General features: G+C 38.4%; 3 protein-coding genes across 7 annotated transcripts; 2 read left to right on the forward strand and 1 right to left on the reverse strand.

The window, feature by feature from the left end:
- The first annotated feature begins 2,646 nt into the window (after window positions 1-2,646).
- MIOS (meiosis regulator for oocyte development) lies at window positions 2,647-15,564 on the forward strand. 3 transcript variants are annotated; one of them, XM_038129172.1, is made up of 11 exons: window positions 2,647-2,753; window positions 3,646-5,012; window positions 5,210-5,308; window positions 6,285-6,542; window positions 7,365-7,534; window positions 9,194-9,259; window positions 9,904-10,062; window positions 10,828-10,980; window positions 12,156-12,360; window positions 13,434-13,563; window positions 13,777-15,562. In XM_038129172.1, exons 2-11 carry the CDS (start codon window positions 3,716-3,718, stop codon window positions 13,871-13,873), a joined length of 2,634 nt encoding a protein of 877 aa, XP_037985100.1. In that variant the 5' UTR covers window positions 2,647-2,753; window positions 3,646-3,715; the 3' UTR covers window positions 13,874-15,562. The 3 variants fall into 3 exon arrangements, with proteins under 3 accessions (XP_037985100.1, XP_037985101.1, XP_037985102.1); XM_038129173.1 differs by having other exon boundaries at window positions 2,656-2,753; window positions 3,596-5,012; XM_038129174.1 differs by lacking the exon at window positions 2,647-2,753 and adding an exon at window positions 2,787-3,000 and having other exon boundaries at window positions 13,777-15,564.
- A 2,043-nt stretch (window positions 15,565-17,607) lies between these two features.
- RPA3 (replication protein A3) lies at window positions 17,608-21,578 on the reverse strand. The gene is made up of 4 exons (XM_038129181.1): window positions 21,414-21,578; window positions 21,103-21,177; window positions 19,077-19,185; window positions 17,608-18,590 (listed from the first exon to the last, which is right to left on the reverse strand). Exons 1-4 carry the CDS (start codon window positions 21,510-21,512, stop codon window positions 18,508-18,510), a joined length of 366 nt encoding a protein of 121 aa, XP_037985109.1. The 5' UTR covers window positions 21,513-21,578; the 3' UTR covers window positions 17,608-18,507.
- A 4-nt stretch (window positions 21,579-21,582) lies between these two features.
- Window positions 21,583-100,421, forward strand: UMAD1 (UBAP1-MVB12-associated (UMA) domain containing 1). 3 transcript variants are annotated; one of them, XM_038129177.1, is made up of 4 exons: window positions 21,583-21,627; window positions 28,757-28,875; window positions 82,492-82,577; window positions 98,726-100,421. In XM_038129177.1, the coding sequence occupies exons 2-4, from the start codon at window positions 28,794-28,796 to the stop codon at window positions 98,981-98,983; spliced, it is 426 nt and encodes a 141-aa protein (XP_037985105.1). In that variant the 5' UTR covers window positions 21,583-21,627; window positions 28,757-28,793; the 3' UTR covers window positions 98,984-100,421. The 3 variants fall into 3 exon arrangements, with proteins under 3 accessions (XP_037985105.1, XP_037985108.1, XP_037985107.1); XM_038129180.1 differs by lacking the exon at window positions 21,583-21,627 and adding an exon at window positions 21,629-21,656; XM_038129179.1 differs by lacking the exon at window positions 21,583-21,627 and adding an exon at window positions 24,484-24,551.
- The last annotated feature ends 29,121 nt before the right edge of the window (window positions 100,422-129,542 follow it).

The raw sequence follows: 129,542 nt of genomic DNA on the forward strand, positions 1-129,542 counted from the left end.
AGATGCAAACAAAAAGGGTAAATCAGGGCATGGAAAACAGAAGCAAAGATCCAAGAGTTTAAAAGGTTCAGAAACCTTAGAGGAATTCACAACCTCACTAATGAAATACTGCTGCAGAATTTATTTGAGATCAACACAGGAAACAGAACTTCTGCGTGTGCTGGAATGGTATAAAACATAAAACATCTATGTTCTAGTAACTGTGACACAGGGGTCCCTTGGGTGGTAACATTCTTTTGCATCCTGAAACACCAAACAGCTCTTAGGTTTCCATTAACTTACTTTGTACCTGTCATTGTACTAACAGCATCTATTGCTTCAAAATACCATCTTTCATTTTTAACCTCTCTGAATCTCTCTTGTGCCAAAGACACAGGAAACAGCTCTTCTGCAGCTTGTGCATTTGCTAGCAGTTCATTCAGACCATCATTAGGACTCAAGAAATGAGCAAGATGTCAGACAGTTAATTCCCTAGAACTTACTTAAATTCCCTGCTGATTCCCTAGAACCTCAAAAACTTACCCTTAGAATCCAAGTTAGATGATGCGATTATTGCAAGTATTACCTACATTTATAAACTGAACTCCCATACTTTCCCATGGAAAAATGTTATGGATACACAAACTGAATTTCATCTTTGTTACAAAAAGAACCACCAGTGATTCTTGAAAATCTTGGTGATTCTTGGAAACAGATGTGAAAAAGTCACTATGTTCTACTTCAACAGCTGCAGAGGAAATGGAATTATGAAAATGAAACAGATGAGCATGAAAATCCAGTCTGCCAATTTTGCCTTTGACATATGATAGACTACTTAATCTGAGTTACTTTTGTATTTTTCCACAGGCTTTGGTCTATTTTATTTATCAAAACAACTGCTGAGCTCCTAAAGATTTCTGTTATTAAGGAAAAAAAACAGCTGGTTTTAAGAAGAAAAGTGCTTTTTTAAATGGAAGAAATATTACAATAAAATCTAAACCAACTAGTTGTTGCAGCACTAAATGACATTTGTGGCTTAAATTAATGACCCCTGTGAAAAATTAACACATAAAATGTAGTTCGTTATACAAATTCTCCACTATGCCAAGAAAAAAAGAAAACAGACATTAACACAAATGATGTTCAAAGCCATTCCACACGTTTTTAAACTAAAGGCACCGAATACATGCAGATTATTGAAAAGATGGATGAACAATGACTTATCATACATTTTCTTTAAAATGCTTAGTTAAGTTACAAAAACATTGGAAAGGCCATTAAAAATTATATGCTGTAATTCAAAAAATAAATTAGGAAAATATTTAATAAGGAAGCCAAAGTATATGCATTTCCTTTCCTTTACAAAAAAGGAAGTAAGAAAAGCAGGTAAAGTAAGGAGCTAATGTCCTGACTCTAACAGTGCTGAAGAAAACTTCAAAAATGTGATGTTTAAATATTTCCAGGCCAAATACCACTGTTTCTATATGAAGGAAGTTATTCTGACAGAATCTGAAATTGCTGAATTAGTAGTTCAGTTTATAACTTTTATTACAGCCAATTTTAAAGAGCACTGAAAATAAAAGGAAAAAAGGTAACAGTTCACATCTCCACGGCTTGCAGAAAAACAGGTTGTAAAATCCTAATCACATAGATGTATTTTTTTTCCCCAGGTAATTTATACGTAAGAAAATTTTATCATTGTGTCATTAAATAATGGGAAAAGTTGCCCAGAGATGGTACGCAGTCCCCAACCTCTGTGCTTTGGCTGTTTGTAGGTCCCCAGAAAGAGGGGGTAGAGTGAGACTGGATATGAGGGAGAAATTCTTTGCTGTGAGGGTGGCGAGGCAGTGGCACAGGCTGCCCAGAGAAGGTGGGATGTCCCATCCTTGGAAGCGTTCAAGGCCAAGCTGGATGGGGCTCTGAGCAATGTGGTACACTGGGAGGTGTCCTTGGCAGGGGCGTTGGAATTGATACCTTAAAATTTCAGCTTTCATATATTTCATATATTTGTAATCCTGCAATTCTTTAGAGTATATATCTCTAAACTCCATAAAGAGTGTGAGCTGTAAGAAACATAAACAAAAGTGAGGGGGGCGGGGGGGAGCAAACTTGGATAATGACTTAATTACCTGAAGCTGTAATTGGAAGATTAACCCCCAATATGCAAAGGGATCAAACTTAGGAAGTATGAAAACCTGTGACCCGTGGTCCATTTTTGGGTGTAGCCCCTGGGGGAGCTTCGTCTGCCCTTAATGTGTACCTGGAGGCCCCTCAATAAATACAACGGCTTTTTATTCTCTCAATTTGGTCTGGCCTTTGTTTTTAGGTAGTCCCAAAAGGGATCAGAATTAGACGCTCTTTGTGGTGACAAAATGCTTCAGGCTGGAAGGGGCCGCAGCGGGCGCTCTGGTCCAACCCCCGTACTCCAGCAGGGCCACCTTGGAACCCATTGCGCCAACTGCGTCTCGAGGGCTCCCGGCTCTCTGTGTCCAGAGGAGGCCCGGCCCGCTCCCGGCTCTCTCCAGCCCGCTCCCGGCCCGGCCCGCTCCCATGTCTCTCCGTCCCGCTCCCGGCCCTGCCCTGCCCGCTCGGCTGGGCGCCGCTGAGGGAGGAGGCGCCCCGCGAGCGGAAGCGCGCGCGCGGGCGGTGCTTCCGCTTCCCCGGCGCGCCGGAAGCGCCGCGGCCGCCGCCGGAAGCCCTGGCGCGCTTCCCGTTCCCCTGCGCGGGCGGCGGGGCCGCTGGCGGCGGCCGGGCTGGAGCCTCCCGCGGGCTGGGTGAGCGCTGCCGCGCCCGGGAACGGATGGAAGGAGGGAAGGAGGGAGGGTGGATGGAGGTCTCCCGACTCCGGTCTGCTCTTGCGGCCGCCTCCGCGTCTCCTGCCGGGAACGGGCTGCGGCCCCTCGGAGGCGGGCGGGCGGGCGGGGTGACCTGCAGGCACACAGAGGCGGCCCAAGCGTAGTAAATAATGCTGCTTTTTCATGCTTCCCGATCTCTCCTGCCTTTTCCACAGCAATAGCAGAGGTGTGTAGGATCTGTGGGGTCTGTTTGCACGTAGGCACGTGTAGTGCTAGTAGCTACCGCAAGTGTTAAGGGCGTTTTGAGTAATGAGCCTGCTTGAGTGTTGCTGGACCAGATACGAACGGAGACTGGGTAGCATTGGGGCAGGTGGTGGGATTGGCAGCTGTACTATAAGATGACAATTTGAATTTCTTTTGAAATCTTCCAACACAGGAAGCCTTTCTAGCCTATGGAGAAGGCTTTAGACAAAACTGGTAGACTCTAATTTTTGTTACTTAATGCTTTTTAATTAGGCAGGGACATTCTCTTGTAGATGTTTGAAGGCGTGGCTCTTTCCGAGCGGCACACCCACGTATCCTGCCACAGCGCATCTCGGGTAATGGCTTCTTGCTTAATGCTGGTGTGGAGTTTGTAAATACAGCAAATCCTGTCGTCATCAGTTTGTAGGTGGCCGTGTTGGTTCTGTCTTGGTACATACACACCAGCAAAAACAACAGGTGCCGTGAGGAGAATGCTTAATGATTTGGCCTGAAATGTGTTATGAGATGCACTCTTGAGCTAAAAATAATTTGGTTTTGTTTGTTTAATGATATTGCAGATAAAGGACTTGGGTTTTGATAACGTTCCTACAAATTATTTTCTCGACAGTATCCATATGCATGGATATCACCTGAATCTCCTTAGCGGACCTTAAATTGTGTGTCAGCTTACCCTAGCCATGAGTGGCTCCAAACCTGATATCCTGTGGGCCCCACACCATGTTGACAGATTTGTTGTGTGCGATTCAGAGCTGAGCCTTTATCACATTGACTCTGCCGTAAGTTCAGAGCTCAAGGCAGGGTCCTTGCGGCTGTCGGAGGAAACTACGGCTACGCTACTGTCAATAAATTCGGATACGCCGTACATGAAATGTGTGGCTTGGTATCCCAAGTATGATCCTGAATGTCTCCTCGCTGTTGGACAGGCCAATGGCCGAGTGGTACTTACCAGCCTCGGGCAAGATCACAACTCAAAATGTAAAGATTTGATCGGCAAAGAGTTTGTTCCCAAACACGCTCGGCAGTGCAATACCCTGGCGTGGAACCCCCTGGACAGCAACTGGCTTGCTGCTGGGCTAGACAAACATCGGGCTGACTTTTCCGTACTGATCTGGGATATCAGCAGCAAATATGCCCCAGAGACTGCAGTTGCTACAGAGAAAGTGAGGCTTTCAGCAGGAGATGCGGACGCAGGCCTGGTAGTTACAAAACCACTGTATGAATTAGGACAGAATGATGCTTGTCTCTCTCTCTGTTGGCTTCCACGGGATCAGAAACTGCTGTTAGCTGGAATGCATCGAAATCTGGCTATCTTTGATCTCAGGAACACAAGCCAAAAGATATTTGTAAACACCAAGGCTGTCCAAGGAGTGACTGTTGATCCCTATTTCCACGATCGTGTTGCTTCCTTCTATGAAGGTCAGGTTGCCATATGGGATTTAAGAAAGTTTGAAAAGCCTGTTTTGACCCTGACAGAGCAACCAAAACCCTTAACAAAAGTTGCATGGTGTCCAACAAGGACTGGACTGTTAGCTACTTTAACAAGGGACAGTAACATCATTAGACTGTATGACATGCAGCATACTCCCACCCCTATTGGAGATGAAACTGAGCCGACAATAATTGAGAGAAGTGTCCAACCATGTGAAAATTACATTGCTTCCTTTGCCTGGCATCCCACAAGTCAGAATCGAATGGTAGTAGTGACTCCCAACAGGACTATGTCCGACTTCACAGTTTTTGAAAGAATTTCTCTTGCGTGGAGCCCAGTGACATCCTTAATGTGGGCTTGTGGACGACATTTGTATGAGTGTACAGAAGAAGGAAAAGCTAGCTCCTTGGAAAAAGACATAGCAACCAAAATGCGCCTCAGAGCTCTGTCGAGGTATGGTCTTGATACTGAACAAGTTTGGAGAAATCACCTCCTAGCTGGAAATGAAGATCCTCAGCTGAAATCGCTTTGGTACACTCTGCATTATATCCTTTATCTTATTGTAGTTTTTGTCCTAAGGAAGTAATATACCTTTATATGTAAACCACTTATATAAAATGCATTAAAATCTTTAAATGCAATGCAACATCCTGTAAATACTTGGTATATGTTAACAGGATGTGACTTAAAGTTTTTAAAAATATTTTTTGTGAATAATTAAACTTCCTATACATGAAAATACTTATGAAGCAGTATACTGAAGATATGGATCAAAAACTTACAGGAAACAAGGGTCCCTTAGTTTACACTGGCATTAAATCAATTGTGAAGTCATCTTTGGGTAAGAATGTTCCAACTTTGCTAAGTATTGTTGTAGTATGTTTGCAGAATGATGCACTCGTGAGTTTGTCTTTGGCAATTGTTCAAAGAGACTATTCAAAACTATAAAAAACAAAGTATTTCTGTTTGTGTTTTAATAATGTAAGTTAACAGTAATTTCCAGAATTTTCAGTGTTCTTGGAAAGTCAGTAATTGTAGAAGCATAGTATCCTCTGAAGTAGATCTTTGAACTGTTTCAAACATTTGAGTTTGGACTATGGCACTAAGAATTCTTGCACCCTGCATAATATTATACTTTTTTGCATAACATTTTATTCCTTGCAGAATATTATATTTTTCAAAGCTCCACATCAGGGTGTGGTTCTAGAAAGGTGACTTTGCTGTTGTCACTGCTATTGTATTAAGTACATTTGTACGACTACGTCTAAATAAGCTGACCTGTTCTGAAGTGGTGATCAACCCTGGGTCATCGCATTCTGCCTCTCATGCTCGTTGAAATCTTTCTTAGTATAATTTATTATTTGAATACTTCTTTCTCTCTTCAATATATGTCTTATTAATAACTATGCTTCTTGGAGCAGAAAATGAGTCTTCAGTGGTGGGAATGCTTCTGACACATTGATGCTGGCTGAGAGCTGGTAGAGCAGGTGCTTGACGGTGTATTATGTATTTTATATTATGTATTTTCAATTTGAACATACTGAGAACTCCTGTTAAATGTAACAAGTGGTAGAAGAAAGAAAAAAGACTGCGAAATATGTGTCAAGCTTAGGTGCATAATTTTTAGTAGATCAAAATAATTTTGTGTATGCTGCTCCTTGCAATGAGTTGTAAGCAACGTTAAAGTACTAAAATGCAATACTCAGCTTTTGTACTCAGCTTTTGTACCCTGCTTTATGATTGAAATCAAAGCCTCATGTTGTGATTGCAATTGTAACTGTCATTTAAGCACAATTTAACTTATTTCCCATTTCTAGGAACAACAGAGAACCTCCGGCACAGCAGGAGTGGATCTGATAGACAGGCAGATATTATTCAGTATCTGAGTGAGGAGAGATCTTTGGCTTTGCAGCTCTGTGGGTGGATAAAGAAGGGAACAGACTTAGATGTGGAGCCTTTCCTAAATTCATTGGAACAGGAGGGAGACTGGGAGCGAGCTGCTGCCGTAGCACTTTTCAACTTGGACATACGGCGAGCAATACAAATTCTGAATAAAGGGGCTTCCTCAGGAAAAGGTGTGTATTGTGGTTTTTATTTTGGTACTATATCACATTAGTAGATTTTTTCTGTTAACAGAATTGTGGAAGATAGTATGGAAGAGATGCCTGTTGTGTTGTAAAATTGTGACAATACACTTGTATTGAGGCTTGACAAATCCTGGTATTTCACTCATCAGACTACTGTATGCCATACTGTCTATTTAAAATAGATCATATGTTTCAGAATTTCCTTCCTGATAAAAGCCTCAGAAAGACTTACATTCAGAACTAGTGGGATTCTTTTTGCTTTAATGGAACTGCTGGGGGAAATAGTTTCTATCTGTGCTTTCCACAGGGAGGAGTCAGAGTGGAGATGTGCTGTTTTCAAATTCAAGAATAAAATTGGACTTTCTGACAAAATGAATATTTTGATTAAATAGTTTTCATGTTTTAGGAAACTCCTTAGCTTGAAACTTTTGTATAAAATTGTCATTCACCAGCTAGGTCTGTTGAACAGTGGCTGGATATACAATCCTGTCTTTTCACTTCTTATGGATATGAATTATGATAATGACAACTTTTTGTGATAGCTATTTCAAAACACAAGTAGTGTGTTGTTGTTTAAAGAGGCTGTCATGCATATAGATGCTAACTTACCTGAACAAAGGCGTTTAAAGCAGAAGCTACTATACATGGTAGTGTATGCACATTAATTTAGGTAGTGTTAATTCTACTGCATTTTATGTTGCATCCTGACAAAACATTGTGTTTTAAATGGATGCTTTTGTTTACACTTTTAACTGGAGGTTTCTTTAAGTCCTTAACTTGAATAATATTGTTTCACTTTTCATAAATCAGGTGATCTGAACCTTAATGTCGTCGCAATGGCTCTGTCAGGCTACACAGATGAGAAGAACTCACTTTGGAGAGAAATGTGCAGTACTCTAAGACTGCAGTTGAACAATCCCTACTTGTGTGCTATGTTTGCTTTCCTGACGAGTGAGTCTGGTTCATATGATGGTGTTTTGGTGAGTAAATTTCTGTGTTAGGTTAAAATTTCTTCATGCAAGGAGAATGTAGATACATGCACTTATGTAGGGGGAGTCCTATATACTCCAAGAATTAATCAAATTTAAACCTATTCTTTTATCCTGGTGCTGGCACATAGCATATCTGTCTGTGGAAGAGACATCTCATATTAGTGGCTGTTATGTTAGTAAATAAGTCATGAATGAACGACCAAAATATAGATTATAGTTAAGACATGTTTTAGAGGAATTTTATTTTTAGCATGGAGTTATTAAACCTATAGAAATACATTATCAAAAGAATGTAAGCCGTGGAAAGAAACAGAAGAGAGATTAATAATGGAATTGCAAACAGCAGACAAGATGCAGGGGAGTTTGCAGGATTTTTATCAAGCTACATTTCCAATGAAGTGTATTTTATTTTCCTTGCTTGCTTGTTAAAATATTTTCACTTTGTAGAAACAGTAAATAGAGTAGTTCCAGGGCTTCTGAAAGTGATACAGAAATGCCATTTAAAGGGCAAACTAAATCTTTAATCATGAGATACTTTGAGCCTTTGAAGGAGTTAACATACATGATTCCTGGTTAGAGAACAGTAGAAATACCTGATTCAGTAGGAATTATTTAGCCTAGGAGAGGACTCCTGTAATGCAGCAGAGTAACTGGCCCAAAACTGTTGACAGTGAAATTGTCATAATTTGATGCTCTTAGGGTAATGAAAAATAAAAATTGTTAGAATCCCAGAGGAGAGAAACCTGAATATCTTTTTTGTTTTCTTTTCTTTCTTTCTTTCTTTCTGTCCTTTGAGAGAGAGTATTGTTTTTCTCTGGATGTTGGGTGGTACTTTTATAGATTTTTTTTATTGATTAACTAGCAACTCACATGTGATAAGGTGCTGTTTGTTTGGGTTTAATTTTAATTTTTCCTTCAGTGAGACCTGTTGAAGTCTGCATGAAAGATTTTGCCAAGCACATCTTGTTTTGGCAATGTCACTCACAATTTCTAATCTGAGAATATCAGAGGGAAAAGTATGGACATAGCTAAGTGAGAATTGATATAGAGAAGTATTTTTGTTCTGCAGTGTCACATCTAGTAAAATGAATAAAATTAATAAAAAGCAGAAAGTAAATACTGATACACTGCTGTACCTCAAGTGTTAATATATTTCTGAGAAATTAATTCTGGATGTTTAGTTTTTGTTTGCTTGGGGTGTTTTGTTTGCTTTGTTAACTTATGTTTGCAATTTAAGGAAGGAATGGAGTGGTTAGGCTAGTTATTATGTAAATACAGTAAACGGAACTTGGTTTGTTTTTCTTCTGCTTGTGACTTGGCGGGACACCTGGCTGGAAGCACTGAGTCCTCTACAGGATTTGCAAAGTTCATTTTTGTAGAGTTTCGTAAACCGTGTAGGATGTGTTGTACCAGACTTTCCGTGTAGATTGTTCCCATACCTGCAGTTTTCCTCTGATACCTGTATCTGAGTACAAACAAGTAAGCTAATATTTAGAGTTAGCCTTCTGCAGATGTCACATTTTCTTTGTACATAATCAATTTCATTGTATTAGTTAGACAGTAGTGCAAGTGTTCTGATTTTTACAATGTGTTGGAAAAATGGAAACATATATCTGATGTTAGTAATTCCCATTTTTCTCTCTGAAGTATGAAAATAATGTAGCTGTACGAGACAGAGTGGCATTTGCTTGCAAGTTCCTCAATGATGCTCAGGTAAGTTTGTGGTCGCACATTTAAACAAACTTTTAAACTGGGCTTTATTCAGTGGCAGAAGAAACTCTGGGGTAGAGGGGTGAACAGTGTAAATAATGAGTCATGAGTGATTTGGTTTTTCTTATCACAGTAGTACATAAGTTATGGTATAATCAGGTTTTTAGTGAGTGTTTTTAGTAGTTTTTTTAGTTATTCCAGCTTAATTTTTTATTTGGTTTTTGGTTGGTTGATTTGAGGGCTTTATTGGTTTTGTGGTTTTGGAGGTTTTTGTGAGTATTTATTACATGGTAGTTCAAATGCAGTTGCATTAACTGTACACCTGTTTTACTGGAGAGTATTTCTATTTCTTTATTTATTCAGTATTTATTTCCATGTGTTAATGTTCTCTCAAATTATGGTTTGGTTTTGCAGCAGAAATGTTCCATTTTAAATTCACCAAAGTACTCTAAGGATACATAACCTCTCTCCTTGCATTTTCTATCAGGAAGCCTAAAGTTTGTTCATAAACACTTGATTTCATGCAGTTTCATACGATATAGTAATTTAACTTTTTCTGCATAACATCCAGCAAGCAATGCATTCTGTTAGCTGCAGATGCTGTTTCTGCATATATTTATATATTTCTTCATATATATTTTTTATAGCTCAACAGGTTTATTGAAAAGCTGACAAATGAAATGAAAGAGGCTGGGAATTTGGAGGGAATACTGTTAACAGGGCTGACAAAAGATGGAGTTGACTTGATGGAAAGTTATGTTGACAGAACTGGAGATGTCCAGACAGCAAGCTATTGCATGCTACAGGTTAGTGTTTTACTCCAAAATAAATTTTATGGAGGAAAACTAAATGTAGTTTCTTTATCAGGGTAGTTGTTGAATCTTGTGAACTAAAAAGTATTTTGTGTATTAAATTGGGACAATTGGTTGTTTGGTTATTTTTGTGGGGTCATATGAAACTCAGTATTAACTGGTAAGTATGTGTCTTCACACTCTCTGGTTGAGGTAGCTTAAGGAGATAGTAGGGGAAAGAGGCGAAAGAAAATCATAGTCCTTTTCCCTAACTGAACTGGGAATAGCCATTTATCTGCTTATTGCTGGTGTGTTTCCTGACATTTTCATTAATTTTTGTTTTGCTTTCAGGATTTTAGTAGAGAACAAAAACGAGGTTTTTTGTTTGTTTGGAGGCTTTGAGTTTGGTTTTTTTTAAATAACAGATTTACCTTGGCCCTTACACAGTAGCAGCTATTGCCAGCAGTGTGTTTAACTGCATATGCAGTCATGACAGTGATACAGAGTATGAAACATGACAGAACTTTCAAATCCTTCATCTCAGAGACAGGAGTTCTTAGGAGGACGTGGCAGCACAAGTATTATCAACCAGAGAGAAACTGAAGAAAATATTTATCAAACTCACATTACAATTTCACAGAAAATTAATCTTTTTTGGGACAAATAAACTGTATTATTTCTTATATCTTGTAGTACACTTTGTAAAGGCTTTTGAAAAAGTGAGTTATATGTATTGTGTGCCTTTAATGTGTGTCTGACATTTTTTCCTGCCTACTTCAGGGTTCTCCCTCAGATGTACTTAAGGATGAAAGGGTTCAGTACTGGATTGAGAACTACAGGAATCTTTTAGATGCCTGGAGGTTTTGGCATAAACGTGCAGAATTTGATATTCATAGGAGTAAGCTGGATCCCAGCTCAAAGCCTTTAGCCCAGGTAAATATAAATCCTACATGAAATATGACCAGTCCAGAAAGGAATGTAGCATGGTACTTCTGTAAAAAAATCCTTGCTAGCCATATCTCGGTTTTCATGAGGATTTATGTGCAAAAGAAAGATTTCAACTTAGTCTGCCCTAAAAAAAGGAGGTGTCACTTTTTTTTTTCAAATAACGGGTCTTTCAGAAACTGTAACCTGTCAACACTTTTCTTTTGGAGAAACTGGAAACTGATTTGATTTTTTCCTCTCACATGTTGAAATATGAAATCAGAGATGTATCACCCTGAATTCAGTGGCAGGGTGAGACTGATACTTAAACCATAGAACTAGTTCAGATTGCTTTTGTTTTAATTGAAAAAAACTTCCAAACTGTTTTGAAGCCCTTGAACCTGAAACTAAAGTGAACAGCAGCAACTTTCATTATCAGGTCTGAACATAAACTGACCTAAAAACTAACGCCCTGCCCAAGTGCTATCTTCTTAACATCTGGTGGCAGTTTCAGCCAGCATGGTTTTACCATGGCACCTTTTACTCTCATGTCTGCTAAGTATGTTCATTGTGAGCTTTAGGGCCTGAGAGTTTCTGAGGAAAGCTGGTTTTGAATGAATTTATCAGTCATAGCTGTTTAAGCAGAGTTGTTCCAAGTGTGAGGGAGTTGAGTTTACTGCTCCTTCCTTATGTTGTTTAAGATAAATAGCCCTAAAGAATTTGAAATATATGCTCCTTGGTATCAAGTCACAACTTGTGACACAAGGGATGTAGATAAATAATATTAGGATAATCCTTATGTTGGAGATTGTAGTGTGAGTCATATGACTATAAGGAGGGCAAGACCAAATTTTTTATAGTAAGTAGAATAAACCTGATTTCTTCTGTTACTGAAGATACTGCTTTTATTATCTTAAATAATATCTTTCAAAATTTTAGCAATTGTGCATGTTTTTATGTGCTTTTGAAGTTAGTGAGCGTCATTAAGGCCTGCTTCTCAGGGCTGTGTGCCTCATCTATAAGCCCTTAAGAGGTTAAGAACTCCTTCACAAGTAGGCTTGGCTTTCCAGAGCACTCTCTAGAATATCTGGTAAATAAATGTTAATTACCTTGAATGGATTCACTCACAGGTGTAGCAAAAGTGGAACCAAACCAAAAAATTAATGGGCATCTGTTCTCTTTAGGTGTTTGTGAGTTGCAATTTCTGTGGAAAATCAATCTCTTACAGCTGTTCAGCTATTCCTCATCAGGGGCGAGGTTTTAGCCAATATGGAGTCAGCGGTTCACCAACCAAGTCCAAAGTTACAAGCTGTCCTGGTTGCCGTAAGCCCCTTCCCCGCTGTGCACTTTGCCTGATAAATATGGGAACACCAGTTTCCAGCTGTCCAGGTAAGACACAGTGGGTTTTAGTTATTCAGCTGCAGTACTAGTTGGAGGCCAAATTAGCAGTTCCTATTGAAAGATCTTCTGTTGCACTTCTTTTTTCTGTTTATACTTATACTGTAAATATTCATACTCATCATTTTGAAAGGAGAAGGACCATAATTGAGAACTTGTTTAGATCCCATCTAATTTTGGGATGAAACCTTTGTTTCACTTCTTAATGGTCAGACAGTGTGCATAGTTACTTGGTTATCAGAGTTTTCCATGAGATTGTCAGTCAAGTTCCTTGGTTAGACAGATGTAAAGATCCGAGTATTGTGAGGATAAATATTGTGAGCTTTACAACTGAAAGAAACAGGGAGTGTGTTTTCTTGAGATCAATTGTAGGCATGCTACACAAATCATTGAATGTAAATGAATTAATTTTTAGCTGCAAGAGGAAGAGAGGTGTGGTGTACTTTCTGTTACTAAGTATGAAAGAAAGCATGGATCATGCTGTGAACGCTATGAGGTGTTAGGACTGGAGTTGTTTGGTTGTAAATGCCTTTGGCTTGGCATTATAATATGTCTACATGAAAAGGATTTTGACCATATTTTTAAGTCAGTCTTGTTACAGAACCATGCACAGCTGAACAGTTGTCATGTTTATTTACCTTTTCTCATTTTTTTGCTGATATTTGTTATGACTTCTATATTGAACTTGTTCCAATTCGTAACTTAGATTTTGTTGATTTTTTTTTCTAAAGCAGAAGATTTTATGTGCAGAACAGGCCCATAATTCACTGGACTATAAATCAATCAATAAATCAGCATTGAAGGAGATTCTGTCTGTAAAACTTGTTTATTAGGCAAGTTTAGCATATCTATAAGATGTGAAGCAACAGTTTAGCAGTCGAATTCTTTTCTGGCATTCTTCCAGCTCTTAATATTTTTACTGACTTCTATTTTAAAATCACACTGCTTTTTCATATAACATTCCTTATTTCAAAATAATTTTAATGGTGGTGCTGGGACTGAAATGTAAATGAAGTGTAATGATTTACAGCCATATTTGTGGGGGTGGGTTTGCCTCTGGACAGGAGGATCCAAGTCAGATGAAAAAGTGGATCTTAGCAAAGACAAGAAGTTAGCCCAGTTCAACAACTGGTTTACTTGGTGTCACAACTGTAGGCACGGTGGACATGCTGGACATATGCTGAGCTGGTTCAGGTAAGTTAATGTTTAAATTTTGTTATTTTACCTGTGTGTTCTGCACTGAGTAGAACATGTCTCCTTCCCTGTATCTGTCATTATAAGGTTTAAATAATAAAACTGAACTGTGATACTGAGTTTTTCTGAGATGCTATACCTCTGCACATAGTTAAATGTATAATTGCAAAATTATTTTATCTGTTTTTTCTTTTTTTGGCTGTTGCTATTTAGGGACCATACTGAGTGCCCAGTTTCTGCCTGCTCTTGTAAGTGTATGCAGCTGGATACCACAGGGAATCTCGTTCCAGCAGAGACTGTCCAGGCATAAACACTGTTAGAAAATGTGTGGCTCTCTAATGGATGTCCATCATAGTCCAAGCAGATATTTTAGACAAAGGTAATTTGTGACTTACTGTGAAAAAATAAATTGCTATCAAAGTAGTAAAATGATGTGTGTATGACTGTGCTTGGTAGAAACAGGTATTCCTGAAGTGAGCCTATAGGTACAGTGCATGGCCCTTATTCAGAGGACTGAAGAAAAGGACTCCTGGAATTGTGGACTCTTTGAATTTGCTAAAATACAAAGACCTTTATTAAAAAAGTTTTCAGGATAATGCTGATTGGTCACAAAGCTGAGTTTATATGCTGTGAAAGCAGACCTTCAAAATAAACACTTTAAAAGAAGGTGGCAGAGTTATGCTGTGGATTCCTCTGTTCATTGTTTGATCACTGTCTTGTATGCAAATGTTCATTTGTTTCCTTGTAAGTTTATTCCAAGTGCCACTGCTAATTGCCTTCTAAACATTTTTATTTTAAAGAAAAATCCTTTTGTTTCTGTTCCCAGGTTTTGTTGATAGTAAAGCAATGTCTTTACAATTCAAGTTCTTACTTAACTAGGCTACATATCTAGCTGATGCAGATTTTAATCCTGAAGAATTTGGGGGTTTTCTCTCCTAGCAATGACTGTATCTTAGAGAAGAGTTCCCTGAGAAGTCATGTGACTGTTTCAGTGCAGAGTGCAGGTAAACTATAGGAGGTTGTATCTGATAAATTTTTAACTTAGTACTGTGAAGATCTGAAATCTCAAGGACTGGAGACTTGTAAATATGTAAGTTTTAAACTATGTGCAGAGTTTTGACTACAAAAATATTTGAAGACTTTGAGATAATTAGCATTTCCCTGTACTTCTGAAATACATTGGGAAGTGTGGAATCAACCTGTATAAATCCTGCTTCTGGTCACTAGTGGACACCCATCTGCTTCCAATTTTGAGTAATTGATCAGAGTACTTCTACATGTGTTACCAGCTGGAATTAAGATTATTTGTTAACTTGAGAGAACATCAATGATACTTTGCTAATACTGTGCTACGAGCTAATTGGTATTGTTGTCCTTGATTTTGTAGGCAACATTCACACAAATTAGGGAAAAAAAAACAAACCTGTTTTAAGGTATGTGATAATAACATCAGTTTACTTGGTGTGTGTTTATTTACAGTTTATGAGTTACTCAACACTTGTGTGCTATGAAATACGAAATGGAATGCTAGCAATAAACTGGTACTGTTTGCCAGGACTGTGAAAATTGGTGTTTCAAAGAGAATATATTGTAATATACCACTAGTTCTATGTGCTCTAGTGTAGTTTCAAGAAGATAAAATGTGGAAATGTACAAGATGTACATGTGCTGTGGATGTACAAGATTACATTCAGGACTTTGGGTTATATTTTCTGGTTAGGTTGTAACACATCTGCTGCATTTATTTGATCTAAAATTGGCAAAGATAATTTTTAAGTTAAAAATCTAAGAGGTACTTGATATTTCTAGGCATGGGAGAGCAGTTCCTTTTTTTTTTTTTAGAATATTTATTTCTCATTCCAGTATTTTTGCACACTTCACATTGCTGTTGAAGAGCTCTTCAAAATGTTCTCCATTTATAAATGTAAACTGGGGCTTACTGTATGATACCCTATTTATATAAATACAGGCAATAAAGGTTTTGGTTTATGTAAATCAGGATTGGTAAGTGTCAAGTGTTTGTTTTTTATTCTTGTGTAGTAACATTTAGTAAATTTCCCTGATAATTTCCATGTTGAGGTGAATGCAACTACCAACATACAGTGTCTCATTTTCTCATCTAAAGAAAATTAATCTATAATGTTTTCACCTCGATTGTAGCTGTGTGTCAAATTCTATCACTAAGTTAAATTACATGCTCACTTTAATACTCATATCTTTGCAGTATTTTGGGTTATGAATGTGTATATTCTGGCACTATGGGTTTTGCTTGTTGCTATTAGTAATCAGGCTTTCAGGTCAGAAGTTACACGATTTGCAAAATTTACAAAGCAGAAGCTCTGTTTTTTTAATTATCAGATTTTTTTTTTCCTTGTTTTGTTTTTAAATTAATAAATCTGTCTTTTTTGGGGTGATTTCTTGTTTTCTAACAAAAATATAGCTACATCCATTTTATTAGCTGCAGTTATTTTTTTGTTGACTGTTGCCTGGTAAATCTCAGCTCAACTCTGCTGAAGGTGTCCTTGCATGCTAAAATGTTGTGATCCCGTGGCTCATGCCGATTACATTCCATTGTTGTAATTTTGTTAGATGTTCCAGCCTTGCAGCCCTTCCTTGGTTAAGCACAAGCACTTCATCATCACACACACAGGCTCCTTGCTCCTGAGCACATGAGTAGTGCACATGTCCATGCCCAGGCCAGGACAACAGAGCAGGCAAGCAGGGTCAGCCAAGAGCCCAGCAAAAAGGTACCAAGTCTCAGAAGTCAGTCATGGAGTGGGAGTAGTCCTGTTCCAAATAGCATGAACTAATAGAAGTCTGCTCCAGTTACAGCATTCACTTCCTATGCCCCTTCTCCTCTGCCAGGTTCCCACCATGCACCAGCCTCCTGTCCTCCCAAAAAGCCACCAGCTCCTCTTCGTGCCTTCCATTACTGGTCCATTACTGGCTTTGGTGATATCCCTCTCTGGTGTTTCTGATTCAGTTGCCCTGGTGCCTCCCCTTTTGTCAGTGTCCCAGGAAGCCCCTACTTCCCATTTCATTATCTAGGAGGACTGGCAGTGTCTCACCTTTCATCATGTGTGTGGTGCCTGGGGCCCTGCTAACCATCAGGCCTAGCTGACATGGTTGCCTTTCCCTTGGTATTTAAAACAGCTGGCAGTTTTCAACATGGCAACGTAGGAAATGATGCTGATAAATGCATATATGACCTGAGCATTACTCTAGTACCAAGAATGTTTTACAGTTCTTGCATTGCTGTGTGATTTGTACAGCCATGAAGCCAGGGTAGGCCATTTATTCACACAGGCTGATAGTCTGTAGAAAAGCAGACAAATAAAAGTGTGTAAGGGAAACCTAGTTGTGTACAGCTTGCCCAGCCACCTGTCACTGCTGCAGGACTGCATGAATGAGAAGAGTCTTAGCTGACAAAGGGAAAAAAGCATTTTGCACTTGGTGTGTTCAAACTTTCTCTCACAAGTCCTGTACCCCAGGCTGGTCTCTGAACTGCTAAAGCCATCTAGTGGCAGGCTGCTCCACTGGGCAGGGGTGGTCTGGGTAACTACATAACATTTTACAGAATATATGTACACACACAAAATACCAATTTTCTAAAGCAGAACAGACAAAATAGTTTTAAATGCTAGGAAACATGCATGCAGTTATTAAGAATGACATTTGATTCTACTGAGCACTTAAACAGAGTGGTGATAGACAGGGCATGGTACTGTGCCACATAGACCTTGTGTTGTTTGCTGTACAAGACTGCTTCCTACTTCAGAAGACTTCCTTCCAGTCAGGGTAACTGTGTATCAGTAAGAGTACCTGTGTTCTAGGTGGGGAGGGAGAAAAAAATAGATCCTCTGTTAACTTGTTCATCCCTCCAGTTTGTAGTGAATTCAAAGTGTAAGTTTTTGAAACAGATTCCTTGACCAGAAAAAGAGATGTCAATAAATAAGCACAAAGCTATCAGTCTTATTAAGGCACTAAATCTAACTCCTAAAGCTGAAACCTGTTTGTACAAAAGTTCAAAGAATATGGCTACAGTTTACTTAAAATACTTTGAAATACTTTATTAATTCCCAGAGGATATTTCCAAAGTTCAATTTTACTTTAAATGTGTCAAGTGATGCAAAAGTTTGTAAATACCCTGGATAGTAACAAAACTGTTGTAAATACCCTGGATAGTAACAAAACTGGGGACTGTTGGAAGTTCCTATGGTTAGTCACCATGACAAGCTGGCTGAATCCTGGTACTGCTGCTTAGACTCCAACCAAGAATGAAGGCTGTGCTGGGACTTCAACTGTGCTTGAAATCCCCAAGCCTAATTCAATGTCTCCCAAGTGTTTAGCATCATGCAAAGGCAAGAACCTTGTGCTCCACTTTGTTAAATTTAACTGTGTCAGGTCAAATAGAACAGGAGTTGCCACATATCACTGAAAATAGCACTCTAGCATTTAATGCTGACACAAATGGCTAAATGCAGTGAAATCCTCTTTACTGGTGAAGATAACATTTCCAAGATGCAAAATACGCCTTCCATACAATAAATTTATATCAAAGCAAATTAAATCAAAAATCTTTATATTGAAACCCTACCAATTTTTTTCCATACAAGTTTTCTGTAACGTATTCTAGAACTTCTACCAGCTAGAAAAGGATGTTTACAAAGTTTCAGTTTCTGACAAGTCTGATCTTGCAAGAGAACACTCTTCTTAGATGTAAAAGGGTTAAATATATACAGTGAGTGAGACATTCACATTTGTTCTCCTTGCTGAATATATACATTTTCAAAGAAAATACTCTTCATAGGCAACACTTAGCACGTTTAACAGTGTCTTTTCAGTATATTTGTTGAAAAGAAATGCAACTGTTACCATGCTGTCAGGCAAGAAACCACACTACTGTTGTCCCCTCTAAAGCTCTAAATATATGCTAATAAAAATTCAAGTGTTCCTCCCAGTACCAAACGGGAAGTATTCAGGGAATTCATGAATAATTTTTAGTGCTTCATTGTAGAGTTCCATATCTGAAAAAGGGCAAAGAAAATGGTTATAATGCATAAGTTCAATTCCCCACAAGTCACTGACAACATTCAAGCACTGCTTATTTTAAAGCAGCACTGCTGAGTGATCCCAGTCTCCCTCAAGCTCCTGATTTCCCAAGGCAGGAACACTCATTGCTTGTTTTCTGGAGGGTTACTTTTAGGCCTGCTAGCTGCACAGCCACACAAGGTCCAGGGCAAAGTGAAAACCACGTGGTCAGGAGTGGGAGAACAATCAGGCCACAGCAATGATCTAGATGGCTCCAGCATTGAGTCACTTCCTACAGTTTAACTGTAAACCACAATATTTGGTACAGAACTTCTCTCATGACACTCTTCTACACCCTGTTCCTTATCTGGCAGCTTGAAGAAAGACTTTGTAAAAAAAGGTAACTAGGCTTTCCCTTCTTATTTACTGAAGATGAGTTCAGAACTCAAAATGGATTTGCCATAATGTATATTCTTACTTACCAAATGAACTTTTATCTTCTCTGAACTGGACGTATGATGCACACATGATGGTTGCCTGATTTGTCACTCTTCCCACCACTTCAATAACTCCTGAAATCTCCTCATCCAGCTAGAAAACACACCAAAGATGAAATTAGTAACACTAAATAGCTGCTGTCTTTACTGCACAGCTAGGAACTCTCCACAGCTGATGGTTTGTTCATGACAGATTCTGTTCCATGTCAAACAACACAGTACTAATGGACAGCCTGGTCATCCTCCCCCCACAAAAAAACATTTGATCCACGTAGAGATGTACAGGTTTTGTAATGGCCAAGTCAATACCACAAAAAATAAATAAGAAGACGCATCCAAGGAGAGATACTGGTTCACAAGTATATAAAACTGAACAGAGTATATAATCACTGAATAGAGACTGATCTAGGACACAGAGAGAACAATTCTGATTTTAATGCACTGCATTCAAACCTGTGTCAATTATAGAACTCTTTGTAAGAGTTAAGGAGGTGTCACACATTCCAGAGAGCAGTTCCAGTGTTCCACATTCAGAAGGCATATCTGGGAATAATTTCTTAAGTAATCTGTCAGTAAGTGTTCAGAATACAAAGATACTGTCACAAACAAGCCTTTGGTGGAACAAAAGAAAAAAAACTAAAAATTACGTCTTGTGCCAAAATAATACAGCTTGAATGTTTTCTTTGTTTTTTAAGATACAAATTTTAACAGTGCAGTACTATTTTGGTAATGCTCTTCCAATATCTAAGTCTTATTTTTTACTTTCTAGCAGTCTTCTGGAATAATTTCCTCCCCATAATTTTGGGGTCCTCTGTTGAAAGAGGGAACTAGATGTGCACAAACAGTGAAATATATTGAAAGGAAAAAAAGTTAGAAAGCGTTTTGATTAGCAAATCTATTAGTTTCCCCACTGACACTGGGTGAACTGGAGAGATGAACCTGGCCTCGTTTTTTGCACACACCAGTTTCTCCCAAGGCAGTGGAATACAGATTGAAGTGCCCAGCACTACAGCTTTGCATTTACAGAGTTCAACCACTTTCACTGTCAGAGAAAATACTATAGAATCATTGGTCAGATGCTAACATCTGAATTTTTAACAACTCAAGGCAGGAAATGTTTTCACAAACTCAAGAAAAAGGTAAGAGACATTTTGTTGCAGTTTGACATCAGCAATTTTCACATTTATAGGACAAAACTCTGCCAGATTAAACTGCATTTTTCATCAACAGGGACAGACTCTTGTGTTGAAAGACTGAGAGAGTACCATATGCAATTATTTCCCATGGAAATGGCAAGGTTTCTCAGCATTTAACAACTCATTCAGAGAAAAAGATGTAAATATACACATGCACTGAGTCAAGCTAGAGCATTTGCCATCACAATTAAAATAATTCTTTAATTACAACATTTCTTGGTGGAAAAAAACATACTTAGAATCAGAAGAGAATGTCAAATTATTATTACTTCAGTGGTAGGTGATAACAAAAGAGGCAGTATTTTTGTTCAGTAATTATATCTTATACCCATTGCATCCATTTCTTGGGATTTTTTTAAAGAAAGAAAGCTTCAAGCTAACAATGGAGTTTACTGAAACACTATGACAAGTGTTCTAACAGGATGCAGCAATGTTAACTCAAAAAACTCTTGAAAATACCATATTCTTTTTGATTATAGAAGCGATAAGAAAATGGGAAGAAAGCCTGAAATTAAGATGAAGCTAATAAACGTAGTGGAATATATTACACTGTGAACAACTAATAGAGTAAGACCAAATAGCCAGACGGGGATGTGTCTGACAAAGAATGAGTTCTCTCTTAACCCCAGGTGAAAACTGATGAAGACCAAGGCAGCTAATGGGTAAGAAGACTGACTACAGGTTAGCTGAAAGATGCAAGAATACAGGTGGAATAACTCAAAACATGGAAGGCATGTACAGGTTTCAGAAGAGACAAAACCCCCGGAATCCACAAGAGGCGGCATCAAGTATTTCCAAAGCATTCCTTAACTTACAGGCTCGCTCAGCTCCACAGTCGTATGCTTTCCGAGTCCATCAGTAAGCACGACAAGCTTCCCGCTAGAATGAATCTACAAAAGAACATTTAAGTCCAGAAAAAACGGCCAGCGCGCTCCAAAGGCACCCGGATGCGCCACAGCTTTGGCCGCCTCAGCCAGTTCTTTCCCGCAAAGCCGCGTCCGCCTCCCGCCCTGCTCCCAGGCCGCCCGGAGCTGCCGGGCTGCCCAGGGACGGCGCCAGCCTCTCCCCTCAGAGCCCCGGGGCAGCCCCATCCCCGCTCCCGGAGCCCGCCGAGCGCCCCGCGGACCTTCTCGACGCGCCCCACGAAGCAGACGGGCTGCCCGATGTGCTGCGCCAGCTGCCCCGTGGCGATGCGCGGCCGCGGCACCTCGTGGATGTCGCCCATGGCCAGCGCCGCTTCCCGCCTTCCGCCGAGGGAGGGACGGCGGCCCCGGGAACGCGGCGGTCGGGGCGGGACTTCCCCTCCGCCCGAGGCGACCCGGAAGCGGAGGCGGAGGCCGGTGAGAGCGGCGGCGGCGGGAGCGGGAGGGTGGGTGATGGAGGGGCGGCTGTCGATGCTGCCGCGGCGGGGAGGGCGGCGGGGCCGAGCTCCGGAGAGGCCGGGGGAGCTGGCCGTCAGTTTCCAGCCCTGTCCTGTCATTTAATCCTTTGAAATCGCCCCATATTTCCCCTCCCCGGCGTTTTCCCTCTCCCTTCAGATACCGGTTCCGCTCAGGTGAAGTTTGGCAGCGTGCCCTGGCAGCCAAGAGGGCAGCAGGCGTCCTGGGGTGCATCAGGCGCAGTGCAAACAGAGGTGGCTGTCCCGCTGTAGTCAGCGCTGGTGTGGCCTCACCTGGAATATTGTGTAGTTCTGGGCTCCGCAGCTGCATCCAGAGGAGGGAATCAAAGCTGGTGAAGGCAGTGGCCTGTGAGAATCAGCTAAGGACTTCGGGTTTGCCTGGTTTGGAGAAAAGGAGGCTGGGGGTTGTTCTCATCACTCAAGGGCTTCCTGAGGAGGGGAAGTGGAGACACGAGATGCTGATCTCTTGTCCCTGGTATCCAGTGGATATCCCAGGGTACGTGGCAATGATTCAAAGCTGCACCAGAAGAGGTTTAGATTGAACATTAGGAAGCATTTCTTTTCTGAGAGGGTAGTCAGACACTGGAACAGGCTCTCTAGAGAGGTGGTCCATGCCCCAAGCCTGTCAGCATTTAAGAGGCATTTGGAAAATGCCCTTAATAACATGCTTTAGCTTCTCATCCTCCCAGGCAGTTGGAACAGATGATCATTGTAGATTCTTTCCAACTGAGCTATTCTATTCTATTTCATTTTATTTCATCACTGAAATTGAGCTGGTGCTCAATCCCCAAGTTTAGAGCAACAGATGGATGTAAGACAGATATAGCATCTGGACATGGCACTTGCATGCATCTTATCTTTTTCCATGTGTTTTCCCAATGGATCCCCGGCATGGAGAGGTTCCTCCCAATTGCTCTTGTGGCAGAGGTGACTCACATATCCCACTCTGCAATTGACGTGCAGTTGCCAGCAGGTGGAGGGAGCTGCCGCTTCCCCTCCGCTGTGCACCGGCGGGGCACCAGCTGCTGGGTGCGAGGGCACATGTGGACAGACTGGTGAGAGGCCAGAGAAGGGTCACAGCAATGGTTATGAGTCTGGACCATCTTAAATGAGGAAAGACTGAGAGAGCTGCAACTGTTTAGCCTAGAGAGGAGAAGGCTCAGAGGGCTCTTATTCATGAATATAAATACCTGAAGGAAGGGTGCCCAGAGGACAGTCGGGCTCTATTCAGTCGTGCCCAGTGAAAGGAACAGAGGCAAAAGGTACAAACTGAAACACAGGAGGTTTCTGAGGGTACATCAGGGAAAACACTTTTGTCACCGTGAGAGTGACCAAGCACTGGTACAGGTTGCCCAGAGAGATTGTGGGGTCTCCATCCCTGGAGGTACTCAAAAGCCACCTGGATATGGTCCTGAACAACCAGCTCTAAGATGGTTCTTCTTAAGTAGGGGGTTGGACAAGGTGGCCTCTGAAGGTCCCTTCCAACTTCAGCCATTCTGTGGCTGTGATTTCCTTTTCTTTTCCAGTACTGGTGTTACAGGAAGTACTTGGGAAAATCTAACTCTGCTCTGGCTTAAAAGGGCAATCACAAAACCACCCGTGTGCCGAGTGTCTCTTGTAACCTTCCTCGGGCCAGTTCAGCTTGCTAACCAGTACCAAGTGGTTTTGTTAGGTGGCTGGGGTAGTGTTTTTAGATGGCAGTACTTGTGTCAGCTTGCCAAGGAAACAAGCTGCTGCCAGAAGCTGTGCAGAGCCAGCATGTGACCAGGGAGTGCTCTGGACTTAAATCTTATATGAGATTTAGCTGCTTGCCATCCCCTCAGTGTCACTGTGACATTCACCTGTTCAGTATTTCATTTGCAAGAGAATATCCTCATCTCCATAGCATATCTTCAGAGATTTGAAAGGAGAGATCTCATCACTGTAGCTGTTGGAGCAAGGTGCTCCTGTTGCAGCAGGCTGCTGCACAGTGGTCCTTCTAGGGCTGCAGCGTTTGAAGGGTCTGCGTCTAGAAAAACGTGTTGTACAAGTTCTTACAAATGAGCGTCTGTGTCACACTTAGCAGCTGTTGAAGGTTTGCATTCAAAAGAAAATTGTTTGAAGGGAAAACAGTAGGCTTCAGCCTGTTGAGTATTGTGTTTCATTAACACCTAGCTTTCTCTTTTTGCATTTCTTGTCTTCAGGGTTTTGAATGTTTACACCAGTTTAAGTGCTGTTATTTCACTCCTGGCTTTGTTTTTGTCACCTGTGCTTTCATTGTCAGACTTGGTTGTGGCTGATTTTTTATGATTCAGCCTCTTACAGTGTTTTTATATTATGGTAATTTGGGTTGTACAGTTCTCGTATTTCTGCTTTCCTTAAATTTTATAGAAACATTAAAAAGAAATGCTAACATTTTATGTAGTACAGAAAATAATCTTTGTTAATGTTTCATTATACATATATCCCTTTAAAAAAAATTGGATTTCTTGTGATACTTTCTGTTCTTCTGTTTTCAAGAAATGCAAACTAAAGAACCATGACTAATGTTAATGCCAGAGAAAAGAAATTATATGGCTTTTTTTTTCCTTCTTCATGTAGTAACTTACATTAGGCCAAAAGCATTTTAACTGTTCTTTTGGTGTCACAGAGAAATATTTTCAACACACATATTCTTGAGTCTTGAATTGGTTGTTTTCATGATAAGAAGAATTGTACAGTGCTGTAAACATCTTGCTCTTTTTCTGATTGCTGCTTTATTGGTGAATCACAGCAGATGGTAGTATGGAAGTGAGAATTGCTCTGATGCTCTGTTTTCTTTTTCCATAGATTGTCTATCTTAAGCTGCTAGATGTGAAATTATTCTGGTTCTTTCTTTACGGTCAGGTTCGTGGTTTTTTTCTGTCCTCATTTCATCATTTATGTAATTACTGGCAGTGCCACTGCCAATCTGTATTACTGGGCATTGTCTCTTCATCTTAGTCTGCATCTTTGGTGTTTTTTAACATTACATTATGATTCTCCTCTGGTATTGCGAACATTCAGAAAAGGCTGAAAAGTAATAGTAAATACACTGAGATCTTTGTTGTATAGAAAAATTTTATTTGATTTAACATATTGGTTTGGCTCAAAGGTCACCTATAGTTCTTGTTAAAGGAGACTGACAAAATGCAGGAGGAATAAATTAACCCCTTTGTGCAGCTCTGTAACTCATCTTTGTCCAGTGCCACGTATGTTCTCAGAGCCTCACAGAAAGACAAAATATTTTTTGCAGCCTCACAGAATTGCTGTAGCTCAGAGCTTATTATTTACTAATGACTGAAGCTGTGCCAAAAGCATTATTCTTAACTATCAGCGATTGTGCTCACTTTTTTTTTGTGAGAGAGAAACATGAGGAGGAAGGGAATTGCATATTCCTACCAAGGGAGATTTTTATCTTTAGGCAGTGAATTCAATTTCAGGTCTCCTATAGAAATAAAATTAATCCCATCTGGAAGGGAAAAGTGTTGTGCTATATAGGAGAAATGACTGCAGGAATGTGGTACTGTCTCTGAATGGTGGGAGTATTTTCTGTGATTTTGTGCTGACAGTTTTTTAAACAAAACCCTGCAACTAAGTGCTTTTTTTCTCAAGTCTATGTGACCATGCATCCAGGTTTCCAAACTTCCAATTTAATTTTTACTCTGAAATGAAACTTGTATGAAACTGGTTGTTCTGAGCTTTCATTACCTGAAACCTCATCTTATCTAAAAGTAGTAAAACTGCAGCCTGATTCTGCAAGTGCTTAAACTGTGTCCTTATCTTCAAGAGCACGAGTGTTTCCATTCAGCTCTGTGTTTCTTTGTTGGATAGGGGCTTTGTTCTGTTTTTAACATGTGATTCAAGAAATTTAGTGGTTGCATTTCCCGTTGCTGGGGAGATTTATGTTTACTTTTGAAGTAGCACAGTTGATAAGATTCTTAAAAGAGCATCACAAATGCATTGCCTGTCTACAGTCTTTCCCTTACCCATGCTGTACTGTATGTAGCTCTGTTTTTTGTTTCTGTGCCAGCTCTAATTTTTGTTATTGTGCCCCCCCGTTTTTTTAATCATTCTTTGTTTTTTAGTTTATACTTAATGGTGTATACCGAAATGCTGAAAGTAACAGTTGGTGAACTCTTCCTTCCACATACCTTTCAACGAGAAGATCTACAAGCACAACTTTTGTTTCTAAGAGGCTCCTAGAGAAGGAAACACTAAATATGTTAGTCTTCTTAATATGTGTTTTTTATACTGCCTCCCCACATTCACAGCCACAAAATACAGGAGGTACTGTTTTCTTAGTGCTGGGCTGGTGGTTTTAACTGCATAAGGATTTGAGGCCTGAGCTTAGGACGTACTTTTGTTAATTTTGTTTGGTTTTTCTGCTTCAGGCAAACCTATATGTGGGTTTTGATTGTAATTTGGTTTGGTTTTGGTTTTTCATTGTCGGTTAGCGAAATACTGCTGGCAGTGGAATTAAGCTACTTCAGAAACAGAAAATTCCAAAATAAAGATCAACACTTACATATGTTGATAAGATGAATTCTGTGGGTTTTAGAAAAAAATGGGATAGTGTCAATGAAAGTAAAAAATGTAGTATGTGAAAGTGCTTGTAACCTTAATTTGGCTAGATCAAATTGTCCCGATCGCTAATTTACTTTGAATTTAAATGCCTATTATCTTTGAAGCAGTGACGTTTAGGTATGTTAAGTATGGAGGATTTAAAAGACTAAAAGTGCATGGTTCCCTACACAAGTCTTTTGTGCCATGTATATACTGATTAAGATGCTTTTCTTTGTGCTGGAAAGAAGGGAAGGGGGACATTAAGTGATAGAGCTGAAAACTGTACAATAATGCAGATCTCAAAAGAGAAAAAAATGTGATTGGAGCAACTGCAGCTCTGGCACCTCAAGTGACTGGCTGGAATCTGAGCCTTTACCAAAGCTATCTGTAAGATTTTGCACATCAAGTTGATTTTGCTTCTTGTTGTTGCACACTTAGGATGAAGGTAAAATTGCATTTTAAACTGTTCCACAACTGCCTCTCCTTCATACATCATTGGAGCAGAAACCTGACTCTCGAGCATTACAGCACAGGTTTTTACCACTTGAGCTATGGGACTGACAGCCCTAATTGGTAGCAGGAGAAGACTTATTCCCTGAGGGCTGAAAAAGGAATATGCTGCTGGCGCCATGTGTTGAGCCTGGGTGTGGGGGGAGGTAAGGAATAAATGAGATAATTAGGAGTTTCTACTGTGTAAGCTCCATGGAACTGGAAATATCAGTATTTCTCCTGCTAAGGTAGGAAAACAAGCAAAAAAGAATAAAGTGCTGTAAAATAACATTTTTTTAAAAATAACTGTGTTCCTGGGATTGGATCACAGAATAGTTTGTTCTGGTTTTGTGCTCATTAATGTAGTTTATTTGGTGGCCAGAAGTTGCACTGTGCAAGCATAAGCAAGCAAGCCAGGGTGTGGGGTATTCAGTCTTCAAGTCTCAGGTATCAGGCCACACTTTGAATAGTTGCTGCTTTTGCCATGATCTATTTATACACTGTTCCAAGCCAGTGCTTGCACTTCACACAGGACTTTCTGGAGTGTACAATTGCTTGTAACAGCAGAATTTTAGAATTTTAAACAGCAGTTTATATGAATAGTCAGTACTGAGTTACCACAGGTTTCCGGTCTGGGCAAAAAAAGTCTTGTTTATGGTATCATGAATATTTGGGTGGGGAATGAAGAATTCCAGCAAGTAGTTAATCCAGGATTCTTTTTTTTTTTTTTTTAGTAGCACTTTTCACTCTTTCCCACATTCTAAAGATTCTTCTTTGTTAAATGTAGTGTGAAATATTGTTACTGAAACTTGACTCTGTATTCCTCTTTAATTCTTTACATTGGAGTCCTTTCCTCTGTTGGAGGTGTATACTAGATGTTGCTATTCTGTCAGTCCCTTCTCTGTAACATGTTGATATCTGCAAAATAAACCAGGATTCTTCTCCTCAAAATCTGCTTCAAGGTTGAAATTACATTATTCCACTTTTCCCAATTTTATATGGGTATTTTAGTAGAGAAGATCTTTGCATGCCTTTATTTAAGCCTTCCTCTTTGTGTTCAGCACATAATGTGTTTCAGCCAGACCACAGGCTGCTCCATGAGTTGGTGTTGTCCAGGGGTCCAAGTTCAGCCTTTGAGGGACCCTCATGGGTCCCTTCATGGGTTTTTAGTATGACTTTGTCCTATTTAAGCTGCTCATAATTGCTTCTATGTAATCTTCCAGTCCTGAGAGAGGGGATATTGAGCATTTTCTTCTGCAGTGCATGGTTTTATCCCAATTGTTTCCTTGTTTTGTTCTAGCAGTGGAGTTCTTAGCTGCCTTGGAAGATTCTTTTAATTAATTATTGTTGAAAAAACTTTGCTACAAATTATTTTGCTGCTTTTTCTTTTAAGGAAATCATTGGTAACTGTTAATCAAACATACTCAACTGTTAGGCTGTCTTTAAGATTACTAACTGGGAAACTGAAAATAGTTATTGCCCTCTTTGAAGAGAAAGCTTGTCTAATCACAATACAAAGTAGCAGAAAAATATGAAAACATGGTAAATAAATGCTGCAAGGAGTCTCCATCTTTAATTTTCATTGAGAAAAGTTGCAGTTTTGTTAGTTTGCTGTTTTTTGGGTTTTTTCATGATTCCTCTCCATTCATAGCTTTGTATAAAAGCCTTTTGTGCTTCACTCTACTCTTGCCTCTTGAAGTAAGTTGCTGCATCAACAAGGTAATCTGTCTGACACAAAAATGCCTGAAATTTCAAAATGTGTAATAAAGATTAGGTTTGTGGCCTTACTGCATACATATATATGTAGTGTATGATCTGAAGTGCATGATCACTTGTAACAGCAGAATTTTAGGCAGTTTATATGAATAGTCAGTACTGAGTTGCCACAGGTCCCCAGGAGGACAAAAAAAGTCTTGTTTGTGGCATCTGTTGGTGAACTATCTGTGGTGTCTGTTATGTGAATTTATTGTAAGTTCTGTTACCATATGTTTATTTAACATATTTTATCTTCATTTTAGATAGCACCTTAGAAGACAAAAAGAACCCAAAGAGACTATGTTCAGCTTCTTCCGAAAAAGTCAAGATTCAAAGAAGGTCACAGTACCAGAGAGAGAAGCAGATGGATTTGTTATTGTGGGTAAGTGGTGCTTCTGTATAAAGTGATTCTTTCATCTTTGACATTTTAATCTTGAAGTTTCTTTGAGATGCTTAAATGAAATGTTAAGAGAAGCCATGATAAAAATTGTTCAGTATTCTTACTTTTCCTGACCAAGTTAATTTTCCTAGTCTGCTCATTTGGACTAAATAGCTAAAGTTGTATTTACATAGGTCTGAACTCATATTCAGGGGCACTGAAAATGTAGTTTCTTGTTTTCCTTTCATGCAGAGTGGGGAGAAGTTACATCCTTACAAAACAGTAAACGTTAAAGTTTAGGCTTCTAGCTTTATGATTAGAGTTGTGGGAAGGGAATATCTTACTGCAGTTGTTAAAGGACTGGCTTTTATTCAGGTTCCTTCCTTTTCATTTTACCCCCAGACTTTTTTATATTAGAGGCCAAGAAGTGCTTATGGATTCTGGTCATGGTGAATGTAGATGCTCTGTCTTGGAACCTGACTCTTTAGTTTGATAAGAATTAAGCAGTTTAGGGTTTTCAAAGACTTCTTGTTATTCAAAAACTAATCTGTGAATTGGCTAAATTTGGAACGTTGATCAAGCTCTTACTGTTTTGCAGGTCAGCTTAAGTGTGCAGAAGAAAAAAATATTGCTGTTATGCTGAAACTGTTTCTTTTTTTTTTTCTCTTTTGGCAATTTGTCTTCCTCTGTGTGGCTGTCATCATCAATATTCAGCTTCTGCTGCTCTGATTTACTGACTTATTCTTATCAGGAATCTTACAGTGTTTCTCTAAGTGTTACTTCTTCTTGAGCATTTTCAAGTCAGAGAAGCCTCTAGATTATTGAAGTCTAACAGTATGAGAGACTATTGGAACCCTTTCTGAGAACTTAGATTTCTCCATTAAAACAAATCTGTTTCACATCTGTGACTGTGTTGTCATGCTTAATGGCTACCTTCCACTAGATTTTGTTCACCTGCAGCAGTTCTGATGGCTACATCAAGTCACTCCAGCATTTGCATTGTGGAAAGGTCAAAGGAGACACATCATCATCCCCAAAAAGTCTGGAGACCATTTAGCATTTCAGTTTCTGTAATAGGCAGAATTCTACACCCAAATGTTGCTATGTCCCACAGTTGCTGGTCCTGATTCTGCATTCAATTTAGCTTCATTCCTTTTTTTTTGAAATGCTGTCAGTGACTGTTTAAACTTTGTTTACATAAATTCACATAAAATTAATCTGTTAAATATGAACTTAAGAATAATCAATTTTATTTGAGTCCTCTTTTTTTTATTTTTTATCTTTTGTTCAGAAAGAAGTTAATTTAGCTGTCTGCAATGAAATGGACTGCACTGGCAGAAGAGCTGCCATCAACCTTATCAGTGAAGCTTATCGCTGTCTTGCAAGACAAATGTACTTGCAGAATTATGGGCCAGAACTTAAGTAGAAATTTATCTGGAAGGGGTGTTCTTGTCTAGGAATAGTGTCAGTGGAAAAAAAAAAAAACAAACCACAAAACTTAGCCATTCTGTTAGTTACTGTTTTGTTACTCAGATGGAATGTTCTGAAGCTTTTCGAAACTGGTGTAAAATATTCTGGAAATCCAACAGTAAATATCTTTAACACATCTCCGTAGCAGATTTCTAGGACCATTAGTGTGAGTACTAATGTAGGCAGTGATGCTCTCAGAGGGAGTGAGAATTTAATTTCTGACATTTTAAGTTGGTTCTTAAACCCAGTCTTTCATTCAGAGTGTGTAAGAACAAAAAGCCTAGTTCACCAATTTACTGTGGACATGGGAGGAATCTTTCTGTGTTGTCTGATATTTGAAAAAGTGAGAAGAAAATTCAGTGCTTTACTGAGAAAGCTCCATCACAGCTATTGCCCTGTCAAATCCTGAGAATTATTTTTTCTTTTCTTTTGGTAACTTCTCCAAGTCCTGTTATAAATTGCTATATTTGAAATCTACCTTTTCCTTGTAAAATATCAATGCATTTGAGAATTCAATGTCTGAGTAGAAAGGTGACTCATAAAAACAGCAGAATCAACAAAACCAACTTTGCAGCCTAGCAGCTGAAAGAAATAGTCTATTTTACCTTTTGGGGTAAATATTGCACGTGTGGGAGTCAAGCAAAAATAATTTGTAATTCTCTCTCTACAAAATAAATATAAAATATAATTTCCTACCAGAGAATAAAACATTTTTATGTCTAACTACCAGTTCACTTATTTTCTGGATACTGATCATCTCATCTCTTCATGAAGCTGTAAAAATGGTGCTTGTTCTATGACAAGCAGAACTGTTACTCTGAAAAGGGATAAGAGGCTTATGAAATAGGCATAACACATGCAGTTGGTTTTGATGAGTTAATCAAATGCAGAAATATGGAAAAATGTTTCAGAGGCTTTCCTGATCATCACAAATTGTTTTTAATGTTAACATTATGAAAGACAGAATTAAGAAAACAAGTAATTTTCAGTTAGCTTGGGAATATTGGAGAGTAGTAGTTCTTTAGGAATTCCTCCCATTTTGCGGCTTTTGTAATATAAAATAAATTCCAACCTACCATTCATTGCTAGCCTTAGAGAAAAATACAGCTTTAATGCTAGCATTTTGGTTTGGCACACAACTAAAAATCTCCCATCCGTCTCAAAGATCCAAATGTCTTGTAGTCCTAATCTCAGTCTAAGATCAGGGATTGAAAAACTGAAACAGCAATGTTGCTTCCCATGTGTGTTTGGCAAGACAGTCAGAAACTCTGCAAAATCCCCATGGTGCTGATGGTGCAACTGGGGTGGGTGGTTTTTGCTTGAAGCAACTGAAAGATCACAGAATCAGAGAATGGTTTGGGTTGGAAGGCACTTTTAAAGATCATTTAGTCCGACCTGCCTCCATGGACCTGAACATCTTTCAGTAAACCTTGTTCAAAGCTCTGTGCAGTCTGACTTTGAACACAACTTTTCTGGGCAACCTATTCCAGTGTCTCATCACCCTCATCATTAAAAATCATATAAATAACTAAAATCAATTAGAATATTGTTCCGTACATCTTCTTTCAAAAGGACTGAGAGAACTTAGTTTTATTTTCAGGTTTGGTTTGAGAGCCCAATGTGCAGAGTCTTGTTTACTTTTCCACAGAAAATTGCAGCGAGCCAGAGGGAGGGAGCAGCAAATGCTGGTGGCTGCAGCAGGCAGGTGAGCCTGGGGCCGAGCCAGGGTGCCAAGGGTGCAGGGGCTCAGCTAGAGACCTCACTGAGGAGCAGGGCAGTGCCACACTCCCTGAACCAGGACACCACAGCTCTGGGGACAGTGGCTGGGGCCAGCTGAGACCTTGGTGCCGACACTTCTGCAGGGATCGGGCACATCTGAGGCCAGGCCAGGAAGTCAGGTCGGAGCATTTCACCCAGGTTCCCTGGCATCCCTGCAGACTGCTTCTGGCAAGGACCGAGGAATGAGGCTTCTCCCACCGGTCTCTGCCTGGCCCTGATGGATGTGCTCAGGCTGCATCGTGTCTGTGCTGGCCACGGGCACTGAGAGCCAAAGCCCTGGCACTGGGAAGGGGCTGCTGAGCCTAGTGCTGTGCTCAGGGCTAGACAGCCAGGAGCGTTGTGTTGTCTCTCACTGTGTCTGCAGGCAGCACAGTTCTCTGAGGAACTCTTGATCTGATCCTTTGACCATGCCTGAGTTCAAGGCTTTGTTTACTTTTGACTTGTGATTTAATGGGAAATCTGTTCCATGGATTTAAGAGTTGGGTTTTGTTTGGTTTTCTCTCAGGGGTCTTTTTATGTTGGGTATTGGAATGGAGTAAATGGTTGGGAGATGGAGCTCAGTTACAGGTGCTGACAAATCTGATTTTTAAACATATTTAACTTCTGTTTTCTTCCCTGAGCCTAGGACAGATTTCGCTTTCGTTTTTTAAGATGTAAATTAACATGGATTTTCAATACTGGCCAAAGGCTATCATTTCAGAGCTCTGCTCTCAGCTTCAGGAGCAGACCTCTTAACAAGTAGTAGGGAGTATTGGTACTTACAGGGAGCACTAAAGTGTCACCTGAAGATCATTTTCTGAGATTCAGCAATTTTGTTATAAAGTTTTTCAACGAGGAAGTACCTAAGGAAAAGTGAACAGGCACAGCATTCTCATCAGAGTAGAGTGACTGTCACAGACACAGGGAGGCTGTGGCCCTGATAAGAAAGTTTGGCAGGAATTTTGTACTAAATGTACACTTCTGCACTGTGAACCTCCATTCTTCCTACTGGGCTTTCCTAGAGCCATCTACAATTCATGAGCAATTTAACACTTACTTGTTAATATTTATCCCTCTTGGAGTAAGCATGATTTTTTTTGCCTATCAGATTTCCTGTCAATAGAAAATAGTCACAGACATAAAAAATTATGGGTTTTGAAATCTCTTCCAAATAAATAGAGGGATCTGTGATATTTAAATGAGTCTTGGATTTGTTCAATTAATCAGTGTCCCTTCTGTTTCAATGTTGATGTCTGAAGAGAAGAAACTCTACAGAGCAGATGTGTTCAGGCTTGCACCAGCATCTAAAATGTCACAGAAAAGGAGGTGGGAACTACTGTTTTTCATCCTGTGAGATGAAATACAGTATAAGGCAATTATTTCTTCCTTATTAAAAATACAGAAAAGAGCTGGTACTAATAGCAGCTGACAGGCAGAAAATTTGGGAACTTTTTGTGAGAAGTGGGATATTGTTGATTTCATTACTACAACCTGCCATGACAAAGTCAGGAACATAATGGGCTCCAAAAAGAATACACAGGGAGTTTGATAAATTATGGTGGATGATAACAGGTATTCTTATATTAAAATTTTGGTGGTCTGGTATGACTTACTCATTTAAGTTAATCTCAGCAAGGCATTTGAACTTATTTCAAATGAAGGTTCACTTGAACCTTCCTCTGATGTATTCAGTATCTATATTGTTGTGTTAAATCAGTATTATAATTCCTTCTTACGGGATCATCCTCATCTGTAGGCAGGAGTATCCTCACTCTTCTGTGAAACTGCGAAAAGTATGATTAACATCCAGATGAAAGCTTCCCTTTGTCAACTGCAGTTATATTGCAGAAGAACATCCTTAACAAATGGGAAATCTTCTGTGCTGAAGATACCAAAAAGTAAAATAATCAGCCCAAGTCAGCTTTTAGTTCTGGAAATCAGAGTGTTTTTCTGAAGAACGATTTTATGTGTACTTGTTCCTCTCCGAATTGCAGTTTCTGTTTTGCCAGGAATTTACTCTGCATGCAGGTAGATTTTTGGGGTACTTTTGATAAAGTATTTGAATTAAGGGACACCCCCAGTGTTGCCCAACATGGAAAAAGGCCTTACAATAGGATCCTTACAGCTTCCATATTGATCTTAGTAGTACAGATCTCTACATATATTTTTTAAGAACCACTTAAATGTTTGCCTCTGAGATAAGTGTATCTATGTATAAATTTTCTGGAGTGAATCTGTTATGAAATGGAAATTTAATATATTGATACTCCTGAAACAAAGGAGTACCCCCATACTAGTTCATTACTGCAAATCAAATATTTTTTCTGCTTTCTTCCCTCTGCATACACACCTCAAAGATTAAATGCATCAAGAGATTTGTAAAATCTTAGTGCTATTGCTGCTGTTTGTTTTCTAGGAGTTAGTAGTAATGTGTAGTAAGTCCCTGTAAATATCTACTTTGCTTTTTCATTAATATTTAAGGAGCTTTTGAGTGCTGCTAGTAAGGAAGGTTGGGCTGCAGTGTTTTAAAATATACTATTACATTAAAGAAATGTACAAGGCATTGTGCCAGTTGGAAAAAAGCAGTGTCTCAATGTCCTTTCATTTTCTGTATCAATGGACTTACATTACCTATTTTTTATATAGCAGGAAGCACTTGTGTGGTTATTTCCAACCTTACAGTTTACGAATAACCAAGCTACTGTTTTTTTATGGGTTTTGAAGTTAAAATATTTAATACTAACTTTATAGTAATCTGAGATTTGGGGATATCTGTTAATACTTTTATCTAAAGAATACTTTATACGTGTCAGCCTGCGCCACTGTAAGTGAACCCTTTTGGTGCACACTAAGAATTTACAGTATTTAAAGTGATCTCTTTCCTGAAGTGCTGCTTTATGGTCTTAATACTTAAAAACCACGGTAGTTCATCTGGGCATTGAATTTTGCAGCCAGAGTTGATTGAAAAGGGAGGAGGAGGAATTCAGAAGAAACAGTTCTCTCCTGTTACCGATCCTTAGTTGCATAAGGAGGTAATGTCTCCACTTCATTCAGTGATGAAGTCAAACTAATCCTCTTTGGGACTAATTTTGCACAAAAACAACCTGCGCTTTTCAGTGGTGCCGCTAGATGGGGATTTCCCTCGGATTCAGGGCTCGGAGGGCTTTGCTCTCCCCCTTTCACACACTAAAGTGCAGTAGTTGTAATTATCAGTGCGCCATTTGATTAGACTGTAGGTTTTCAAGAGATTTATAAAAAGCTTTTTAAAGCCTAATATCAAATCTATAATGACATTCCAACCTAATAAAAACAATGAAGCTTGAAGTGTTGACAGCATGTATCTAGATGTTGGCTTGTAATTCGTTCCAAACAGATCTGTTGAGGCCCATGTGGGACCTAAATAACACAAAGAAGTAAATTTGCATATTTTACAGCAGGGGGAAAAAACAGAATGCAAAAACATGAATAATTAGGAGCACAAGCTTCATGCTATATTAATACTGTTGAAAAGCATGTGTTGATTGTATTCTGAAAGCCAGTAGTGATTTGGTTGAGTGAACTCAGTCAGCATCTCTTATGCAGATTAAAGGATCTGGGTTAAAGAACAAATGAAATTCATTGTTTTGCTGTATAAGGAGGTATATTTCTTAAAGGAAATGCTTTTTTTTTCCTCTTGGATTCTATACAGTAGAAGGAGTCTTTCTCTTTAATGCATCATCAAAGAATATTTTTGTTGACAAATGACTGTGCATTTCTTCATTTATTTGTACACCTCTAGATTTTTAAAACAGTTCTCTCAGCCACAAATCAGATGTTAGTATATTTAGCACTTCAGTATACATGACCTACTTACTTTTCATTCCACATAATTTCTCTTCCTTTTGCTTTCTAGGGCTTGAGCCCCTGGAACGTACTTATGATGCTTTCATGCTATGAATTTATTATTTTTAAATTTGCAGCAAATGCCCTTCTCAAAATATTAGCATACAGGCCAGTTTTGAATCTGAATATTGTGAATGGTTGTGTTTGCTTCTGTTGATTGTAACATAAAATGTATAGCATACTTTTTATGAAAGAAAAGGTTATTTACTTAAAAATGGTAAATATTATCAGAAATGATTTATTGTTTGCTTTGGCTGAATATTGTCTTGGCCCCTTAACTCACAACTATCTTAAAAAGTTACCTGGTTTTGACCACAGACTCCAGGGAGCAGAAAAAAAAGAAGATGAAGACTTCTTGTTTAACTTGTTTTCATGCTGGCAAGAAAGAATTATGTGCTGCTGTATCAAGCAGCTTTATTTTGGGGCTTTAAGAGACAAAAATGCACAGAACCAAACACTTCCATTCTGTCTATTAAGCACATCTTCTTAATTTGCATAACCAAAGGAAGAAAATGGTAAAATGTAGCCGTCTTTTTAGAAGTTGATGTAATTGTAAGAGGTTAAAGAGGCATCTGGCAAAAGGTTGTTTTGAGGTCACACATGCATCTGGCAGTTTGCTGCCAGTCCTCTAAGAAAATATTGGTTGGAGTTGCATTCCTGTTTTTCATATTAACTGCCTTCAGACTTGATGTATAATAGTCACTTTCTACAATCCAGGTCTCCAAAGTGCTCCTCAGAGGTTTGGTCCTACTGATTTTAGTTTTTGCAAATACTGATGGAAGCAGATTATGCTTAAGTAAGAAAATCCTTTTTTTGCTAGAATTTTTTTCTTAGAAAAGATGAAGACTTTTTTTGGACATGACTGGTCTACAATGATGTGTTTACATAGCTGAGATTGTATTCTTTAACCTTTCTTATAGTAGGGTGATCACTTTTGACACCTGGCTTCTGACAGTTTTACTCCCATTTGTAGAAGTTCACTCTGTAGTAGCAGTGCCATAGTCTGTTGGCCTATATAGCATTCTTAAAGCAATTTGAAGTAGAAATATACAAAAGGAAAATACCTATTGCCTATTATAAAACAGAGTAAAACCAGTAAAATATAGAATAAAAGTATGGATTTTCAAATGCTGGTTGTAAACTTTGTTTCCCAGAACATGCTGATCATTAAATCACTTTTAGAATCAAAAGTTTCTTTGCTTTATGATGCAAAGAAAATAGTTCAGGGTATGAGAACATATTTTTAGGCCAAGTCTGATTTGCCTATATACAGTGGACTCACAGCTACAGCTAACTGAAAAACAGGAGCTGAAAAATGTGTTGCAGGAGCACAAGTTGATGTTCTGGCAAGTGATAAATTCAGGTTGAAGTCCCTCTTTCAGCAATTTACAGCATAGTTAGATGATCACTCCTTGCAAAGAGGGCCCTAGTCATTAGCTCGTGCAATCACTGCCTGTCTGGTTGGAGTCATTCATACTTCTACAGATGTTAATCAGTGTTAATTTTCTGGGAAGGAAATGTTATGTTGAACTGATTTTACACACAGCCCTTGCTATCTCTGGAAAATAAATGGTTTTGTACTTTTTTTCAGTGGAAGAAGAAAAATTACTTTTCCAATGATATACATTCTTATTTATTTTTAATTAAATATTATAAAAAAACTCAAGAAGATTTTGTTCTGTGTTTTACAAGTGCTTCAAAGCAGTCTTGTCATAGGCCTCAATGTGAAATAGTAACATAAGACTTTTCCCTAAAAATGGAAGGTGGCTTGTCACCTTGGCCATAAAGTTGTGGGTTTTTTTAGCTGCTCCTTGGTATACTAGTTGAGTACATTTCAGTCAGGAAGAATAAATTTAAGGATATAGGGGACTTACCCATTCAGTTATTTTGCATTTCAGTGCTATTTCATCTGGTTTTGCCCTAACAAGTCTTTGGAGGTTGCCAAAAATAAAATGTACCTTCTGATGTCTGCTCACAGAGCTGAATGATCTTCAGCTTTTACATAGTGCTTTCCTCCACAAATGAGGATTGTGTGGACAGCAATGAAATTTACTCTCTTCCTTCAGTCAAAAAGAAGCATTTGCACACAACATTGACCATGGCTTGCTGCGGAAATGATGCAGTTATCATTATGTTCTGACATGATCACTTAACTTTGTGCTTTTTATATATTTTAGGAAATCTCCTCTAATTTTAGTAAATTAGTGCTATTTCCATTGCCATGGGGATATTCTACATGACAGTAAAAAATAAGGAAGAATACAACTACCTCCTAGACCTAGTGGGCTGCTTCATTTATGCAGTTTGTTTATCTGTTAGCACACCCCCTGCTGCCAGAAGTTACCCATCTACACTACAGGATATAATCCCGCCCTTAATTCTGTATCTTGTTTCCTCAATTTACACATGGTTATTTGCTATAAAAACTGTCTATAGGGCAAAAATTATAATGGACAGAAAATACTTCAAAAGTTTTAAGTTGATTTAACTCAGAATGTTGGTACAGTGTGTTTCTCTCTCTTTCCTCTGCCCAGCAGTTGACATAAATGTGTGACTTCATTCAGCAGATGAATACAGTTCTCTTCATTTCCTTCTTGTTTTTGCCAGAGTGTCTAGGTGAAGTTAGGGGAACATGGATTAGGTGGATATGGATTTGGTATTTTGTCTATAAGAATACAAGTACAAACTGTAGGGAAATCTCACAGTTGGAAGTGTTGAGTTGTCAATGGTGAGGCTCGTTGTCAGTGGTGAGGCTCATTTGTTTTGCTGCTTTGGTTTGTTGTGGGTTTTTTTGTGGTTTTTGTTTGTTTTTTTTACCCACAGATTAAAGATCATGTTTTTGAGCATGTAACTGCCATGTAAATATACATTTCTTTTCAGTTAAATTGGGCAAGCTTCCTTAAAATGATCCAAAGTCACAGACCCTTCCTGGAACAAAATAGAGCAAACCAGAAAAGATTCTTGCTGTTAGACTGTATAATTTAAATTATCTTTTTGCTGAGATCTATCTGGAGCAGCAGTATACTGCAGTTGTTCAGGATTTAAGCTCATAGTTTTTGTACTCCCAAGTGAATAAGGGAGAGCAACAATTCAAAACCCATGATATTAATTTTTGTCCTTATTTCAATTAGTTTGAAACTTCAGGGTTTTTTGAGAGGAACTGGCTATTTCTTTGCCATTTTATTTTTCAATGGGAACTTGCCTACCTGATTCCTTCTGAATTATTTCATCCATAGGTCTTGCAGAAGGGCAGGACTACAGAAGATTCGCTTTACAAAAACATTAGAAAAGCTAGTGCAGCAGAAAGCATTCAATATTATCTTTAAAAGATTCTCATTAAACACACATACCAATGCACCCTTCATTAGCAGGCGGACTTGTGGAGAAAATTTTTTTGGTTAGAACTGTTTTCTTTTACTAACCCACAAGTTATGTCAACACTCTTATAAAAAGATGCACTAAGAGCTTTCGTTAGGTCTAAATACTGACTCCAGTTGAATATAAACTTCAGTTGGATATACCAGCTTTTATGAAAATGTACTTCTACTTTACAACTGAGCAAACCAAAGGCGAGACCCAGTAAAGAACAAGTAGCAGTCTTCAACTCATGTATTATGCTTTTTAAAAAATAGGAAAGAGTGAACCAAGAAGTAAAATTAAACATGTCTGAAATTTAGTTTACAAAATCTGTTTAGAGTGTATTTCCCTAAAATTACCTACTGGAAAAAGCAGAGACCAGCAATAAGCTTGAATGCTTGGTATGCTCCAGAGTTGAAGTGTCTGAATCAAGGCACCATACCTCGAGCACATCTGTCCACTTGACTCAAGACCAAAAGCTGAAGTTACAGCATGTTCTTCTTGAAATATGTTTGGTGTGTATTTGTGCTTATTCAAGCATTCATCTGAGAAGCAGGAGACCTCAGCTCAAGTTCTGCATAGGCTGAGTGTTGTCAGATGCACATTTCCAGCATCAAGGTCTAAAAGTCCAGTGAGAGGATTCCCAGTGTTTATACTGAGTGCATAGTGGTTCTACTTCAATAATGCACGACATAGGAGCTTCTCTGCTACTGCATGAGTCATTGAACTTCAGTGGCCTCTGAGTAAGAAAATGGGAATATTGATCTCTGCTCCCTGGCCCATATGTGTGTTGGGTTTGTGCTTTTTTTATTTCTTAAAATGAAATGACTAAAGCTTTTGAAAAAATTTTTCAGCACAAAGAGACAGAATGTGTTGCCAACTTCTGGGCATCAGGCTCAGACTTGTTCTGATTTGTTTTACTTCTGTCCTGGGCAACCTTTCCTTTTTGGGTGAACCAGGTCCAGCTTCCAAAGAAAGGGGAGAAAGGTTCCCAAGGCAGTTAAAGTGTAGCTGACAGAGAGAGCTCCCTGTGGCAGCCAGGAGTTTGAATATCATCAGACTACAGGGACCAGATTTCAGATCATTGTTTCTCGAGTAGGCTGGTTTAGAGGGTGAGGATTTTAAAAGCAGTATCTGTTCTCCTTTTCCCTGGAAATTAAAACAAGGGGAATGTGCCCATCATGCCTGAAACATGCAGTGGGAAATGTGAGGGGAGACGAGTTAAGCTGCTTCCCGATCAGATCCAGGACACTGGTGCAGAAGTGACAGCTACTGAATTTATGGTCCTAATGTATTTTGTGGCTTTTAGGACAGCTGCTTTCTTAGATTATTGTTTTAAGTATTCCTTTGTGGGCCTCTTACCACTTCTAATCTTGTTGATAGCAAAATATGCGTACTGTGTGAAGATAATGAGTCGTGCTTTGTTATAATACGCTTTTCATTTAAAGAAGCATTAACATCAGTCAAATTCTGTATGTGCAAGTCCTTGCTATTGCACTAAACTACCTTTTTTAGGAGTATTCGTACAACAAAGGGAGCAAAATAATTGAGCATCATACTTGTGGGTGATATTCAACTTGTGACAACCATGAATGCATTCATTAGCTGTCAAAATTTGATTTTAAAAAGCCCTACTTTGTTGCTGGACAGTGTGCTGCAGGCACAGCTGTTTGGCGGAAGAGGGTGCATTTTGTTTGTGTGCATTCCTTCTGCTGGCTTTGTGATCCACTGGGCAGGGGCTTCCAGCCCTCCTGGGGGGCTGACAGTGCTGGCTGGTAAAAGAAATGGGATCTTGTTCTGTGTAAAATAATAGTATCACAGGATATGCTGAGTTGGAAGAGAGCCACAAACATCAAGTCCAACTCCTTGTCCTGCACAAGAGTTGCACCGTGTGCCTGAGAGCATTGTCCAAACACTTCTTGAGCTCTATAAGCCATGGTGCTGTGACCACTTCCCAGGGGAGCCTGTTCCAGAGCCCAGCCACCCTCTGGGTGAAGAGCCTTTGTCTAATATCCAACCTAAACCACCCCTGGCAAAGTACAGGCCATTCCCTCCGGTTCTGTCACTGGTCACCCAGAGAAGAGGTCAGTATTTGTCCGTTCTTCTCCCCTCTCGAGGAAGTTGTAACTGCAATGAGGTCTCCCCTCAGTCTCCTCTTCTCCAGACTGAACAGACCAAGTGACCTCAGCCACTCCTGATATGGCTTCCCCTCAAGCCCCTTCACCATCTTTGCTGCCCTCCTTTGGGCACTCTCTAACAGCTTGATGTCTTTTATATTGTGTCACCCAAAGCTGCGCACATTATTCGAGGTGAGGCTGCCCCAGCTCAGAGCACAGCAGGACAATCCCCTCCCCTGCCTGGCTGGCTGTGCTGTGCCTGATGTCCCCCTGGACATGGGTGGCTCACCTGGCTGCCAGGGCTCTGCTGACTCAGATTTAACTTTCTGTCAACCAAGACCCCCAGATCCCTTTCTGTGGCGCTGCTCTCCAGCCTCTCATTCCCCAGTCTGTCTGTACCTCCAGGGTTGCCCCATCCCAGGTGCAGAATCTGACACTTTACCTTGTTAAATTTCTCAGTGTTGGTGACTGCCCTGTTCTGTAATTTGTTGAGGTCTCTCTGCAGGGCCTCCCTGCCTTCCAGGGGTCAATGGCTCCTCCCAGTTTTGTATCATCTGCAAACGTGCTTAGTATCCATTCAAGTTTTGTGTCCAAGTCTTCAGTAAAGATGTTGAAGAGCACACGGCCAAGGATGGAACCTGCAGAACCTCACTCGTGACGGGTCACCAGTCTGATGTCACCCCATTCACTGTAACCCTTTGTGCCTGATCCCTGAGCCAGCTGCTCACACATTGCATGATGTGTTTATCCAGCTTAATGCTGGACATTTTCTCCAGAAGGATCCTGTGGAGACAAGTATTAGAAGCTTTTCTGAAATCCAAAAAATTACATCAACTGGCTTCCCTTCCCTGATCAACTAGGTAAAGTAAAACTTTATAGGAAAAAAAGTAAAATTTTATAGTACAATAAAAGCTGTCCAGCACATTCTGATTTCAAGTTTGATTATAAGAAGTCATTAAGAACTTCAGATTAAATGTTCTTAATCTTGTACTTACTTGCATATTGCTTTTTTTTAAACCTGTAGCACTCAGTACTGCTGTGGAAGTTGGTTTAAATTTGTTCAGGGCCATAGTCCAATAGTGTTTGTCTTGTCTTTATCCTTATACTCCTGAGCTAATTTGTCTGTCTTGCAATGTTTGGGTTTTTTTGCTGTCTTCTGTTTTAACACAAAAAGGCAATCCTTTTTTTTTTTTTCCTTTTTTTTTTTTAAGACTCCCCTCCCCCTCAATTTCTCATTATATCTTTTACTGGTTGAGCAGTACAGGCTCATACCTGCTTAATGTCAGCAGGTATCTTTCAGCTGCACATCTTGCATACTGACCTTTGTAACAGATACTCTTGAGCAAGAAATGTTTTCTATTTGATGAATCAGACGTAAATCGAAGGATGTCTGTGTTATTCTTTTGTGTTCTTATTTCAGAAGGTGTTGTATCTTTAAGTGGTCTTGTCTACTACTTCCTTTCTCTCTTTTTTCTTGCCCTTTCCCTTGGGTCCAGTGAAATTTCTGAATCCTCTGGGTTTATATTTCTTTAGGTCTTCAGCACATTCCTGGCAGCATAAGCCATCTGTTTGCTTACATTCTGTAGCTAAAGTCAATGAACTTCTTGTGCAGGGAATGAATTCTGAAGTTAAGACATTTCTGGTGAGAACATGTCTAGGCACTTTTGATCTTGACTCTGGAGATCCGGCTTAACACAGGGTACAAATGAACAAACTCTAAGAGGCTCTTTTTTTAAACCTTCTATTTTCATTCTACTCCTGCTATTTCCATTCTACTACTGATGACTTTCCCCATGTAGACCCTCCGTTACCTTTGCCAACTGGAGAGTGACCAGCCCTTAATCTTGCTATCTGTCTGTGTGACTTTAAGTGATGTAAGTGCTCTGATGTGATACCTGCAGTGTTAAGGACCAGCTGATTGATGTCGTGCTTCAGGAGTCCAGTCTATTCCGCCCTTTTGAGAGGGCTGAACCATGTACTACACTGACATGCTGCAAGCAGCTGGTGATAGCTGATGTACTGTGAGGATATTCTTTGACTTTTGCTTTTGCTTTATGTCTGGTAGGCTTTTTATTACCGTGAAACCACCCAAAAGAACAGAACCGGTGTTGAAAAAAGCTGGCGGTTTCTGAGGTCAGGATTTTAAGTGCATTATTTAAGATAACTAAATAGATAAATGCTACATAAACTGCCTCCAGAAATCATCTGAAGGTCAGAACAAAATGTTACAAAATGTCCTCGTCCTTCTTTCTTCCTTTCAAAACAACAGCTTCCAACTAGAACTCATATTCTGAATTGTAAATTGAATGATGTGTATGAAACCTAGTGATGAAGTACAATATACAGGTAAACAGGATAAGTAATGTGACCTCACTTGCTTTAGAAACATGCTGAAATGCTAGTCAAGCAGAAGCAGAAATACCCTGAAGTGTATTTACTTTGGCCGTTTGTTAAAACCCTGTCTACCTTTAGATATTCCTTACTTCTGACATATTTATTATCAAAAGACAGAAGAGTTTCAGCTTGTACTCTTGATGGAGAAAGAGATATCCAAGAGCTTTCTATATTCTTAGACTCCCCATACTCTAGTAAAAAGTTATTTTAGTTCTTAAATAAAAACATCTTATTTGTACACATTACTACAAGCCTTGAGGGTAACCATGGTGGAGTCTTTCTAAGAGATGCAGTGGAGCAGCTCAGGAACAGTTTGTAGATTCCCATTAAACCTTTGGAATGAGTTTACTTGGGGCTGTATCTGTGGCCTTCCTACTTGTTCAAGGTGGATTAATGTCCAGTTATTTTTGCTGGTAAACCTGAGGTTTGCTTGCTGGTGAGCATAATTCATGCTACAGTCAGCGTGGAAGTGTTTGGATGTTTTGGACGTCCATTTTGTAGACAGATCAAATAAATACAGTTTGAAGGAAGAGCATTGCAGATGGGGAGGCTTTGTTATATTTTACCTTACTGTAAACTGAATGTCTGGTTGCCATTTTTCTCCCTATAAGTCCCATCTGTATTTTAGCATGGGAGGGTCACTTGGCTTTTCCCCTCCTGCTTACACAATGGAGCATACACACTAGACAGAGGTATTGATTCTTACAGAACACTACTAAAAACTTTACTGCATGTACACCACCTGCTTCTGAACAAAGTATTTCTAGCGATCCATATGTACGTTCTTTTCTATTACCACTTAATTGCTTTCTGAACAGTGAACTGAAAGAATAGCTTCAATTAAAATAAGTGTGTGCAGCGGAAATAAATTCGGTGTAATATTAAAGGGGAAAAGATTCGAAGATAAATGTGGAGTTAATAAGTGAAGTGGAGCTCCACAGTTCTTGACTGTCTCCTGTGATATCTTCTAAGGGGAGGATTTTCAAGCAGTCAAATAACAGGAAAATGGTGAGAAAAAGACTGAATAACTGCTTTGGTCTCAAAGCACCTTTTAACTCTTGTATCCTGCTATTCTTCTTCAATGAGAAAATACCAGGACATAGTCAGGTGTGTCAGCATCTTCCATGATGACGTCCTCTTGACAAAGGGGAATTTCAGGATGTTAAACATTGTTGATGTTTATTGTATGATGGAACCATTGGAACTAAATCTGCTGTTAATGGCTTAAAACATAAGAGGAAATGAGAGGGGCACCAAATATGTCTTTGATTTACCTTTGAGCTAACTGATTTCAGGTGGCCAGTCTAGTATGTTTGTCCATGTAAATTAGAGTGCCCTTTTGGCCCCAAAGGTAACAAATTTTAAAATGAAGAGGTAGACACAGAAAAAGCAAATCATACCAAGACATGGTAGAAAGTATTAGCTATCCCTGTTCAAAATTCAACTTCTGTTGTTCATAAGAGGTACATCTCATGGAAACCAATGGCTTTTGGCCAGTTTCCAGACACGTGGGAGAAACTTTAGGTTATAATTATGCTTTACAGCTTCTTTAAATTTAAAAAAAAATAGAAACAACTTCATGTTGACCACAATTTACTTGTGCCTAAGTGTTTTCATGAAAATAAATACTGTACCAATGTGAAAATTTGGTTCTTAAGAAAGTGAGCTTAATCTTCAGGAGTTCTTTTATGTGAATGCATTTCACAGAGATATGTGATTATCTGTTCAAATTCTTGGTTTCAAGATTTGACCACAGCAAAGTTTTCTTTCTCTGTGTAAACTGAAAGCAATGATAGTCTACTCAGGAGTATGTTTACCTGTTACTTTTTTCACTGAATGAAAGCTGAAAGTTGATGACATGTATTTTATGTGCAGCTGTCTGTGCATTTTCAATATAGGAGGAAATACAATCAGTTCAGCATGACTGGATTACTATAAATAGTGCTAGAAAATACCTTCATTTCCTCTCCACATTTATTTTTGTCATATGCCTTACTGACTGTAGCACATAATGTAACCAAAAGTGCAGTGTTATATTTTTATTTTAAAAATGCAACATTAAAACACAGAGTGGTGTCTGTATTTGAGAAACAGAACTGTAAAATAGAGCCCATCTTATGGAAACATTATGGGCCTGTTTTGCTCTTTTTTTTTTAGGGAGGTAAGAAATTTAATTATTGCAGATAATATTGATGAAAGCAAGAATGCAATAAATTTTTGTGCTAAAACCATAAAAAGTTATTTTGAGAACTAAGCAGCATATTTCTGCATTAATAGGAAAAATTAAATATTTTAGTCCTCAGTTTTGTCTTTCTAGTGGAAGCTAATTAGATGAAAATTATTTTACAGTAGTTTTAACTTAATATTCTTTTTTAGTTGAAAAGTGGAAACTTTAAGGAAGGTGGTTATGCTTTCTATGTATCATCATCTGCTGAACTAGTGTGATTTGCTGGCTTCTATCTAGGTATGAAAATTATGCATTTTATTGGTCAGATAAGCACAGGCTGCAATAACACACCATGCATAACATGTCTGAAAGGAAAAGCACCTTCCAAAAGCACTCATTCCATTACGAGCAAACCCCATACAGCCTGCTCTCCCATGGCTTTACTGCTCACCAGCCTTAGCCCTGCTCCTTACCCTCCTTCAGTCCCATCCCTTCTCCCACAAATCTCTCCTTTCACGGTTTGGCAAGCAGTCATTTCCAGGACTAGCTGGCCTGCTGGCCCAACACACGGTGCCCCCCCCAGATGAACCTAATGCAGCACTTGGCTCTGGCTTTGATGGGTAGCAGCTGACTCCAGAGGCTGCTCACAGCCCTCTAACCCTTGGTTGAGCTGATCAGGCTTAGCAGCTCTGGTTTAGGGACTTGGTTGAAGCTTAATTGACACAGGCGAATGATCACAAAAGTTATTAGTGAATAACAAATGGAAACACATAGGCCATCCAACTAAAAAAGCCTTAAAAAACCCCCAAGTTTTAGTTGTGTACTGCTTGGTTTTATAAAGAGTAGTGCAGTCTATAATTGCTTCTGTGTTACTAAGAAAGTAACTTTCAGGAGAGCTGCAAAAAGGTTCCTTTTGTGGAAAACTTCATCACTGATTTTGTGGAAAACATTAGCACTGATTGTTCCCAGGGACTTGATTCTCAGTGTTCTACGTGGCAAGTAGGTTTTCCATCATTTGTGCCTGTGCCAGGGGAAGATGACAAGCCATCTAGGCATATAAAAGCTGGATGTTAAGGGGTGTGCCTTCCTGTTATGAAACTTGCTGCAATCCTGAAATTCAAAGTAGATGAGAATGCATGCAAGACATTGAAAACAATGGAACAAGAGAGTAAGCACTGAAATAAATATGCTGGAATGTAGATTCATCAGGTTGACTTTCTGATGAAATAAAGCTGGGAACTTTGCTGTCCCTAAAATCATGTTATTAGGTGAGTTCAAAGCCTCTCACTAGTGAGCTTACTTATGTGAGTAGAAACAACTATAGTAAACCTGTTTGAGAGCAACCATATGGCAGAAGCTCACCTAAGAGTATGATGAACCAATGATGTTTCATGATGTTTCTTTCCATTAAAGACAAACAAACAAAAAAAACAAACAAAAAACCCCACCTCAAAAAACCAAATCAAACAAAAAAACCACAAACAACCAAACAAAACAAAACAACCCCAACAATACCAAAACGCAGGGAAAAAAAAAAACAAACCAAACCCAGTTTTTTGCTTTTGTAAATGTTTGCACTAGCTAGATACCTGAATGGTTTGATAGCTCAAATGGAGTCCTTTGAAGGAGGAAAGACAAGTATACAAGAGAAATCTTTAAAAAAAACCCCAAACCAAACCAAAAAGCATGGTTTTTAAAAATTCTATAAGCTATGGGCAGGATGCTACTGCATTGTGCCTGAGAACAGAAGTTCCCACTTAGGATTATAGTGAAGGTGATTGAGAATAGATGGATGAAGCGTGATACATAAAAGAAAGCAGTCAAGTCTGCAGAGGTATTGCTTGAAAGCTTCAGAGCCATCTAGTTTTAAAGCCAAGTGAAATCTAAAGAAAGTAGGTCCCTTAGTCCAAGGATATTGTTGGAGAAAATACTGACATAATGCTTTTAAATATACAGATGCATTTTTCCACAGTTAATTTAGAACTGTGTCCCACAGTAAATTCAGGTTGGAGGAGGTTAGAAAATGTACTCCAATGCTAACATGAAAAATGTCTGATCATCAGCAGACTCAGGTGAAGTTAGAACACTTTGTAAGTCTGCAAAAAAACCCTGTTAGTATCCAAAAAGATACTAACATCATGTGTATTTCTACTCCATGTGCAGACTCATCTTTTTTCTCCTTCCTTCCTGTTGAGCAAGATAGCTTTCACTAAGAATTGCAGTCTCCATATGATTAAGTGGTTTTTAGAATGTGTAAGAATTTTGTATACTTGACACATTGAGATAAGGTGGTTAATATTTCCTATAGACAGTACCTTCCAATTTATTTTTGGTAAAATGTAAGTATTTAAGAATTCCCAAGTGGTGAACAAAGCAGTTATCACCCTGAATGTTTACAGCGGCGAGTTTTAGCTTGTACCAACTGACTGGGGGAGAAGACCTTCCTTTCAGTTTCTGTTCATAACAGTGACTTGTGAGAATGAAACAGTGCAGTCGGTAGAACTGGTTTGATATCATCGAAACAGTTCATCCATGTACTTTGTCTATATGGCTGTATTCCTTTCACTGTGTAAACTGTGCTAAATTTGGGGGACCTAGAAAATAATAGAATAGAATAGCTGAGTGAGGGCAGGGCAGATTCCAAACAATTGCCCATTTCCTGAAATCTTTGTACAGAATTTGGAGGCAAAGCAATTCAAGGAAATGCTCAGTATAAAAATGAGGGAGCTGCAATAATTCATGAGATGGATTGTGTTGAGTAGGTCTAGAAGGTTGAGTGTAGGTCTGGCATTGAGAGCTTCTGTTGGCTCTGCTGACTGAAGCTTGATTTTAGTGTCAGTCAAGAAAAGGTTGATTGACTTGTCTTTCCCTGTGGTTTTGCACTTCAGTTGATACTAACATTTGGACAATGGTGAGAGTATGGTGTTTGTCATCTTTCCGGAATGTGAGAAAGTCTCTTAGGCATTCTGGGTCTCTATGCTCTCATGTGTTACTGATCCGGATTGCACATGATAGGTCTCTAATAATTGCAGATAGTCTTTCATACCTTGTTCCATTTCATCCTGTCTGAGTACAAAATGAGGTCTTGTTCTGCTTTCTATTACACAGCAGGTAAGTAGAAGACATCTATGTATATAAATTAAAATAATTGGAGTTTTTAAGTGCTCAGTGAGTTGCAGAGCAAAAGAGCTACACTTGCCTATTTGGCCATATGCTGGCCACACTGATGTCTCAGAACCCACTCTGAGCGGTCATGCTGGTTGTGCCTGCTGGTGCATCTCAGGTGAGGATTTCCTAATAACTGGAAGACAAATGGAGTTGTGTTGGTATCCTAGAGGGTGAAGTTCTAGGTGGAGCTGTTCTAGGTGGAGCAGTTTCCTCTCTGTGTACACAGTCCACCAGAGGGAGATGAACACCAGAGTTGGCAGGAAGAGAGCCATTTGTGCCAGCAGAGGTTTGCCTAGGCCAGCCTTTTTCACCTGAGAGTACAATACCATGTCAACACCTTTGTGTGTCCAAATCAAGACTGGAGTGGTGGGTGGCTTCTTATACTCTTGAGTGGAAATCAAGGCCATCACTGTATTTTGAACTTTTTGCTGCTATACGATTGCCTTAGTAAAACCTTGTAGAAAAGAGAATGGTAGTGATATTCCTATGGGTTTTCTTAAACCTTTCTGCCTGGCTGGCCTTTGGATTTTGCAATTGATTTAGTTTTAGGTATATCCTCAGTGTGTCTGGTCTGTATGTATGAGTCCAGACAGATTCCCAGGTCATTATACCTGAATTTGGTAGGGCTGTCTGGACATGGGACTTCTGCACTTTTTAATATGCAAGAGCGTTGAGCTGTGCCTGAGCTGCTGAGCCGGCTGGGAGGAAAGGTTTGGTTGCCTTGCCGTGAGTGACGCGGTAAATGGAGCTCCATTGTCTGGGCTGGAGCTGCCGCGACTCCTGCCAGCGCAGAAGGGCTGGCAGAGGAGCTTGTTTGTCAGCACGGAGCTATATCGGCACATCCTCAGTCTCAAGGGCAAGAGTGTTACTCATTCCTGTCTGGAAACTGATTGATTTAAAAGACTCTTGAGATGAGGTGGTTCTTTAGGTGCAAGAGCCAAATAGAAGTGAAAAAAAAAATATTTTTGACTAGTGTCTGCTACAGATATTATACTGTAACTTTCTTTACAGTGTCAGTCCAGTAAAATGTAACCCAGAGAGGCTGTATTTCAACTAAGATTATATATCGTAAGTCTTTTGAGCATGTTAATGAAAAGGAAGTCCTATTAAATGCCTTTTTTGGACATTGGTCTTGTTCCAAACCTGTTAGCTTAGTAAGTTTTCTTAAATCTCTTGTCAACTGGTATAATTTTCTCAGAAACTAAGATTTTTAGTCAATCCTTTTAATTGAAATGGTGAGTTTTCCTTAAAGTTTAGGATTTAATTCAAACAATTCTAAGAGTTCATCTTTCTTAAATGGCACATGTCATGACAAACTTTTTTTCTTCAGTTATGTATTCCATCTTTAGAATCTGAAAGCAGAATTGTGTTTTTTGAGTGGTTTTTAAAGTATTTTATTGCATCTAATAATTAAATGATTAGAACAAAGAATTTGAATTTTAGTATTTACCATTTTTTTCTATGCATTAGTAAACAGAAGAAATGGGAAAAAACTACTTAGATGTAGACTCCAGCTCATTATAGATCTCTGCTTTAATGGCAGATCCTGCACATGATCCAGGCACACCTCAGTGTCTTGAACAGTGGAGTATCTGTGTGTCTTTCCCTGTTCTTACTTGTTTACCTGGAATCTTCTGGTTTTATATTAACAATGTCAACAGTTCTGGCCCAATCTTCAGATCTATAGATTGTCCAGAATAGAACAGAAATTAACATCTGATGATGTACAGACTTGCCAATGAAAGAAATTGTTGATTTTTCTTTGAGGATACGTTCAGCATTTCCTTAAAAAAAATAAAAATCACAGGCTTTATAGCTGAATATACTGGGTATGGAAACTGCCTTGGTTGAGAGAACTGGAAAAGACTGGGCTTGTCCTGATGTATGATTCTGATATTGGGGTACAACTATGCTCAGTTTAGACAGATGTGACCATGGTGTTCAAAAGAGGAATATTTTGCCATAGATGCTGTCATGTTCTTTAACATTTATTTTAACCCTGTTAACATTAAGACTAGGTAATTTCTATTTTATCTTGGTCTAAAGGTGTTTCATATTAATAACTAACAGGAAAAAAACCTTATGTTTAATGTGATTATGTTTAACATGGCACAGCAAAATTAGCCAGGTTGGCAGGGCTTGATGAAGACGACTTAAGAGAAGTTTTCCATTGACTGAAAAGTCCTGTAGATATCACCTTTAAAAATAAAATATTAAAGTTGCATACAACATGTTGTAAATAGTTGTCAGGTGTATCTACATTTGATTTTTGCCATGGCATTTCTGGCCAGCTGCTGACTTTAGGAGAACCACTAAAATTGCAGATGTGGAATATTTTGAAAGACTTATTTGGGGTTTGAATTTTTTTTCTCAGTTTGCCCAAGAGATGTGTTCTTTATCAAATAGCACAGATCTGCTGTAGTGTATCTGTAATTGTGAAATCTGGGTTTGCTAAATATCTTGATTCTTTACTATTTATTTGATATCAAGGACCACATTTATTAGTTTGGAAGGTGTGGGGGAATCCAGCCTCTTACCACCATTTGTTTCTCTCTTAGTCTTACATCCCAATTAGTGAGTTTTATCTTTGTGGGTTTCTTTAATTACAAATTTATATAGTAAACCACGTTAGTTTTTATGTCCTGTGATAAGTACATTTAGCTAGCAAAGATCCCCATCCTTGATCTTTCTCTTTCACTTTTGTGTTCAGCTTCTCCTGAATAACACACTAAAAATAAACTAACTTTACTGAGGTCGTTTGTTGACATTTATATTCAATGAGTCATTGTAGTGTGTTGCTATATGATTAAGATCTATTTTGGCTTTTAATCACACATCCATGTGGTATACTGTTGAAAACAAATAGTTGAATGTTGAAAATTCTGGTTTCTGTCATTGCAATTTAATGATGTCCAAATCTCTGTAAAATACTAAACTCAGTATCTGTCTGTTGTCTGAAGACATCAGTAGTCAGCTGTAGTGCATTTTTATTGCAGTAGAAGTTCAACACTTATATTAGCAATAACACAGATAGCTTGAGTGACCCAATGCAGACTCTGTAATAGACTTAACAGGAATATGTATGACAATAAGGGACACTTTAGGTACTTTATGAGAATAGGACATCTAGAATCTAGACTTCAGCTAATTAATTTCAAATGAAGCAAATGAGACACCTGTCATCAGATGTGTGGGTTTTTTAAGTAAGATTTTTGTCCGTGCAATGTCTAACTTTCTGTAAAAGGCTTGTAGGGCTGATAGAGAGGTTATATAAAGAAAATCAGTATTTTCAAAATAGCATGTATGACAATTTATATAAATTTATATATAGCATTTGATATTTTCTATAACATTTGCTGTCTTGCATGCTATTTTGGGATAAGCTGGCAGATAGTTTTTTTCAGTCCATAGTTCCATGGATATCTACCTATATGTGTAGCCTCTGGAACGTGGTAGCCACATGCATTTCATGTGCCAGCATTGCTGGTGTGGCTGTACACAAGTTGGATCTGGGAACTGATCAATTAATCAGGTACACACTGAATGTCTGGCCTGAAGGTGATGATGCAGCCTGGCTGGGATGAGATACAGAGGGGATTTCAGCTTGCACTTAATGTTGGTTAAATTGATTGTGAAACCAGCCCTCAAGGTAAGCCTATAGACCATGTGTGTCCTTACTACATTTTTGTAAACAAACATGCAATGAAGAAAATCCAGTGCTCCTTATAAAATAATTATTAGAGTTGTGTGAGTTTTCACAGTACAAGTTGCTGTTTTTCACCAGTGTGAATCAGAAAATGTGCGTGGGCAGCAATGCAAGGGAGAGTTGTTTTCAGTAGTAGTCCTTTTTCTGTAAACTGATCACTTTTAAAAAACATTTTATAAAGTAATTAGCGACATATTGTAGTATTAGGTGGACAACATACTTAAAATAAATGAAAAATCACTTTAAGTTAGTGTATCATGGCTGTATTGATTCCACTAACATAGTTACTCAGTACTTAGCTCTGTTATGTGGCTTGCTGCTCTTACTGAATTGCTTTGTTTTGGTATCACCCAGCTGTATGTGTCAGATTAAACCAGTGAGGAGGTAGGGATCTCAGAATTTTCAGTAGGTGCAGAATTCTGTCCTGGCATGGGTTAAGGCAAATGTGAGCCCTGGTTTCTTAGTAAGGAACATATTTTAAGCAGCTGCAAAATTCTTGGTAGGAAACCAGAAGTTTTTATTCTGCAAAAAATCATACCAACTGAAATGTTCAGAGTAATTAATTTATGGTTCACTTTGTCAATTTATGGATGCTTAAGTAATGGTGTTTTTCCTGCAGTATCTTTTCTTGTTGGTTTTGTGTTTTGGGGTTATTTGTTTGTTTGTTTTTGTGTTGGTTTTTCCTTGTTTGTTTTGGTGTTTTGCTTTTGTTGGTTTTTTTTGTTAGTTTTTTTTTTGTTTGGTTTTTGGGGGCATTTTGGTTTTTTCTTGGTTCTGTTTTTTGTTTGTCTGGGGTTTTTTTTGTTTTGTTTTGTTCTTTAGTTTTTCTTTTAGTGTTGCAGTCGGGTGTCACCAAACTGGGTAACGACTGGTATATTCTTATTCTTCAGAGCCGTTTTTCTTCCTATGTTGGTTAACTGTAAGGATTTCAAGGAGTTACAGTAAACAGTTTAAAACTGGGACAGTACTGCTTCATAGTAAGGCTTGCAAAATTAGGGAGCTCTATGTAGGAAAACCCAAATTAAAACTACCTGCTTCCTTGCACCATGCTTCAGTGGTGTACAACATATTTCAAGGCAATCAAAAGTAGTGCAGGTATAGGATTTATGTGCATTCCCATGTCTGCAGGCAGGAGGGTCATCCCCATCTCAACTATAAGAGCTGCTGCTCTGTGGTACTAGTGGAGTGATTAAATTGCTTTTTTGATTTTCTGCATATAAAATTTACTGCATGAAATCAGTTTTGGGCACATTTCTTCATCTTAATCATATATTTGTACTTTGCAGCTTTGTTTAGTATTACAAAAATGGAGCAGATTCTTAAATGTCAGTGAAGATGTATGTATTCATACACTTTTTATATGCATGGTAGTATACTTTTGTTTACAGTGACAGTAGGGATGTTTTGAAGAATGTAAAGTAAATATTTTGAGATTCTTTTAAACTGAAAAATACTGTCTCACTTTTCTAGTTAGTTGATTGCAGCTTCCTGCTAAATGACAGATTGTTTCCAAATCTGTTTTTACCAAAAAGTTCTTTTAAATACAACAAAAATAATTTACTCCTTACAACTGAAAAAGTAAATATTTTTTTTCTAGCTATTTGACACATATAGAATGGAAACTTTTAATTGAACAATGTAAAGATTTGGGCTCTGTTCTAGCCTTACATATAAAATGTCAGCATTCACAAAGCTCTGATCAGAGAGCAGGGTAGGTGCATGGCAGACAGCATTTCTCACTTGTCACTGCTCACCAACCTAAAGAAGCCATGCAGATACGGACACTGTAGTTGTAATCTTGTGCAGACATGCCTTAAAAAACCGTATCAGTTTGTCAAGAACAAAATCTCACTTTGAAATACATGTACATTACAAGTCTGTAACCAGTTCCACTTCCAAGCAGTATGCAAGTAGCAAATGAAGGAAACTGCAGAATGAAAAAAAAATCACCTCCACTTTACTGAATAAACAATGTTCTCATAGAGCATTGCTCAAGTAATAAATCTTTGTATTTACCAAACTTTCATGTAGTAGAAATAGATGTCCAGCTGATAAGACTTTGTTTTTTATAGCTCCATTTATGGCCCTATCACTATCCACAGGACTTGGAATGTAATAAATGACTCCCACAAGTAGATCAGCTAAATTACAGTTTAATGCAATATTGTTGGGTATAGTGGAGGAGTGATTATACTGTTTCTGAACACTCCTGGCTAGTCATCAGAGGAAGGAATATTGGATTATTTTCTGTGCATCTAGTTCTGAAGTCCCTGCTGAAGCAAAATTCTTTTTTTTTTAGGTGGGAGGGGGATGACGGTTTGTACAGGGACTAAAGCTTGAAAAGAAACATTCCATTACAGGGAAATACAAGGTAATAAACTGACTTAATTCCTCCTTTAGACATGAGCATGTTGAAGGCCAAAGCAAGACATTTTTCACATTAAGAATGACATAAAAGAAGTTGTACGTAGACTTCAGAAAATTGCAGCTACAGTTACTTATTCTTCTTTTTCATCCCATCCTTTTAGTCTTTGTAATAAAATTTCACCTCTGATTTAAACAATATCATTGCATAGTAGTAATTCCTGTTTGGTAATAACTTTGTTTTGTCAGGTAGCCAACTTTATGATGCAGTTATTATGGAAAGTGTCCCTGTGCCAAAATTTGTCATCTGACAGATTAAGTATTGCACAAATCAAGAAAAATATGAAAGATTTTGGAAGTTTTTTTTTTCTTTTCTAAAAATAAAATTTGTGTGGTTGTTGCTAAGTGGCAAGCTGGTGTACATGTTCCAGAGAGCAGAATTATGGGAATTGTCTTGAAAACTTGGGGGGTTTTTTTGTAATTTTTCTTACTCATAACTAATTATTACTAATTTTCCTGTAAGTCATAGTCACAGTATTTTTTAGTGCAAATAGGCTTAACATTTTGCTTTGAAAAGAGATGAAGAACATCAGTAGGGTCTCCTCTGCTGGCTCTTCCTTAGGGTTGGTGACCAGCAGCAGTGGGGAAGGGGGCTGCTGGTGTCACATACCCTTACTGCAATAGTATGCAAGACTCTAGTTGAGGTTTTGACCAGATGGTGTCAGTTATGGAACCAAGAAGCAACCTCAGGAAATACAGAAGTTAAGGCTTGATTACACTGTGTTAACTGTTTATCCGTACACATCGTATTAACAGCTGTAATTAATGACAACAGCCTTTTTTAAAATAGGAATGTCTAAGATGTGACTGTACTTTGTTTTCTGTGCTTAAAAATTATCTTTGCCTTATGCTATGGATTCTTTGCTCTAATGTCTTTGAACTTGAAGTTCCAGAAATTTAATTGAATTTGCCTTGTGTTTCAAAAGTAGATTAGTCTTTGAATTTTTAGTTCAGATTTCTCTCATTAAACAGTATATGAGGACATACTTACATGTTATATTGAAAGCTTCTGTATTCCTTCTCTGCTTCTCAAAGGAAATGTTGAACAGTTGTTACTCTGAGGTAACTTGATCTCAGTAACTGGTATAGGGTTTGTCTTTTTGGTTTTTTATTCATACATGTTTTGCTTTACATACTTTGTATGCTTGTTTGGTAAAATGCCTTTAGGCAGAACAACTTTTATAGGCACATGTAATATCTCCTACTAAACATGAGCATCATTAGAGAAATTAGACTATTCTGGTAGCTGTTCCATACCATATGTGGGAATGTCAAGAAGGCGCCTTGGATATTTCCCCCTTTACTCTTTCTTAACCACCATGTTATATTTAGCACAATCTACTATTTGGGTTCTCCAGCAGGTTAGGCTCCTTATTTTTGTATGATAAATTGACATAATTGTTATTATCCCAGAGATGGATCCATTGTATTACTGGCCCCAAAACAAAACATGCCCTTACACTGGCAAGTTGAGCTTATTTAAAGTGCCAGCCCAATTTAACTTCTCTTGCACTCACACTAAATGCAGCACTTGTATTTCTGTGTTGCTTCCAAGCCAATTATTCGCATACGTTTAAAAAGCAATCAGATCTGGTCTGTTAGGTCAAGATAATATGAACATAAATGCACATTCTTACAAATAAGCTGCCCTAAAACATAAAGTAGAAAAACAAATGTAGTGTGAAAGGCTAGGGAAAATTCAGGCAAGGCATAATTAGCAAAAGACAGTAGAAATGCTGTTTTGTTAGGACTTGAATAGTAACAGTCAATTAAGTTCTCACAACAGGAGACAGCAAAGCATTTAACAAAGAAGCATCATCTCTCTCTACAGCATAAAGTCTATACAAAGAATCACAAAATTGAGGCAATTAATTGATCAGAAGTCATGAGTTAAAAAAACAGAGGGGACTGACTTAATATTTCTTTGCAAAGAAATCTATCTCTGTATATTGCAATAATTATTAGACTTAATTTTTTAATATAGTATTTGAATGATGGTATTTTATATAAAACAAGCACATATACAAAGCATGGCTGGGGATGTATGTTGTGGTAAATAATATGTAGGATGTAATTGTAGGCTTGACAACCGAGGCATAGCCATCATTACTCAAACTAACTGTAAAAAACTCAGATTACCAGTTCAAAGTTAGCTAGTAAGGATATGATTAATGTTTCTTCCCTTCCTTTTCCTCAGTACCAGAATAATGGAAGTGATCTAAGATGGATAAACAGAGGAACACAGCAGCATTGTGTTAGATGCAAAGAGAAAGTAGTTATAAGCAAATCAAGAGCTCAAACTCTTGTAATAAAGTTGAAACTTATACTGAAAAATTTAGCATTTCTACTTAAGCACCTTGAATAGCCCCCAGAAAGCTTTGGCGATCATGTAAATGCACCAGGCTCCAATTCAGGTGCTTTCATTGAAGTTCTTATATGGCATCATGTAGATGTCTGTAATAAGCTGATTTTCAGTATATAAACAGTAGAAGCCTTCTCCTGCTATAGTATGATCTTGCATACAAAAAGTAATTACTTTTCTTAGGACCAGAATCAAACCCCATGAGAGGATACAAGGATATTTCAAGGGTAACACAATTAAGGGAAGAAATAACATTATCTGGAAATGTTCTGTTATCTGGAATTTCTGGCTTACTTCTCTGAAGCTTTTCCAAACATCACGTGTCAGGGCAGTTCAGAAAGGTACAGTTTTCCATTTAGCTCCTCAGAGCATGCAGGGATCTGCTTAGCAATTTTTTGAATTGGGGTTATTTTGAGAAAGGCTGATGCCAGATAGATATCCAGTAGATTTTTAATAGCTGTGCTAAGTTGGCTAGTGATACCATGGGTTTTGATTATGCTGCTTTTACTCTTGTTTACTTAGTATTTTGAATGCCTGATTACAAAGCATATGTAACCTGGTGTTACTCCCCTGGTTATTTGGAAAAAAACTCTCAATTCCTTCCCTCTTCTCTCTCCCCACCCAAAAAGTTTAAAAAAAGAAAAGAGGGGGGGGGTGGAGGGAAGAAAGGAAAATATTTAGCCTTATTTAAAACAGAAAGAAGAAGGCTAATGTAAATCAATTCCAGAAGCAGTGGATAAGGAGGGAACAGGGAGAGGGGGGACACAACTTGACTCTGCTTTGCCTCTTTTACCAACACAGGAATGTTGCCAACAGGAATATGGACTTGTTGGAAAATAAATAAAGTGATCCTACTCAGAGCACAAAAAAAGTAAGATAAATCTGTCTGAGTAGGTGTTTTTTTCAATGTTTTTTATATTTGCTTCTGGGCCAGTGCAACAGCACCATGTTCATTAAACACAGCAATGCAGTCCAACAGTCATACACGGAGTGTAATGTGCTTAATGTGGTGCTGCTGCAGCCCAGTACGTGCATGCAGATGTTGTCCAACAGTTAATGTTTAACTTCACTGGTTTGCCTTGGGTTTGCGTGTTTCCAAGTGTGTTTTTTCTTCTGCAGTGTTTTAAGACATTTGTCCACTGTAGAAGTACTTTAAATGTAATAAAGAGAAGCAGTGGCAACATCTTGGAAATTGTGAATTCCCCAAAACACTTAGTAATAAAAGGCTGAAAAAGTACTGGTATCTTGAGACACTATAGAGTCAAAGGCAAATGAAATTTAGGGTATGTGACATTTTGTACTAAATCCCAGACTGCAATTTGAAAAAGTAATTTGGATTCTATTGGACATGAATAAAGTGTTTGGATTTTTTTTTAAATTCCCCTGCTCCACTTTGATCAGAGCTCTAATTGTTTGGGTTTTTTTCTTTTTACTCTGCCATGGCAGCTTTAAAATGCCAGAAGCTTCTATTGCAGAGAATTTTAAAGAAGCATTCTACCTGTGGATAGTTTCAGAACCAGAGGAAAAATTTTAAAACAAACCTTCATATATGCCCCTGGAGATACCCCTCACAAATATTTAATATAAAATAGCTGACTTCTGCTGCCAAAGGCACGGTGCTTCTTGATTGGTATGTTTGCATATTAAAACCTAATGCAGTATCAGTACTGCATTCTGTGTCGTAAGTGATGAAATTTTAGAGCTCAGTGAATTGCTGATTTTTAGCTGATCTGCAATAAATGTCCATCAGTGTTCACACACACCTCTCTGAGGCACAGTCTAGGCTCCATTCTTATAACATCCTTCTGTTTAAAAAAACAGGACCGATAATTTATGTTTTATGTGAGAATAATCTCATGGGGCTTTGCCCAAGAGGTTTCCACTTAAGGTGCAGATAGGACTGACAAGTTCATTAACATATCACTGCCACTGCAAGGGGCTGGCTGCTTCTGTCCTGCACCTGACTCAGTCTAGCCATTTGTCTGATTTCTTGGTGATTCGATTCATTTCACTAAGCTGGTGAAAAACAAGTCACCCACCCACACACGTGCTTTGGGGTTTCCTGTCTGCTTAATAATCTGAACTGTCTCACTGAAGAGTCAGATGAACAGCACAGGCAGTCTGAAAGGACCAGCCCCCTTAGTGAAATGTCACTGTGGCGTGGCTGTCTTAAAACTACAGGCTAGGAATGACTGTGTGGTACGTAATTTATAAGAAACTGAATTATGTTACTTCAGGTAGACACTCTGTAAAACCAGCTGGAGATACCATTCAGAGGTCACGTGTGTTGAGTTGCAGTAAAAACACAAAGATTTTCTACTCTTGTTGAACAAATATTTTAGCAAAGATTGCAAGTACTAAAGAGAGTCTAAAAAGGAAGTGGTGTAACTGGAAGATAACAATTCATAGAAGAGATTAATTGAGAGCAAAAGAAGACAGAAGGTATTGAATGAAAGGGTGGCTTTTTTGTCATTCTTACAATAGCCATCCAAGACAAATATTACCATCAAGAGAAGCCTATTTAAGCTGTGTCTCATAGTCCAAAGGAACGTAGTATTCCCAAATGTTGGTTCCCATTGGCCTTAACTTTTGCATAGGACCAAGCAGAATTGTACATTCTTCTGCTGTACCATAAATATAGAAGTATTTTTAAAAAGCATTTAACCCTTTCAAATATGGCCGCCTCATATTTGCATTGCATCATTAAACTGAGGAGACTTAAAACATAAATTGATTACTGAGCAAATGTTTTATCAGTTCAATGGGAGCTTGCAGGCAGTACTTTGCTGATTCTATGTACTAGTTACTTCACTTCTCTGATCTCTAAAACATGTGTGGTAAGACCAGTCCTTGCCAGTTCTGTGAAATGCTACAGATTTAGTGAGAAATATATATGAAAGTGTGCAGAAGCCACTTGGCCACTAATCTAATGCTGGAGAAGGGAGGCCACTGTGCAAACTAGATGGTGAGTGTCTGTGAAATTTGGAAGTGGAAACCTGTCCAGGACGGTGATTCACATAACACAGACAAAGTCTTCACATGCAAGCTGTCTTCCAGAGGCACTGTGCTTTTGCTTTTCTCTGCTTCCCTGGCATGTCAGTGAGATCAGCCTCTTGGTGTTGTCTTCCAGCTCTTTAGCTTGCCACTTGCAGGGCATATTTCTAGACTTAGTCACCTATTCAGAACAAATATGTGTAAATACTGTGAGGAAAAAACCCACCCAACTCTATCACCTTACCATTAAGCAATGTGGAAAATGTTCCATTGCACTAAGAAGAAACTGGTGATCCTTTGTTATGTATATCCACTTATTGATAATATTAGCATTGTACTACTGAAGCTTATCTGTGGCCTCTTGAAATTACCTCTTTCTTTTAGTTGCCCACACTGAAAAGGACTTTTTTGTAAGAGGTTTGTAATGGAAAACCATGTTGTAGCCTTTGAATCTGGTGGTATTATACTCTTTCAAATATCAGTATCAGCACTGCCACTTTCAAATTAATGGAAGTAGATGATTGAGAACAAAGGGCTCATGTGATTGCACTGGTTTTAATCCTGGATTATTCAGTCAGAACTTGACCTTAAAATATAGTAATACCAAGTGGGAGGAAAATGCTTGGAATTTTACTGCTTTTCATTGTAAATGATAATGTATCTAACTTTAAAAAAATGTTTATCTAGATTTAATTCTTAACAAAGGTTATGACAGTATCCAGGGTATTTTATCAAAGTGGGAATTGGATCCAAACACTTCTGTTTGCCTCTTGAAATACTGCTAGGATTGCTTATTTCTGATTCTGATCTTATTTTTGATTTAGACTTTGCAGGTTGTGCCTTACAATTTGTCACAAAATCCCTGTCAATCTTAAATAGTTGAGATTTCAGAGCAGGTATTTTATATCCTTGTGATGCCCAGTACAACCTTTCAGACTCTGCTAAAAGCCTAACAATGACTGCTGTATATGCCAGATGCATTTTGATATTTCTGAAAGTATATTGACTGGGATTCGTTTTTATTTTGCACATCTAAATGTCCATGTTCACTTCCTTGCGAGCAACTATTATGAAGAATATATATTTGAAAATGTTGCTTCAAAAGGGTTTTGAGGTTTCACTTAGATTTTTAACTTTCGTTTACTGGCTCCTTCCTAGCTTTCTTTTGAGCTCTTAAATAATGTCACCTGATTTATCTTACTCACATAGCTGCAGTAGCAAGTCTCCCATCTGAAGACTTTTTCATTAAAAATTTATAATGGTTTTCTCCCCCACACCCTCTTCCCTGATGAATTCATGTGAACCTTTTTCATGCCCATACAAGGTCTAGTCCCTTCCATGGTTGAAGAAAAGGATTCAAAACAGGGGAACAGCCAGCAAATAAGTAGCTTTGCCTCTGTAAAATGACTGGAGGGCATGGAGGAAGCAGTGATCCTAGAACTTTTCCAAGTAGAGAATCATTAAGAGATCTAGTGCAATAAGAAATTATTAAGAAACCTAAAAAAAAAAAGTGAATATAGGCTCAGTATATTCCGTCCTTCCTCTCCCCCTGCTCCTTGTTAATTATTCTAAAAAATGAAGAAAAGAAAGAGTTACTGAGAGTAGGAGCTACACGGCTGTTTCTGAGAGGGCTGGAATTATTGTAGCCCTGACTTCTAGGGATTTTTCTTATGATTTATTGCAAAATCTGGCTGAAAGTTTTTCTTTAGTCAGAACATTATTCTTGTCTGCCCCATTGCCTTGTTCATGACGTCTGTGAAGATGTAATAATATTTGAGACTTCTATTCTTGTGTCATTTGGTTAAAATATGTTGGTTGCTCTTCTTAGACGACCAGCCTGAAAGAGGGACTGTTGTGTGTTAACCTGGTTTGGTTCACTTTTCTCATTCTTAATCTGGCCTGAAAATTGCAGGAAACTGGGGGAAGTTATCTCTTAACTGGGTGACTGTTTAAAGAAGTGCATATAACTCTGCAAACACCTGAATTCCAGAAACATTTTCATGTCAGAGGAGGGGCTGGGGAACACCGGTGCATCAGTTCCATTGATGTGGATTTGATGGGTGCAGTAACAAATTGCAGACTTTTTCTTGCCATGTTATGGGTCTTCCAGGCAGCCTGTGACTACTCTGTTCTCAAGTAGCAAAATTGAAAGCTGGAAGCACGGCAAAAATCAAATGTAGATTCAAGCAGTTAACTTTTTCTCTTAGAAGTATGAATTTTCAATTCTTATGCTATCTTATATGCAATCTTACCAAAGTGAACATAAGCTGGTCAGGTACTAAGGAGTAACCTACAAAATGAAACAAACAGTTATGCTTCAAGAAGCTGGAGAGTTGTGCTGAATACAACTGCCTCGAAGACTTGAAAAAAAGAAACAAAACAATCCCAAAAGCCAAACAGCTTGGAAGCAACACAATAACTTCATGACAGGAACCAGGACTTGTCTAAAGAAAAACAAAACAAAAACAAATAAACAAAACTAACAAAACTACAATCAAAAAAGCCCCAAGCAAATAAATTCTGTACTGTGAAATATAAGGTTTTGAAAGTGAAAGTAGTGCTCCCGTTGAAATCAGTCACTAAAATTTGATGATAAACATTTTCTTGGTCTCATGTTTATAGGTGGTTTTTTTTTTGTTTTGCAGAACCAACTTTAAAAAATTCTGTAAAATAATTTACAAATCTGTTAACCATATCATATAGAGTGTCTTGACTTGTAGAGCCAAATCTATCAAGTTCTTAAAATACTGAGCTATTTTTAAAGATGTACTCAAAAGTTGTTCAGTCTTGTTAGATCATTATTCTGAGTTATTACTTTCAGACTTCATTTAAAAATGCAAGAAATGTGTAAAATTTGCTTGTAATCATTCGAAAAATGTTGCAGTGATATGTACAGCCTTAAACACTCATTAACTTTAAGGCTGTCATTCGTTTGCAACACAAAATCAAATCTTTTCCAACTTCTAAAAGTAGAATGAATAGGTAGACTAAATTTTGGGCTTTTACTCTTTTTATAAGCTAAAATTTATAATATAGCAAAGCCTTGTGTAATGTGTGGTCTGTCCTTAGCCTCGTGTTTCTAATCTGGGTCAAATACAATATGGATAAAGGCGAAAGAAATGAAGTAGTAATAGGAAATCAACAGACAATATTTTAAAGAAAAATCCTTAAGGCAACTCAGATTTTTTTTTTTCCATTCCTGGGAAACGAGTGAATTTAAACAACTTGAAGGAGTTGTTTTTTGCATCAGTCAGTCAACATTTTTTTGCATCAGTCAGTCAACATTAGCTTGAGGAAAACTATGAAATAGTTTTTCATTTTAATAAAATAGAAACTCTTTTTAGCTAGATCCAATTTATTTCTGGCCAGGACATCAAATAACTTTAATGTAGAAAAATAACTCAACCCCAAAAATCAGATTAAACATTCACAATCCCTGAAGTATAAAATTTAACTGAGGTGCAAAGTGTTTCCTGGCCTGACCACCAAGAAAATGTTATTAGGATATTGTAGGAAACCTATGCAATGGTTTGGGTTCTGATATTTTCATTAGAGTGGTTTCAATACAGAAGAAAAAAATTCCATTTCAGCATTTCTGTAAGTATGTTTTGGGTGTCTTATTGGGGTTTTTTGTTATCAACACTTACATTTTGTTGTCGTTACCTAAAAAATGAGTTGACACATACAGAGGTTGTGCATCGTAAGTTGTACTAAACCTGACTTTTATTCAAAATACATATTGCAACTTCATTTGCTGCACCTTCACTGGAATAAGATTGTTTTATTTCATATTTTGTAGAGAAGTATTTATTCTTGGAGAGGATGTGATCAGGAGTTGATTGATACTTTGTCTTTATAAAGGAAATTGCAATTTTTATAATTGTGTTAATGTATATAAAAATACTAATTTTTGTTGTTATTGTTGTTATTTTTATTTCCATTCCTTTTCCTGTCACTGAATATGATTTTTAACCACATCAGTATTGATCAATCAATGAGCACTAACTTGGGTTGTTGGGGTTTTTTTTAAAGTTAAGCATTGCAATTTCTGTTTAATACATCTGCAGACTTGCTGTAGATGGTCATTAAAAGCATCTCCAGGAAGCCGTGTGGTGTGTGCATGCCTGGGGGAGGGGTTGGCTTTAGTTTTGTTTTTTTATTCATAGAGGAACATTGATGTAGAAATCAAAAGCTCTAAGTAAAAAGAAAACACTTGTTTTCAGAATAGTGAAGACTTTTTTTCTTTTTTTTTTCCCCCCAGTCCTTTAAAATTTGGAAGTAATGTGGTTTGTTTTTATTGTGGAAACTCTCAGGAAGAACAATTCAGAGTCGGTGCCATTCTTCCCAGCTGAATGGCGCCTGGTTTGTGAAATGGAGCAGCTGCGGTAGTTTTAGCTTGGCTCACAAAACCATTTGCTTTTTAATCAAGAACTTCAGATTCTGTGATGGTTGTTCATGATGGAGATGGCCAGCTCTGCCCTGAGAGACAGCTGTAGTATAATTGAGACAGACTATGTGAAGCAAATATAAATTCTGGATGGATGTCTTAAAAGCAGCATATTCACTAAACTGTAACTGAATTTTTAAAAGGATGAGAAGCTTTTATACGGGCAAGAATTTACCACACGATGAAACATTTTATGTATAGTGATGTTCTTGCATGTATTGCATAAACCAGGGTTTAAATCCTCAGCATTAGCATTCAAGTTATACAGTACAGTAATCCAAGCTTTGGTGAAGTGTGTCTATAACCGCGTAATGAGAAACGCCACAATTTTCTGAAAACATCATTGCAAATGTAGTTGAGGTCTCTTTCTTAAATTTGTCTGGGATGTGTTGTTTGTCAGAATGCAGGTATGCATGTCACACATTCATACAGATGCTTATTATAAGAAATAAAGATGCTTGCACTTTATTGAATGGAATAGGAGGACATTGGAGGCTCAGAGAGGAGTCATTAATCTTTGGTGGCAGTTACACATTTAGAAAAACTTGTTCAAGCAGGTAAGTATTGTGAAAATAAGTGCTCCATCTTGTATAATGTAAAACCTCAGACTGACAGTTCTTTTTAGAAGGGATTTTTCTAAATAGCAGTTTGACTAAGTCAAAAATATCTTGTTTCGCATCACAAATCAAAAAGTGCTGCCCATATGTTAAAAAAAAGTTTTAACATTTTGTAGTAATTTTATAGTCACAGTTAATAACTATTTTGAACTTAGAGTGGGTAGTTGTATGTTTCATGCTGAACTATGCACTTTTCATTTACATGACAAGTTTGTTATGGATTTATTATACCTATCAGAATGTTTCACTTTCTTCAGACAGGCTATTTCATTTCCTTGCTGCTTTTAAAATAAAGCTTAGCTTCATTTAAAAAAAAAAAACCCTATTCCCAAGCAATATGAAAATAAGGGGCCTTGTGGCAGAATGTGATGTTGCTCCTAGATGTCCTCCTTTGTTTTCAAACACTTTGTCCCATTTTATGTTTCCAGTGTGTGCAGTCTCAAACCTCTTTGATGCTGACTAATTGGGGGGGGTGGGAAGACAATGTAAAAGGGTTAATCCGTTACACTGGTATTAATGAGTCAGCTGGATCCCTGCCATTCTCTCATTTCTGGTTCACTTAGCACCGATTAGCACAAATGACACTTAGTTCTGTGGGAAGCAAGCTATGAGGATTGTAGGTAATGCAGACCTCGGAGGAGAACAGCCTGGTCTCAGGTTAATACAGGTAGATAAATCCATGCCATGTGGGTTGAGATCAGAAATAATCCTGTTTTCCTACTGGACCCCTGAGAACACTGGGAGCAGTGGTAGGGATGTTTTAAGCTCACACGTGATAGATCAAAAGGTGGTCAGGTTGTTTTCTGAACTCCTTTCTCTGCTGTGCTGCTGGGGATTTGAGCTTTGGATATACTCACCTGACACCCAGGCATTAGAAATGAGATGGTGAAAGAAAGTAATTACAGGCACATCTGTGCAACTGAGAGCCCCTTTCTAAAATGCCAGAACTCTCGTGACAAAGTTTTGAAAAGGTTTGATTGACTATTTATACAGTGGTAATGTTTCTTTGGTCTGTCCTGGGCTTCTAATTTGGGATTCTGGGACAGTAATAAAGATACACTAATTCAAAAATATATTGTATTTTCATTACTTTTGATTACAACTGCAACTGTAAATTGATTACAGAAGCAGGTACAGAAAAGGAAATTAGCCCTCAGGATACACTTGTAGTCCAGATACTTTTTACAATGTTTTTATTAATTTAGAAACAATTCCAGCAAGACAAACTCAGAATACTTCTCTTCCCTTTTCTTCTTCCCCAAATCTCTGCAGTTGCTGGGGTGATTTTAGAGGCATGCTCGCATCCCATATCTGAAACTTTGTATTGTAGCAGAGCTTTTCTTCTGATGGCAACCTTTCAGAACAGCTGCCTAGGTTTAGTGTACTCTTTGTGTTGGAGGATGGTGTAGAAATCATGGATTAGGTTGTTTGTAGGAGTGTTTGACTTCAAATGTCTTCATCTGAGAGCAATTCTTCCAATTTACTCACTGCATGGAAAGATGCTTCCCTGCATACTGAGCAGGTGTTTAGCACGGGTGCCTCCTGGCCACCTTTTGGGAAAGTCTGTTAGCAGTCCCCCTGTGGGGAGCCTGATCTCCTAAATTAGAGATCTGTGTTGATGCTATACCCCTTTCACAATAAGTTAGCCCCAAAACATTCTCCACATTTGTACACTACATCTGCATTTTGACAAACAACAGGCACAGTCTTTTAACCTCCAAGTTGCTTAGAAAGTTTGAATCTGGTTGTTTTTCGGGCCTTTGTTCCTATTTAATCCCTTTGGGGCAGAACAGTAACGCAAAGAAGTTTTTTCTAACCACAAAGTTTTAAAGTTAAGTAGTGTGGGGTGTCTCAAAGGCAAAATCCTATATGTTGTCTTCTCCTGTTTCTGATCTTACTCATTTAAGAGTTTTTGGGCCAGTAGTGGTTTTGCAAGTGAGGATAATCTAGATTTTATCAGCTCACCACTACCCAAAAGCAAAAGTGCTACTTTCCTCCACTTCAGTGAATCTTTCTTTGCTTCAGCTCTGGTGTTTGCTGGATTTAGTCAATTGGCTCAATTCCCAGAAGAAGATGGGTTCATAAGCAGAAAGTTCATTTTTTTTGTCAGAGTCAGTGCAAGGGAAAGGCCTTTGAGTGAGGGGAACAGAAATTCCCTTTCTTAATGGTGGTGAGTGATTAGATGAGCTCTCGTGGTCCCACACAACATCACCTTTATTCAGGCAACAATTAAACATGACTGATCATATTGCATGCAAAAATAGTTGCTCTGTTGAGAAAATCACCCTGTCTTAGGCTAGCTCTGTATGCAGCTGGGCTGATCTTTTGTCACCCTGAAGGAAGGCCAGTCCCCTTGTCCTGCTTCAGACTCTACTCTTCTGCTATTTAATTTTCTGCAATTTTGTGAACTTTCTTCTGGGTTAGTGTTATGCTATTCTAGGAAGGTGAATTGGTTCGAAGGGCTTGAGTGATGGAGCAGGTACGGCAAGAGGGAAGACAGAAGTGGGAGGTATGAATGGAAATGCATCCTAGGTTGTTGGTGCTGCTCAGTTGGCTGTGAGTGTCTCATCGCTCAGATATCTGATAGGGAACCAGGTCTGGAACCAGGACTAAGGTGCAAACCAGCAGCAGCAGTTCTTGTGGTTTGGAGGAAGGAGGGGACACCCTAAGGAGCCAGACTGCCCTCAGAATGGATGAGGGGAACGGCAGGAGCAAACAGCTCAGAGTGGAGAGCAAAGACAGGTCACAAATTCTGACAGCATTTTGCAGCCATGTACATTTTCTGCCCTGTTGCAGTGTTTGTGTAAAATCCCAGACACTAAATCCGTTGTCCTCACCTTAAAGGAGGTATGAAGGAGATACAAAGGAAGATATGAAATCAGTTGTCCTCCAGACAGAAGCTGTGTCTTTGAGGAAGAAATGGGTGCCATGTTGTTTATGGCCCTGGATTTTTTTCCTTCTAGTTTTTTCTGCCTATCAGGCTGCATGATGATTGTGGGCAAATTGCAGTGTGATCTGAATATAGGACATGTTCCTGAGTAGAGCACACATAAAGCAGTAACTGTATCATGGAAACTTAATTCTCTCTTGCTTTGTGAAAAATCGTTAATGTACCGCAGCAGCTGCCTATCAGATACAGGAGTACAGGTCTTTGTGACCTAGAATTTCAGCTGCCAGTTTGCAGCCAGTTGAATCAGTATGTGGTAACACAGCCCTTTGTGCATAGGATAGGTTGGTTCATTGGTTTTGTAGGGAGACATCAGGCTTACACTGTTGGTCTGTGAGTACTGAGTTCAAGCAGGGGGTGATAAGGAGCATGGCTAGGAATGGAAAAGAATATCAATATGACTGTTTCAGGCCTCATCTTCTCAAAATTCCTCGTGTTCAGGGTTCAGGTCAGTGCATCTTAAACAGAATTTACAAAAATTGTATTACCTCACCTACTTTTTTAATACCTGTAAGAAATGAAAATACTTGGATGGATTCTTTGCATTGACCAAGCTAGATTTTAGATTTGTCATAAAATTGCTTTATCCATGGTATTTTTTCAAGCCAGTCTTGGACGTAGCTAAAGAGCTGTCATCCAGACTGATACTGTTTGCATCCACAGAGGGCTCCTTCAACAAGGCAGTGCAGCATTGTGTAGTAAGTGCTCACTTGTCTGATTCCCTGGAGCTGATGGAGTGAAAATGAATGCAACTTTCTCATGAGAAGAAAGCTAAAGAGAGAAAGTTGCACTGTTGAACCCTTGAAGAAAAGGAGCAAAACTAGAAATATATATTAATCTTTAGTTTCCTACAGCCTGCTGATAGTAATAAAAATGAGCATTTCCTAATATAATAACTTGGGTTTGGGATTTTTTTCCTATGTTTAAGAACTTCTTCATATTTTTGATATGCGAGGTCTAGCACACCTTTGAAACTTTCCATGTTGATTTGTCTTATGTCTGGAGTGAAGACTACATTTAGATCTGAAATATCTTGCTTTTTCATGGTGGAAAGCAAGACTGGTCCTACGATAGGGTATGCTTCCACAGGGCAGCTTAACTGTCAGAAGAAAGGGTCACTGCTTCTCGCTCCTGGAAGCAGGATTACTTTCCATCACCCATGTGCCAGCTCTGCCAGCTCATTTGATGTCTGTGATTTAGCTCACGAAACTAGCAGAAAACTAACCCAGCAAAATAGGGAGAATGTGTTTATCTTTTTGTTAGCCAGTTTAGTGAGCTCAGGTGGCTCACAAACACTTGGGAGAATTTGGGAGCCACCACAAAGGAAAGAGGTGGAGCACCCATGCTGAGAGGAGAGGCAGGACTTGTCCTTTTGGCAGCACTGAGCTGTTAGCCTGACTCAGCCATGTTGTGAAAGCTCACCCTTAGGTAATAATCTTCACACTACAGGTTGACTGACAGTTCTTCAAATAGTAGCCAGAAGGGAGTTACCAGCTGTACGCAGTTTGTTTTTGTAGGGTGGCCTTGTCTGTTTTCAGTGTGCTGTGTTTTGAAACAGATACTTATTCTATTCTAATCGTGTTATTGCATGAAAAAGTTCTGCAGAAAAATTACATGTGCAGGGCGGACCTGTCTGGGAACTTGGTGTTGAGCAAGTGGATAAGGAGCCACAGAACCTGGAAAACTTTGTACTTCAGTTTCTGGGACAATTTGCCTGTTGCATTTGGAGGGACTCAGAAACCCTTGTACTTCTAGTCTGCTGAGCGTTGCCAGCTTGAAAGCCTGAGGCAGAGTGTGGTCCTTCATCTTTGAACATTGTGAAGTTTTTATCAGAAGATCTGGTAGCCCCTGTTAATGTAGTTTACCAGTTATCACCATGGATCTTAAGTGCCCATAAGCCTGGAGTTCCATTGAAACCTTGGCTGCAGAGTTTGAAATCTACCGTGGCTCTCACCCTTTCAGCTCCCCAGGGCCTCTGCAGAAGTGGGTGGGTGGTTGCCATCTCAGGAAAAAAAGAAATGCTCTTTTATGAAAACTGCCCATCTGCCTTTATGCTCTTGAAGCTGGCATGAATCCTATGTGGGTGTTTTGGTTTTGTTTTTCTTACAAATTGAAATGTTTAATATTCAGCTGGAAAATTCCATTTCAATGCAGAGTTGAGGGAAGGCACTGATTTACAGTGTAGGCATAACTTAACACAAGCATTTGTAGCCCTCAGTTTCACACCATGAACAGCTGATAATAAAACAGCTGCTCTGACCTTTCTTCATTTTCTCCACATATGAAAAGAATATGGTACAAAGTCCTGGCAGATTTTTCTTTAAAATGAATTATTCAAGTACTGCACAATTATGGGTTTTTTTCTCTTTGCTTTGTGGGCAGTATTAATGTCACTTTTTGGTGTACATGCAAACATTCGGGCATTTCACTGAATGATACAGCCAAAAATGTATCAGCTGGACTTTTACATCTGTTGCTCTTGTATCTTTGTAAATGGATATTTTAATGTGGTGAGGCTTTTTTAGACTTTGTAAAGCAAATTCCTCTGTTCAGGAATTTTTATTCATCTCTTTTTCTCCTCCCCAAAATAACTTCTGCCCTGCTCTTTGGATACTTTTAAAGATTTTTTCTAGTTCTTTTTTTTCTGCTGATAATTTTTTTTTTTCCTAACAGATCTGCACTACTATGTTTGTGAAATGCAAAAATGCAGTTGAATAGTTAGAAAGGTTTTTAAGTAATGAAGCCAGACATACTAAAAATCTGTGAAAATTTAATACTATTTATGTTGTTGCCTTTAAAACCAAGGAATCTAGCAGTAATATGTTGAAATGAACATTTCCATTTTGTTTACACACTAGTCAAGAGTAATCCAGAAGTTCTGTGGTATAGTTTCTTCTACAAAGCTGGATTTAAAATAAAGTTCCTAGAAATACTAAACCAGCTTAAAGCCCAAAAATAATCAGAAAATAACACTTTAATCCCAGTTAATCCACATTATTGACCTATGTGCTCTAAATAAATAAATAAAATTAGGTAGTGCTTTAATCATCAGTGTGGAGCTGGTTATTCATGACAGAGGTATGATCCAAAATTCAGCTGCTATGCAGGTTTTTGTCCTTTTTGAGGACATGTTAAATGGATTTATGTTTTAGTTTGTGAGGAGACTTGGTTGATTAGTTTTAGATCCCTTTGTAAGTCTGAGGTCAGAAGATGGTACTAATACAACAGAATTAACAGTGTAAGTCAAAAGTAGTTTTTCAAGGAGTTATGGAAGCAGAGATACTTTGTTATTGAATAATCTGTTGGGATTGCTTTTGGATGTAGGTATACCTTTTAAAAAATACTCAAAGCCTCTCTGTACCCATTATAAAGTTGTGCTTGTCACTACAGAAAATGCAGAGAATTTATGCTTTTTAGAGAAAAAAAAGCCCATGCTGTTCAGAAATAGTCTACAAGCATGTTTCAGAAATGCAAAAACAGCAGTGGAAGTGCCATAAGGTTTTCTGCTCAGAATTGACATTATATAGTCACAGTGACATAAGATTTCCAAGCTGCTGTCTAAAAAATAACTTAAAAAAAAAAAAAAAAAGCAGGGAGGGAGCATTTTTTGAACCACAGTATTTGTAAACCTTCTAATAGAATCTTAGGTATTATGATTTAACTTTCTGCATCAGTTGTATTGTGCCTGTATGGCATGCAGGCATTAAGTGTCTTTCAGGGTATCTATATAACTTTGTGTATGGTCTTTATGTTTTAAATTAATTCTGCTTAACCTTGTTTCAAAATTAGTGGGGTTTCCATGCCTCTGAGAGGATGGAAACGTTTGGGTAGAAATGATTATTACTTTGGAGATTTCTCATAACTGTGATACATAAAAGTTACCTTAAATATGTGTTCTGTCCTATTACCAATTTTCTCCCACAGAGTATTGATTCAGCCTTCTGATACTTTCAGAGTTTCTAGACGACATGACAAAAGGTGTATAGCAAGTAATGTGAATGCTGTAGGCACCTGCTCACTTGAAGGCTGTTTATTGGGATGAGGTTGTGTGTGATCATGAGTTCATCTCAGTGCATCATGGGACAAAGACATAAGTGGCCCTACTATGAGTCGACTGATAGATTTACAAATTTTTAGATGGGATTGTTCCTCTCTTCCTCTTTTTTATAAAAAGAGTATTTCTTGTTTCAAATAGCTGAAATGCTATCAAGAGAATAAAACGCAGTGTTCCCTGGAATAGTTTATCAAGGATCTCCTTGAGGATTTCCTAGTCCATCTACCCTGCTAGAACAGCCCTGAGCATTTCCCTGCATTATTACAGTGGCCTCCCTTGTGTTCCCTCCATTCACAGTGACCAACCACAGGAGTATTTCCCAACTGACCAAGCAGGCCAAGAATAACAGAGCAATGGGTTTTTCCTTCAGCTGGGGCATTACACCTAGTCTCTTTTTACTCCTCAGCTGTAGATGGTTATAGTCTGTAAATTCTAAATATCTCCAAATCTTCTATCTCTGTTCAACCACATTTGACAATGTTTTCCTATGTTATCAAGGACAGAAGATGGGTCATGTAAATCTAATTCCATAGGAAACCAGCTTAAATTTGCATTGTTTGTTTTCTAATATAATTTACATTTATGTAACAAGCTTCATATGCAAATATCAGGCTATCAGCACCTCAGTTTTTGACAGGCAAATAAATTTAATGCATGTTGGACCTACTGAAATGCAAGTTGCACAGTGTAACCAAGACACTGAGCAGGCAGACCATGCAGCAGGTTTTTAAGTGCTAGGAAAATCTCTGTCCTCATCAGTGGGCTTCAGCGTGTGCTGTTTGCTTTCTGGACAGGATTGCCTTTTGGACCACATTATGAATAAAACAGGAGAAGGGAGTCCCAATGTCATAGTTAAGTGGGGATACTAAAATAATGTTAATTTCATAGTGAAAAGTGGAATGTTACAGTATATATATATATATAAACCTTTGAAAAATAACTGAGCCTGTAATCTGGGATAGGTTTTATAGGATGGATTAACTAGTGACAAGGAAATGATGCTGCTAAAACATGTTAAAGGGGAGGTTGCTTGCCAGCACTACTCTGTATGAGCTGCACTATTGTCTTCCTCTGAGTTTGTTGTTATTACTGATGTTTCCCCAAAGCCTTTTACCATTCGTCAGGAACTGAAGAGGTAAAGACTTCTATTGTTTTGAGATTAAACTTTCTATCATCCTCACAAGCAAAAAAAGAAAACGCAGGAAGAATTGTGGAGATTGTGACTGTCATATTCTCTCAAAGGTAAACAAGAGAAAGTTAGGCAAGAGAAATAGAACAAATAAAGGGAATCAATGTTGTCTTTATCTCAGTCCCTTGGAAAAGCAAAAAGGATCTAGTGGGAGATTGTAATCCTGGAAGAAAATTAAGCTTGCAAACTGAGGCTTCTTTTGTGCTTGTTGCATACCAGGCTGTTGATATAGCAGAGTTGGATTATGTGTAGACATCTTCCACTACCAGGAAGCAGATTTGAGAGTGAAGTGGAAAGAGATTATATGAATTAACATTAAACTGTTCTAAATATCTAAAAATGTATGGGACTTTTTGATTTATTCCTAGTCTTAGAACAATGTTCTTGTTCTGTGGAATGATTGAGCTGGTCTAGCTGACCATGACAATCAGGGATCACTGAGTGATTATGTGTAAAATAAAAAGAGAACAAATCAATTTATAAAACTTTTCAAAAAAGTAAATTAAATTGTTTGCTTCCCCAGAAGAGTGTGACTCACTTGGCCTTGGAAGGTTACATTTGCTTTGATATGGAGTGGCTTAACTGACAGCTCAAGCAAATGACAGATTTAGAGGTTCTCTAGGGATGTCAAGAACTGTGACTTAGTGCATGAAGAGACTGGCCTGTGGCATCTCATCTATACCTTCTAGGCAGATTTGCTGATTTTTTTTTTTAGGGCCAATATTAATGATAAATACCAACATGCAATAGATATGCTGGGGGCTTATCCACACAGTATCAGTTGAACGTCAGAAGAGCAGTGAATAGTTTTGAGATTTCCCTAAGGCACTGGCACACACTCACACACAGATAAGCACAAATCTTGGGTCAGAAGACTTAGAAGATGTACATTTATCTTGTTTAGCTTTTTCTTTCAACTTTTTCCTTATAAAATGACTGAACGTGTCATAAGCCCTTACTTGGATCTGTACTGTTGATTGCTTCAGTCCTAAGGTTGTATTGAGTAGCTGGTAAGTCCCATCACTTGCTCATTCTGATAGCACAACTTGATAAGAAAGGTGTGGCAGTATCTAAGGTAATGAAGTCTAGAATAGCATTTCCAAATAGCAAAATGGAAAAACAAGATCCCTGGAAAGATACTCTGTGGTGAGGGAGTTCAGTGTTTTGGTGAACTACTGAGAAAGGCTGGCATGTACATATAAGAGATGAAAAGTACTTGCAGGGATGCATCACACCAGAGAATCAGAGTGAGATTAATTCCTGGCATTTCTTTATGCTTGACATGACAGTCTCATAACCGAAAACCAAAGAAAAATAACATTTCATTAGGGGATTGTGGCTCATGGACTAATTAGTTCTACAGCTTGCTTTGAATGTGATTGTGAACCTGGATGTAACAAGCAGTAGAGGGATAGATAAAACTGAGATGAGAGATGCTGAGGAAGCTCCTTCTTTGGAGCCTCAAAATTCAGCTAAACAACCTGAGGTACATAGTTTCTTTCACTTTGAAGTTAGCCCTGAACTGAACTGGAGATTGGACTGGTGTGATCTCCAGGATTCCTTCCAACCAAAATTTTGCTACGAAACTTTGGCTTTGGATTCATCAGCTTTCTGGAAGAGTTGGGCACCTCTTAAAAGAGAACCTTTTCAATGGGGGTCGGAGGAGTTGGAAGGATTTAGCCTCAGTGAAGTGGTAGGAGATGGAGTTAGAGCTAAACACTAAGGGTCCTTTGTTTCATGATTCAGGAAAACTTTGAAAGAAGTGAAACTTTTAAGTAGTTGGAAATATAGAAAAGCACAGAAATAAAACACTTTTTGCAAACTTAAAAATATGTAGACCTGGGATATGAAAACTACAGGAGCCTCTAATCCTCTTACATTGTTTTTCTATTGCTATCTTCTAAAAAGCTTTTGTTTGGGGAAACAAAATATTTTTCATAGGGAAGTTTTTAATCTATGGTTTCAGTATGATCTTGATAGTGGGAGCAGGTTGAGGACACCCTGACAGAATTGTTTAGGAAAATGGAGACTCTACATTAAGAATGCCTGCAGAAGGATGGGATACCAAAATCGGACTGGGTGGCAATGTGGAGTGCCACTCCCATAATCTCCAATGGCATGTGCTGTAGCTGTATTTGCTATTCTTCTTAATTGGGAAAGGACTGAACCTTGTTGCTTCATGTCTGCAAATGCAAAACCATTCGGGGTAATGTTTACCTTGTTACAGTTTTCCCCCTGCCTTTTACAAGTTTGAGGAAATCAGTTTCAGGATTCTCATTGCAGGGCTTATATAGATTTTTCTCATGGTTCATCAGGAGAATTAGAGAAGATACTGGTTAAGTTCTACCCCCTATCAAAGATTTATTTGTAGGACCTCTTAATACAGTATTGAAACTCAATGTAAGGCTGCCAAACACTTACCAGACCTCTGGCTCAGCATGGACTTAGCCAGACTTCCTTTTCACTCACCCTTATGCAGCATAAACTCTTAAACTCTTGTTTTGCTGGAAGTTGCAGCTGTGGAGAATCTTTCTGCTGATATGTTGGGTTTTTTTAGGGGATATTATTAGCTTGTTGAAATGAAACTGCTGTTGATATGAAAAGCTTTAATATGAAACAAGGATGAGGTGACCTGAAACTAGGATGACTTCATTGTTTTGCCAACTAGATATATATTCTTATAAGGCTATAATGTCTTGGCCATGCCCACATGGATGATAACGAAGATTAATATGTAGTTTTATAGCACTAATACTAAACAGCATGATAGTCCCACTTTTAAGAAAATGGAGGAACCAACTATTCATCAATGTCCCATCTGTGCCATTGAAGAGGACAGCACTGGCCAGTGCCTTATTTGTTTCAGATGGATCACTGAATCATCTGTTGACCACCAATGCAAACTGTTACATTACTTACAGCTTATTGTGTACAATCCATTCAGGGCAGGTGGAATAGATGATCCTTCAAGTTCCTTTCCGACCCAAACCATTCAGTGCTTCTGTGCTCATTAGCAAAGATTTCTACGGGTCTTCTGTCTTCCCTGTCTTCTGTTGGTTGTCTTGATCCCATAAAATCTGCACAATTCTGTGTTTGGGGTACTGCCATTGAGGTTCCCTGGCACCACCTCAGTGCAGTCCCCAGCTCACTCGCTGGGTAGAAACTGGCTGGTAAGTGGAAAATGTGAGACCCTGGAAGTGACTGAGCAGAAACATGTTTCATCCCTGCTGAAAGACCTGGAGAGAGAGAAGAGAGCAGGACTTGAAAAAGTGGTGCTATCAGCCCTTTTTGCATGGAAGCGCCATTGCAGGGACTCCTGAGATGCAGATGTTCAGAGGGAATTACAATGCTTCTTAAATAACTGCTGAGATTGAAAGCACTGTCAGTATTGATGGACTGAAGCCTGAAGTTCTGCTAGTTTATCCTGGAGCAGGGTAACTTAAAATTGCTGTGTCTGACCTTTCTTCCTTATCTCAGGGAGAGAGTAGAAGATTTATGAATAAGAAAGAGGGAAAAGAAGCTGTAGTAAAACTTTGATGCTTCCACAGAGTCAGTCTCTCCTGTTTTCACATCTTAATAATCCTCTCTTAAAACTTCTTGTATTTTTGCTGACAAGTAGAAGCCAGAATATTCTTTGCTCTTGCCATCTCTATGCAGGACATATAAGATTATGACAGGCAACAAAGAGTTAAGCAACTAACTAAAGTATAATGGAAAATAGCTGTCTTCCTTTTGAAGCTGAAGGTGACATTTGAAAATCCATGTATTTGGTAGCTAGATACTGCTTGCTGTGTTGTACGTGCTTCAGTGTCTCACACAGGAGTTTTACACAGGCCAGGACAAATGGCAGTCTACATCATAAAGTACATTTACAATTGGTTTTAATTTATTAAACTGAGGGTGGGCTAGGCTTTTGAATGTTGTCTGTTGATCAAGAGACTACACAGCTTGAGGTTAACAAAATGCTGGAAGAGGAAAGAGTATAAATAGAAACACCACTTCCTTGTTGAGTAGAAGCCAAACTTGTGGGTGAACCTTTCTATATGAGAGTTCGCTGAGGTCCAGATAGGCAGCTGAGTGCAGATTTCTGAAGACACCAAAAACTCTGAGTTCTGAGGGAGGATATACATAGGATATACTGAGGACTGGACTAGGTATTTCTTTCCTGTGGAACACCTGGCTGCACTACTTTGAAAAAGATACCAGTGGAACTTGGAGAATTTTGGTGAAAATCCAGCATCAGCTTAGTGAAAGGAGAAACGTATTTGTGATCTTTCAGTGCAACACTGATTATTTGGGCCTGGAAAAGGCTTAATATAACTTTGAAACAGCCTCCCAAGACGGAGGATTTGAAATACAAGCTTATCTGGACAGTAGGATAAATACGCCTACTACTTTCTTTTCAAACTTTAAATATTTTCCCATTGGTAAGGAAGGGAGTATTTTACAGCAATTGGCATGATTGGTTTTTTCCTGATAAATTTTCCCAGTAATGTCCTGCATATTACAGATTATGCTGCTGATATTTAAACCATATTACATTTCATGAAGTGGCTTCCATTTCTAATTCTTACAGACTTTAAACAGTATACATAATTTTTAGATATATGACTTAGATTTATTTTCTAGAGGAGTTTTATGACTGAAATTTGCACAATGCTTAAACCAAGGACTATATGAACCAGACTCTAAGTGGTTTTTAAAATAAGTAATTTTTTAATTTTATCCCCTGATTAAAATACAGCTTTAAAGTTGCTCTAGTTCAAACAAATTAATTCAAGAAATCTTATGGCCTATATTTTTACAGGAGTTTAGGCTAGGTGATTACCATGGTCCTTCTGCCCTTACCTGTAAACGTATTTGCAGTTCTGATGAATTTCAGTTCTGATGAAAGACTTCATGGAGGCCCTTTCCACTGAAGTCATGTATTTGTGATCTTTCTTCAGAGCCAGATTTCAGTTACTTAGTTTGGAAAAAAATATAGTGGTGTGCCTATTTACATCAAGATTGTGTTAAGAGAACTTGTTTGGGTTTGTTTTGGGGGGTTTTCTCCCAATATTTGGAGGGGAGGGTTGCTTGGTTGTTTGTGGTTTTTCCTCAGTCAAAAGCTATCAACTAAAATGTTTGGAGTGCTCAAAAGGACCCACAGTTCCTGCACCCAAAGGTCTGTGCTTTCATGGAGGTCTGTCTGTTTGGTGTTTGGCATCATCCCCCTTCCTCACATAGTGGTAGGTGGATAAGAACAGGAGATCACAGGGTTGCAGAGGAAAAGAGGAAAACCCAGACCACAGGGAAGCATTTTAAAGGCTTAGCCTGAAGAGGAAAGAAAAACTATGACTTCCCCTTAAGGAAAGAGATTTAACTGGGAAGCCAAGGCAAGCAAAACAAAAAACAAAAAAACAAAAACCAAAAAACCACACCCAAAAAACCACAAACACCCCCCCCCCCCCCCGAACCACAAAAAAACCCGAAAACAACACCCCAAAAAACTAACCATTGTGGGTGGCTAAACATGATGAGTCAGCTATGGCAAGCTAGATAGGGTTGGGAATTCATAGAGCTGGGGAGGTATGTCACAGTTAATTAATAATTTGGGCTAGTAGAAATAAGGATGACTAATTGGTTGAATATTTGAGATAGGAACTAGTGAAAGAAATACACTGAAAATACCAATTTATCTGGAAAAACATTCCATCCTGCTGGATGTCTTAGGCAGTTTGGTGTCTTTGGCAGCTGCCTATCACTGCTTTAACTCCATTAACTCAAATAATAAAAATCTGTACAAAGAGTCATGGCTTATCCTTGCAGGATGGTATGCCTGAAAATTTGGCAAGGTGTTGGAGTTTCCCCATTTTATTTTTTTTTTTAACAAAGAAAAATTCTGCCTTAAAGTGCAGTTTCACAAAGACTCTGAATTGTGAAACAATACAGGTACTCCTATACTGAGCTTGTGAATTTTGGGAGCTGCATGACAAAGTTCTAAGTAAAAAATTTCATTTCTCTCTAAATGAGTTGTACTTATTCTTCCTTTCTTATGATCATTTATGACCTTTTGGTTCTGATTACAAACCAAGACTCTTTTCATCTTAAGAAAACTAATCACAGGGAAAAAGTACATTCTGGATAGCATTAACACATATGCATTGGGTTTTCTTAATGTGTTTTTTCATACAAAAACTTTGGAATGCTTTCTCAGGAATGCTTTGTAAAGACAAGGAGCAGAATGTTGGTTCCTGTGTTCATTGAATCCCCGCTGTAACTTTTTTCAGTATGTTTATGTAAACACCCAACTTCACCCAATATGTCCCATTGGTACCAACTGCCCACACACTTGGTGAGTTGTTGTCCAGCTCACTGAAGTCTCCTACCACCCTCACAAGTCTTCATCACACAGCTAAGCTCCCTGATCTAGGGACAGGGTATCCTGTGGAGTCTTTCCTCCTGCATTGATCATGGAATGTAGGACTAGAAGGGAGCACAAAAAGGTCATTAATCTTCCTTGTCTTGGCATGATTGAAACCATTCACAGCAGATGTTTCTTCAACCCATCTCTGAAGTCCTTTGGAGATTACCACTGTTAAGAGAAACCATTTCATTAGGTTGTTCAAAGTGCTCAAGTAGCCTTACTCCTGGAGAAACTGATCTAGCCTAAATTTGGTACAATTTAAATCTGTTTGGAGTCTCATCCACAGCAAGTGTACCAAAAATATGCCTTACTGCCCTCTTCCTGTATCTGTTAACCATTTTTACACCTCCCTGTGGCAGGGTGCATTTACAAAGCTTAGAATAATTTTTGTTTGCAGGCCTCTACTTCATTACAAATGTAAAATAATTGTTTAGCATTCATGATTTTCATAACTGTTATTTACCTCGTTATCTTATAGGTGCTTTAAAATTGTGCTTTTCAAGGTACTGGGAATGGAATGGAACATTGACTGAATCCCCATCTCCTTCGTTCTCCCACACCACTTTTTTTCATAGCTCTTGTGAATACAAGTTCTTTGGAGTATTTTATGTAGAAAATTACTAGTTTACTAAGAAGAATCTTTCAACTCCAGAAAAGGCCTTGGAAAGTGTAGACATTAATGAAATTAATAGGCATCAAAGACCTGTGACAAAGATAATGACGATGATTCTCTGCATACACTGCTAGGAATAATACTTGGGTATTAGAAGCAGACACAAAAATGAGATATTAGTGCTTGTTTTCATAAAAAACTTTACCAAATATTGCATTGTACTTGAGGGATCTGACCAGTCAGACCTGGGGGGCCGTGGCAGTCTGGAACAAATATGCATGGACCTGAGTGTCATTGGCTTTTCAGCCTAAGTGGGCAGGGGCAGAAGCTGGCTGCTGTTTCCAAAGGTTTCTGCCTGGTGCATTGGCTCTAAATAAACCTCTGAAAAAAATGGAATAGGGGAGCCAGAACCACTGGTTTAGCAAAGAAGTTAAACTACAGTAACTTGAACCCTTATATTTTGAATTGTTGCTGCAGGACTCTTTAAAGATACAGACTTCCAAAATATGCCATTACAGAAAGCAGTATGAATTCAAATAAAAATAAAACCAAAATTATGTAACTAAGTCTTTAATATTTTTCAGTTGTCTGCTCTTACAAACTATTTATTGATTACTACTAACAGCAGAAGGAGATAATCTGCAAAATCTTGACAGCTTCTGGTACACTCTTCCATTGACAAAGAAAACTGGAGAAGATAGGATAGGTAGATGTTTGTTTTGCAACATCTGAGAAACAAATTCTGGTTTAGTTTTGTTTTTTTTTTTACTACCTCTACCTTTTAAATAAAATTGATAATGTACCTTCTGTCTTTAAAATAAATGTGAAAATAATCTGTCTCTAGTTTATTGCTGTGATCTGCCCATCTTTAGATCAGTGCCAGCTGCAGCTTTTGGGATAGACTGAGTTGTGTCTTCTCAGTAAAATCCTGGGCAGAGGTAGCCCCATGTGTGCAATGGGAGGAGATTAGTGCCCAGCCTGCCAAGCAGTCTTTGTCCCCATACAGTCAAAACCAGGCCATTTCTCAGAATGCTTTGTCTCTCTCTCTGCACTCATGCACAGATATCAGCCATGTGGAAATGAGGCTACAAATGAGGATAGAGTAACAGTGCTTCTAGCCTGACATTGGATTGGGATGTGATGGATGTGCACCTGGTATCTCCTTTCCACTACACAGTCACACTGCTATGTACCATTTGCTAATTCTTAGAACCTAATGGTCCTAAAGTATGCAAAAATAGGGGCCCTGCTTTTTTATTTTTTCTTCCCTTTTTCCTCAAGATTTTTTTCCTTTAAATAATTGATACAGATTTGTTCCCTGGTTTTGCAGATCACTTCTCAACATTTTTATCTTTATGTTCAAAATTTCTCAGTTCTCTCATTTTCTCTCATGTTCAAAATTGTAAATATAAATGTGACAACAGAGTCCCCTTTCTCAGGGTATAATTTGATTTTAGGAAGACTGAAGAGGTTTTCTTACTTTATGTAAAATAAAGTGAATGAATGATTTCAATGATTTAAAAGGGTTTTTTTTTTAACTTTGGTAGGTGACACAGCTGATGATCAAAGCAGAGACTCAAAGGATAAAACTTCATTTCCGGAGACTAGACCAATGTACAGTCAACCTTCACAGGTAGGAGACTTTTTCCTTATGCATACATGATGAAACTTCAATAGCAACTCATTTAAGAAGCAGAAGTTGGTTTCAGAAGAATGTCCTACAGAAGATGGTTTCACCACATTCACATCTTCCATTGGCTGAGTCACTCTGAGCCTTCCTTGTCATCTGTCATAAAAGCAGCACTGCTGTTAATTAGATGGCAATAATATGAAGCCCATTGCTGTGGATTTGAAAAGGAAATAGTAGAAGTCTGGGCTGTATGGTATTGCTGCATATCTTATTTTTATACTTGAGTTGTGCAAGCATGAAACTGTAGCAAGAATGTTAATGAATTGCAGAGAAGCATTAGTGTGGTGAGTAGTGATGGCAAATGTCACACATTTACAGAAACCATCTATTTCCACAACTACCATTATGTGTAACATGTAATCATGAGAGTATAACAGACTGTCTTTATTGTGTGTTTCCTTTCTGTTTCTCTGCTGTGTGGCTGTAAATCTGAACTTCTTTTTCTTTGGTTGATTTGATATTTGATATTTGATACATGCTTACAGGCGAGGGCTTTTCAGAATATTTCTGCATATGATGTGTCTTCTCCACATACTCTGAAAATGTTTTTGTATCAAGTATGGGCCTGTTTTCCGCTGCCATATAGTTTTAGCTATTTGCAAAGTGACTGAAGATGTTTGGCTTGTACTTGTGCTTTTGTGATGGTTCATTTATTTTGCTTAACCTATCCTGTCTCCTTTTCCCATATCTCACCTTGGTACTAACAGTGTGTGTCTGTCTGTCTGTTTTCAATGCTATTTCACTGTTTATTATTGCTAAGTCCCTTGGTATAGTAGAGGTTTGTGTGACAATTTTTCCATCTCTAAGAGTGGTCTGTGTCTATGTGTGGCCTGTAGTCTTCTTTTCCAATTTAAAACTTAAAACTGTGTCCTGTACAGAAATCTTTACTTTATTGTAAGTAATGAGTCATTTGCCTTCTGATAATGTTAAAGTATGAATTAATTCCAACCAATTGCGAAGTTTTAGTCTGGCTTTTAGATCCACATCTGAGCCAGGGTGTTTTGCAACTGAAGTCCTGCAGATCTGGGCAGTGCAATTAATTGATGTTGTAGTTATCTACTGGACAAACGTAGTTTCCCTTAATGTGATGTTCTTGCTGAGGATGGTGAACTGCCAGTTACTCGAGCCTCAGCGGTTTGTTCAGTTCTGTGGAATTTCAGGAAAAGAGGAACTTGTATTGATTTTAAGTTTTATGAGTTAGAGAAAAGAAGCAAAGTTTTCAAAATAACATAGCAGATATTACAGTGAAAATGATACTAAGATATATTTTCACCTTTCTATTAAAATACTTACACGTCACAAAAATACTCCTATGAACTGGCTTGTGACAGAATCAGTTAAATTAAGATCCAGCACTATTTAGGCAATTCATTCCTATCTAGATTTCAGTATTTGGACTTCACATTTACTCAAAGGAATTCTCAAGTTCTCAAATTGAGTAGAATAATTGTGAATCATGGAATGGATAATTCTGGCCATTAGGAAAGTAATGTTCCCCCTTACAATGGTGAGTATATTTTTGTAAATCAGTAGGAGAATTTACCAATTTAGAGAAACTGGAAAAGCACTGTATTACATATTCAATATGTCATAGAGACATAGCACATCAATTGAAATAATAACCTTGTTAATATAAAAACACAAATTTTTGGTAAACATAGAACAGTATGCTAAAATATAGTTGTTACTGCAAAGTGGCATTTGATATTTATCATGCACAACTAAACAAAAGAACATTTAGTTCATGAACCGCTTCATCATTTCAGTTGCTGGAAACCTGCTTTTATTTTTAAATATAAACTGTTTCACTACTTATTAGATATGAACTTTGTGGAACATAAAAAGTGCTTTTGGAAATGTGATTTAAAGAAGAATGAAGTAATACTTTGTTCATGGATTTTCAAAGGGGAAATGAGGTTGAGTTTGATTTTTTGAAGAAATTATCTTCTGGTTGTTTTTTGGTAACGGCCATCATCTTTGGAATTTCCCATTTCCTTAGGTACTATTGGATTTGTTTGCTGTTCAATCACTGAATTGTCAAGTTCGTATATTTGTATAATCTTGTATAAATTATTTAAACCAATGCACAAATAAAAGTTTACATCAAGATGGTCTTGCTGCAACTAGGAACGCGTAACAGAACCTCTTGCAACCCCTGCCATACCTCAGTCAGGGTTGTTTTCAGCTGTTTGGATACTGCATGCATGTTAGGGCAATTGCAGTCATTAGAAACTCCTTGGAGTTTCTTTTGTCCTTCAGACAGAAGCTCCTGCTTTGAACAAGCTCTCATATGGAATGTCCTCTCCATCTCCACAAGTATGGACAGGGGGTTGGGAGGGTCATCTCCTGGTGCTGGTCAGTCCTAGGGGGATGTGTTGTTGTCCAGCAGGGGAATGAGTGCTCTGGGCCTAATCAAGCATGTCTGATCCCTCTGAAGTTGCTTCAGGCTCATGAGCTAAAAGTCACACACACATTTAAGTGCTTTTCTGGATTGGGTCCAAAATGGTTAGTGCTCTGCAGGGCCGAGAACTTAGATTAGTCTTATTAGTGACTAAATTGGTAAATTAGTGACCATGAAATACAAAGCTAATTTTAAGTGCAACACAATCATAATAGAAAGAGACACTATGGTTTGGAGGTTTTTTTTTATGCCTGTGATTTTTCCATTATTACAGTACAATTTTCAGATAATTCAATCTTTATCTGCTTTCATTGGGAATTTGAGGTTATAGAAAATAGCAGAATGGAAAGGTTAGTTTTGATAAATGAAGAGTGCTAGAGACCCCAGTAATGTGGTGGGGTTATTTCTGATAATGAGCTATTCAATTGGTAAAGCAAATTAGTACAACCATGTATTTTTGCCCTACTGTGAGAGCAATTATGTAGCGTATCTATTAGGAGACATAAAAATATTTTTGACAGATGGTATGGCTTTGAATTAGGATTTATGAAGATTATTGTATGTCTGGTGTCCAGGACACCTGGGATTATTACATTGATGTAAGAAACAACAACAAAAAAAATTCCATTTGTGGTAATCACTGCAGTGTTTTGTATCTCCCTACTGTCACCTTAAAAAGCAGTTCATGTTTATTTGATCTTGCACTTCTGGATAATCTGACATGCGTTCTTTAGCCAACAGATGTCAGCAGATTTAATGGGGGAAAACTGGACCAGTAAGTGTATTAAAATAAACTACCAAAAATGAAAGCCATCTTTAAATTTTAAATTAGGATTTTTATCTTGCTGTGTCTTTTTTTTTGTTTTTGTTTTTCCTTATAGTCCTACTTCTCCCTCAAACACTTAATAGTGATTGCCTTCTATCTAAGGAGCTTGTTATACGTTTTCTAGGGCAAGAGAGAATCCCCCAAGGGATTGCTTAATCCATAATTATCTAATTTATATGTTGTTGTTATAGCCATTCTAATTATATACCTTGCTGTGAATCTTATCATCTTAGGACTTAGTTTTCTTTATGAATTGTAATAGTTCTGCTATGATTCTTGTGCCCTTTCTTTTCATAATTTGCTGTTAAAAGCTGAGAACACAGCAGATAGAAGTTCCTGAAGTAAATTTTAAATTAGCTGTGATTTTATGCATATAGAAACAGGTATGCACCATTTAAGGCAAGTATCTAAATAAATTAGGAATTTTTTTAATGTCTGAATTGGCATTGACTCATTAAAGTCATCCTTTATACAGCTGCTGTGTATGAAGGATGGATGGATGTAAATAACAGTTTCCTAGACATCTGGTTAGGGGACGTATGAGTGAGAAAGACAGAAATACTATGAGATATAAAATATCAAGGAAGAGATAATGAGAGTTGAGAATCCACAGAGCAGTAGAAAAATAATTTAGGTTTTTTTTACCCTTCTAGTGAAATTAACAGGTATTGCTGAAGTTGATAGACTTTTAGGATATCCTTTAGAGCAGATCAGCTGATATAATTCTAGGGCATGAATAATATTACTGTTATTTTGTTTTCTTTTTTTTTTTTTCAATTAAAATGAATTGCTTCTGTCAGACCTATTATTCGCTGTTTTTTCCTTAAGTTTGTCTGTCTGGATTATTTTTACAAGTTACTGGAAAAGGAGTTATTACTGATAATGTCTCTGTTCACTTACGAACTCTTGGTTTATGGTTCAGGGAGTCCCATATTTAAAATCACAAGAAGGGTGTTCTGGGCTAGATTTGTTGCATCAGTTTAAATTTCCTACATTTACTTTAGAGAAAGCAGTTTATATTTTAAATTTCTTGTGATCACATTAGTTGTGATTAGTTTGCTCTCTTTTGACAAAATCCAGAATCTGTTGAAAATGTTGCTTAGCTTGGTGGCTTTTATTTTTGGGTTTTTTTTGGTTTTTTTTAGAAGCTCTTAAAAGGTAGAATTCTAGTCATGGCCTGGTTAGACTAATTGCTTGTCATATGTCATATTAACTGTAAGATCTTCTTTTTCATACATAAAACCTGTAAAGCATGTTGGTCCATATTTTCTCTCTTCTTAACTGCGTATGTAAGCAATAATCACTTAATGAAATTATCCACTCTTAGAAGGGACTGGAATAAGACTGTCTGCAGCAAGTCATCAAGCATATACTTTTCTCTGAAAAGAGAAGCTGGTATCATCAGAAGAAAGATCTTATGTTTTACTCAACTATCATGCATGATCATAAGCTGTAAAGAAGTGAAGTTTTAACATTATCTTTAAATAAGAATGACTCGTGTGCAACCTTGGCAGCTGCAATGGACATCACCTTTCTTAGCTTCATCCTTTGTGTGTATGGTAAATAGCTGTGACTTCATTGGGGAATCCATGTGCAGCCACAGGTGCAAAGTGCATATGAAGTAGAGCTGGCATATGATAAGAAAGGCACAGTATATGCTTGTGATCTTACTGGGAACGAAGGTAAATAGCCCATTCAGCTAAAAAAAATCAAATATTGCATATTACAGCTATTACATTTTACTATTACATGTTACAACTTTTAGTGTGCAATAACATATTTACTTTGTAAAGATTCATTATATCATAATGTTCTTATTACTATCTGTTAGATAATTTACCAAAATATTTTACAAAAATATTTGTCATTCTGGGAAGATCTCCAGAACTTGTAGACCAGTGAGATTTTGTCTGCCCTTACTGGACAACAGCTGGACAACTCGGGGGGTAGGGAAGGGTTTGTACACACATTATGTATAAATATTTTAGGTATATGTACATATATGAGAAAGTCTGCTTCTCATGTCACAAAGCATTAGTTGCAGTGACCTCACAAACAACATTTTATAAACTGTGATTTGTGCAAGCTATTGACCCAGGGTCAGCCAGTAAGACCCAGGGTGTCCTGCAAGACTATCACCTTGTAGGGTTTTTCTCAATTCTAAGGTGAATAGCTGGACTTGTTTCTGTAACACAATACCTAGCTGGGGTTATTCAGATACTTAGTAATCACAGTAGCATCATTAATACTATGTCCATTGCCTTTTTTTTTAAAGGAAAGCATTCTATTTTTAGATATAGGGAACTTGAGTGGGAATTGAGAGATGTGAATTGACGTGGTTGTCACCAACTTCCTCTCTGAACTTAGAAAACAGTTCATTTAAAAAAAAATGTAATGCAGTGCTGTCTTACACTTTTCTATAGCACTTTGCAAGTGTGAAATACTGTTAAACCCTTTGTGTAACTTCAGCTGAGATTTCAGTACAAGAACTGAGGAAGCCTTACAGTCTTCCAAGGTGGGACATGAATGTTCTGTCTGGCCAGCAAACACACGTGAACACAACAAATGGATTGGAGCAGCCCCCTCTCCCACAGCCCTGCCTGTGGAGTCTGGAGTCAGTGCTGCAGTCAGATTGCACAATTTGTGAGGTTTGAGCAACAGAAGACAAAATGACATCCTGAAGGGAAAGAATGACACACAGGCATGGTATATTTTCATATTTCAGTGCGTAGATAGCAAAGTATATACACACACGTAAAAAGTTCATAAAATAGTATAGTTGGCTTGATTTTCATAAAGTACTATAGTTGGCCTGATTTTCAGACATATACACCAAATGGAGATCAAGGCACATGTATGCAGAAGCACACTATGCATAATTCCCTATTTAGTTTGGGCAGAGACTCACTCTGTGTCTGGTTTAATTGCTTACTTATTCAGTTACATTGATTGGTTATTTGTAGCAAGAGATGCTCAAACTAGGTGCCCAGATGTTCTCATCACATTTTTTAGCCTTTCTCTAATTTTGGGATCTTCTGACTAGCTAATCCCAGATAAAACTACTGATTATCCTGTATCTCTTGCCCAAATACATGTGGTTAGACTAAAAGCCAGTAATGCTGGTTCACTTTGCTGCTGTCAACAAATCGATCAGTTAGTCATTCTGCCTCTCAGAGCAAACCTGCTGGGCTTTCCCAGTATTAAAATTGATCTAAAATGCCATGTAGATCATACATCACTTGATGAATCTGTGTGTGAATATGGTACAGTGATGTTTACAATATTAGCATAAAATGGTGGGTGAAAAACCTCAGCTAGCTAGCTCATTAGCAGTTACTCTAAACAGCAAGTAAGGGAAACAACAATGTTTTCAGCTTAGTTGCACTGCCACTTTCAGAGGGAAAAGAATAATCAAACATAAAACTCACCACAAATGGCAGTGGGCAGTTCATTTTAATGAAAGAAAACATGACGTGAAAATTGTCCCTTTTCAGCCCAGAATGCTAATATTGGTAAGACAGGAATATGTTGCTCTGTACTTTCCATCAGTGTTGTTTGATCCTTTTGCTACAATGTACTTCTGCTGTAATTTTCACCTTCAAAAAAAACCAAATCGGAACTTCCCAGCTCCTGTCCTTCTTGTGAGAGACTGTGCATTGGGAAACACATATTCAAATTTTGTTCCAAAGCACTTTTGAAAAATACAAAATAAAATGTAAGTTATTTGTTTACAATTTTCTTTGCTTCCACAGTACTACAAATTTTAAGAATGTTTCTACTGTTTTAATGTGATTAACAGTACTGCTAGATGAAAGCAGATCTATCTTTAAAAAAAAATGTACCCTTCTTCCTTTTCATTGTGATTCAGTTATTTTCCATTCATAGACAACAAGGAGAGTCAAAGATGCCACCTTTTTTAAAAGAGGTGGACCAGTGTTAGTTTCTTTTTAATTAATTAATTAATTAGCCTTTTGCTGCTTTAAGAGTCATGACACTTTTATTCCTGAATCTGAAAAGCCTGCTCAGTCAGTGCTGAGGACAACTCAGCCTTGTTGCTGTTTGTAGACTGGAGCTTTTACAAACTCTGGCTCCTGGTAACCTGTTTACTGAAGGTGGTGTTGACAAGTGTTCCGGGTACAGACTGTTTATGGAGAAAATTAAAGTCAAATACCCATCCTTCCTTTCTCTTACTGACCCAGATCTCTATGGAGAGAGCAGGTGGAAAGCTGTATGAGAAGATACTTGCTTTTTTAAGTTTGTAAACAGGACATATTGCTAGTCTTGCCACATGCTTGGAATTTAAGCAGCATGATAAAAACCTCAGAACATAGCATTTGGTGCAGCAATTTTTATTCATGCATCTTTGTAATAATCCTTTTAAGATCCATGGGTTTAGTTATTTAACAAAACGCTTGGAAGCACAGCTGAGGGTATTGTTCCCAGGTATTACTGGAGGAAGATTGACCTGAGTTCAGACTAGTAATTTTTTTCTGTTCCCTCTACTTATCTTCTTTTCTGAAAACCAAATCCAAGATAAATTTCTTTTCCTTTCCTCTGATAGAAATTGTTACCCCTCTGTCTTTTTTCTCTTACTGATATTGACAATCTAGGGAGATATTTCATTGATGTTGCTGACTCCCTCAGTTATTCAAGGAGAGATTTCCTTTTCTTAAAAAAAAAACCCAAAACCAACAACAAAACAACCTTCTGATCTATACTTTTCCCAGTTGCTCTAATTTGCTGGGAAATGTATTGGCTTTATTTTTGTGTGCAACTATGTTCGCTAAATATTTTCTTACTGTTTTTCTTTTTGTTTAATTGTCAAAGTTCCTTTTTTTTTTTTTTTTTGGTAGACAGCTCTCTTTTGCATTCAAATCCTTGGATTTTCACACACTTAGTGCAGTAATGAGAGAATGCAGTATTAGCCCTCATTTCAGAGGTTCTGCTCCATGGGCATCTACCATCTCAGAGAAGCTGTCATCTTTTTCCTACCATAGCAGGTTACCCTGTTGGAGCTTCTACAGTAGCAGGGGTTGGGAACAAGAGATAGAGAGACATGAATGCAGAGACCCAGTTAGTCTAAGCTTCTGCTGTTCAAAAGATCAAACTCCCAAAAGTCTTTAGGATATTTTTTTTCCCTGAAGCAGTAGAGAAAATACCACATCTTGTTGTCACTAAGTACATCGATGAAATGTAGCTGCTAAATTAAAACAAATTATTTAAATACTGTTTTTTAATTTAATTTTTTTTGTTTTAATTATGCTGATAAAGTTTTATATTAAATTAATGTCTTGGTATATTCTCAGCCTATGTTTAAAGTCAGTTATCTGAATTTTTCATTACATCATGAATGAAGGTAGCAGCAAAGTAACTGTAAATGCTTTGTGCTTCTGGATGATGCTGAAGTTACAAAACAAATCCATTATCAGCATTTATCAGACTTGCCTGTTCATTTTGCAATATATTGACTTGTCCTTCACTTCTGATTTGTGGTTGGGGAATGCAGTGCTGGATGTTTAGAGCTGTGTGCATTTTCAGTGACAGTTCTTCTGGCTTGCATTTCACTTCTTATAGTAATTTTCATTAACTTTTTAATCTTCCAGCACACATGCTACAGAAAAAAAGGAAAAAAAATCTGGCCTTGTTAGTACCATTTCCTGGCAGTGGCAGAAGCACAATATACTAAATATTGTTCATGTTGCTTATTATGTTGAGGTCTTTGCTATGAATAGCTTGCATAGTACTTTGAAGGAACAGAGGATCTAGATAAACTGTTCCTTGTTGAACCCACACCCCTGTCTTTCTTCTAAGATAATTTTTATTACAATAACTGTGTTGCAGAGGGGACTGCACTGTAAAGGTGGTGCCCTAAAACTCAGGGGCCTCCAGAGAGGAATGGGGAGGCAGCAAGGAAAGGAACCCTGCTATTGAGGGGGCATGAGTATTGATACAGGTCTTCAATTATCAGACCCAACAGTGGTGAAATGGGTTGGGATAGAAGGAAAGATAAGAGCATATTACTTTACTTAATGGTGGGAAATTAAGCCTTATAATTTTTAATAAAACTTTAGAACTTTTTTTTAATAGTTTCCCATTATAGATGCCCACATTTGAGATGCTTTGGTTCTCTGTCATCAAATAATTACTAAATGAAATAAGTAATAGGAGTTAGGAATAAAGAAATAAAAGTAGGAATTAGAAATAAAAATATCATTGTACAATTTTGATTATATTCAATATAGTTACTAAATTTATCACTAACCCCCCCTCAAAATATTTCTTGTGATGTATTGTTATAAGGAATTTAGTAAAACCATAACCTTCATCTTGTACTGGTTTCAGTTTGCAGAATTGGTAATGAAGAAAATCAGGGTTTTTTTCTAGGATGGCAAAACAAGGTAGTTGGTTTAGACACTAGATTTGAAGTCTTTTGTGGTACTTTAGGGTACTTTTCAGGGTAGAATTAAATTCTATAAGTTCTCATAAATAAAACTCACGGTCATCTCCAGTATTTACTAGGATTATTGAGAAAAATAGTTCTGTTTCTGGAAAAAAACATCTTTTTTACAGAAAGTGTAAATTTTTTTTTACATTAATACACTTTAACCGTGGAACATTCAGAGTATCCAGAGTTCAAATGGCAACCTTGCAGTTCTCCCCCTCTACAGAGATTACCAGTTTTATGGCTGTTTTAGAGGGTAAGAATAACATCTAATTACAGCAAGTTTATTCTGCATTTACACCATAGAGTTGTTCTAGTAATTACACTTTTCCAATTGCTTTAATGCCAATAAGGATTCAGAAATGTACATCAGTGTTGATACTAAAGTGTGGTATAGCAAAAATTTCCTTGCTGTTCATTGCAGGCCAGGATACTACGTGAGGAGTTTTGCTGTAATAAAGAAAAATAGAATGTCAGAGCCTCTTTTCATGGTTTCTTTAGAATTTTTTTCTTTAAGATTTCAGTGACGTTAACCTGACCTTGATTCCATTCTAGTTAAGAAACAGCTGAAAAGCATGCTCTAGAGGAGAAAGAAAAATACCTAAAATGTATGTAAAAGATTAGTTTAAATATTCTTAAACTCTTATTTTAAAAATTGGTTCTATTTTACTCTGAATAGCAGTATTGATAAACTTGTACAGGTAGCAGGAGGTCTTTAAGAAAGACAAATTGCTGCTGTATTACAAAGTAAGTTTCATAAGAAGCTTCGAAACTAGAGCCCAAAGCAAATGGGAAAGCTGATTTCCACTGAGAACCATTCTTGCTTTTAAAAGCCTCTCCAAGGACTCAGTGTTAACCCAAACCTTTCAGCCTGTAGGTCTGCCCTCCTGCAACCCCTGAGAGCACCAGTCCTTGGTCACTGTTCAATCCCAGACACTGCAATTCTGCTAAGAAAGCAAGCAAGCAACCAGAAGAAATTTGGATATAGCAACAAGCTACTGCAAGGTCTCCAGCACTTATATCTAATTTTGCTCTCCCAGCTAAGAATAGCTTTTTTTTTTGAGTCTCTGGAGGGGAGGGATCATTAAAATTTTGAGTGAACCTTGAAAGAATAGCAGCTCTCATTATTCACATGTGGTTTTCTGAAACCACAGGGCATCTGTATTGTGCTTGTCCAGGTGGGTTTGTTCCTTCCCTATAGTTCTGTAGGGATGCAGGTCACATACTTACTGGTGTGTTGGGGTGGTTTTGTGTTAATGTTTTGGGTTGGGGGTTTTGTACTTGAAAATTATTATGTTGTGCACTTTACTTACTGCCAGTAAGGTTTTACTATTCCTGCATGGACATCAGAAGGAATTTTGGACATCAGAAAGAATTTATTCACAGAAGGGGCTGTTAAAATTGGAATGGACTGCCCAGAGTGGTGGTGGAGTCACAATCCCTGGAGGTGTTTAAGGAAAGCCTGGCCGTGGCACTCAGTGCCATGGTCTGGTTGACAAGGTGGTGTTTGGCCATAGGTTGGACTCAATGATCCCTGAGGTCTTTTCCAACCTAATTGATTCTGTGATTTTCTTCTCCTAGGTTAAATTTTTGAATGCAAACCTTGTGAGTATTTTTTCTTTCCTCTTCTGTTCATCTTTGCCATTACCATTTTTATTTGAAAAGTGAATTGTTGTCATCAATGGAGATACTCATTCCAGAGTTCCCACAAATTTTCTAAGGACATCTAGTGAGTACCCTAAAGCATCAACCAAAAACACATTGGAGGAACAATCCCATATGACAATTTCCATTTCTAGATACATCAATAACTACTGCATAGTGCTAAATAAATTCTAGATACCTCATGATTCACTATTTCCAGTAATTTTTTGACTCCTTGGTGTATGGTGAAATGTAAATCAGTGATCTTCTCGGTCCATTCAATTAATATTTCTCATAACAGGATTGTGTGTCATAGCATTTGGCAGTGCTTAGTTTAGCTAATGTCCAGATAATATGCTCTGAATGCATTGTACTCTGGCTAAGTAAGTTAGGCAGTTCAGTAGAAACCAGTGTGACTAATGTGCAATATCAAATTCTCTAGGACTTGCAGTTCTATATATGCTTGAAGAATGCATGCATAAAGCATAAGGCATTTCATAACCTTGACCTCAGTTGCATCACAGCATTCTGTGCTGGTGTTTGCACTGGGAGTGACCTCGGCACCCATGGGTGGCTGATGTTCTGCACCACAGTGTCCAGTTCTTCATCACATTACCTGAAAGCCTGCTGGGGAGCCTGGCTTCAGCAAGGCATTTTCACTCATGTGGGCACTCCAGCATATGGATGAAATACATCTTAGCCCAATTAAAGGATATCTTCATGTTTTGGAAGCACAGAAACATGTCTAGTTTGATAGGGTCTTGCACAGGAGGCCAACATCTAAATATCACTACAGGAATGCTCAGAAACAGCTCTGCATAGCAAAGGGCAATGACTGCCTGTGGTGACTGCTCCAGGCAGAACTGAAAAATTGCTTCTTGTTACCTGAATTCTTCAGGACAGGAACTTTTTTCTTCATATAGAGAAGTAATATAAAATGTGATTTCTTATAAACGAAAAAGTGAATGCAAACTTTTTAAGATCATGAAAAATAACTGTTTTCATGGGAGAGACAGTAGTGGATTAAATGTGAAACTGAAATAGAAAATCTAGACTCCTTTTTCATTTACAATGTGGACAGATCTTGTCATATTAGGCCCAAGACCTTCTCATAAGGGATTGAGTAAAGTAAGACCCAAAGACCACTGGAATTAAGATAAGATCATGGCATTTGTTAAACTGACCTGACACTTTCCTTTGTTTCTGACTTACCAGTACTATGTTTATGTCAACCATTTTGGGCTTTCTTTCTGATACTATTTTGACAATTCAAATAGTATCATAACCTATTAAGACTATTAAGAACCTTACTGACAGTATGCAGAGATTGAGTTTGGTAAAATGATGCTTTCACAGTAAAATAATTCTAACATCATTCATCCTTCCTTACTGAAGTCTTGCTTTCAACTATGGAGTGGGACTTGGGAGTTAGCAAAGCTAGTCCTTGTTCCATCACTGTCAGTATATTGTATCTGCTATGTACAGAAAGGGTTTTAATTTCTGGGTCTGCCTATTTAGCACCATTCTAACAACTGTAAGGTTTATGGTGGAAAAAAGATCCAAGGTGCTTTGTTCTTGCTCTGACTTTTTTCCCCCTCTTTGAAGTTAGTTTTGCCACGTGATGGTCTAATTTGCATTGTAAATTGTGTTCACCCAGCTTGGGGGATAATTGAGATATAAACAGGTGTTCATAAAAGTATAATTTGCCAATCAAAATAAACATTAGATTCTCAGGATTTCTGATTATCATCTGAATGATGGGAATAGGGCAGTGAGTGAGGGATCATTTTCCCCTGAAATGTGGGAGGGGAGTGAGACAGAAAGGTCTTTGAAGATCTAGTTTAATTGATTCCTAGATGTAACCCAGTTTTTCAACTGGGGCTTTCTGGCTTCCCTTCAGAATATGGGAATGATGAAAGACAAGCAAATACCAGCACCTCAGTAAATGATCCACAAGTTCTTTCTTTCAAGAGGGAATAGAATAAATTCATGCAGAGTAGAAATTAAGAGAAGTTTTTAAGTTTACAGCAGCAACAAATTTAAGGACTCATCTGAAGTGTTGTGAGGCATTCTTTCAGATGAATATTAACATAAATAACTGTTCTGTCTATTTGGCAGTGTTCTTAGCAAGAGAATATGTCTGTACCAGAAGATGTTTATGACTTCTGTTCTAACACATACCTTGGGCCCTGGCAAGAAGGAAGACTTCTCTCAAAATGTTAGCAATGAGCAGCCACAGAAGCTAATGCCTCTTAAAGGGAGAGCTGTTTGGAGATAACTGTACTGTGCTGATGAGAAAAGTACAAGAGGTTTTAATGTTTTTCCTGAACTTACAGACTTCCAGTACTATTGCCCATGTTTTTTTTTTTTGCTCACAGCTTGGAAAGCTGGAATAAAACTATGCAGGCTATCTTCCTGACTTCACTGCTAGCTTTCCTGTTTTCCCTGTCCTCTAAAGGTACCAGAATCAGTAAGGAAAGCCAAAAGAAATCTTTTCTATCAGCTGTTGCCTCTGCTGTTGCATGTAGCTTTCTGAAGAGCTGTTAACTATGTCTAAAAATGGAGAACTGAGAAAAGAAAAGACAGGGAAAATAAAGACATATCTGTAAACTGTAGCTGTAGGAATTCTGTAGTAACAGCCATACCAGTATAACAGCAGCATGGAGGATGTTGCTTTCCTTGTGTATTGGATCATAACCAGTTAGGTGAGTAACTGTATGTAGCAGTCACTCCTTTTAATAAACTTCTTAACCTTCAGAAATTTTGCATTATCCTGTGACATGATGGTAACAGATCTTGGGAAGTTTATTTTAAGCCTTAGGTTTCAAATAACTGTGAGTATGAACAAAAGCTTCCAAGTGAGGGCCCCTTTCAGTGCAGCACCAGTCATTAACCCTTGTGTCCCAGCAGGCTGTGGCGGAGCACACCCAAACAGTGCCACCCAAAACAGTGCTGGCTGTGACATAGCCTGGCGAGGTTATCTGTGTCACTGCTGACTCGTTGTTGGCAGGTTAACAGAAGGTTTAGCATTGGTTTATCTGTCCTACCAGAGGAAATGTTGGGTTGTGTAAGGAATGACTAGTGCTCAGGTTATGTTCAAGGAAAAGCCAGTCCTTTCTTTGGGAAGAAGATGGAGTATCTTTTCCCTGGCTAAAAGCTCTGGGCAAGAAAACAAAGCAACCACCACCACCCCACCATCCAAACTGTTCTGTCAGACAGCAACACCCTCAGGTTCTCTGGAACAGCAATGATCTGTTATATTCAACTTTAGCACAGGTCAGATCTTGAGCAGCACAACACCCCTAAAAAACATGGATGCGAGCAACCTCCATATGATGCACCCATTTCACTCTAAGGATCAGGTGAATACCATATTAATTTTAATTTCAAGCTTTCAGTGCCCTTCCTTCCCTAATAGCTGTGTAAGCTTTGGAGATTTCTGGCTGCATGTTGAATATGGGAGGTTGAAAGGAAGAAGTCTGGACTTCATCAAAGTCAGAAATTCCTGTCTGTGTTCATGGCTCTGACATGACTTTTTAAGCAGTTTGGAACACGTTACTGAATATCTCTGTATGTGTGCTGGTACAAAGTAGAAATCCTTACAACAAACATCTCGGTCCTAGAGATCACAGAATCGTTGAGTAGTTTGGATTGGAGGGAACCTTAAAGATCACCTCCAACTCCCAACTCCCCTGCCATTACCAGGGATACCTTACACTAGACCAGGTTTCTCAGAGCCTGTTATCAGGAACATCATTATGGGTGCCTAATGAGAGTTATGAGTTTGTACAGAATTTTATTGCTGTAAACAGTGAAAAAAAATTACATTTGATTTCTAGAGGCAGAATAAATAGTATTTTCTTTGTTCTTAAAATGGCAAAAGTGTCAGGATAAACACTTACTAAGATCATATTGGTAGGTCAGGATCAAAGCTTGCAAGTCTGTTGTGTCCAACATTATTCTCTAAATTGTGTTGACTACTTCTGTATGGCAAGTTTTTATATTTCTTTGTTGGTTTTACTTCTTGGGTTTTTGTTGTTTTGGTTTTTTTTTTAAGTTTTAACTGTGTTTTTCTATAAAGAATATATTTGGTACTGCATATATTTTCCTATACAATAGAACTTACCAGCCTGTCATGCAATTCTATTTCACACTTGAAAGCAACATCATTAATCCTTTGAAATAACTGGGATAGGACAGTCCTTAATCACGAAAGTCATGCTTTTCTTGGACAACTTCTGGAAAGGCACAGGGGGAACAAAAGATGGAGCTTCATCAGTTTATGAAAGGAATCGTATGAAGTAATTTGCCCTAAACAAGACTGAACGTAATGACAGAAAGTCCCATGAGCCTTATGGGTTTTATAAATGCAGAGTAATTTTGGGCAGCCTGTCTGAGTTCAAGAAGTGTTTGGACAACACTCTCAGGCACATGGTGTGACTCTTGGGGTGTTCCATGCAGGGTCAGGAGTTGGACTCAATGATCCTAATTTCCCTCCCAACTCAGCATATTTTGTGTTTCTGTGGTCTCAGTAATCATTACAAAGAGTCTTATTTTTGTTTTAGCCTAACCTCTGGTGGACCTGAGCCAAATAATTATATCAACATGTATTAAAAACTGCTATTTTAGATCTACCTAAACTGAACTCTGAAACTGCTTTTATTTATTTGTTTGGGGTTTTTTGTTTCCCTTTGTTAGTAGGTCCTTGTGGTTCTAAGTAAAAAGCCATAGCTGCCTGATTTGTAGTGTGTAAATTTCTGTTCTTCTGTTCTCTTTAGATAAATACAGGGCACCGGTCACAGTTGACTGTATCAAGCACAGAGATGGGAAATCAAAGGAGTCAGACTTTGGAAAGCAGCCCTTTCATGTCAGACCTCCTGAGCGATGTCCCCTTTGCCCTCGCCCCACATGTGTTAGCAGTGCAGGGCACCCGCAGTGACGTTCCTGACCGACTGCTCACCTACGACATCAATGATAATTTATCAAGATTTTGGTATGACTTTACACTTGAAAATTCAGTGCTTTGTGATCCGTAATGTTCTCTTTATCTTTCTGCCTCTGTCAAGGAACAAGTCTTAAATTGAAGATAAAGACTTACTTTAATTGACTTACTATTTTGGGGGCTTGCCGCTGGTGTATCAAAGGGGTTATTATTCACAACTGTGATATATTTCTTAGCTTTAAGTGAACTATAACTTAGTACATTAAATATTGCAGTTATTTCCAAAGAAATCAAGCCTCAGTAGGAGACTGGCTGCTGCTATCTGCTTCCAGTAGGTAGGCTGCAGACACAAACATTTGACTTTAAGAGGAAGTCTATGTCTCAACTGTTTTGTTATTTCAATTAGTTACAAAACACATAGATCCTGTTACACATATTAAGATCACCTCTTGATTTTGTACAGATAGAAACCAATATCAGTGCTAAAGCAATGCTGCTCTGTGCTGCTGGACAGAGAGCTTTTCAGTGAAACCAAGTTTTAAAACTCACAGTTAATTAGAAGCCCTTAAGTAATCATTAAGACTTAATAGAATTGGTTAAACTTACCAATTTCAAAGTGAAAATCAGTTGCTTCCTTCCCTTTTCCAGTAGATGGTATTTTGTCTGTCTCATTTTGTGCCTGCCTGGAGAAGTTGTCCCCGCCTGCCTGTTGGCTGCTGTTTGTTCTCATTACCACATGTGTTCCTGATTTATATACAGATCAGCTTTTCCATTTTAACCTCTTTGCCCCCTGAAGAAGGAAATCTCAGGACACGTACTTTTAATGGTCACACCCTTCTTTTTTTAATTTGTGTGCCAGAGGTACAGATGGCAATGTTTAACAACAGGAAAACATTACATTGTTTCTTATCCAACTAAATTAAACTGCTAAATGCCTAAACACACATTCTCACAGACCACTGTGTCCCCACTCACAAGCTTTGAGCATGCTTTTACCAGCTAAGACCAGAGCTGCTGTTCCACCAGCAACAGCTCTCTGATGCCACATCACGATTTGTGATGAATGTGTGACCTGTGGCACACACTTTTTTCTCTCTTGGGGTACAATATATAGGTTGTGCTACATGTTGGTGGATATTTTCCTGTCTTTTTTATGCTCTTACACTCTTGTGGTAGCTTAAAGTACATATATTTTCAGACTTGGATCCTCTTACAGTATTTGAGGAAAATACTGTAAAATGATGAAGAAGTTACATTGTGAATATGTCTTAGGTTGTTTAATATTCATGGTTTAGATTTTTTTAAATGTGCATATTTTATATTTTTGACAGCTATGTTCTTAAATGTTTTGAAGGTATTGTTTCAAGGGGAGTATCTGTGCTGCACTCAAATAAAAAAGCCAAGTAATAATGAGTTATTTTTTATATGTGAGAGTTATGTGATTTCACCTATATTGTTTACTACAGCTCTGACCATGTTTCCAGTGTCATTTAAAAATGAGTGTCCTTCTAATAAAATATATCACACTCTCATCTGATGGATTCTGTGTGCTGTGTTGGTGACTTGCAGTGGTTTAGGTGGCATCTATGACACTGCTTGGAGAATAGTGTGGCTGGGAGCTGGGGAGTACTCAGGTACTCAGGACTCGTGGAAGGAAGAATTAATGTTATGAAGTTGTTCAGAACTGTTTTGTTTTTTGAGTTTTTTAGTTAACGCAAACCTAAAGCACTAAAATAATTTTAATTATTATTTTATTCCAGCAGTTAAAAAATTGATCATTCTACAAATAGCATGTTTCCATTCAACTGTCCATTTTGAATCTGAAATGTTTCTGCAGCTCAGCAGGTCTAGAAGCAGAACTGTAAAGCAATATTGAAGACCAAACAAACTCACAATACTGGTTCTTTATTTGCTAGCTGACTTGGCATGTAATTTTTTGCAATAATTTTTTGACAATTTATCTAAAATAATTACATCTTGTCAGATTTGAGCTCTGTTGCACTCACAGGTGTCTTTTCAAAAGAAACGGCGCAGAGGAGTAGGGAGGAGATTGTCTTCACCATGATGAGAAATGTGGACAGTAGGTTTAAACATTTGGTCTTCATCCTTAATTGTCTCCTGCAAAGGTAAAATTTACACCCAGCAAAGTACCACTAATGAGCAAGGGTACTGGGAATGTATCTCCTGCCTGCCCTCCCTTTAGTAGAAGCTGGGGCTCCAACCTCTCCCTTGCTTGAGAATGTCCCTAAAATTGGATCGATGCCTTATGGCACATGTTCAAAGGTAAATCGAAGAACAACTGCATCCAATGCGTCCAAAGCAGCCTGTCAGAAGGCTGACTGGGAGATGGTCCCTACAGACGACTCCCTGGTGACAAAGTCAGAAATGGAACCAGACAATGCTGTGTCCAGCAGGTCAGTCAAGGTATTGGTTACAGATCTGGTTTCTGCTGTTTCTCTAAAGGGTGATCCAAACCCTGATATGACAGTCAGCAAGTACACGCTGGTGTGGTCACAGAGGAGAGGGTTTCACCCTAGAGCACCTAAAGAAGAAATGCAATCACCACGGCAATTACAGTATCTCAAAATAACACACAGTTTATTGCATTTTTAGCTGGAGAACCTGTTATGTTCACAAAAGCACTAAAGCAGCCTCCTGGGCAAGATGAGAGGGTTGTTTTGAACAACAGCATAAAACTGGAGCTTGGGAAACTGCCCTCCTGCCCACAACCACCCTTCTGTTATGACATGATAATTCATCTTGCTTTGGGTTTTCTCTGCTCAGCCTAGTGACTAGGGAGAGGAACCAGAAGTGCAACTCCTAGGGGTAACTCCTTCCCTTCCTGAGTAACTGCAACTCTTCTACTGATGACAAAAGCCATTCCAGATTAACCAGATTTCTTTTTGAAGCCAGAGACTGTACAACAACAAAAAAGCAGAATATCCTCCTTAAATTCCAAAGGTAGACTCCTGTTTGGTGCTGTAGAAAGACAAAGGTTTAGTAAGCCAAGCTGAGTTCATTCAGCCTACCCTGCTGTGCTGCAACTTTTCATCAACATTAAGCCTGACTTTCTGTAAGGAGCTCACAAAATTAGAAAGCATGTGTGTTAGGCCAGACTTCTTCCCATCAATATGTCAAATTCCTTAAACTTAGAAAAAAATATTAACTTCTTGTATCCTCCATTGAAACTGTGTTCTTTCTTTACCAGTAGATATTTTTGTACTTTGAGTCTCCTAGTGAACTACTACCTCTTCTTTTCAATGTCCTTCTGAGAGATGAGTTCCCACAGACCCTTTCTTAGCTGTCCTGCCTGAATCACAGCCCTGGAAACTGAATGAAGTGCAGATGGTAAGAATATGATCACGCTGTCATACTGGTGATCAGGACATAAATCAGTGTCACGTCCCATAGTCCTTTCTGTGTACATGTAGTAGACAGCACAATGGTACCTAATGCCTCTGCACATTAACATAAGTAATGGGAGATTATCAGTGGATCACATATGGTTTGAACATTTTGGAACAGATACTTCTTTTTAGTCTGCAGCCTTCCATGCAGTATTCTTTCTAAATTGTGTTTTACTCCAAAAAACAGTCATTGAATATTCAATTAAAATTTACTTTCTGATGCTGTATCAGAGTAGCTCGAAGAGCTTTGTTGTATCACAGCTCAGTGTTTTCTCTCTTCTGCAGAAGCAAAAGTCTGGCTGTATGGTTCATAAAATAAACCAGAAGTTGTAAAGCTTTCAGCAGGTTATGATGAGATGTTGGAGAAGCCTTTTTTTAATTCTGTAGCAAAAGAGAGTATCTAGTGATGGAAGTGGAAGTTATGGTGACCCCAGAAGGATGCAGCAGCTGTAGACCAGAGACAAGAGAGGGCTTAGTTCTGCTAGCCAATTCAATTCACTTTTCCTTGCTGCAAAGATAAAATAAACTCTTGAGATCAAAGATCCAATTTACAAGGCTGTCCTCTCAAGTCAGTTGACACATGTACTTCAATAACAGAACATGAAAGAAACTGCTCACAAGCAAACAAAAAAAAAAAAAAAAAGATGAACCTTGATTATAAACATCCTTCATCCAACTCTTTGTGGCTATCAGCATTATGGTTAGAGTAGCCTCTCACATCCAAATGTTCATGTAAGTGTTCTGGGAGGTCAGCTTTGAGCATCCATCTAAATCTCACTGGAAAAGAAGCAGATGGGCTCAGAAAACAAAGCCCCAGGTGGAACAGCCCATCACAGAGGTGGGAATTACTTATTTAAAGCAACTGATACTAGTAGAACTTTATCAGCACCTTGTGTCAGCATTTTTATGAAGAGTTCTTCTATTTGTCTATTTTCTTTTAGAAAATGAAGCAACATGTGACATATTGTGAGCTGTAATTTCCTTTTCCAGCTGTTTTTAAAAACTACTGTAGCATCTGCTTGGCTTATTCTGCTCTTAAAGACACTTTTAGGTTCCTGCATTTTGTTCCTTTAGATTCCTCTGAGTTTGTCTGTGATATGTTTAGATAGGGTTTATGTAGAATACTTAATATTTGTATTATCAATTTATTCAAACGATCTTTTTGTTATTGTTTTTGTTATGTCTTCTGCAGTTTGCCTAGTTCTCCTTCAGTTGTCTCGCAAATAAAAAGTATCTACACTTCTTCCTCTATTTGTCAGGGTGGAATAGAACATATGCATTAAATTTATCCCAGAAAGGACTGCCAAATTTTATTTCAAGTAATAGTACAGTACTTGCAGGTATTACATATGAATCATAGTATAATTATGGCTAAAAGTGGACACATGGGGTTCATGTTCGCTATCTTTTAATGCAGTTCAATTCATGTTGTAATTTAACTTCTGTTTTGGGGGCAAAGTAGGAAAGTGTTGTAATGTCAATTGATACTGGTTTAATAGAGGAATTTAAAATTTCCTTTTTACCAGATGTAGTTTGCATTATATGCACTACCCAATTATCAAGTTAAAATTACTGCTTCAAAACTAGAAGTTGCCATCCTGTTAATAAATGGCATCAATTAAGAGGCCATTGATTGAGAAATGGAAATGTAGTGTTTTGCTGTAGATCTCTCAAATGCTTGACAGTACAAGTCAGTATTAAAATTCATCTTGAATCTTAATGTCATACATTGAAGACAATTATTTAATCCTAGGACAGCTGTGAAAAATAGAGTGAGTGAACAAAGATGGCTGACATATTTTGGTTTGCTTAGAGGCTAGCTAGCTAAATTATTTCATGTTGCAGTTATTCACATCAGAAATTTTGTGTAACACTGTTGTTGTAGCTATTGATTTGTAAAAATCTGAGAGAAACTGTAGGAATAAAGCCATTTTCCAGGTTTTGTCTAAAACTGTTCACCTTCATAATTAAGACTTCTGAGTCTTCTCAGACACAGAGACTGCACCACCACCTCTGATGGCTGTCTCTTCTTCTGAAGAAAGCTGTACCCTATTTTAGAGACATCAGTATCTGGGAGGTCCTCTACTCCATCCAGCTGGGACTGACAGATGATTTCCATCATGGGGCATATCCTGGTAGACAGACATCTCCATGGTGGTAGTCCTGAAAGAAAAGGATGTTGTACATAGACACTCTGCAGGTAAAAGCAATGCAGACCAGCTTCCAATCCTGTCTCCTACATGACCAGCCACGTGATCACAGATACCTGACACAGCTCCTCTATGCATGAGAAGTGCTCCTGAACTCAAACTCTGTCTTCTTGGAAAACAAATTGCCTGTTTTTAAACTGGGCAAGTTCATCTTCTGGTGATCTGCCAGTCTCAGCAATTTGCCTGTGCCATTTCACCCTGCCTACACCAGAAGGGGAGATTTCAGACATGATGCTAAAGGCTGTCTGCTAGAACAGGAAGTCATTCCAAGACTGTTCTGTTCACCACAGATATCAAAAAGAAGTCAGATAAAATTTGTTCTGCAAAGATCTTCTGTAGCAATTGAAGTCTCTGGCTGTTTATAAGACTACATGCACAGTGTCTCAAAACATTATTTTTTGGTATTAGATTTGGTTTTATAGTCTTAATGGCACAGAGCAAGAAAAATGTTCCCAGTGTGACCCTGGCAACAGCAATTTAGCTGTACAAAGATTATTTTCTCCTATATAGTTAGGAAGAATAAAAATCACCTACTACACCCTTCTTAAACAGATGAGGTAATTCAACTGAAGGATAAAATCTTACTTGAAATTTGCAAATAGGTTATTCTGTTTGTAGATAAATTAACTGAACAAGGCCTTTCTGGCACCTTCTGCCTCATCTTGCTTCAAAGAGCTCTTCTGGCTTGTGCACAAACTCATATTCTGCTCCTCCAAAGAAACGATGACGATAACGCTGAAAAAGTTCTCCTCTGAAACATCATCCATTTCTGATATATCACTGTAGCCTGGAGATCACTTCTGATAATATCACTGTTGTCTGGAGATCGTGACCCAGCAATTTGTTTCTTTAAGGATTTACACTGAAATTGGCATCAAAACAGGTGACGTGTGCAGAGCAATCTCAGCAAACTGGATCAGTGTAGGCACTGCCTGGGCAATACAAGAGGAGACAAGGCATCCCCACTGTGAGATTTAGTGTAGAGCACTGCTGGCACTGGAAATTAGGATATCCTAAGCTTTTGATCACAGAGGAAAAAAAGAAGGTGACAATTTGGCAGTCTAATCTTATCTTTTAAAGTATTGAGGGTCTACTTTGCAATAGCTGACAGAAATGCTTTTGACAGCACAGTAACAAAGCAACGCTTGGCTTGCTCTATTTACCTTTTCCCCGTGTTTGTATCTATTGATTATAAAACTCCTCTGGCCTAGACAAAGCCCCTTCCACAGTGTTTATTATTATTAAGTAATGTTTATTACATTATTAAGCTGATGAAATTTGAGGTAACCAGGGGGAATGATTCTTATCCGAGGATTTCCTCCCTTGAGCCTTTTGTCCCAGATCCATCCAACCTGGCCTTGTAGGTGCCTTTCCTAAGTGCCTGGTGGTGTGCTGGCTCAGGCCAGGCCAGAAAGTCTGAGCGGGGAATTTCTCAGACACAAATCTTCTCTCTTCTCTGCTTCCTCCATGCTGATGTGCCTAATTACAATCCCAGTCATCCTAGTTTCCATCTGCTGGGAGGAGGGACGGGAAAGAGGAGCTCTTTGTCCACAATTAAGATGAGAATAACCCTCTGGCTTGTCCTCTCTTCCTTTGGCTGTCTATGCAGGGAGCCAGCTGCTGCCAGAGACAGCTCCAGCAGCATGCCTGCAACAGGACAAAGTTGTCTATTTCAGCTTTTTTGTCCTTTTTTGTCCTCCTGTGGATTATATCTGCAGAGATCAGAACTGTCACTAGCAGTGGAAGGCTGTATTATAAATGGGAATTAATTTACTTTTAAATAAGTATTTTGATTTGTTCACAGTGTTTAAGACCCGATGATGTGGTCTGGGGAAGATTCAGTGGGCTGTTTCTCTGCTCCAAATACAATGAAAGAGTTGGTCTGTTGCCAGCCATGGAGGAGGGAGGAGGAGGAAATTAGAATATGCAGCATTTAAGGAAAAAGTCAGATAAAAATAAAACTTAGTTCTGTAGATACAGTTTTACTCATGAATTGAACTGCAGTTCAGAGAAGGGAGATGTAGAGGAAGTTAATTTATAATGACCACACACATCCTAAAATGGATTGAGGTGGATTTCAGAACATACTGCTTAGTTGTAGGCCAGCAATCAAGAGTTTTTCAATCTGCTGCTTCCTCCAAATGTGTGAAAAAACAGCCTTGTGGGTTCACAGAACTGCTCAGTTGCCAGTTGGTGCCTACATCTTGCCCTCAGCACAGTGATATTTTATGCACAGACAAAAAAAAAAAGCAGTTCTAGAAGGGAAAAGAGATTTTTATATGAACTTGTATTTCAGCAAAGTTACATCTTACCCCATCATAACTAAGAACACGGTTTGTCCTAAAGATCATACCAAAATTAAGGTAAAGGGCACATATGTGTGCAGAGAATGTGGATGTATGTTACATGTGTGTCTGTATATGTAGGTATGGATAGATATACAAGGTGATTGTTCACAAAGAGTGAATTCCACATGGAGTGAGACTGGTCCTAATTATCTTCAGAAAAAATTTTTGTATGTACTTTAATTCAGTTGTTAGAGGCCTCATATGGCTCTACTGGCTGAAAACCTGTGTTGTTTTGCCATATCTTCTGTTAATAACAGTTACCAGACAGTCCACATGAAAAAATACCAGACTCTTTTTTTTTTTTTTTTAATGCCATGTACAAAATAGTACTTGAAATTTTCCCAGTTTAATTTGTGTGAAGGGGCAAAGAGACTATTTACACAGACAAAGCTGCAGTCTTCAGACCTGAATCTTTGCTCATTCCATGTGAACCATGTGCCTTTAAGAACTGCTCTCTATCCTCCTAATTCCTTATTATAGGAAATTGCAGTTGGCAGCAATCAGGTTAAGTATTTAATTTTTTTTTATTTAATTGAGGGGATTAAATTCACATTTCCATTTAAAATATCTTCCCATCCTAACAACAAAACCTGGTTGTATGTTTTAAAGCTTTTTAAAAATGTCAATACTGACTTAATGTGAAAACACATTACTATCTTTTTCTTGTCATTTAAAGACACACTCATTCTCTAGCAGGTACCAAATAATGTATTATTTTGATTCTTCATTCCCCTTCACTATCCCTTTCCCCACAGCTGACTTTAGGTGTCATATGTGGAGAAAATCCTCATAAGGAAATTGCTGGCAGAAACTGGTCAAGAACAGTGATCCTTCTTGGTAGAGGATCAAGTCCAACTCTTTCTGTACTCTACATTTTCTTTTTAATTTTTTTAGTCTAAATGACTTAGATATTTCCAAGTACAAGGCTTGGGGAAAAGGAATTGTGCTGACCTCTTGTTTGAAGTAAGATTAAAAAAAGGACAGGGAGAAAGTCTATTAGAATGTGGCTGCCTTCCATGCTTTTTAAAAATGTGCTGTTTGTGTGTACAATGCCTGCCAAGGAGTCTGTCTGCATCTTGTGTGTTCCAGTCAACAGTGCACGCCCTTCAATTGCATCTCATCTCCATTTTCGGGCAACTCCATCTCACCTTTTCTCTGCTCTTAGGAAATATCTGAGAATTTCATCAGTACAGTCATCTGTGCGTTTTTCATAGTGGTTTCAACTCTCAGGCTGCTGGGGCAGCTGAACCCCAGTGCTGTTGATAGCCCAGGTGCGGTGGCACTTGGAGCCAGTGGGATGGATTTTGGGGCAAGAGATGCATTCATGTTGTCCTGAGGTTGACCTTCTTTTTTAAATCTAGACCATTAAAGCCATTTCATTCTAATCTAAAAGAGCATGAATATTGCAATGCTAAGCATAGCATGGGAGTTCTGCTGCTTCGTGGGGGAATATTCTCCATGTGGAGTATTTCCAGAAGCTCAGCAGAGTGGCTGTTACCTGGGGTTCCTAAAAGGCAGCCAGTGCAGGAGCTGTGCTTTGTAGGCCAGCACATTCTGCTAATTGCTGGCTTCACTGCCACAGATTGGAGCCTGCAGCCCCTCGCTGGGCTCTCCTGCTGATGCTGCAGGCTGAGGGATCATTGATCTCAGTGGAAGCAAGGAGATCAATTGGGAACCAGGAAGTTTTTTAGATTACTAAGGCAAAATTTTGGTCCCATGACTGTGTCCCATTTCCAAGCTCCTGCTGAATCTGAACTCTGCTTCTCGTGGACACAGACTCCTGCCTCACAATTGCTAGTAATTATGCATCTCATTCAGGGGTCTGAAAGACTTCTTTCCTGAGACACAAACCCAAATTGTATCCTGGGTGCACAACAAGATGAGGCCGTGGCATCTGCTGTTTTTTCCCCTACTTTGCCCTCATTTGGAAGGAGTCTGTGCAGCTAGAGGAGGAGTTCAGCATTTTGTCAAATCCCCACTTGAACCATCAGAGGTCCAGGCCCTAGGACACAGCTTCCTTCCACAGCTCTGGGACACATCCCAGAGCATCCCTTCCCAAAATTCACACTCAGTGGCAGTCTCATGGCTTTCAATGGAGGAGCTCTTCATCCTCAGGGTTAAATCCTCACCTTCCTCCTCTATTTAAACAGAAGGATATGTATTCCACCTTTATGTAACTGGTTATAAAAAAATGAAGGCTTTAAGAAAAACAACCCGAGTAAGATAATTTGAGTACAGTCTGTTTATAGCCAAACACCATTAGAGAACAAATGTTTCCAGGTGTTGCTCAGAGTGAAGGATGAAGTAAGCCTGATGGCATGGGCAAACAAGTTCTACACGCTTGGGTTCACCACAGCAACCCTGTGGCTCCCTCCGTGCCTCAGGCAGCCCAGAGCAATCTCCACATGAGGTGGAAGTGCCGCTCCTGGGCCGGAGGTGCTTGGCAATCGTTCCCTTCCCACTGGGACCAGTGCCTTTGGGCACTTGGACAGCAGCAGAGCAAACTTCAGATCAACCTCCTGCTCACTAGGGGAACTTGTAAGCTGCCTCTGGGTGGACATGGTGTAATGGCAGTTCCTTAACCTGCAGAGCAAGGATGCAGTGGGAGCAGCAAGTAATGGAATTGCTGGCTTTGAAATTCTTGCAGGAGGGTTGCATCTTTGGAGGGTGGGAGGTTTTCAGAAAACTCAGAGCCCTATCCATCCTCTTAAATAGAGGTCAGTTTAAGATGACACTCAGGGTACGACACTTTGTTGTTATTTAGAGTAGTAATGCTTCTAGCCGTGTCCATATTACAGCAAGTAATGCTGCCCAAGGGGAATAGATCTATAGAGTGAAAAACCCAAAGCTGAAGGCTCAACACCCACTCTCACACATATTTCTAGTTTAGACTGCTGTTACTCCTGCCCTACGGGCTGAATGCCCTCTGGATTCCACATCACATATCCTGGTTAAGTGTCACCCAAAGGGAAACCAGCTTTCCTGCCCCGAGATGACTTTGGGATTGAAATGGAAACATGGTAAATTGGAATTTCCTGGAGCCAAAGTCCTGAGCTGAAATGCTAACATGTACTCATCCCTTCTGTCTAAACCTTAGGACTTCACTGGGAGAGCTCAGCAAGCTCAGACTTGAGCTCAGGAGATGCTGAAGTTGTTCTTGTAAAATCATAAACCAGGGATTTATTATGGCAATTACATAATAATTATGTAATTGCTACAAAAGTGGGATTTGTCATAAAATCAGCTATCCTCTTAGCTTCTTGATGCAGATCAGATAACAATAATTTTATTCAAGAATATTCTCTAGTTTCCTACCTTATTTCATTCTCTGGATATAATGAAACACAATAACAAATTATTCTGAATTTGCTCTTTTTTCTCCATATTTTGCCTTTTATACAAATGTAAATGCAAATGTTGTGGAGACATTGTGGAGACATGCATTTTTTGACAATTTTTAAAATTACTATTTGAAATAGAAAGGAAACAAACTCAACATGGAGTGAAACATAAAACAGGTCACTTCTGGGTTTACATTACTTAAAACTGTAAAATAATGGGACATGTCTTTTCCACTTTTAATATTATTTTTTGGCAAAGTAATTTTGAAAACAACAAAACATTTCAAGTTATTTTTAATGACAAACTACTCTTTTCCCTACAAGCTAAAAGTTACCAGAATAGTAAAGCATGTGAAGAGTTTAGATTTTGATGATTATTGACTTTCCAGTGGAAAATATTCTCAGTAAACGGATTAGTTGCTTCTTTAAAAGCAAGGAGGAAGATAAACAATATTTAGTTGGAAAATATCTCAGCTATCCAATAGGCAAAGCAACTATAAAGTTTTAAAACCTCCTCCAGGTTCTTCACCATCACTATCTGAGATAACCTTCTAATTATGACTGCCACCATTTGGGAGCTTTGTGATGAGTAGTTTTTAACTGAAAAAATAATTAGAAAAGTGAATTGTGTTTTGTGTACGATACACATGCTTTTATAACTTTTCCCCCAATAACACCATGAGATGTAACACAGCCTGGTAGTACCTACTAAGGGTTTTGGTCCAAAGAAGAAGCAATTTTCACTATACAGTCTTCAGATGTAACTTTTTGAACTCCTATATTGATATATGCAGCTTTATATGACTCTTGTATTTATATGCCTTCTATATTGAGGGGCTTTATATTTCTCCTGTAAACAGTCACCTCCCCTAATCCATACTGTATGGAGCAATTTGAAAATAACATTATTAACTGGAAGGCAGTCACCCACAGAAAGTATAAGCACTTTTGATTTTAGAAAATAACAATAAGCTGAGCATGCTGCCTGGATCTCACTTGCCTATTTTCCTTTTACAAAAGATATTTGGGCTATGGATAATTTATAAACAAATAGTATTATATTATTGATCCCTAATCTCCATGGTTACTGGAATCCTCCAGTTGCATGTGTAAAGCAGCATGAGCCAGAGAAGGCTGGAAATGTGGGAATCATTACAAAAGACAAAGAGGGTAATTTCTTTTATTTTACACATTGGCATAAGTGGCAAAGCTGTTTTATCTTTACATGAGGAGTTGATGAGAAAAAAGCAACGTTGTACTCAAACACCATAAACCAGGTTCTTGCAAGTGAGAGTGCGCTGAAGTTAATGGCATGCTGGTCAGATTTAGATCCTGATCTTTGTCAATGGTATTGTTATAGACCTTTCTGGAACTTTCCTCTTGTTGTCATACTGGGATCTGTGAGAGTACCACCAGTTCAAGAGTCACTGTCTCATAATGTCACTTTAAATTACTGGTAAGCACTCAGCCTTGTACAGTCAAGTTTTTAAACTTTTTTTTTTCTTCTTGCTGTATGAAAGACCCAGACAACCAACTGGAGTGTTATTGTTGTTATTATTATTATTATTTAAAATATAAAGCATAAAAATACCTACACATAAGTACCCTAAAATTGAGCTTTCCCATGCCACTACCTTTATTTTTCAGTTACAGTAATCTCAGACAGTTCTTGGAGCAACAGTGTGGAAAACTAAAGCATACTTTGGTGAAGTTTACTTTTTTAACAAACTTGTTTTTAATATCCTTCAATGTCACCTTTGAACCAACCAGAAGCAGCTTAATCCTCTTCTAGATACCTTGAGTAACTACTTTAAAATGCAAATAGAAATTAGTGGAGGAAGTTTTTGCCTCTTGATTGAAATAACTTGGAAGAAAAAACCTCTATTAGTCTCCACACACCGATTATTCTTTGACTTTTCCTTATCAGGTTCTTTTCCATTTACTTTTAGTTTCCCTATTTCTGAATTCAATTTCCCCATGCCTCATCTTTGTGGAATATTTATCCTGCCACAAGCTATTCCCCAAGGCTGTGATATCTGCTTTCCAATCTAGCTGCAGAGGTAACTGCTCTGAAGGACATGGTCACCTTTTCCATGGGCTCACCAACTGCTCCTTCTCCTTGCATTCCTGCATATTTTTTTAAACAGTAAGATATTGCCTGTTAGCCTAGTCAATATTTTAATACTCTCTGGCCACTCTCCTCTCTGTCTTTTTATTAAAAGGCACTTTTAAGATTCCTTCCCAAATAAAGCATGTTAATGATTTTTTTATTCTTTTTCCACTGTAAGTTTACTCCCAAATATGGCATTTTTGGCATGTGTCGTATCTCTCAAGGCTCCTAGTGGAGTGGATGTTTACAGCTAGGAGTAGATATTAAAAAACAAAAATGGGATTTACAAAGAATGTTCTTCCACATAATGTATTTCAGAAAAAGTAGCAGAAATGAAAGCATTTAAATACACAAGAGCCATAAAGTTGTTAAACCAAGATGCTTAGGTACTACTGTAGCCACGGAAGGACGATAAGCAATAAAAAGATCCACTTTTGGAACAAAAAGTGTATAAAAGACTATAGAAAACAAGTAATTCAGCATATGGAAGGAGGATTTGTGCCTGTTTCTGGCTACAGGAAGTCTCAAAAGCTGACAACAGGAGTCATTCCAGAATGACACTTCCATAAAAAACAGTGATTCTATCACTGTTTCTGCATAATTGCATTATTCCCTGCTCCAGATGTCTAATTCCCTGAAAAATTCCATCTTCAAAAGGAAAACAGTGGCCAAGACTCAAGCTGAAATGAACCCACTAGTGAGAAGTGAAAACTGGGGTTTGCAAAGTCAGGTCTTCGGAAAATTACCACAAGATGTATATATTAAAAATTATTAAAAATGGCTCCAGAAATCAGAAAGACCAGTTTTGTCTCCACTCCTTCCTAAATAAGAATAATAAATTGCAAAATATGCAAGGCTAGATCACATTAGAGAATTCTCATAAATTATATATTGCACAGTTGGACATTAAACTGTTAATCCAGGAAAGCTTCGGAGTATGGGTTTCCAATTTCCACTTTATGAATTTTTGTCAGCACAGCTTCCTGTGGTCAGATGATGTATCCTGTCAGTGCCAGGCTTTTTTTCCCCCAAATACTTAATTGAATTTTAATGACGTGCAGAATCTCACACACCGGTGCTTTGTTGAAAGGCAGTGCTAGAGACCATTCCCATTTTTTGTTCCTGATTGCACCTCTGTGATTTCTTACTATATTAATTCTTGTAAGCATGTCTAATTTTCTCACCAAAGACTTAACCACGTGAGCCTTAATTAAACACATTAGTAGTCATGGAACAATTAACGTAAGTCTTCCACAGAAAGAATTGGTCTGCAGGGAAGAGGAGTCGAACAGTGAGTGTAATGTGTGCTAGCACTTCATTTACAGAGAAAACCCAAAATCAAATCAATATCAGTTTGCCTAAAGAAGGAACTATCATGCTTCATGGACTGAGACACTAAAGTCTTCTTCTTGCCTATTTTTCTTAATACACGGCCGTTGTCCTGGAGCTTAATCAGAATTCATGAAGCTGCTGAAGTCGAGAAAGATTATTGATCTTATTAAAGATGTAACAGCACCAGACTGAGAAGATGGAGCCTCCAGAGGAAAGAGAGGACGGGAGCCTCTGGGAGAAGCTGAAGCAGCTACACTTCACTCTGTGTTCAGCTCACACTGCCACAAGAAACCAGAGGCATTTTTCTTTGATAGATCAAGAGCTTTAAAGCCAGGGCACAACTGCCCCATGTTGAGCACTTACATCTCTCCACCCACAGCTGCAAAGTATCCCTTCCTGGTCATCATCAACAATGTTTTAATTAACTTTGGAGGCCTAATTCCTTCTTCACTTAATCCCATCTAATGCTACTGGAAACAAAGGAGTGGCATAGGTGTAGCTGGATGGGAATTTAGAAATTGTAGGTTACAGGGATGTTACAGATGGCCTCACTTGACTGACACAGCTGGTACTAACACAGAAAGAAATCATCTAGGTATACTTTTGTATCCTAGGGTTTTTTCTGTACTAACTTTAACTCTAGTGCTAATTAATTGCTATTAATTAGGGGGCATTTTGTTTAGACTGACCCAAAATATTTTTTCATTTTTTTCATGAGGAACAGAAAAACTGCAGAAGTCCCAATTCCGATAAGTTGTTACTTTTAACAGGAAAGCGCTTGTTTTATTCAGAAGTAACTAGAACAAGAGGAATCAAAGTTGGGTTACCCCCTCCTGAACACCTGTATGGTTATGCTGCTTCGCTCACTGAGATGCAAGAAACTGGGTTAAACTGGGAGGGATCCTTCAGCCTCAAGGACCAGGACATTTGGAGCTGAATCTCCCTCAGTCTCTCCTGCTATAACTCTTCCTCTAATATAACTAATCCTCCCTCTATATAAAAATGCATAATAAATATTAGGTCAGTTAGAGCCCATCCCCCAAGTCAAAAACTCCTTACGTCTGGTCCTCGGGTTTTTTTTTTTTCCCACTGCCAAAGGATCAAACGGATGGAAAGAATGATGGCAGAGAAGGAGAGTCACTGGATCTTGCCTCCCTTCCTAATCTGAGGAGAGCAGAGGAGTGCGCAGCTGGACACTTTCAGGGTGATGACTTTGAGCTCCTCCCCCCCTCTCCTGTGCCCTGCCCTTAGAGGTGCTGCTCCACCCTGATGTTTACTCACATGCACAAAATACACCAGTATCAGGAGCAGGGATTGGGGACCTCATCCCAGGAAAGAATATAACATGGTAATTAAAGGACTAATTTAGATGGGAAATTAAAAAGTTCAATTCAAATAATCTCATGAAGAAGAAGGTCTTGGCCATACATCTCCCAAGTTCTGCATTATTCAAGTGCCAAGTATTGCATCAAAGGAGGCACAAATCCTTTTGTTTCCTCCTCCAGCTTTATTTATCTAGGTAAAAAAGCCAGCTGAAACTATTTGGCAAATCTGATGCAGATTAAAGTGGGGGGAAACTAAACCCAGTACTTTTGATAATTACTGTAGTCATCTAAAACATTTACCCAGCTGAACACCACAGTGGTATTCTTACAGCACACCTGTGCAGGCAGGATTGTCAAGCTAAACTGGAATTTGTTTTATCTCTCCACTGCAGGTGAAAATTAAAAGTTAAAACCAGAAAGAAGCAACACAGGTCTTCTGGCTAGCAACCACTCTCCTGATAAAAGATGACATGCAGCTGCTCTTATCAGGGTAAAAGCTGCTGCCAGAGAGGTAAGAAAGAATTTTTAGATTCATTTCCATTGCAAAAGGAATGGAATCAGCTGCGTGAGCTGTGCTGCTTGGAGGAATACTTTCTGACTCCCTACTCTTTCCAGAAATGGCCCTTCCTGTTGTGGTGTGTCCTCTCATTTCAGCCCAGACCATTCTTTGGTTGGTGAGGTGGAACCCCATCCTCCAGCAGGGACAGAGAAGCCCAGGCACTTGCTCTCTGTGCTTGTCCTCCAGGAATGCTGGGCAGTGGTGGAGCCATGAGCTGGACCACAGGGCTTACATTCTGTGCAAAGGGCTCTGCTGTGCTTGAATTTCATGTCAGTGATATATTTCCCAAAATGCATGGAGCAGGTTAATCCTGCAGTTCCACTGTGTTATTCAGGTAGTATCATAAATAATCTTTTCCCTCACAATGTGTAGATTCTGTATTTAGGATCTATCCGACTTATTGGAGAGTTAATTGTGAAAAGGAGACGAAACTTTATCAAGAAAATCATTAGAAAAAGGCCATCTCAATATTAACAAGTATTTATGGAGTATGTCCCATTGCAAAGATGAATTTTACTCTGATTTTCCTACATTGAAAAGCAAACTTTTGCCTCTTGCAACATTCCTCTCAAATCAGCCTTGATAGTTCCTGTGCAGTGAGGTCTAACCTTGTCTTGCAGCTGTGGATCCACGTGTGTCAACCCACACATGTCATGTACGTTTTAAGCAAATAATTGCATGCAAAGTGTTTTATTTCAAGACCGAAACATTGTTCCAGGACAGGTAGTATAGGAGTGAGGCCAGGAGGGTGGACCTTTGAAGGATTTTTTCCAAGGCGAGGAAGGGACCATGATAAAGCTCTCTCTGATCTTGTGATTGTAAAAAGACCAGTGAAGAGAGGGATGACTTTAAGATACAGTGAACACTGTGTTCCCATTGATAATCCATGCTAGCCCACTGTGTGTTGAACAGTATTTGTCTTGCACAAAAAGTGCAAAATAATCTCAATTTATTGTCTGAGAGACAGGAAATACCTGTTCAGAAAAAAAAAATGCAGTGGGACAACTATAGAGTATGTACTAGCAGCAATAAGTATACTCAAAAATAAACCTTCAAAAGGGCAGAATTGCCCTTGTGGGACTTCCTTATCTTTCCAGAGTAAACATACCACTACCACTATAAATAGAGATCTTCTAAGAAATCATATGTAGTTTGAACCATTGAGGATTGATTTGGGAAAACATGCAAAAGCATCTCCTACAAAGTCCATTGACATGTTTTATTGGTGTGAATAGCTGCACATTTTCTCTATGTATGTCACATGCTCAGTAACTCAGAAAGAAAATAAGATATGCAGGTACAAAAATTAACTCATAATTCTGACTCTCATTATCCAATTAATTTCTTGTAGGTGTTTGTTTCTCAAACCAGACATGGACTACACCAGACTTTTGAAGTACCATTATTTTTATTTATAGGACAGCAGTAGATTGAAATCAAGGTTTCTCTTTCCAAAGACAGATATGCTGATATATAACAGAATTTGGCACATCAACTAACTTCTTTGTTTTTCTTAAAAGCCTGCCATGTAGATACAATAAGCAAATCTTTTTCTGTCCTGAATCTGTATGAATTTGTAATAGTGTCCTTACATAATCAATATTTTTCTCCTAAAGAGTCAGGTTTCCTTGTTTGGCAGAATATTTTTAATTAAGGCACACCCATAAACACTGGAATGTTGGAGGATGATGTTTTTTGGAGCTGCTGCTGTGTGCTTGTGAGTATGCTGCACATCCTGAAAGAAAATGATGGTTTCAAGATAAACCTAAATGTCTTAGAACAGCTTTTTCAGTACTTTTAATTTATGCTGCTTTTGAACATGTTAAATTTTAGTTTATATGTAGGCTCAGCCCAGTACTTTTTTACCAAGTGTGTAGGGGAGTGATGCACTACAGGCTGTAATTTAGGGGCAGGTTGGAACTGCTTGAAATATGCGTATCTTCATAATTTATTCCTGAAATGCTATTATTACCTGAACTCTCTGTAGTTTCAGCACTAAATATCCTTTCCTTCCCTCTGCACTGGAGTGGAAAGGCGGTGGGAGGGAAGGAAAGTTATTTTTACTTCTGTGGCTGCCAAGCTGCGTGCCAGAGGCTCCGGGAGCCCACGCGAGCTGGGGGATAGAGCTGGGCTGCCAAGGGCTGTGCTAGCTCTGGGCAAAGCAGGGATTTTCCAAACACTAAGCCATCCTCAGAGAGGTGGCGTTGGACTACGGGCACACTCAAAGCTAATACACAAATAGTAAAACCCTACCTGCCAAATGTAAACATTTAAAAGTGAGAGGTGTGTGTTATTGTGGTGCTCAGATGTCACAGCAATGTCCATTCCATGCATCGAATCCAATGCCTGCATCAAGGACCAAAGTGATCCCACCCATGTATGTATTACTCTTTCTAAACACATTACTATTGCAAAAGCTCAGCCCTTGGGATCTTTGCTCTCATAAACTTTATGGTTACTTTTACATAGTGCCAAAGTCCCTCCTGTACAGCTATTTAAGTTCTTGAGTGTTTCCATGAGACTGATGCCAATTAACATACTTTATTTGCATATAATAAAGTGGGATATTTTTAGTGTTGTTTAGCATAGTTAGTTTTAGCTATGGCAAATAGCAACAAAATAAAGAAATTGAAATGTAATGAACTGTTCGAGGGGAATTTGTTAATGAGAATTCTTCCTTGGAAAGCTTGCTGCTTGAAAGAAGGAAAGCTGATTTATCTGGGAACTTAAAACTTCCACTGGATGATATGTTCCAGATTTTCAGACTATTGGATGGATACGGTGAGCTTCTAAATCCTCCCTACTCCATGTGTTTGATCATGTCACTGCTAAAATTAGGCAGCAAGAAGCTTAATTTATAGTAATGTAAGAATGATAAGCAGATAATGACATTTACACAGCAGTTATGGGCTGTTTATCCGCAGGACTATTGAGGGAACGGGGAAATAAATGCCTGGGAGTTGGCAAAACACTAACAGCAAAAGTGGACTTCCACTTGCATAAAGCACAGGAACAGGACTTCTAATTTTATTTCCAAAATCTCTTTGTGTAAACTCAATTATTTCTATTGACAGGGAGCAACAATTTTGAAAATGTCATCTTGTTTTCATCTACACAGACAGATATTTCCTGAGTGGCAGAAGACAAAAGCTAGCTCTCTGAAAGTTGCTTGAAAAATAATCAGTTCCTACACAAATTCAAGATAATATTTGACTTTTTTTTGTCACTGTACAAGGATCTGAGTCTTATTTACACTTCGGACATGAGACTGGATACAATTTTAAAACTCCTACGTATCTGTCACATTGATTCAAATTACACAAGAAATGTTCACATCTGTCATATTGATTGAAATGATGTAATAGTTTCTCCATGTTTAAAACCTAAAAGTATGTTTAATTTATAAATGCAAACATTTAATTTAAGTAATGCTATCCTGAAATCAGCTTCACACACCTCCGTCTCTTCTTTTCCATGTTATCAGTTCTTTCTTTTTCAAGAGAAGATCCAATTAACAAAACCATGTTCTTTTTCCTTTCATTCACTCTCCCATTTTCTTCTCTCATTCCCAGTCCCTATTCCCGGCAATCCTTATCAGATTTTCATTTTACCCCTCCTTCTTTACCAGTAATCCTGTAATTTGCTGTTTGTAGGGTTTCTTCCCTTGTTTGTTGATTGGTTTTTGTTGCAACTCTTCACAAATATCCCAGTATACATAAAATGATATCTGTCTCCATATTTTACTAAATCCTACATTTGACCTAATTTCCCTCTCATATTTCTGCTGAATTTTCCTCCTGTCTATTAGTTCTAAAATAAAATAATGCATTGCCTGCAACTATGACCCCAGATGGCTTTCTGACAACTTCACCTTTTCCCAAGTTGTCTTTAATTTCAGATGCCTACAACCCACTTGACTCTTTTGAGGTCATTATTAGTGATGTGACCAAATCTCAGGACTCCTTCCACCTCCACAGCCTGTGATGTTATAGCTCATATTGGGACTGAGAAATATTGTCCTCTCTTGACTCACCGTTGAAAAAGATGGAAAGGTTTTTTGGTTTTGTTTTTTTTTTTTTTTTCTTTTCTTGTTTTATTTTTCAAATTATTGCCAATTCCTTAACCTTTCTTTCAGCTGTGGGAGATGTCCATCCTGAATTTCAACAGATACCTCACCAGGCTCTCTTTTTACCTCTTAGTATTCTACTTGTGGGTTTTTCTAGGTGATTTCTTCCAATTTCGTCAACGCAACTGTGATATCTAGAATGCTATTTCTCCACTTTTCATTACCCATACCTGATTTACCCTTGAGCCTAAAACACTGAAGTTAAGATAACCTTCCTGAATTTTGGCTCTGATTTTATCAGCTTCTCTCTGTATCCTTTCCTGGCACTCATTTCCCTTCAGTGCCTTTTTGAATAGAAGTGAGGAGCATCCATTGGGCACTCATCTGTAATCTTATCTCGTATCTTAATGTGTAGTTTGTTGTTCCAGGCTGACAATGCCATTTTCAGTTGCCCTTACATCTTTGTCTCTCAGAAGTTCTTTCATATATGTATTTCAGGCTTTCTTCTAGAAAACTATGCCCAAAATAGACTTTAAAAAAGACTATGAAGCCTTCCTTCAAAGTTATCTTAAATCCCACTACTTTCATGATGCAGTCAGGAAACAAAATTGATACCAGGCTGTGGTATTTTCAGTGGGGAGTGCTTGTTTTAATTTATTTGTAGATTTAAAAAAATACTGTGTGCTACATTTTACAGCCTAAATATCTAGACTATCCTAAATACATACTCTTCCTCTCCTGCTCCCATCTTGTGGGTTTTTTCTTCAGTTTTTCTTATAAATATTGCAAGGGTTTTTTGGGGTTTTTTTTGCTTTAAAAAGTGCTTTTTGGGCATGCACAGTAACCAGTACAATATCCCATGACATGACAAATAATACTAACTTAATTTTTTTTTTTTTTAGCTCCATTCACATGACACTGATAAGATTTCAGAAAGCACTTACTCTGCCCAGACACCTGTAGTAGCACATGCACAGCAATAAGACTCAGTGCTAAATTATGTGATGCCGAAAAAGTAATTAAGTTCGAAGATGTCAGATGGTTTGATACATTAATATTGTCTACTTACTTCATAGCATTGAAATACTGTAAAAATGTAGCTTGAAAACAAATCTTTGTGTGTTTTCAAACAAACACTTCTATCAATATCTTTTCACAATCAGGATTTCACGCCTATTTTTAGGATAGTGATGTAGATAGGGATTCGCATTGCTGCCAGCCAGAACTGTCCCTATCAGGACAGAATAAGGGGATGAAGAAGTATTTATTTTCTGTGTATATACAATGCCAGACATAAGAGGATCACAAGTAACTAACAGATAAGAAAACAGTTGAAATAAAGTTGGTTAGCAAATATTTTAATTTCTGAAAGGTGTGAGAATCTCAGACCATTTCTGATCAGCATATTTTAATTTTATATAAACCAAAAAATTACCAAATACACAAAGGTCAAGCCCACTGGATTGCATAACTTATAAATCACTTCAAGAGAGTTAAGTGTGAAAGCTGATATGAAAGTGTGAGTTGTTAACCACCGTCACAGCTGACTGAGCGTTTTGTTTATTCTCTAACCAGATTCTGCTTCAGGAGCCTGTACCACAACTAATTAACCATAATGCTTTATAATTGTATAAACAGAATATATAACAGATCTTTATGATATATAATTAATTCTGCCCGTAAGGAAAGCTTTTGTAAGTCAAACCATGTGCTGTTGGAGAACTGCCTCTTTACGTTCTCCCTTATAAGTCATGTATATTTCCCTGCCAGCAGAGCTCTGGGAACATTCTAGAAAATAATGTTCGTTAAGGCCTGCCAGGTGTTTTCTTACAGACTGACTACTGGGAGCTCCATCTCTGAAGCTGAGGTGGTTGCAGCTGCCTCTGCTCCTCCCTTTATGCAGACTGCAGTGAGGAAAAGCAGTTTGGTACAGAAAATTTTCTGGTTTTAAAGATCAAACTCGCTGTTGTTAGTTATTTGTTTAATCTTGAGTTTTGTCAGCCTTACTTTTCTGTATTTTTTTGTGTATTAAATTCCAGGCTGAACTCAATCATTGATGCAAGGGCAGAACAAGAACCCAGACAAACAGAAACAATTTGGTTTTTGGATTATGACCCATGAATAAGCACCACTCAATATAGTTAAAAGATGGCCATTCTACCATCTGCTGTTTGATTTGCTTGTCCTTCCTACGGAAGACAAACAAACAACAAACATGCTTGAGTTCAGGAGACCTGGGAGATCAGACAACTGATTTCACTATATGAAGACCTTTTTCTTGAAGTGACAGAAAAGGCAACATCCATCTGTAAGACCTGTTGAATCAAAGGAGTGAATCACCCTCACATCAGCCTGGAGCCTTGTGTGTCCCAGACCACAGCTGGTAGCAGGCTGGAAACAGCAGGCTTAGGAGAGCTGAAAGTACCGTGAAAGACTCCACCAGACTGTTTGCAGAGAAACCCTACCTTTGTAAAATGCTAATCAGAGCCAGCAAATTTCCAAGCATCCCAAGATGAGAAAACTCATCCGCCCAGTACTCTGCTGATGGTCTAGTAGGAGATCCATTTCTAAGGGCCACTGTGCCTTAGGACATCAGCTCACACTTTGGACATCTTAAACGTACATAGTAAAAGAAGTAATATGAAGGTAAGCTGTTTGCTGGAAGAAAAAAGAAAAAGGGAAAGAAGGAGAAGAAACAAAAGAAAGAGTTAGCAAAGAGCAGAAGCCTCCTTGATCTAGCCATCACTTGGCTGAATGGGAGGCACAGGTTCACATTACACTCCTTTGGAATGATAATCACACCCTTCTTTGAGGCTGACACACCACTGGGAGGATTATCTTCGCAGGGCAGCCCAGATCCTTCTCACTGATAAAGCTGCTGTATCTGAAAAGTATTTGGCAGAACTGTCACCATACACACAAACAGAGGAGCTGACTCTCCTAACCTCAGAGGCTTGGTATGGGGAGTTGTCTGCATCAGCTCCTGTGCCCTCCAGATCAACTCTACAGATCACCTATGTAACTTGGAGAAGAAAACACGGCTTCCTTGGGGAGCTTTGAGGTGGTTTTATTAATGGTTTCCAAACCTTTTGAGGTAACATTTTCAAGGTAACAAGCTTTTTTTTCAGCCATTACTTTCCCACCCACATCCACTTCTGAACATACAGCTTTCTTCTGTCTCCTTGTGGGCTAAGAAGTCACAAAAAAAATCTTCTTTTTTGCTTTTCTTTCTAAAATTAAGAGATACTGCTTCTTCTACCCTTGCATGATCGACTGCACTTATTACTCCCTTTTTCTAGACTCCTAATGAGTTATGTCACATATCAGCATTTTTTCAGATACATTTTCTGGTAAACAATCCTGTTTATTGGTAGAGCCAAAGCCATAACTCAGTACTACAGGGGAAGGTCTTCCCCTTGAGACCTTTCATCAAGGGTGCATAATAACTGAGCAATTACATCAAAGACTTTGGTTTCTGCATGATGGCACTGATCCCCACTGTTTATTGGAAAGCTCTATCTCCACCAGCAGTGGTTACATTCTATCTTGAGCATCAGGGAAATAATGCCTGTTTACATCTACTTGGCTGGCATGTAGAAGTTTGAATTCCTTCAAGTAACATGTGTGCTTTTTGTCATTTAGGACTAAAAAGAATCTGAAGAAATTATCCAGTAGATGTGCTTCACTGGAACTGCTCTAATCTCTCAGAGAAAGAACTCTCTTTATGGCCAAATAACGCTTATAGATAGATTTGCCAAACAACGCTTTTCTTTCCAAGGACCCATAAATCTCAGAGTACTTTTGAGAGTAATAAATGTTGCAATAATGTTGTTCTTGATTACAGGCAAGACTATAACAGCTCTGACTGGTAGTGATTCCATAATTATATTTGATTACAGACAGGCTCTGTGCAATGCAAGGGGGTTGTTTGTTGCCTTCTATCAGTCCTGGATTCCACTGGGTTCCACTGGAGACCAAGAGCACGCCATGCCAGCATACACAGCTTACTCAGCTGCCTTCCTCAGAGCTTTGTCACTAAAGCAAAGCATTTAATAGCAGGAGCTGTGATAGTCGGGTGTGCAAAAACTTTTATGGAACTGTAATTAAGTCACTATGTAACTACATCAAGTGAGGGCCACTGCCTAAGAGGATCCTGAATTTCAGGAGCTCTTGAGGACCTGATCTTGCATACTTCATAGTGTGCAGGGGCTAAAGTTACTCATGCCTTTATTACAAGGACAGTAAGGGCCAAAGTGACAAGGAGAAATAAACTGTACCTGTAACATTTTCCACACTTTCTATTAGTTAAGAATTTTAAAGAAGGAAAAGCTCCATTAAGTCAAACAGCCCTCCCTCTGTCAATGAACAATAAAAAAAAAATCATGCCTTACAATTTATTCTCCAGTGCTTTGTTTATTTGGTATTAAATGACTCATGGAATAAGGTTTCCACCTCTCCCCGTGGGAGATTATTCCAGCTGCTGAGGGCCTACTAGCAGTTCCCTTTCTTTCTTTTCTCTTTTAATGATGCTGAAGTTTTGCATTATATTTTAGTTTGGGATGTAAGAGAGATAAAGGTAATTCACATCCCCAAACTTGCTTTAAGATGCAATTAAAGCTGTTGACATGAACTCAGAAATCCAAGGAAACATGCAGTTAAAATAGAAATCCATCATATAATCCATCACTTAAATACTCAACACAACACTTTTAAGCTAACTGCACACTTCCTTGCTTTTACAGGTTTGTTCCTTACTGTTAGGTAAATGCACTTTAATTGTATTTAGCATATTGTATTGTAAATTAGCATTAGGCAAACGCCTAAAGCCTGTTTTATAGCTGTCACACCAACAGACCACATTTACAAATAAATATTTGTTTCTACAGGTGAGTATATTACCTGCTTGGAAATGATAATTATTTCCAGCATTTTGACTCAGTGCTGTGATTCTACTCTGGTTCCACAACCTGTTCTATGCACCGAATGGAACATTCTTACAAAGAACACTTTGCTTATAGAGTAGCATGTTCTAAAATTCTTTAAATGTGTCTCTCTGATGCATTTTATTGTTGTTATTTTTACCAGGCACTGCGAAATCTATTTAAAAAGAGACTATTCTCCTGCTTTAAAAATTCATAGTGTGTTTACCTCCCAGTAGTAGTTGTGGAGTCCACCATGTCACTCAACAGCATCCCATTTGGCTGGTAAAGGAACAGTGATGACAAGTTGCAAATAAAATTGAGTCCTGTTTGTTGTGCCTAGAAAGAAAGGTCGTGGTGAACAAGGCTTTATTTGTCAGAAACAGGGAAGCAGGATAACTAGAGGGGTAGAAGCAACCCAGAAAAGGACTCTCTGAAATGAAGGTTGAAGTTCCCTAACCCTCAGGTTTGCCTTTTAAACCAGTATTGTCAAAATGTACCTTTATTAACACCAGGACTAATCTGACAGCTAGGACACTGGTGTGGTGGGGGCATTCATGCTTAATGCAGTTCAAAAAACACAACACAAAACCAGATACAGACCAAATCAAGAAATGTTAATAGAAAGATGTCAGGGACTCTACTATCAGACACTTATTACTGTTTTAATGGATCATAATGGCTTCAAATCTACCTTGTTAGGAGCATGCTGCTCATTTAAAAAGTTTAATATCATATAAATCAAAGTGCTGTACAATACATTTGTGCTTTCCTAATATCCTTAGCAAGGTAACTGCACACATGAAATGGTGCTTCTCCTTTCTTTTATTATATTGGTGTGAATGGTAATAGCTATAATAATATCATTGTATTCAAATTGCTGCTGGCATTTGCTTACTGTTTCTACCTCTTCCACTAAAGATAGTACTGCTGTGCACAATACACACTACCTAAGTACTCTGATAACAATTTTTTTCCTCACAGATGGTTCTATAATGTAGCACGAAGCTATTTTAAGGAATAATTACTTCTGTTATGTCAACATGAAGTGTTGCATTATTTTGCTATTATTATTGATATCTTTTAGATAAGAGACTGGCAAGAGAAATTATAGTAAAGAACTGCTAGAAGTGTCCATCACATTTAACATGGCAGGTTTTCAGAATACCAGCCATTTTACCTGTATTTCAATCAGCTTCACTTTGGAGAATATCAACAACACATACTTGTCCAAAAGTGTCCTCATACCAAATGCCTAAAAACAAAAAGAGGGAAAATAAACCTGCAAGATCCCTCAGCTCCTCATCTGAAAGAACTTGGGCTCAGCCCAGCTGAGCAAATCAGACTTCTTTCCACATTATGAACTGGGGAAGGGAGATGGAGATGGTGGTTGAGTCAAGCAACCAAACTCAGAATAGTAATGTAGGGCAGGATTGCTGCCTGCAGGAAACTCAGCTTCCCATGGGATATGGTCTGACATGGTTAATTGCCAGTAAAGGAAAGCCTTGAACAGAGTTACCTGTACCAACGAACAGAAAGAAAAACTTCAGACTAAATGCAGAGCTGGAAGGAAGGTGTGGTGATTTTAGCTGTGTGTTGAATGTTTGCCTTTATGTTAAAGCAGATGCCGAAGGAATACATAAGTCAGAAGTCCAAAGTGGTTGGCCTATTTTCCTGAAGAAGAATGTAGTAATAGGTCTGATTCCAGATGAGATAAGGCTTTGTTATAACAAACGTAATGTTAATGGGCAGGTTCTGGTTTAAGTGACTTATTCAGTATCACAAAAAGACTTCTGACAGATAGGAAAAAAAAGGAAAATTATCTATAATGGTATTTAATTTTCTTAAGGGAAAATCTTACAGCTGGCTCTTATTCTGTAGTTTCCTGGCTTGTTCATTATGCAGTCCTCACTCCTAGTAACAATCCTTTGCACTGAATGAAATAATGTTAACAGTAGCATTTGACTAAAAAGAAAGTGCTATATAATACCTTCTGGCTGAAATTCGACTGTAAACTTGATTCTGAAATTTTCTGAAGTTTGTGAATATTCATAAATACTAAGTTTGACCTGGTATAAATACTGTTGGACCGTAGTGCATTTTCCCCATATCCAGGAAAAAAAGACACAAGAAAAAGAAACCAAACACTTGACCACATGCTTGACCCTAAATTGGATGATCAGAAGTGTTAAGGTAAGTCCTCAGTAGTGGGTTTCCTTTTGTTGTTGGAAGATAACTTGAGCATGTAGTGACTTGAAAGTGATCATGAGTTGGAAGTCTCATCCCTGGCTAGTATCAACAAAGCCAGCAGTGGGGATAATGATGTATCAGCAGCCCTGGAGAATTCAAGAGCTCAAATGCAAGGTAATTCCCAAGAGGCTTGAGGATAGAGAGTGCTTGGCTGATCTGAGGAGATCATATCTGTGCCACTGAGCATTTGGGAGCAGTGAGAAGATGGAGTGTGGTTGATGAAGGCAGTGTCTGTTTGTCAAAAATCCTTGTAGTAAAAATAATTCCATATATGTTTTTCCCCATTACTGTCTTATTCTAGCTAGAACTTTGTTTGAAGGCAAAACAGGCCAAAAATGAAACCTGCATCTCCACAGCTTGAGACAGATATTTTCTAGGAAAATGGGCCACTGCTGCTTCAGCAGAGCTGCTCAGCTCCAGATAGCAGTTGCATTTCACATGAGGGCCCTTACTGCAGGTAAGGATGTTCCCATTCCTGCCTAGGGATGCTCCAAGCCCGCAGAGGCAAGCCTGTTTGAGTCTCAGTTTTGTATTTGAGAGCTGCAGTTTGGGTCATTAGGGGTTGCTCTAGTTTTTGGCCCTAGATAATGTTTTCTGGTCATCTCTTTCAGAATATTACTGGGATGTAAGTACTTTTTCTAGTTATTTCTCTCTTCCCAAATGTAATATTCCCAATTGTATATTCATTACAAATAAGAGAAACACAGGGAATGGACGTTAACATACATGAAGATAAATGCACCCTTTCTCATTACTGTTTTGTGTTAGATGCTGTGTGAATACCTCAGAGACACTCACAAAGGACTTGATTACAAGTGGAATGGGGAAAGGGCAGCAAAGAAAACACAGAGGGAGATAAGAGTGACACAAAAATGATGAAACAAGCAGATAGATACACTGGGAGCAGAGTATTGATGGCCTTATGCCCTGGTAAGGGCATGGAAACAAAAGTTATGTCCAGATTTGAAGAGTTTGCCTTCTCTAAAACCTTCAAGTAGGAACAAAATAAGGATTAGGATTGCATAGTGTCCAATGATTGCTTAAAACTTCTCAGTTTCCATGGCTCATGGCACTCGTGTAAATCTGTTTCTGACCTCAAGAGATGAACCCGTTATCAATTGATAATAGTAGGAGAGATGTGAGTAATTTTGTTTCACTCTTGCCTGTCACTGCCCCGCTCCTAGAGTTCACTCCCTTGCTGTTGTGCTCTTGCTGTGATGTATAATTTCCACTGCTCTCAGGATGTCTCTCCCAGAAGCTGTGTTAAGGATGTCCTTTTTCTCCCAGAAGGCTTTAAGAGTCAGAAATACCTGTCACCTCCAGCAGAAACTCCCTTAAGCACATGCCAGCTGGCAAGGTAGTTCCTTAAAGTGGTAAGGAGAAGCGAGAAATGCCTTTAACATGGCTTTTGAAAAGTTGAAAAGGGTATTTAAGGCAAACATGGGTTTTTGAAAGATATGAAGATTCTGATAAAGCTCAGTTTTTACTTCACTTTCCCTATAAGATCTTCTTGATATTATACAGCAGTGGTGTTCCCTGAGGGAACTACTCTGGAACCTAGCTGAAAAACAGTGAAAAATTCAACAGTTGGTATGCCACTTTAAAATACTCTCTTCTAGAAGAATACTCTTTTAATCTTTTCTGAAATCACTTTTTCCTAGGCACATGACACGGTGCTGTTACATGCAGGTTAACTCCAGTTTAGAAGGAATTAGGATGGAAATAACTTTTGGGGAGCAAAGTCTCCCCACTACAGCTGCTGATGTGCCTGGTAACAGTTTGGCTGGAAGCAGTCCCAGTGGATCTTTTCTTCTCTGGTTGCTGTGAAGGCAAGTGAAGTGGTGATTCAGTTTGGACTGTAAGGCTGTGGCATGGTCCTCAGCTTGTTTGGGAGGAAGACTTGCTATGATATTTTACTCTAATATGCCCTGTGGGGTTCGTGTGGCTGTTCTTGTTTTAGGGCTGGTGGGATTTTCTTTGTCAGACATTCACCTTGTCTTTACACATCTATTCTTCCTATCCAAATACCTTGCTTGTTCTATGTGCAAGAACATGGAAATGGTAAAATTTAGCCATTGTAAAATAGTATTTAAACAGACAAATTCAAGAGTTCCACTAGCTCATCCTTATTTTGGTCTGACATAACCCTCAGCATTGGCAATAGCTGGAATGTATCAGCTGTTGTTAGTCAAAGGTGTACTTTCTTTCTCAGCTGACACCAGATGATTTTTGGTCTGCAAGACACTACTGTATCAGCAATGTTATCTGACAAAGGTACAGATGTAGGAAAACGTGCTTACTGTTTAAAACGCTGCTGATATTACTGTTTGGCAGATGGCTACTACAGGTGAATGCTTCCCAGTCATTTTAAGCCCAATGCAGTGAAGCAGAAAAAAAATAAACTAGATGGACTTCATAGCTGTGATTAAGCACAGTGCAAAATCCTTGGGGGGAAAAGTCTCTACAGCCCAGATTTACAAACAAATTTGGCTCACGCCAGCAGAAAACAAAAAGACCGGACTAGTGGAAAAATACACGGTTGCTGATTTTTCTTAAAAATTAATTTATACGAGTGGCTTTGTTGACTGAGCACATTCACGTGGACGTGCGGTGTATTATTCCAACCCTTTCTGTAACATAACCACGGTGACTGCATCACATGGGGCTAGTGCAAACAAAGTCTTGCTAACAGCCCATGAATAGAAGCATTTTCCAAGAATACGGTTTCTCATTGGGACTATCGACTGATTCCTGTGCTACCAAGGGAGAAGGATAGCTATGGACAG

Source organism: Motacilla alba, chromosome 2, assembly GCF_015832195.1.
Source record: "Motacilla alba alba isolate MOTALB_02 chromosome 2, Motacilla_alba_V1.0_pri, whole genome shotgun sequence".
Lineage (NCBI taxonomy): Eukaryota > Metazoa > Chordata > Aves > Passeriformes > Motacillidae > Motacilla > Motacilla alba.

Excerpts from the sequence above, each read along its gene's own strand:
- MIOS (XM_038129172.1), top strand. The coding sequence starts at position 3,716 with ATGAGTGGCTCCAAACCTGATATCCTGTGGGCCCCACACCATGTTGAC. Across the intron at positions 5,309-6,284 it reads AATTGTGAAGTCATCTTTGG|GAACAACAGAGAACCTCCGG; the intron begins GTAAGAATGTTC and ends TCCCATTTCTAG. Across the intron at positions 7,535-9,193 it reads GTTCATATGATGGTGTTTTG|TATGAAAATAATGTAGCTGT; the intron begins GTGAGTAAATTT and ends TTCTCTCTGAAG.
- RPA3 (XM_038129181.1), bottom strand. The coding sequence starts at position 21,512 with ATGGGCGACATCCACGAGGTGCCGCGGCCGCGCATCGCCACGGGGCAG. Across the intron at positions 21,178-21,413 it reads TCGTGGGGCGCGTCGAGAAG|ATTCATTCTAGCGGGAAGCT; the intron begins GTCCGCGGGGCG and ends GTTCTTTTGTAG. Across the intron at positions 19,186-21,102 it reads CTGTGGAGCTGAGCGAGCCT|CTGGATGAGGAGATTTCAGG; the intron begins GTAAGTTAAGGA and ends TGTGTTTTCTAG.
- UMAD1 (XM_038129177.1), top strand. The coding sequence starts at position 28,794 with ATGTTCAGCTTCTTCCGAAAAAGTCAAGATTCAAAGAAGGTCACAGTA. Across the intron at positions 28,876-82,491 it reads AGATGGATTTGTTATTGTGG|GTGACACAGCTGATGATCAA; the intron begins GTAAGTGGTGCT and ends TAACTTTGGTAG. Across the intron at positions 82,578-98,725 it reads TGTACAGTCAACCTTCACAG|ATAAATACAGGGCACCGGTC; the intron begins GTAGGAGACTTT and ends TGTTCTCTTTAG.